The 126,595-nt window shown below is 37.2% G+C and overlaps 4 protein-coding genes across 8 annotated transcripts in view; 1 reads left to right on the top strand and 3 right to left on the bottom strand.

The window, feature by feature from the left end:
• Positions 1–5,243: 5,243 nt before the first annotated feature.
• Positions 5,244–6,948, bottom strand: LOC135772819 (heat shock factor-binding protein 1-like protein 1). Its single transcript, XM_065282351.2, has 4 exons — positions 6,697–6,948; positions 6,548–6,614; positions 6,071–6,165; positions 5,244–5,981 (listed from the first exon to the last, which is right to left on the bottom strand). Exons 1-3 carry the CDS (start codon positions 6,739–6,741, stop codon positions 6,071–6,073), a joined length of 207 nt encoding a protein of 68 aa, XP_065138423.1. The 5' UTR covers positions 6,742–6,948; the 3' UTR covers positions 5,244–5,981.
• A 575-nt stretch (positions 6,949–7,523) lies between these two features.
• Positions 7,524–51,001, top strand: slc66a2 (solute carrier family 66 member 2). Of its 3 annotated transcripts, none has more exons than XM_065293393.2 (5): positions 7,524–8,133; positions 8,344–8,477; positions 10,776–10,820; positions 30,275–30,491; positions 46,809–51,001. In XM_065293393.2, exons 1-5 carry the CDS (start codon positions 7,928–7,930, stop codon positions 47,011–47,013), a joined length of 807 nt encoding a protein of 268 aa, XP_065149465.1. In that variant the 5' UTR covers positions 7,524–7,927; the 3' UTR covers positions 47,014–51,001. The 3 variants fall into 3 exon arrangements, with proteins under 3 accessions (XP_065149465.1, XP_065149457.1, XP_065149471.1); XM_065293385.2 differs by having other exon boundaries at positions 10,770–10,820; XM_065293399.2 differs by lacking the exon at positions 10,776–10,820.
• Positions 51,002–51,421: 420 nt separating this feature from the next.
• kcng2 (potassium voltage-gated channel, subfamily G, member 2) lies at positions 51,422–82,932 on the bottom strand. Of its 2 annotated transcripts, XM_073812701.1 has the most exons (4): positions 82,770–82,932; positions 71,015–71,895; positions 70,302–70,367; positions 51,422–52,400 (listed from the first exon to the last, which is right to left on the bottom strand). In XM_073812701.1, the coding sequence occupies exons 2-4, from the start codon at positions 71,804–71,806 to the stop codon at positions 51,573–51,575; spliced, it is 1,686 nt and encodes a 561-aa protein (XP_073668802.1). In that variant the 5' UTR covers positions 71,807–71,895; positions 82,770–82,932; the 3' UTR covers positions 51,422–51,572. The 2 variants fall into 2 exon arrangements, with proteins under 2 accessions (XP_073668802.1, XP_065149441.1); XM_065293369.2 differs by lacking the exon at positions 70,302–70,367.
• A 31,580-nt stretch (positions 82,933–114,512) lies between these two features.
• The window catches only part of ctdp1 (CTD (carboxy-terminal domain, RNA polymerase II, polypeptide A) phosphatase, subunit 1), a 141,962-nt gene continuing 129,879 nt past the window's right edge, over positions 114,513–126,595 (bottom strand). For both annotated transcript variants that reach the window (XM_065293353.2, XM_065293360.2), the window contains one exon: positions 114,513–115,703. In XM_065293353.2, coding sequence (XP_065149425.1) covers positions 115,556–115,703 — 148 coding nt within the window. In that variant the 3' untranslated portion in view covers positions 114,513–115,555. The remainder of the gene's footprint in view (positions 115,704–126,595) is intronic.

Here is a 126,595-nt window from a genome sequence, read left to right as displayed (position 1 = left end):
CATCCTCCAGGCATTTCAGACACGTTTAAAGGACAAGTTCGGTATTTTACACTTAAAGCCCTGTTTTCAGATTGTTTATAGTGACATAGAACGGTTTTGACTGAAATTTCGACATATGCGGCTGCCCTGAGAATTTTCGGATGTTTGTGTTTCATCTCACACCTCTACAATGGGTTTAATGGTGCACTGGAACAATCCTTTCTAAAATGCATTAAACTTTCGTTTACAAAGACTTGAAACTCACCGAGTGGTCAGGGGTGTTCACTGATATGCTCACACAAAAATCGCTGCAAAAGATGCTTTCCAACAGCTGTTTTAGCATTCGTTGTTAACTTGTGGACCTATTTTTCCAAACGCCTCACACCCGTACATTCTTCCGCTTAGAGCTTGAATAATAGACACTCCAGCCCAGGTGGTGGCGCTAATCCGCCATTGCCAATTGCAAGAATAGAAACAAAGTTCCCGGCGCGGAGTAATACCGTACCTCACAGGACATCTAATACAAGTCAATGGAGTTGGCAAAAACTACGATAAAACCTGTTGGAATGCGTATTTTGAAGCGATTTTTGTGTGAGCATACCAGTGAACACCCCTGACCACTCGGTGAGTTTCACGTCTTTGTAAACTAGTGGTGCAACGGATCGCAGTTGATCCGTGATCCGTACGGATCACGACCCACGGTTCGGCTCGCGGATTAATACGCAAATTTAAATAGGGAAAGTTTATAATTTGTAAGTGTTATAAAGGTTTGCAAATGTTAACATTCAAGTGATTTTAAACAGTTTAACTGCAAAACGGCGCTAAAGTGATCAGTTTACTTTACGCACAAACGCACGCGTGCGGTTAAATGCGTCCGGTCCAGCTCGAGTCAGACGTAATCATCCTTCAAAGATCAGAACTCTTGATGTTTAAATTTCAGAGAGTTGCGCTACTCTCTCTCATACTGTAGTGTATTAAAATACATTTGGCTAATAGAGCAATGAAAAACAACGTAACGTTTTTATGTGGGACGACTGTAATGCTGCGCCGTCTGTAATTCACCCTTTGTCTGTGTCTGTGCGCTCGTTTAAGGGGACTCGGTAGTGCACAAACAGAGAGATGCAGTCTGTGCACATTTGGTCTTAAAGAGACAGTAAGCTCAATTGACCTACTTAAGTCTGTGTCATTAATGTTAATCAAACAACCCAAGACAAAGAGAAAATCACTTCTGAAGCTTTAAAAAAATAATAATTACATTTAATTAATACAATAAATGCAGTGTTATTATTCATTTGATTTCTGTAACTAATGATTTTAGACCTTACTTAATGTGCAACCTTGTTCTTTTTATAAATGTTTGTAATTTCTTGATTTGTTATTAGAATTTTCCCATACTTTTTTTTTTGCTGATCCGAAAAATGATCCGATCCGTGCCTCAAAATCCGTAATGTGATCCGAACCGTGAGTTTTGTGACCCGTTGCACCCCTATTGTAAACGAAAGTTTAATGCATTTTAGGAAGGATTGTTCCAGTGCACCATTAAACCCATTGTAAAGGTGGGAGGTGAAACACAAACCCCCCAAAATTCTCGGGGCAGCCGCATATGTCGAAATTTCAGTCAAAACCATTCTATTTCACCATAAACAATCTGAAAACAGGGCTTTAAGTGTAAAATACCGAACTCGTCCTTTAAAAGCTTTGTGCACGCCCCCTCAAAGCTTCAGATAATTAGATGACAATCTTTAAATTAAAAAAAAAATCTGAGGGTTTGTGTGTTTATTTAATTTAAAGAAAAACTTCCTATTAGCCCTTCTTCCTTAGCCCTATTCCAGAAAATAATTGACAGTGTTTATGAACCAAAATCAAATGATCCCCACAGACATATTCCAAGCGTATTTTCTCTGTATTTTGCATGATCTGTGTGTTAAAAGGGCTAAATCCTTTTATGAGATGTCACAATCACCTTCATTAAAACAGCTTATTATGAAAATAAATTTCAAATACAGTATTTTCCTCTCTATTTTCAAAAAATACAGCGGCACAACATGCAACTCAATATACCGGCGAATGGGCGGTTCACACGTTACGTGGCAGTCGCAAGTGTCTAGTTCACTTTCAATAGGAGATGTGCGGAAAGCGGCAAAATGGGGGCGGTTACAGAGGTGAAGCGGGGTTGGTCCACACGCCTTGCTCGTGCACCCAAAATCCTGCCCCTTCCGTGGACACGGCTCCATTTGCATTAAATGCTGCACAAAACGCTTCCACTACACAAGAAAAGCTGTAGCCACACAGCATTTCTACCGCTTGCCGCGTACTGAGTGAAACGCACATAAGGCTGGGCCTATTTTAAGTTTTTGAAATATATCAGGCTTTTTTACCAGTTGGATACGGTATAAGACAATACCGTCTATATAGTTATGATCTGATATGACCCTCCTTTGCAACAGAAGCTCTGCCAAAAATGTAAAAGTCAGACGTAAGCTTTTCAAGCAGCTTGCATGTTGTGCAGCTGTATGTTCTCAAACAGTGAGGAAAATCTCTTTGATTTTGATTTTCATAATACAATGTTATAAATAATAATAGTGTTTGTGACATCTCAAATAAGGCTTTAAAATTTGTTTTTCAGGCTTTGGCATGTAAACATTTGTTCCACAAAATACAGAGATATCTGTATATACACGATACATCGTTTATCAACATTCATTCGAAAACAACCGAGTCGAATTTCGGTCAGTACCACCCAGCCCTATTGCAGACTCATCATATTAGCACCTAAGAACTGAACAACCTCTTTCTGGATTCCTCATTACAGTTAGTCAAAATAAGCCAAGTCACAAAATACACTCCAAAATACTTTTTGGCCACCCAAAGGTAAAGGATGGAAGGTAAACTTAAATCCAAACACATGGAATGGCAAACTCATTATCACAACTGCATCCAGGAACAAAGCCAAAATAGTGGCGTTAAATCGCGTATGCATTTGCATGCAATGTGAGTGCAACAGCTGGTTTAATTAAGTGCTTGAGTCAATGTGGGCAGGTAATTCTCACAGAACCTGCCAGTCCCAAGCAGAGCAACCGGCTACTTCTCCATAAAGCGCGGCTTGAATGATGGGTTTATTATTTTTCTTGATGAAAAACACAACAACAAAAATGATCTCGCTTATATTAAACATCATATATGTATATTATAACAAAAACGAGTAAGCACGCGGCTTCTGTCATCATCTGGTCAGTCAGCTCGTCTCGCAAACTCTGACAGAAATAAATGAAATCTGACACCTGCTGCTCTGTGACGTGATGCGCGTTCAGCTCCGCTAAATTCAGACAACAGACACATTCAGTTGTAAGTGTTTGCTCTCTCTAACGAAACTAAATGATTTAATTACACGAAAATATCAAAACGACGGTGAAAGACGGTGTCGCGGTGGGCAAGTGATCTAACCGGTGAGAGGCTGAAGCACCGGTTATCACCGTTTCACCGACTATCGCGGCAAGCCTATTATACACAGTAGCATATCACTGATAACAAAAGCCATTTCCAGAAATAATCTGTATATAGACTTTGGTCAGCCTTAATCATCCCAGTCCTGCTCTCTGATTAATTTATTAAAACATCCAAACAAACTGTCTATACAATTTCATCCACTGAGGCTGAGCTCTTATTCTTTTGATTCCTCTATATAATAAACTAGTATAGCATGGATGTCATCAAAGTGGTAATCATTTTAAGTTGCTGTCTGGTCTCCTCATTCCAGGCCAGCCAGTGGGAACAGCACATGGTCACATGGGAGTAAACAACCGACAAGCTGAATTCAAGCATCAGCCATGTGATCCAAACATGATGACAATGAATAAAGGACAAATTTCTTTGCGCAAGACTACAGAAGAAATATCACAAGATCTAAACGATCAGTGCTGTGTGTTACAACATTTTTTTTCCAATTGTATGAGGGATAATGCTAAGATCGTGTAAATGTTACACTGCGACATTTACACATTTATTGAGGAAAGCTCAATACAGGTCTCTATGTGTGTAAATATATCATGTAGATTGTCCATTTGCTATTGAATGACATGTTCCCTCGTGATAAAAGTATGTATTAAAACTGACTATCCACATACACAAGTGTCTGCAAGCTGTCTGCCAGTAATTTTGTAAATGGGCTAGCTTCATAGACAGATCGACAATAGCAACTTCTCTCCAGGATCAGATCATGTAGTTTATCAATATTTGCAATTTAACTTTTTTTTTTTAAATCAATGATTTTAAAATCAATCAGGTTGCAAAAACCAGGGTGAATCTCAGACGCCCAGTTCTTAACGTTAGATCTTATCGCACATTTCTGAGAATGATAGGCACATTCTTCTCCTACCTGACAGACTTCAACAGCATATAAATAGGCAGCCTCTCTCTTAATAAACACAAAATACCGTGTTTTTGACATGTTTAGTGCCATTTACTGTGACTGATTCTCTTTGCGTATAACAATACATTTGTATTATCTTCTAAAACCAACGCTGTACCAGTGCACCAATACATCAAGTCTGTTTTACATCATTTAGAAGGTAATATTTAAGAATAAAGACAGTTGCTGTCAAGAAAATAACATGGAGAGTGGAAAAATAGGTTGAAACGGAAAGCTCGAGCTGATCTGTTTGAACAAACACGCGCAGGAAACGCATCTGCCGCGCGCTAGCTTTTAACGACAAACATTTTAACATGCGACACAAGCAAAGCAACGCATTTGTTTACAAAAGATTCCGAGAAACCACACAAAAGGACTGTGAGTTTAATGAAAAGACGAGAACTGAATACTTACCCATTCTGTTGACGCTCCCGGCCGCCTCTGTAAACGATCTCTCGCCGATCGACATTCCCTTTCTCTAACTCACGGTACCGCCTACAGGCGTACGTCACATTTCTAGCGTAGTCTCCCTTGACAACCATACGAGCGACGATCTTGACGTATGTTTGGTGAATAGCGCCCGAACAAATCTCGCGATACTTTGTTTAAGCGACAAGACTTATGCAAGATTTTACAAGATTTTTTTATGATTTTATGAAATATGTGGTGAGTTTTCAACATATGTTTGTCCTTGCCTTTAAACAGCCAACACATCTGTGTTGCTACTTGCAAATAAGTTTAACATGGGTTTATTTAATTAAATACACTGCACATGGTTACTAGAAAACAACGACCAGTTAAATATTGGCAAATGCAAATCATACACATTTTTACGTTACAGTTTTTTAATTTAACATTTATAAAAGGCAGTTTTTTTCCAATATGATGAGGTGAACAGGTATACAGTGAATTTAATTCTTTATGATTTCATGTATGAAGAAAGAAATCAGACTCTGTCCAATTATTTAATTACTGCTATATGAAAAGCAATGTGAGAAACATGACCCAAGTGGGAATAGAGAAACAACACCGCCACCTGCTGGTCAAACTGTTTAATATAATATCAAAAATATTTAGTTAGCATTATTGATACTACCCAATTAGTAAAAGCTTCAAAATGTATACCTTTTGTATTTTAAAGGCCGCCAAGCATTTCCCCTTACTGAATAGGAAATGTTTGAAGTTAATCCTTAACTTCCTACTGTTTAACGTTGCTAACACTTTGAAAAACAAACTCTCCTCTCGTTAATGCTGTCGTCTTTTCCTCTAGTTCCTTCTTGTAAACATTGCTTTGTAAACTGTGTTTATTGTTGCCTTTATGCATTGCAAAATTTTACATGATAGTAAAATTAATAAATAAATGATAAAAAATATAAATTGATAAATGTAAAGTATCCCCCAAAATCTAGTTATGTAATGCAATACTTTTTTAATAGTAACAATTCAAGATAAATATAGCACATCACATAAAAAATAAGGCACTTGCATGGAGTAAACAATGCATGCATATATTAATTAATATGAACATATATATGAAAATTGATATTTTGCCACATTTCTGATCAGTGCTTTGACAAGTTTGAAGTCTGTATACCTGGAAAAAACATAAACATTATTTATGCATATATAATGATAAGTCTTTATAAAACCTTTAATCTGATTTGATTAAAATAAAACAAGTACTTATTTTGTTTGGTTGTGATCTTCCATTCCTGCTTGTGTCATGAGATCAGCAACATTCTTCTCTAGGTCATCTATACGCGTGCCCATCTCATCCAGTTTGGTCATTAAAGAAAACCCTTGGTTCTTTGATTTTACATTAGTGCAAAAAATCAATCCATATAAGTCAGCTCTCAAGTGCTGAAATACTATGCTGAATTACTGAAATATTTTATGCATCTGCTTAAAACACAAAAACATTGTAAAACTACAGTTTAGAGTTAGCAATGATTGTGGACTGCCAACTGTATCCCTTATGTTCTGCTGAGATTTTTTTTTTGGGGGGGGGGGCTTACTGTTAAAAAATAATTATAGTCATTTTCAATTTAAATGAACAAATTCAAAGACGGATGTTAGAGGAAGTACAAGTCTGTTTAACCAGAGTAAACATTAAAAAAAGTAGTAACATCTAAGAATGCTCCTTCAAAATTGAAAGGATATTTTTAGAAATAATCTGGTCAGATAAATCCTGAAACTTGCTTTGAAGTGTTTGCATGGTTGTCTCCATCTGTGTGAAGAAACGAATCAATTAGATTTATTAATTTAAAGACAATGTTAACAAATAAGCATATAACATGAAACTGCTCTACCACTGCAGTCAGATCCTGGGCAGCTTTTGATTCGGACCCTGCCATCAATTCTGTTCAGTTGATATTTCCAGCGAGTGTATTTGTACGTCCTTTTTAACTACGACCAACTTTATCTGTATTTAAAAAAAACGAGTGTTTGATATATGAGCTTTTGGTTTTTGTCTAGTCTTGGATCATTTATCCACGTCTTACAAAGACTTTAAAACTTTGCACAGTCTCAGATTGTTTTTGCTTCCTCTTTCGCATAGGCGGCATTCGTGTCCATATTTAACCCTTTAGACGTGCGCTGAACTGAGTATCCTACAGAAAAATCTACAATATAAACAATGTCAAAAAAGACGCGATGTTGCTAATTTGGTTGAATTGATTTATTATTTATAATTGTAATACATTTATTATAATATTGTAATAATGTTGCATTTATTGATGTTGTTTTGCGGTTTAGAAAGTTAGTATTTATTGAGCCTATTCAGTTTTTTAAATATTTATTTATTATCTCTTTTTATTTAATGTTTTGTGTTTAACTGCTTGTTTTATTCCGGAGTAAAGTTATTGTAATGGGATATGGGATTTAACAGGTGCATAAACATCTCTATTAAAACCATTAAAATGTAACAAAACATTTTTATAATTAGCCCAGGTCAGGCGTATTATGCTACACATGCCTTAAACAAAAACATTTTGAAATACTAACTTACTCAATGACATATTTTTTTAATATTTATTCAGTTCTCTTCAGTTGAAAACACGACTCCGGTCAGGACCGCGCATTTTATGAATATATAATGGCACACACTGTGACGTATCACAACGAGGAAGTGCTATTATTGACCATTAGCCAGCTGTAGCAGAGGACCTCAGCTGCTTTCTGCAATGTTTTACAACACGTCTTTTATCATTTTACAGACAACGAGCCGGAAGAAAACATAAGCTGATGTAGACTCATTCAAACGACTCGTTTCCATCGATTAACCAAGTATTATTTTCTAGGAAACGGAAGTAATTTGATGATTTGCTTCAATGAGTCAGAGGAGGGTGATTGAGACAATGAAAGTATATCTACTATCTATATTCCAAAACAATATCTGTTACATGTCGAAAGATGAATGTTTAAATGTAAAAATAACCGACGAACGAGTAGTTTATGTTTTTTAATTGTGTAGCTTCCTATCATCAGGCAGTTGTATTTAGATCAGTTCAGTTGTATTGATAAAGGCAGATACATTAGGAAATGATGGAGGAAGAGCTCATGGATCAGATCATGTATGCTGTACATCAGCTAGTTTCTTGGATCGCATCTTTTGCCATCATATTTGGAGGAGTTGTGCCATACATCCCTCAGTACAGAGATATTCGCAGGACTCAGAATGCTGAAGGATTCTCCACCTATGTTTGCCTGGTATTGCTGATAGCCAACATATTAAGAATACTGTTTAGGTAAGTAACCATTCTGTAACCAAATCAATCATATAAATATAAAGAAACATGATGCATAATGTACCAAGGACCAATCATTATCCAGTTTAATCTGTTACAATTATAATTGACACTAGGTTTGTACAAAATAAGACTAAGAGCAACCTTTATTGTTTGTCCTCCTATAACAATTCACTGATCATCAATGTACATAATGTGTTTTCATTGCAGATTTGGACGCTATTTTGAGACCCCGCTGCTTTGGCAAAGTATAATCATGATCACCACAATGTTAGTCATGCTGAATCTGTGCACCAACGTCCGCATGGCCACTGAACTCAGCACCAAACGCCGCTCATTCACAGGTGTGAATCTCTAATCTTTGTTATGACACTTTTTTTATAGCCTCATTATTCCATTATGGACCTGCTGATAAAAAGTTTAATATAACATGAGAGAGAATGGTTATAATAGCACTATAATAACACTCCCAGATGAGTGAATTGACTACATACAGTACGTCTTGGTTTTTATAGTCTAGCCTGGAGTGTTGCAAACAAGTTTTAGCATTTTAGTTCTGTAAATTTCCCCTCGTTGCCCCACAGCTTCACTTGTGAATCTACAGACTATTTAGTACTTTGTCTTAAAGGTTATTAAAGTAAATAATACAAGGGTCTTTCATCGAACGGTCTGACAATGATATCATGTAAAGAAGGCTTCCAAAGTGGATGAACTTTGACCTGTTAGCTCAGTAAACGTTGGTCATGTGCAAGTCACAACTCTTCAGCGTTATTTCAGGTTTATTTATGTGGTGTGTTTTTATGGGGTGTTATCAGTAGCCCCTATATAATGCTATGGCTCATAAATCTTTAGCAATAACTATGTTCAGACTGAAATACAGCACATTGCATGCTATTTGAAAAAAATAAATAGTGAAACAATGTATTAATCCAGGGATACGTATAGTAGTATGCTATATTGTAGGGTTGCATAACAATTAATTGCAACTAATCGTTTGCAGAATAAAAGTTTTTGTTTACATATGATTATGTATAGTAATTATGTATTTATAAAAAATATATACATGCATGTGTGTGTATTTAAAGCAATATTTTCCATGTGTATATATACATTTTTAGATTTATATAATTAAATTGTATAATTAATATTTATAATATATTGAATACTTAATATTAGGGCTGGGCATAGATTAATCAAAATTAATCTCATACAAAATAAAAGTATCTTTTTGCATAATATATGAGTTTGTGATGTGTGTAAATATTATGTATATTTAAACACACACACACACACACACACACACATATATATACATTTAAGAAATGTTTTATTTAAATTTTTTTATTTATTAATATATAATTTAGAATATATAAAAATATAAATAAATATATATACACATGTACATTTTTCTTAAATACATACATGAATGTGTGTGTATTTATATATATATATATATAATAATTACACACAGCACAAACTCGTATGTTATGCAAAAAATAACTTTTATTTTGTATGCGATTAATCTAGATTAATCTTTGCCCAGCTCTACTTAATATATATATATATATATATATATATATATATATATATATATATATATATATATATATATATATACACACACACATCTATTTGTTTCTTAAAATTATATGTGTGTGAATTATATATACATACACACATACACACGTACACACATACACACATATACACATACACATGCATATACACATACACATGCATATATACACATACACACGCGCACGCACGCAAACACAATGTAAACAACAGCTTTTTTTCTACAAACAATTAGTTGCAGTAAATCATTATGCAGCCCTACTACATTGTCATCGTAAGGATGCTTCATTCAGCAAATGGCATTCAGTTTTTTTCTAGGGAAATAAAATCGATCATTTTGCATTTCAATCCAGGTCGTTGTATTCCCAAAAACAAATATTTGAACACTATTTCTAAAGTGCAAATATACCAAATACAGCACTACTAAAACATAATATATACTAAGGGACTTATTTGAGGGTCTTGATTTATACTGTTGATTGAAAAAAATGCATCTTAAACTATTTATATAGTTATATTCTTAATAATTACACCTGACTCTCACCATGAACATAAAATGGCATTAAAAAGGAAAGAAGAAAAAAAAACAGTGTCAACTACTAATCACGTCAACTAGTATTTGCATGCAGTTTATATGAGACGCATTAGGTACACATTTCAGCTTATGGAGAAAACTCCTTGGACAAAGTTGATAAAACCTTAAACTGATAGTCTGGTTATTTTTCTGTTTATACAGGTGAGACGGATCCTGTTTAAACGGGTTCTTATATCCTATTGCAGTCAATGTGAATTGGTACCACTAGTCTTTTATGGAGCTTTTATCGCTTCATTGCCAGCAGTGTGACGCTACACAACAGTCTGATGTCACAACACTACTAGTGAAAGTCATTTTAAGTAATTTCTTACATCAGAGAGAGTTAAATATACCTAACATCTGCATGTAACAGAGCAGTCGTGCTTTCCACCTCTCCAATGGCTTTTTGTGTCCTAGAACATTAAGAGATACAATCCATTTTTCTCTCTTGATCTGTTCTTGTTTTTATTTTCTTATTTGTCTGAAGCAACAGACAGTAAGGATGAGGAAATCAAAGTTCCTAAGCGACTCTTTCTGGGTATGTACTTATATGTTGTCCACAAAACACTAGTTTGATCATTTTCCCATCATCCACCTTCCTCATTTTCTCCCTCTCAGAATCTTAACTACTGTAACATTATCAGCCCTGACTGCGGCCATTAATTCACAGCTCTCTATTAACAGAAACATTTCTCTTGAATCAGACCTTCAACGTGTATATAACAAGAATGTGTCGCATGCAAGCATGTTTTCTCTTAGAGATAGAGGCTGTTAGCAATTGTGCATGTGTGTTACTGATGTGCATGCTTGTATTGCAGTGTTGCATGAACATGGATGCAATAATTAGCGTTATGGTAAATATTAGTTAAATAATTAATAATTGCTATGAAATTGAGATCGGTTCATGTATGGCTCCCACAAACTATGCTATGGTGTGTGTCAGCTGGTTATAACAGCACAATACTAGTCCCCAAATCAATAATACTGTGAAGAGGGTATTTTAAAATACTGTATTGTGTATTTTACACTGCTGTTCTGCTTTTACTGACTTGGTTTTATTATGATCTAACCCAACAACACTAAATAAGTGTTGCATGGCTTTTGGTTCGGCTCTGAATGCACTGTGATTGCAATGACAAGTAATGTCTGCTTACTCCTCTCTCTCTCTACACACACACACACACACACACACACACACACACACACACACACACACACACACACACGTGCAACCTGTTTAATTTCTTTATTAGATGCTGTTTCTCTGTTTTTGTTGTTGTTGCTCTTCATGAACAGCAGGTGGTGGTAGTAGAGCATACATGTTTGTATTTTTAGAGTCACTTCTTAGTTTTGTAGTTGATTTTAGAAAATGCCGTGTCAGAAGTTTGCTGCATTTGCATTGCATCAGGAAAGTTGTTATTTTAGCCTGTCATGTGCTGTTGTCTGTACTTTAGCTTTGCTATGAATGCGGTCTCCTTAGGAACACAATGCAGTGGGACATCTATGAAAGTTGTCTGTGGTCCTGCTGTTTCTGCTTCTTTTATTACTGCAGTAACTGAAGCAAGTACTGAATCCTGCAACATAATGAAGTTCTGTTGCAAAAGAAGGAAACTTTATTTCACAAATTTATTTACTTACCTGCAACTGTAGGATTTTCTTCATCTGTGGAACACAAATTGAGAACTTCATCAGAACATCCAAACAGTTTTTTCATCATTTCTTATTTACTTCATTAATAAAATTCATGCAAATATTTATAGTATTTGAAACCATACACTGTCAGAAAAAATGGTCCCAAGCTGTCACTAGAACAGAGCCCTTAAAAAGTCCTAATATGTACCATTTAGGTACAGATATGTTTACATATAGTACCAATATGGTACTAATAATGAACTTTTTAGGTGTAAAGGTGTACTTTTTTTAAAGGGTACCGGCACAGTGACTGCTAGATAGTTCTGACAGTATATAGCTTTGTATATGCACGGCTCTCAAATCTCACTTGCACATGATGAAATTGGTGCAGTCTGACTAGGGTTTTTCATGGAAATCACATCCGAATATACGATATGGGAATTGTGGCAGTTTGTGATACAGTTAGCGTAAATTCCCAAAATGTACAAATAATTTCCAATAAAGAGCACCTATTTCGTTGCTTAGAAACAACGCTATTTTGTGTATTTGGTATAATACGATGTGCTCACGTGGTTTATGGTTAAAAACAATTTTTTTTCCACATATCTTACATTTTTGTAGCTCCAGATTTCACTCTCTTCTTGAAACACACAGATTTTGTACCAAAACTCATTGATTTGAAAAGCGCTGTGTCCCTGATTGGTCAGCTAATCTGTACGTTGTGATTGGCCTGAATACCTCTGACGTCGGCCAGAAACGTGACGCCCCTTACCATGTTTGAAAGATTTGGGAACTAACAGGAGTTAACTTGCAAGGCTGTGAGTCCTAAGCGGAGGGTATTTATGATAATGTCAGTCTTGTCTACATCACCAATCCCACTGTTATTTACAATCAGTGTGTTTGTTGTAGTCCCAGAAAATAGATTTACATTGAAGGCGATAACACGTGTCATCGTTTACTTTGGGGTTTGTACCTTTTGCATATATCTTTATGTAATAATACACACACACACAAAGGAAATGTAAAATCATTAATCGGATAATTGGTGCTGTTTAATTCCTATATTTATTTAATTCCTTAATTTCTGATTGGGAATATTTCCAAAATTCCTGTGATTTGCAACCCTAGTTGTGACTGGTGAAAAGGCATATGGTGTTTGTTGTTTCACTGAAGCCCAACCTGACGCCAAGTTTATTTGACTGGATTTGGACACTGTAAACCTTTCTTTAGAGAAAAATGTCTAGAAATTAGATCAGTTTTGATGTCATTTCCTAAATGTAATTACAAATTACTTTTAAATAAGACGATTCAAGATAGATTACCAGTGGTCCTCAGACATAATAACAGATGGAAATCCGTTTTACAGGTGCTTTTACCAGCTTAAATCTTTTGACTGCAGGTGGGGTGGTGTACTGGTTAAAGACCGGACTGGAATCAAAAATTGGGCTTTCAGAAGATTAGATTCATTGCATACAAAATAAAAGATTGTTTTTGCATAATATGTGTATGTGCACTGTGTGTTATTCCTTTTTATAAATACACATATGCATGCATGCATTTTAAAACATATACATTTATATTAATAAAAAATATGCATAAATAAATTTTTTCTTACATGTACAGTACTGTGCAAAAGTTTTAGTCCACCATGCCAGAATTAGATTTGTTTTTTGCAATTTTACAGTGAGCATATAAAATTGTTTCTCAGTCTCTTTATTAGAATACAACCAGAAAATACAGAAAATGTGTGTATAGTATTAAAAACCGTATAAAAATGTAAACTGATGTGTCAAGTTTTTAGGGTAAACTCCACTTCCACTTGAGCAAAAGCAGGACCTCTTAAAACCTGAATAAAATTATTTTTACTTCATTCTGCTCAAAAAACACAAGCTCAAGAGAGGTCACACTAAACACCAATGATGCATAAAGACATTTAGTCCTGAAAATTATTTTTATAATTTTTTACATGTTTCCTAAATAAATATGGATGGCCATTAAAACTTCTAAAACAACAAGTCTGGTGGTGGTGGCCTAAGACTTTTGCACAGTACTGTATGCGTGTATTTATATGTTTGTAATAATTACACACACAAATGTTATGGAAACCCAAACTTTTATTTTGTATGTGATTAATCATGAATAATCTTTTGACAGCCTTAATCAAAAAGCTCTTTCTTTAATGAAATAATACATTTTTGGTTGTGTTCCAAACATTTTCTGTTGTGCAATTCATTACACAATGCATGTACACATTGCATTTTTAGCTTGGGGTGGTTTAGTTAAAGGGGACAGAAAATGAACAACCATTTTTACCTGGTCTTTGTTGAATAATGGTAGTCTACCCGCGTTCACGAACATACAAAAAGTGCTAAACATCTCAGTCTCATAGAAATTCCTCTTTTAGAAATGTCAGCCAGAAAACGGCCCAATCTGAAAAACTGATGCTTATGACATCAAAGGCATCTCCCTGCCCCTCCACTTTAAAATAATTGGCTAAATTTTTTGAGTGGCAGCAAAGTCAGCCAATCAGTAATGAGATTGCAAGTTAAACCAGTAGGGGGAGCCAAATAGGTGCAAAACCACTTGTTTAAAATCCCCCACCCTAATACAGCTATCTGAGAGAGGTTTTTAGGAAGCTTCTAAGGCATTACAGACCCAAACAAAAAATTTTTTGTCTATATGTCACATCACAGAACAAGGATAAATACCCCGTTCAATCATTCTATGTCACCTTTAAAATTGTCTACTGTCATTGGTCTACCATGGCGGAGCGGTAGAGAATCTTGTTGAGTTAAAAGTAAAACTGTCTTCATGTTAATAGCTAGATACGTGAGGTAGTGACAGATATGCAGTCTATAAATGCATTATTGTGCATACAGGAACATAATGTGTCCAACAGATGTTTCCTTTATCAATAATGCAATATTTATTGTTAGTCAAAGTGCACTGGTGATGTATTTGTTAATTTATATCAGTTAAGCAGAGCATACTACATCCATTGTTCTTTGATTTGTGGTGATGAAGTGGAGCTGGTCAGATTAGAGTAGGATTTGTCTCTTTTATTGATTTTTGGGGGAGAGAGAGATGTGCAGGCCGTGATTATCACAGTTTTGCTTTGTAGTTGATGCAGTTTTACATTAATGTCTGTTGAATTGAGAGGTATACTTTCAGTTTAGCTTTATCACTCTCTGGACAATTGTAATATTTATCCACAATTGTCAAAAATAGCCTCAAGCAGTTATTGATTGTTTTAAGCCACTTTGGAATAATAAATAAGGCTGTAATTACGTTCTGTTAAATAGCTTCTTAGTATGCAATAGAAGGTAAAGAGCAAAAAATATTGTGATGATTTTTTTATTTAAAAACAAAAAGCAAACATTTGACATATTCGGCAAGGGTTCTGACTAATTTTGAGCACTGTGTCTGTGAATAAAATCAGTTTTCTGCTTTTTCCAGTTTTCTGTTAAGATTTATTGTTCGCCGTCTCTGGCATTGCACGACTCTATTGATCATGTACGCCCGGCGGCCCTCTCACACACCTCATTAGAAGTGTTCAGGAGAAAGCCTGAGAGGTGTTTGCTAATTGCTGCTTCGCTTCAGAGCTCATTGATCGAATGGATGTGAATAATGGAGGTGTGCTCTAATCCATCCAGGGGTCATAGGTCAAGCTTGAGTGCCCTGTTAACTTGTTTGGGGGCTGAACAAATGGAGTTGTCCCTCTGCTCTGTGTCAAGACTCCTAGATGATATCCAATGACTCAATAAATCATAGTTTGTATTTCATTGAGGTCGACCGCACTTTCTTTCTCTGTATTTATCAGCCAGGTGTCATGAGGTTCGTCATCGGGTCTTGAAGCAGGTGGCGGTTTTTTACAGCTGACGGCTTTATTCACTTTTACTCATATTTTTTTAATGTATTTCACATAGCGCAGACTGATGGGGTCTTTGTGGTTGTGCAGTAATGGATGTAAATGGTCGCCCCCTAACTACATTTATCCCCACAGGTGACTGCATTAGTCTCAATTAACATCACTGTATCAGAAAATGGCCTCTTTCAAGTATAATTCAAGTATTTTTCAAGAATTTTTGGCAGCCGATCTTCACACTTATGCTTTGTCATTATAGACCGTTTTAAAAAAACGCTTTCTCTTTTGTTATACTGTATAGGCATCTATATGTAACTGCATTTAGCTCTTAAAAGGGTTGATTATGAGCCCCAGTCACTTCCATATAGGATAAAAGAATATGGTTTGCTTACAAACATTCCTCAAAATGTGACCAGTCACGGAAAGTAGGGACACAAGTCGGATCTGGGCATTTTGAGTTATTCACAGATTCTGAAAGTGCAGTTTCTAAGCTTTCCAACGATGTGTAACACATGGAAATCTGATAAGATTTGGAGAAGTTGTGGCCATTTGAATATAGGAACTCAGAAATACTCAAACCGAGAAAATCGAGACGAAAGGGACTCTTCTTTTCAGCTGGGGGAGACAATAGGGCTCATTTACATCTCATTTAGCTAAGCCATACCCCCTGTAAAACCCTTTTTGAGATGTTCTAGCATCATATGTAGTATTTTATGACCAAATGACAACCCGCAAAAATAAACATGACTCTTTTACCTTTGTGGGGATCACAAGTCGAATCCAGTCTGTTTCAGATTATCCAATGACCATATTTGTCCACAAATGCGTATAATCCGTGAAATATAGATTGTTTACATCAGATTTCGCATGAATGTCTGGTAATACAATATAATATATAATCTGAAGACTATTTAAATCGTAACATGTAAGGGTATATGAGCTTACACTCCGTTAAACACATGAACCCGCCTTCAAAGTTTGTATTTAAAATAGGGAAGTAGTATAATAGATCATCCAAACAGCGCCATCGAAAACGTGACACCCTTTAGAGATGTTACCAATGGCTCGCTCGTTCCTCCATCAGCCAATGACTTCATGGAAAATATTGATAGACAAAACATGTAGCCAATTATATGAAGAATACAACGATATCTGTGTAACTTCTGTGTGTTTGGACTCATGCTGCGCTGCAAGAACTGACATACAGATGACGTCAAAGTACCGCGAGAGCGAGTCGAAATTAAACTACTCTGTAAGATTTCTTGAAGAGCTCTCGCGGTACTTTGACGTCATCCCACTGCGGCGCCGCATAAAGTGAGTGACGCGGCTGACGTACGATGCGGCTGACTGTTATTTGTTCCGCCCCAGCTTCTTTTATTTTTCTTTTGTTTTGTGCGCCCGAGCTTTACAGTCTGGGGAGACGCAGGCTATAAGTTTGAAAAAAAAAAAAAACTTAGCAAACATGTCTGAGGAACAGGGCAGCCGCGTCACTACAGTCACGTGACTTCACGCTCGAGCCGGAAGAGAAGACAATGCTGAATAAAGTCGTAATTCTGCTATTTTTGGACCAAACTGTATTTTCGATGCATCAACACAATCTTACTGACCCACTGATGTCACATGGACTACTTTGATGATGTTTTTATTAACTTTCTGGACATGGAAACCATACATAGATTTTCAATGAAGGGGAAAGCTCTCGGACTAAATCTAACGATAAAACATCTTAAACTGTGTTCCGAAGATGAACGGAGGGCTTCCGAGTTTAGAACGACATAAGGGTGAGTCATTAAAGGGATACTTCACCGATTTAGCATTCAGCTTTGTATCTGTAGAAACCCGGCAGTATTACTGAATGACCATGTTTCCCTCCATCATTTCCCCCTGAGAGGAGAGATATCTGCATTTTGGTTCTGCAAAAAAGTCCTCCGATGATGCAAAAATCGTCATATTACATCATCGGAGGACTTTTTTGCAGAACCAAAATGCAGATATCTCTCCTCTCAGGGGGAAATGGGGGAGGGAAACATGGTCATTCAGTAATACTGCCGGGTTTCTACAGATACAAAGCTGAATGCTAAATCGGTGAAGTATCCCTTTAATTACATTATTTTCATTTTTGGGCGAACTACCCTTATTTAGTAGTCACGCTGTTCCCTTTGGGGGCGGAGGCGAAAACACAAGCTTATACAGTATGTAAATATACACACAGACAATGACGCCCCCCGCTGCACGCTAGAATCTCCGGAAAAACAAGCCTATTTTAACCGCAAAATGTACGCTTTTAAATATTCAAAAACTGCTATCTCAAACATGGAGAGGCTTCTTCGTGATCTCAACTAACAGATTCTGCAATAAAACGAAAATCACAAATTTCGAAAAAAAAAACTTTGTTTCTCATTTTCTCGAAACTTGTGCTGCCGACTTGAGTCCCTGGTTTCCGTGACGGGTCACAAATATCTTCCTCTGTGTTTATCAAAACATAAATTTTTACACTTTTGTAAAAACATGAGTTGTAAGTAAATGATGACACAATTTTCATTTTTGGGTGAACTATCCCTTTAATCTTTTACATAGCCTTACTTTGTCTATATTAAACATAATGAAAGATATCAAGTTTATGTAAAAATGTATGTAGAAAATGGTAAATCATTAATAATGATGACTCATCATGTAAATTAAAATAAATATATTGAAGTTTAACTTATGAACATTATTAACATGCAACCTTTTAAAATGAATAAGTATCAAATAAATATGTAAAGAAAATGTATAATTTGTTAGCAGTAATGCTGCATTCACACCAAACGCAAATATAGCGTCAAATTATACCGCGTCTGGTTTCCCGCTTAAACATTTTGAATAGATTCGTCTAGAGCGAAATAGACATGCGTAAAAAGAGCAAGCGTTTGAAGCAAAATTGACACGGGTCCGATGCGAAATCCGCTTCTTGTGGGAGGGGCAAGGAGTGACTCCGGGCAGGCCTGCCGCCACAGCAGGAAGCAGGCTCCTGATTGGTTATTGGTTAACGCAGTGCGAATTGACGGCAAAGTTAAAATTTTTCGACTCGGGCGCGAAGTCGACCTGGAAGCACAAATGAGGTGAATTCGTGTGTGCCGCGCTAAATGCCTCCTCCACGCTGCAAGACCTTTACATTGACTCAACATCCTTCGCGCCAGATGCTCTATTCGCATTTGGTGTAAACGCAGCATGATAGTATTAAAGTTACAATATGTCAATTTTAGCGACATCTATTGGTGAGGTTAATAACCATTGAGGTTAAAGGCTCTCTAAGTGAATCTGCGAGACGTTAGTTATTGTTGACGTTTGAAACTGTTTTCAAACAGACGAAGCGTAGCTAACTCCTCCCCCTCCCCCTCCCCCTCCCTTCCGTGCTTTCATGAACGCGCCCAACCCCCACCCCCAAATCCTTTTTGTTGTTTATTGGCTGGAATACTTTGTTTTGTTTTGTGATGCTAGGTTTGGCCACTTGTTGATATTGCCGTTTGTGAAGCCTGGGCTGTCTACAGAGATCGCGTTTTTTTTACAGTTTGATCAGCGGACAGGCAGCAAGCAGATAGAGAGGAGATGTTTCCGGTATGTAACAAAAAATGTTTTATGGTCTAAAACGCTTCAATTCGCTTAGAGCGCCTTTAATATAGTGACGAAAAGCACTCAGTAGAGCAGTTTGTCCATTTAGGGCTGCCGAAGACGTTGCAAAATGGAGATTTTCCATGTAAGATGATCTGCATAAAAATGGCTTATTCTCAGTCTGGAGAGTTGTTTTTTGTGAGCGTACACGCATGTTCGAATGCACATTATAGCAAAACATAGTTTATTTGACTCCGATGTTTGACGCAAATGTGCATTGCGACAAATTACAATGCCTTTCCTGGCCTAAATACTACATACTCCTATACGTGCATTTGCACGACCTAGGCGTACAAAGTACGTCGGTTACCAAAATCCAGTGCTGACGTTTGCGTACACGTCAAAACGAAACTATACTTCAGGCACCTTTATAAATATTATAGATAGTGGCACACTCAATATATATGATAATGGTGATAATGCTTGCTGATATTTTAACAGTTTTAACAGAGTGCTGCTTCCTGTGTTGGCACATCAATTCAATTTGGCGAACAGGGGCGATAGCATCTTAATCCAGCATTTGTTGTGGAGCGCTACTGTAGCTACTGTTGACTGTTGTCCAAACTGGGCAGCAGTCTGTACTCGACAAAATTTCGATTGAACAGATTGTGTGGATCCGGACGAAGACCAGCAGACCCGTCATTCATTTGAGCGCCGTAGGCCTCGTTCACGTCTTTCCATTTCAGTTAGCCGTAATTAGAACAGGAAACTGCAGCTATCTCTTGGCATGTGGGCTGAAACCATGCTGGATGTTAGCCGGGACAAATGATGGCACCACTCTGTTAGCATGTCAATCATTTTCAGCCCCTGGCCAGCACAGCATTCATTCTCCAGTAAATGGATGGAGTAAAAGCAAGAGGGACAGACCCCGAGGACACTAAATTGTATATATAAGAAAGGACATCTATTGCTTTGAAAGTCCTAAAAGTGTGCACCGATGTGCTTTTTCATTTTATGTTGAGCTGGATTTAAGATGAAGAGCTCTTTGCTAATATACACTCAAAACCTTTAAATGCAACCCCAACCGCTTTATTTTGGTTTGTTTCGCCCTGAGGATGCAGTAAAATCTCGCTACGCCAAAAGATTTGAGGGGGATTTTCTCAGCGCTCCTCTAGGTTGGTTGTGTAGTATCTGTGTTTTGCAGTTGTTGCTGTGCCTGTATGTCTGTGGGTGTGAGCTAAAAAAAAAGGGCGAGCTTGCTGGGGTTGCTGTTGAAACTCTGTGGCAGTCTATTCCCACATGCCGCCCCGCTGGCAGCAGCGATACGCACATGCACAGTGGGTTAAATCTGTGGCACGCTGCTCAGTAGACACAATACAGTGTGGCACACACACACACCTGCCACTTTGATCCGGCTCTCTCCACGTGCACCGCCTCCAGCATCACAGAACCTTTACCTAAGACTCCACAGGTCTGTGTGTACAATTTCTGCACGCATATACAGTAGGGGCTTAGATTATTAGTTGTGGATTTGCACTATATTTGTACCATCTTGTTTTGGCCAATAGTGTTCAGTTTGCATTAAATGCATTGATATGTAATACATACAGTATTCATTTTTACATTTTTAGGCTTATAATGCACACTTACAGACAACAAATTGTTGCCCTTTTAAAGTCAACATGACATTAAAACACAGTAGTGGCCAAAAGTAATGTCAGGCAGGATTTGTGCTGTAATGGCCCCTCAGGTCAGATTAAATCATTAAAGGGGTCACAGCGTGAAAATCTGACTTTTTCCATGTTTAAGTGCTATAATTGGGTCCCCAGTGTTTTTATCAACCTAGTAAATGTGAAAAAGGTCATTCTGTGCAAGCATGTGAACAGGGTTCCCACTGGTCCTTGAAATCCTTGAAAGTTTGTGAATCTGTGGGAAAAATTCAAGGCCCTGGGAAGTTTTTGAAAATATACATACATGGATACAGGTCATTGAAAGTGCTTGAATTTATTTTATGCAAGATGTTTTCTTAAAAAAATCCATATTATTCCCTGTATAGTGTAGGATATAATCATAAAATGTTTAGCCTTTTAAGCACACATGTTTGACACAATTTGTGAAGCCTGGGCTGTCTACAGAGATCGCGTTTTTTTACAGTTTGATCAGCGGACTGGCAGCAAGCAGATAGTGAGGAGATGTTTGCTGTATGTAACAAAAAATGTTTTATGGTCTAAAACGCGTGAATTCGCTTAGAGCGCCTTCAAACTTTTATATTAGACCGTTTTCATTGGACAGAAAATTTAGGGAAAATTGCAATACAAACACAGCAAATTGAATATGCATAAAAGGCATAAAAAAACTTAATTATGCATACATTTTCTTTATTTTAATCTGTTATAAATATTTGTTGATCTTTTTGGGGGTAATATTTTGTAGTCATAGTCCTGGTCTATATATTAACACAGTTTGCCAAACCTTTAAATCTTCTCAGCAAACCTACATGCATACACAATTTTGAATACATCCTATATAACATATTATTGATTAAAGTGAAAATATATTAGTTGTTCCAGGTTGGACTTCACTTTTGGCCATCTTAATTTTCTTTTTTTTTATGTTGCAGATTAAATATTTAAAACCCCCAAAGTGTAAAAATGTACAAGTTAAACAGGTCTAAAACGGATTACTATGGTGTTGCACATTATGAAAAGCCCCATGTACTAAATGCAACCCCCCTCTGGTCCTGATGCTGGCCATTTTACGCCTGCTGATTGATGTCTGGCGTCAGGCCATGCTGGTAGTATCACAAACCTCCCGTTGCGTCTACGCCCAGATGCACTTGTTTTTCTCTTCCTTTAGGATGCATTTGTTATCTGTGCGTTCCAGACTATCCTGTTCCTACAGTGGTGGCTGCCACACAGAGGGCTATTTACAGCGCATAATTTCTTACCCAAGTGTGTCCGCTGATGGGCGAGAGACAGAGGTGTGATGTGTCTGCCGTTTGTGTTGCAGCATGAGACTGCAGAAGATTTATGTTATGCACCGTGACAGACCTCGTGCAGACACGACACAATTGGTCACATTTGAAGGAAGTCTATATATATATACTGCCAGAGGCTTTTCTTTTACAGTAGAGTAGATGCTGCCTGTAAGTAGACACTTTGTGCAGTGGTCAGCCTGACTTTTTCCCTCAGGTCTTCCTGCAGGGCGTGAATGCATCTTGCAGAGAAAAGATTTTGGTGAAATTGTGTATTGCAAAAGCTAAGGATGTCTGAAGTCTGTTTGACCCAAATATGAAAATTCTCATACTGTATCATATACTCTCCCTCGTGCCATTCCATGTGACTTCTTTTTTAAGATGAAAGCAAACAAATCATTTTAAAAAGCTGTTATGTTATCTTATCTTTGTTCTTAAAATGGTGAAATTTCAAAACGCATCCATCCATCATTAGATCCAGCAATCAATCATTTCACAGTCTAGTTTAAAGGGACACTCCACTTTTTTTGAAAATATGTTCATTTTCCAGCTCCCCTAGAGTTAAACATTTGATTTCTACCGTTTTGAAATTCATTCAGCCGATCTCCGGGTCTGGCAGTAGCACTTTTAGCATAGCTTAGCATAATCCATTGAATCTGATTAGACCATTAGCATTGCGCTCAAAAATAACCAAAGACATTTAAAACTTGACTCTTCTGTAGTTTCATCGTGTACTAAGACAGACGGAAAATTAAAAGTTGCGCTTTTATAGTCAGATATGGCTAGGAGCTATACTCTCATTACGGCGTAATAATCAAGGACTTTGCTGCTGTAACATGGCTGCAGGAGGCGCAATGATATTACAAAGTGCCTGAAAATAGTCCCTTGCTATCGTAAGATACTAAGGAACTTAACTTTTAACTTTCCGTCTGTCTTACACGGTAAATAAAATATATTAAAGGAAAAATATCGAAACTCTTTGTTTATTTTTAAGAGCGCAATGCTAATGGTCTAATCAGATTCAATATATTATGCTAAGCTATGCTAAAAGTGGTAGTGCCATACCCGGAAAATGGGCATATTTTGAAAAAAGTGTGGTGTCCCTTTAACTATAGACCCAATATAGTCTAGCTATGAGTAACCGACTACTAGCCAAAATAAATGTTTTTTTTTTTTTTGCAAAAAAAAAACCTTGCGAGATGTATGATATTCCAATATGTCAGCAACATCAACAATGATTGTAAGGTGTTTGATTGAATTAATTAATTTATTTTTATTTATCTTTGGGCTATGGTTAGACGTCCATTACATTTGAACTTAAAGCACAAATTTTTCCTTGTTTTTGTTTAGAGTTGTGTTTGGAGGGCTATTAAATGTCTTTTAAAAGCAAAATCGCTTGCTTGGAAGTAATCCAAATGTTGAATGAATACATTTCCATATTTACCTTTCCTTTAACAAGTTAAAGTTAATTTTTTACCCATTTTTACCCGTTTACTTGACCTAAACGAAGCATGTTAGTTTGGATTATCTGAGTTTAAGGTGGGACTACCTGTTTTCCAACCGATGGCAGATGGGAGCATGACAGATGTTGCTATATACTGCAATAGGGAGCCACGGCGATAATATACCTGTATTTTTGTTGGCCAACCCGAAAGTTGCGGGACACTGGTTCCATCGCCAAAAAGCCCATTCATTTTTACTATAGTCTTTTGGATTATCTCAAATAGTAAACTCTGTGTTTAATGTTTATGACACTTTTACACGTTTTGTCCGACATGATAATTTTCACAGATGAACACAACTTGTATAAATTTAAAATGAATTTTAAATGCTAATTGTGTTTACTAGAAATGAAGAGCTAACTTTAAGCTACAAATCATAGATATATACACTAGATGTCGCCTTGGCTACGGCAGTTCATTGGACCGAATGCGTCAACTACAGCCGCCATCTTGAAACAGGGGAACCCCGCATCAGCATCATTGTAGGCAATGGTGTAACATAAATAAAATCACCATAAATCGTCATTTCTTTTGGTTAGTTTCAACAGTCAGACATGTATTTAGCATTTAGTCCAGGAAAAAATGTAAGTTTTGATTTTATGAAATAATTTTTTTTTTAACTATAATGCATAGTGCAAGTAGCCCTAACATCCATACGCAGCACAAAAGTCCGGCATTGTCCATGAATTCTAAGTACAGGCGGAGATAGCAGCTTTACCTAGGTACTTCCTATGACAAGACCCCTGTTCCAAGATGGCGGCGATTTTGAGCATGCTCAGAACCCCAAGGGGACATCTAGTGTATATGTCTATGGCTACAAATGAACTACACCAGTCTCTCAACATCAACATCATCACCACCAAACTTCAGACAGCTCTTTCAAACCTTAATAAATGCATTTAAAAAACATAAAAAAAATTATATGTGGATGAATGTTTGTTGGGAATTGTGTATGTTGCATTGTTTTTGAGATCTTCATATGTGGCAACGTCTGTAGTCTTGTGAAGCAGCTTGTTAGCAATCGCCCTTTTAAAGACACCTTGAAGCTTTAAATAAAAGTGTGGCGTGTTTTATGCCATAGAATAAAACATTAATATCTCTTATTTAAAACCCATTCAAAACCTCATTGAAAAAGCCCATTAACCTTGGGACGATGGAACCGAAAGTGCTAAAATGCCAACACGGTTAACACATCAATCAATACTGACATCTGAGCCTTTTCTAGAGACTTGAACATTGTACTTTTGACTTTTTTTAAATTCTAGCTTAAGCATCTTGACAGCCAGCTTGCAATGTCCTTGTAACTACCAAGAATAATAGCAAACAGAGGCGTCATGCCCATTCAAACTGAGGGGGCACCTGCCCCCTTGGTTTTTTTGAGCCAATGGATTTTGCATCCAACCTCTAAATCAAATAAGCGTCCATTAATCTGTTATTTGACTTTTAATCTGTTAATATGCACAATAATATACATTCTGTGCTGCATCCTTGTCACTTTTCGGAGATTTTCGCCGTTTTGATCGTGTTTTGATCATGTTACATTACTTTTATTCTGGCGGCAGCTGGCGCTGCAGTCAGAGCGCAGCCGCAGACGTCATCAGTGTCTGGGCGCGCTCACGAGCTCTCTGCTGTTGCTGGCTTGCTGCTGCATTTGGCTATCTGAGGAATTAAAACGTGTTAGAAACGCTCACAACATTTCCAAACCCCAGTACGGTAATGTGCAGTTAACCTTCTCTGTGTAGAAAATGTATGGTTTTAAATGTGACCGTCTCAACGTTATATTAGTAGAGATTCATCTTTTTGGCACAACGCCAAAGTTCGCCAAAGTTCACGCGGGCGCGGAATCTCACATGCTCACATGAGGTAAAATTTAATGCAAAAATCCGTTCCTCTAATAATTGTATCTAAACATATTTTTTAAAATCATTATTGAACATTAAAATCAATCACGTGGCTATAGCTGATGTCATTTTCGTTGTTTATATACTTTATGGATTTAAAATTACATAAATTTTATATGATAATGTAGTTGTTGTGCAAAATGCATTAATGACACAATTAAACAAGCCATTAAGACTTAAATAAAACATGCCGTTTCAGATGTGAATATGATGCAAATGTGTCATTATTCCGATTGAATAGTATTTGATATGAAAGTTAGTCATCACTTTTATTTTGGAGGTTTTTGCATGAAAGCAGGGGTTTTCAGATTGTTAGAAATGTAAGTGCCATGGAAAAGACTGAAAGCTCTATCATATTTCGTTTGATGTCTGTGTATACACAAATTTCTGGGAGCTGTTGACACTGTGCCCCCTTAAAAAAAATTGGTGCATGACGCCCCTGATAGCAAACACATAGAAATACATTTTAACACTGCATACAGTAACATCATCGCAGCTTCATGACTCCAAGTTAGCATTTGTAATATTTCCATCTGGTGCCATCTTGTTTGGACAGGTGTCTGACACATAAATTACTGATCGCTTTAGTTATATAGAAACATCCACAAAGAATTGGATGATTTATTTAATATCACACTAGTCTCATTCATCTGTTTACTCGTCTGCTATAATGTTTCAATCAAACTCCAGATTAAGAAAGCCTCTCTCCACACACCGGCATCTATCTTTTCCTGTGGAGCTGCAAACAAAAGCGTAATAATTGATCTGATCTGTGAAATGTCATCTGAAATGTCACTGTTGTTAATTATCAATACTTCAATAAATCCTGTTCAAATGTCATAAACTGACCATCATTGTCATCTGATGGCTTGTAAGATAATGCTCTGCCGGGCATGAATCAGACAGACTCTTAAAGTGCGATAACAATTTACCATTGATAACACCGCTTTCATCTCAGGCCGTTACATGTGAATTTTATGACAGCTGTCAGAAACATGTCCGGGTCAAATTTCACCTCAAATTTAAACCAAAGAAATGTAAAGTTGTTTTTTTAGGAACAATAAAGATTTTCATGGAAAAAACATGGCTTTAAATTGCTGTTTACATTTAAAAATATCTAATTGATACTTATGTTATGATGCTTTAAAAATTTTTATTTTAATACTTTATTAATTTAACTGTAACAATTATTAGACCACACTTTTTTCCACTGAGAATGAAATTGAAACGGCACGTTTTCCGTAATATTTTTCACTTCTTTCTAATGATTTGGGGTGAGATTAACAGACATTCTCTTTAAATGTCTTTAAAACAGAAATGTGAATGCATATATGGCTCTTATCACAAAAAAATCACTTGTGACATAACTTTTTTGTAGGTTTGATTGTTTATGCTTTGTTACTTTTTTTTTTTTCAAATATTTTACCTTAATTTTACCTTAAGTTTTCATTCTCCTTAAAATGGCAGTTGAGTTGGTTTTATGAAGCCGCTCCTTTAGAAATACACAATATGCTCAGATTGGTTAGCTGGCGCTAACATCCTACCACACGTTTTTCGGAAACATCCGGTGTTTGTCAGATAAGTATAAATTAGCATTTAGCTAACTGGCTATAGCGGAGCCAAACGGTGTCATCATTTGTTTACATTTTTATTTTGTGTTATCCTTACCACTATATAAAAAGCACCCCTTTCTTGTGTGCTCCTGAAAGCATGGTTTGTTTAAATTTTGGGGCTTGTGATGTCACTAACCCAGCAAGAAGCTCACTTGTAGTCTATCCAGCCATTCATTTGTAGTTTATGAAAAGCGATTTCTGTTACAGAAAATGTCTCCCTTTGAGCATTGTAATATTGCAGATGCTGTTTATGCTCAGAGAGCAACATTACACACTAACTAAAGATAAAAAAGTGAAATCATAATCAAGGACCCCTTTAAACCTTTTCAATATCTCTCTCCCTCTCTTTTATTCCTCAGACTGAATAAATGAGCTCAGAATCACTTAGACATGAGATGCTTTATAAATCTTTTTCATTATTGAACATGTCATGTATTTCCCTCATAATGGTGCTAATGTTCAGTTTCTCAGTAATGCACATTCAGAAGAGGGTGTGTTGACCTCTCCAATATTCATCTATCATTGTAGAGCTCTGCATTATGGAAATTAACAGCAAGTTGGATTTGAGAGTAGGTTGAACAGCGTCGGGGAAAATCCCAATTACAGTAACTTGTGATCAAAACATGGCCACTATTTGACTGTGCACGACAGTCATGCTGTTCACCGTGTGGGTTGTAATGACATGACTTCTTTTCTGAGAGTCACACACTGGCCACACTCATAAGTGTACTGGAAAACTGAGCTGTCAGTTACCCCGGATTTCCACCGACTGCGGAACGGCTGCGGATCCGTTGCGGAACGGCGGCGGAGTCAATCGGTTTCCATTCAAGTCAATGTGTGTATTTCCACTGACTGCGCTCCGAATCCGTCACAGCTCCGGCCATCCGCAGCCCTCCGGCACAAATACGCAGAGCTTCTATTTTTGACGGATGTCGGACAGCTCGGCAGGGCGGAGCCATGACTTTATCGCGTGATCATACCTGAATTCACGAGAACTCGTGTTTTTTTATTAAATCTTTGCAATACAAACATTACAAACACACACAAATAAAGTCATTAATACAGAAACAACAAATAATAGACAGGAACAGAGCCAGGGGAGTTTCAAATAAATACATTAAAGATAAAGCATATATAAATGTTTTAGCAGCCTTCTTATTTTTTGAATTTTGGATGGATTTGATGTACTGCTCTGTCTATGCGAGATCTCGTGTTGTGATCTGGGCTGGTTTGTAAAAACGTCATAATTCAACGGCATAATGGGCAGAGACAGAACTAGGTATCGCGCGATCATCACGTGAATTTGCGAGACCTCGTCACTTCAGCACGCAGCCGCTCTGCAACAAAAACGGAACTGGTGGGTATTGGCCGACGGCAGAGTGCGGAGACGTAACGCAGCGGAGCTGATCTGCAGCTGCTCCGCAGTCGGTGGAAATCCGGGGTGAGCATTACGTCAGCAGCTCAAAAATCATGGGTTTGATTCCCGATAAACATGAGGACATGAAATGTATAGCTAACATGCACTATACTGTAAGTTGCTTTGGATAAAAGCATTTGCCAAATGCATGTATGTGAATGTTATGCAGATTACCTCATACCGCATACAGTATGACTGAATTAGAGATTTATGTTTTTTTAAAAGGATTTCCTATAGATGGTTTCATTGAAGCATGCGTGTTGCTGCGGTTACATGCCTGGCTCGAAGTTAACTTCTGTGTTAAGTTAGCTAGCTCTTGTCTATATATATATATATATATATATATATATATATATATATATATATATATATATATATATATATATATATATATATATATATATATATATATATATATATATATATATATATATATATATATATATATATATATTGGACTTTGTTTAATAAATTTGTTAAAATTTTTGTTTCAAAAATGTAATCATGCCTCCCAAACACTAATTTAAGATTCTTATTTAAGTGCATTTTACATACAAAATACTTCATTTATAAGAACACATACAGTACCAATCTAGGTTCTGCATTCCTCCTCATTGTCATTTCCAGACATATAGATATGAGTCATATTTTCAATTTCTCGACCCACTCTTTTGTTACTTAAGATCTGGATTTTTTGCTTCAGTCCAGATCATCAAAGCAGTGCTTTGGACTCGACTCTTCTCTATCAGTGTTGTCCCACATGACCTGACATTTCCTCATGCTGTCATGACACTCTCAATGTCACTGCGGCACTTGTGCTTCACTTTTGGTCTTTGCTTGTCCTTTGTCATGTTGACATTTCCACTGCTGCTTTAAAACAGAGCAGGATTTCATAAGAATAACTGCTATTTAACCAACCTTTTGATTTGACCAGACCTTCTTCTCCACCAGTGGAAAAGCAGAAATCCGACTTAAAGGCTTATGAGCTTTTAGAGTTCAGGATGAATCCACACAAGACACGAATCGTTTGGAAAAAACTGATTCTTTTGGGGCGGAATTCGTTCATGTTTCTGTGTTCTAGGAACTGGATGATGAAAGAAAAGCTCTTGTATCAGTTCTTGTGTTGGGAGTCTTACAATGTTTCTGATCTGAGTTCTGCAGTCTCATGACTAAACCTTTCATCCATACTAATATACCCGACCTAGACCATGATTTATGTACATGTATGAAATGTTTTCAGTGTTTTAAAAATAGTAATTGTTGAAAGATGAAACCTGAGAAGACCGTTTTTAACCAAATTACTTTGGGTACTATCTGGAAAAACAGCATTATTTTTAAAATGAGTTACAGAAATAAACTAAAATACATACTTTGAAATATATCCTTACTTTTAAAGTTTGTCTATTACTTAAGTTTAGTCTATTAAGACTTAACAACAAAGACAGTCTTTCATCCATATATTGCCTTTTATACTTACTGTGTTTTTCTGAATGCCAGACTTTGACTTGAATTACTTCTGGTCCTGGAGTCGTTTCATGGATTACCTGCAGTGTGTTCTGGCCTTCACACTGTTGGCCACCTATGTGACGTATCTGATGCTGGACTCGGTTCTGTTTGTGGAGACTCTGGGTTTTCTGGCCGTGTTCACAGAGGCCATGTTGGGAACTCCACAGCTCTACTGCAACTACCAGAATAAATCTACAGAAGGCATGAGGTTAGTACTGCTCACCGTTGAAAGGAAAAGTATGCATTACCTTTTTTAGAAAAGTAATACCATGGTATAATTTTTGTGATTTTTTTTTTTTTTTTTTTTTTTTTTTTTTTGTGAAACTGTAAATCATTTAAACAATCACACTTTTTGAAAGTTGCACACCTAAACTGGAAAAAGATGAAGCAATACAAAATATTTGTGGAATAAACCTGGACCACAAAACCAACACTTATTTGGGACCATATTTGTTCGAGATACAACAATTTACTAATGATCTAGTGCTTGTGCAGTAAAACATGGACAATAAAATATGCCATTCACTCTCTGATGTTTGCTTGTCAGACTACCTGCTGAACTGGTTCATGAAATACTGTTGCTAAGCTACAGGAATCAGATACATTAGACAGTCCATTAAACATACATCTAAAGTTTGTTTTGCCTGTCTAAAGGCCCATTCACACAAAAGACCCTACACCACAAATAACAACTTAACACTCTGGGGTCGACGGTGGCGCAGGTGCCGCAAACTCTTTATTTTTCAATCACTCCACAAAGAGACTTAAATTACTATGCTGATTTTTGACATACAGATATGATTTATACATCATTTAAAACGTTAAAGTGTCTAGTTTTTTCTGTCCACTCCCAATAAAAACAGAATGTTGTACTTTTCGCAAAATTAAGAAAATAAACATGATGCGCATTTTGTTCTCTCTCCCTTAGTGAAGTCCTTTCAGAAACGCGTCAGAAAAATTAACTGTAACTTAATGAATACTTGGTGTAGAAACAAAAGATAAATGTCTACATAATGCTTGGAATGTCTCCTTTTAAATGATGTAAGTGAAATCGAAAACAGATATTGTTATTCGGTGTAAACTGCATGAGAAGGAGGATAGGTAGCGTCTTTCTTCTGTTACCTCATTATCTCTAATGAGATGAGATCGCCACACCCCCGCGCCATTGAAGTGAACGAGCAGAAACATCCATATGCATGACTCGTGCCTCCTGCAGTCAATGGATATGCAATCCACAATCCAGTCTCTCCATTCCTTGTATTTCCATCCGATTGCACCAAACATGACATCTAAATCCTTATTTACTTGCGTATGTGTGTCAGTATCTCCAGACGCGAGTGTTTTCTTTGTCTTCCGTCAAACAGTTGATGCGAAGGGAACGCACATACACAAACACGCGAGTCAGGAAACTCGATGCGCTTTTTGGTATTCTTATAAATAGGCGATTGCAAACAGTACAATCCTTATTTAGTTGCGTCTAAGCGCATATCTCCGCACAGCAAGTTTATTAAACACAGGATCACTCGCATGTGCACACATTCACTGCTTTCATGATCAACACGTGAGGTAATGGCGGCGGCTGTAAACAAACATTGATAAGTTTATCACGCGTGTCCCTTGTTGTGTTTCTACTATAATGATTACAAAACACAAATAAAAGTCCAGACAACGATAGGCAGTTGTTCTTTTGAGCTTTTTACTGCACAAAAGTAAACCTCTCGCTGGCCAACCAAACACTAACCCTGTGTTGAAGTGTGTTCATTTTACGATGGCCAAACAGTACCTTTACCATGATTAGGCTACTATGGTTTTTAAAAGGTAACTTATACTTGTGAAATTAATAGAAAATAATAGAAATATATATACATAATATGTGTGTGTGTGTGTGTGTGTGTGTGTGTGTGTGTGTATTTACATTATATTGAAAGTAAACCTTATCATGGTTTTATACAGAGAAAGTTACATTCCTGTTGAACATCCCCACAAGGCTCATTATGTGGCTCATTATTCAACTCTTTTGTCTCTCAGCTGTCAATCACTGATTATTCAGGAGCTTTACCGCCTCCACACATACAGCCTTTCCCAAGCAAAAGTGTCTTAGAAATTGTAAATCAATATCTTGCTTTATGTGATTGAGTAGGCCATATGATTTTCACATCATTTTGAAGAAATAACTCTAGACTACTAGATCCTGTTTGGAAAAGTCTTGGGAAAACATGTTTAGAATGAGTTTTGTGGACTTATATCAGTGACTTAAAAATTTTGCTTTTTCAAAAACCACGCATAAACATTTTTCTCTCAAAAATACAAACATGTACATACATGTTGATTATATGATATTGTAGCCCAGTTTGTGATGAACACAGTGTTATGAGACTTTTGCCATTAATATGTTTTTAAGCAACTGAAAAAAGCACAAATGTCAGTGCATGTCAAAACTTCACCAGGGCCCTAAAAACCCCTTAGACCCCAGAGGGTTAACAGAGGAACACCGACATTTGACGCATAAGCATACAAAGCACTTGCGTTTGCAAAAATTTGGCGGTCCGCGGACACTAATCTGATGACTAAATTTGTGTCTTGCCCACTGTATGTGATCTGTCGCGTATGCGTAAAAACAAGACTTGATTTCTAGCTTAAGCCAATTTTCTGCTGAAACAATAGCAGCCAATCAAAATTCTGATTTAAAGAGCTTGCACATTTAAAATGTCAGACAGTACGCGTACAACAGCGCATGCGCGAGAAAATATTGAGACAGGACACTCCACTACAAAAATTACACGAAGGAAATGGAGAGCATTTGCGCGCACACTGTTTTTTCTTCTTTTATTTTAACTTCTTTCAAGAACAGAAAGTTGTGGAGCATTTTCGTCACCATAATGTTTGATTCCTTTTCCTTGTTTTCTTGATGTTTGTTCTAAACTTTGTTTGCAATGGTGGATCTGCTACTTTTCTTCACTTATCCAAAAATTTTAAATGTACTGTACATGTCGCAAATCAGTGCTGCCCTGACGTAGCAGCGGTGAGTATAATTTGAAAGCTCCGCAGATGCGGAGGTATACCCGGCCCTTAACTTGCCTTCATGAAGCGCGTGCCTCCGTTTGTCGTGTACTTGCAATTGTCGCGTACTTGTATGCACGATACAACGATACAAAAAAAGTGGATCCTGGAGACATTTTAATCGTTCACGATCAAATATTGTCATATCGCATACCAATATAAGGCTGTAAAGACACTATTAATTCCTATCAGTATTGCATTCGGAGCTGATCTTCCGTGGTGAAAAAAAATTATGGATGGTATGTTGAAAATAATGTGTTTTTTGAACCTTAAACCTTTAAAACTGCGCGTGTGTTTGCAAGTATAAATGAAAACCGATGCGGAACCTACGCCGCCGCGGCTACGCCGTAGGACCTACGCACAACTATAACGAGCCCTTTAGGGGTGCGCCCCAGACACACAAACATGACACATACACAACAAACTCAGTTTTGATTATTTTTTTAAATAAATGATAACATGACCAACAGTGAAATGGTACAACTAAAGGATTTTATTTTGTATTAATTTACATTATATATTATATATATTATTATATATTATATATTTAACTTAGATTTCTTCTCTGGCCACTTTAAGGGGGGCGGCGCCCCAGCACCCCCTACTGACCAGCTGCCACTGGTGTGATTACTAACATAGTTATCATTACAGTTGTCTTTATTGTTATCACTCTGTGTGTAAAGAGACATTAAGTCTTATAGTGGGACCACATATTTTTATTACTTTCATATTTCTTTATTTAATAAGTCATAGTAGCAGAATATGGCCTGAAAATGAACAAATCATACAAAATTCGTACCTTATTGGTAATAAATGTTACATTGTACTTTGCAGTAATGTTGTGTGTGTGTGTTATCTTAGCATAGTTGTTGGAGAGCCGCAGTGTGTGCTGTAAAGACTCATCCTGTCTATGTGAGTTAGTGTTTGGCAGCACCTCACAGTGTGAGAGAGCTTTCTGTGGTGCTTTACAGCATTTGTTGTGTGTGTGTGTGCCTGTGTGTGTATGTATATATATGTATATGTATATGTGTGTGTCTCCAATCACCCACAGTCTGATTAGATGCCACAGGCGGGAGCCACCACTGGCACTATGCAATTTTTTAAAAGTTAAGGCTGTGCCACTGTATGCATGCGTGTGTGTGTGTGTGTGTGTGTGTGTGTGTGTGTGTGTGTGTGTGTGTGTGTGTGTGTGTACCTACTTTATTATATTTTGAGGACAAATTCGTACCCTGAAGTAAGCAAAGCATGAGAAATGGGATAAAAAAGTATATAAAGTAGCATACTTTTGTCACTAGAATACTTTTTGTGATTGGTCAGTTGTGGCATTCCGTGTCCCAGTGTCTTTGTACGTTGAATGTTCTCTCTTAATGAAAAAAGTTATTTGATCTTGTTCACTTTCCTATAATGCCGCACTGAATCTAGAGTTATTTCGTGTCACCTATATTACACAGTAAACTGTCACATCTCATCAAAATCTACAATGCACTTGGAGACAACCTTGTATAAACCTTAAATTGTTTTATATATTTGAAGCTGCGCTGTTGAAGCACAAATGATTTTGGTTCTTGTATAGTAAGTTGTTTGTCTAGTAACTGTTGCTGTGAAACCTTAAGCCATGTGTGATTCTTTTGTTGTCCATCAGTTCAATGCTAATGAATCACGATGGGAAAAATAATGCTTCCTTATAAGGATCTTGTTTTAAGAGAATGTTCAGTGCCCTATTTAGTCATCTTAATTCCTTACGGTCGTACTCTACTCACTTTGTATTTGTTTACAGAGCGAAGGGGTGTTTTATATCCACAGGCTGCAAACAAACCATTCATTATGTTGTCTATTCCTGTAGATTTAAGATTTAAGTCAGGTGTTTGGTGAATTGAGAGATCCCACAAAAGGAAGTTGCCCTCTGTGTTCCTGTCAGGAGATGCTGAGCAGGACGGCAGTATTTCATCGCAGCGTGTTTGTGTTGACTGCTTTTAAAAACTAACACAGTCTCTCAGCTAGAGATGTTTAGACAAGACGTTCAGTTAAATGCTAATGCAAGGCCTTGAAACTTTACATTACATTTACTTTTATGCATTTGGCAGATGCTTTTATCTAAACGACTTGCATTCAATTTAAGCTGTGTGCACACTGGCAGTGACTAGCAACGGCTGTGTGTCACAACCATAGACTGTAAAAACACTTTCAGAGGACATGAGGGACAGTGACTGTTTGCTACAGAAAGTGGGTGTGTCTAGAGAAGCGACAAAATTGAAAAAAGTTCAACTTTATTTAAAAGATGAGCAACTTTTGGGAGCGTCTACCATTGAGAGCTACTAAGTCACTGGCCGTGTACACGCAGCATTATTGACATTTATTTTTATGTGTTGTATAGGTGATACCTGGGATTGAACTCATTCCATTTGCATTATTACAATTTTGTTTGGATCTTTAACACATCAAACTTAAGTTATCTTTTTTGTTGTTTAATATGCAATGGGACTAAAAACCAGTAAAACTTATCAAACGCTATTGGTTTTGGCTAGTACCTACTAATAATTTGCCAATAACTTTGAACTATGTCGTAATAACTAATTCACAACCCTAAAGTCAAACTTTGAGTCAAGTTAAAGTTATACAGTCTGACGTGATTTGTGCGTCTCTAACTTTTTTGACTTTAATTGGGTAGAGACCGTGAAGCTGAAAGTGAAAGTCTCGGGCTCAGATGGCACATCCACACTTCATTCCCTGAATATCTGATACAAATTGCACATGATAATTGCAGGCGTATGCTCTGATTGGGTGGCTTTTTGCCTTTTTGGATGAATTTTATTCAGTCCATAAACTGTTTATTACGTTTTAAACAGACTCGGGAGTTATTCATCTTAACTGGCCGACCCAATAAAACCTTCAGCATAGTCCTAATTTTTAAATCCAACTAAATATGTGCCAATAACTTTTGTATTATGTACATCCAAGTGCTTTCAGGAGAAGGGGAGAGTGGGGCACAACCTAACACACACATCTCTGCTTCAAATGAACATTTAAAGTTTGTTTCTAGTACTTGCCATTCTTGGACAATTACACCAAACGTGACAGAAGTGCAATCGTTACATCTTACCCCATAGGTGGGGTTAATTGTAACAGGCAGGGGATTAGTTGTAACACTTGCTAAAAATAAAGTTAGGCAAATATTTCAATACTATTTTGTCTATATACTTGAAATGGATATTGTTTATATATCTGTCTATAATAGACAGGTATCCACACTGTATTCATTCATCCAGCCCTTTTCTAACAATAGTTCAATTATAAATGGATACAAATGTCTAAATATGTCAGAAAAAGCAGCACAATTATGACAAACCATTTTTTATATGTGACCCAGTCTGTAATAACCATACTACTGTTTCAAAATCAAATTCTGAGATAATGAAAATCAAAGTCTGATTTTAGCCATTCATTTTATTATGATTTCAATCTTTGACGTGACCTTATTCAATCATTAATAAAGATGGCAACAAAAATACATTTTACCCACTATTTTTGATAAGACGGGCACATTTATTTTGTTGGAAGCCAGCAATCATTCATGTGTAGCCTATTGAAAACAATGGCAAGAATTACACTAACGTTAGCGGTTTTCATATCGTAAGTGCTGAGGGGTTAGTTGTAACACAGCGTTACAGTTAACCCCGCTGGGTGAAAATATTTTCAAGCTCACCAAAAAAGTTGCTAAGACCTGCAGACATATTTCAAAACGATGTTATGTTTTAGTCAACAAGACACTGATTAAGATGACATAACATTGGATTTGGTATCTTACACACCCATCTCAGAAAACGAAAAAAACATGATGATGAAAAAATTTACTTACATGCCACCAAAACACTCGTTCATCAATAACTCTAATTTCTAATAATTTGCGGGAGATCGTCTTTTGGCAGCATGAAAAAAATAGCCTGGAAGACTGGAACAGCTAGACTTGCCTGTCTGTGAGGAGCAACCGCATCCAGCATAAACCATCTAAGACTAGCCCACCTGCTAAGGCTGGCTTTAGCTGCTTTTTAGCAAAGAAATTATTGCAGAATTTATTTTAGGTGAAACGTTATCACAGAGAGACGTTCATGCTTCTCAAGAGATTTGTTTTTCAATGTCTTTCATGTTTTATCATTTTTGTTTTCTGGATTTTAATGTGTGGGTGTTAGCATGGTATTAGCAGCCTCATGTTTCTTGAGCATTTGGTCTGTGGCTAGGCACTCTTGTTTGCATGTGGATTCTTATATCTGGCTACGTTGCAGGAATCTGACTGTTAACAGAGACCTAAAGAAGGGTTTGTTTATACTCTTATCATGGTAACCATGGCAACCATCAGCCTCCCTGACTCCTGATGGTTTCCATGGCAACCTTTTAGATTGATCGGTACTGTTTATTTTATTTTATTTCGGTGTAATTTGGCTAAAGGCATGCTCAAGCACTCACAACACAAGCGTTATATTAAAATGTAAATATGTATACTTTGTGTGTGTGTGTGTGTATATATATATATATATATATATATATATATATATATATATGAGATGCACATGCGGTGATGCAATTACGTGTCTGGTCCGAACTTTACTTCTGGTTTCTGTTTGTTTAATGGTCTGACTAGTTGCTAAACCAAACTCTTAAACAAATACCTCGTCGAAAATAACAAATATTTTGATTTCAAAGGTAATCTACGTGTTGTTTATTTTAATTGTTATATAAATAATCTACTTTAAAAGGATTTTTTTGTCATTTATTCTTAGCGGAGTTAACCGGAAGTTACGTGCTTTCCACAAAAGCTGCTTGTTTATGTTATTAATGCTAGAGCTGGTGAAAAAATTGTCTGTGATTCTTCGATTCTAATGCGTGTCTCCTCAGTAAAGCCGGTTCGGGGATTAGTAGTAAACCGCTATCATCTGCTTTCAGATGGAGCGACATTTACTACACAGAGCCATATTTCACCGAAAGCTAGGAAAATCGTAGTTATAATCGTGGAAGATCGTCTTCAATTATGAACGCGATTTTGCCTAGCTTCTTGGTGAAATACAGCTCTGTGTAGTAAATGCTGCTCCATCTGAAAGCAGGTGATAGCGGTTTACTACTAAACACCGATTCAGCGATTTTTTTTGTTGTTGTTGTTGCCCAACTCTAGTTACTGCTGAAACCGTCTATACATATTTTATTGTTTTGGCTTAATTGATGATGCGATTGGGACTGAATGCCCTTAAATTACAGATTAAAATGTATTGTATTTATATCTAAAAGTAATAAACTGTGTTTAAGCAATTTAATGGAGAATTTTTTTTGCAAATATATCCACCTTAACTCTTTCACCGCCAGCGTTTTTAAAAAAAGTTGCCAGCCAGCGCCAGCGTTTTTCATGATTTTCACCAAAGTTTAATGCCTTCCAGAAAATGTTCTTCTTTAAATAAATAAACATACAATATACCAAATGAAAGAACAGACCCTCTGCTTTCAAACAAAAAAAACCCGTTTCATCCTACCTTTAGTGGTTCTTTTGCAATCAGCTTTTGAATATGGGTAGGTTTCTGCAAAAACACCACATTTTGAGCAAAAAGCAGAGATAATTCCATTTTTGTGACTGACTTTTCATAGAGATCTCATCCAGAGCGATCTTTAAAACAGACACGGACATGCAGCAGCTTGCCATAGGGCAATACTTCCGGTTTTAAAAAGTTGCGGAACCTGGTGGATAATAGCGGTATTGCGGAAAGACGGAAAATCTCGTCATTGGCGGGGAAGCGTTTTCTCTTAATTGACGAGATATCTCGTCAATGGCGGGGAAAGAGTTAACTTCGAAAGCAGAAGTAAGTGATGACAAATTTTCTTTTTTGTGTAAGATGTCCGTTTTAATAGTCAGCCAGTAGGAAACGATGTTGTGGGAGCACGCACAAAACATGATTAAAAACCATTATGGTAAATATTTACTACACCCGCCATGTATAAACCAGTGGGATGATGAAGTAGAATGATATATCATATAAAGATACATTGAATAATTTTACGTTGTTGCTCGGAGTTTATGCGTTTTCGATGCTCAACTGTAAAAGCACAGAGACACACAGCGGGAAAGTCAGTCGAGTGTTTGTGCATGAAATCGACTGATAATTTGTGTTACATTTATTCAGTATTCCTTTCGTTTAATGCAAAATATTATTACAATCGCCTCTTACGCACTAGAGGGAGACATTCAAAGCTAATTCAGATTATTATTTCTATAAATTATATACTATTTTTCGTTTAAACCATAAAAGTTTGTGCAAAAACATTAAGAATTTTCTAAACATTAACTAATAAGCAGTTAAATCAATTATAAATAAATAAACAAACCACCTATCAAATCAAAATATTTTTGATCAACATAATATTAATAAATACAATTTTTGTAAAAAATAAAAGGTTTTACTGGATGGATGTGTGGATACAGATCATGGGTGCACGTGCGCCACATACACATTCAGCTTTGGTGTGTGGATTAAAACAAATGTTTTGTAGAGATTTACTGCATTTGTAACAGCTATTTTGACAACCCCCAACTGCACACATTATGCCGGTCTTCCTGGATTTCAAAATAAGCAGTAAAAAGCCAGTCAAAACGGCACACTCATGTCCCTTGCAATACAACAACCATTAGCTTTAGTGTTTAGTGGCTCACCGGAAGTCTTTCACAATAAGGCTCAAATATGGCAGCGCCCACATTTACATAAAAAATAAGGTGGATAACTAGTCTCAGACTATTTATTTTGTAATCAAAATAGTGTTTATTTGGCACAGTAACAATCTTATTTGGATGACAGCATACTGGAAGGGAACAGATACATAAACACAACTTGTAAAATATGAAACACACTTATTTATGAAAGTATAGTACAAAAAATGTCATTAAATTACACAGGGAGTCGTTTAAGAGCAGTTTATTAAAATGTTACATTATTTTATAGTCATTCATAGACGAAAGCATTGCTTGTGTCTTAAATCTTAATGAGCTGGCTCACAGTCTTACGACTACATGGAGAGCTCCGAACATAAACTGCATTCTAGCAGAAGTAATTCATTACTTAAAAGACAACCATACAGTTAACGACCAATTAATCTCCCGTGGGAAATAAGCATTTATAGTAGCTCTATTCACACAGTTTAGGGCTGATAGCCGCATTTACTGTACCTACAGGTTTGGAAATATTGTCTTTACACAGCAGGAATTGTTTCTGTCTGTAGGAACGAACAACTAAAGTCTATTACAGCGCAATGCATGTAACCATAGGCTGTGCGAAAGGGTGGAGGCAGGGACTAATTTGCATATTCATATCTATGGATACAATAAATATTATAGTCATGGCGGATGTATCCTGTTAGTCAAAAGAGAACAGAAAAATGCAATGATATTGAGCTCTGTATGTAGAAAATGTAAAGAAACGTCACTAGTTTAATTTTCAATATTAATGGTCGTTATATGAATAAATAACATGCAAGTTAATATAATCATAATACGATATGAGCAGATATCAGTTAGGGCTGTGACGAATAATAGTGCAAATGCATGTTTTTTTCTCAATGAATGAATTTTAGTGAATTACAATGAAATCCCGGCACATCCAAAAGCCTGAGGGTGCTCTTGTGCATTTGTGCCACAGAAGAAGTACCATTACAAACACTATTCCAGAAAATGTCTATAAGAATATTTATATCGCTGTTCTTCAAATTGTTTCAGCTATTTTCATGATAATATGATTTTGTGTTGATTTTTTTAAATGCACGCTATAAACGACTCCGACTCATAATGATTTAGATTAATAAGGACTTCCTACTGGCCAAAAAGCCGTAGTATACGCACAAGTTGTGCATGAAACACAGAATCGCAGCCCGCCGATTCAGAATCGATTTTATACAGGCATTTTAAATGGGACACGCGATTATATAATAATGTCGGAATAATCGGCTATCTGTGGAAAAACTTAATCTGTGCATCTCTGCATTTTCATAGATCTGCATGTGGGTAATTCTCGCGAAATTAGATTTATGAGGTGTCATAAAACATTTTGATAAATGTAAATGTAAAGTAAGAGGATCAAAATAAGAAGCATACAGTTACAAACATCTCTTCATGTACTATTTTGCACATGATTTCAAATGACATCATACAAACAAATTGTGTTGTTTTTTCACATTTTAAGGGGAAAATTTTCATTACCGCAACGTGCCCATGACTGGATTTGGGTTCTTTGACATGAAAATATTTATAATTTGAAAATCTAATAAAAAGCTTCAGTGCATGTTATACCATAAACATTTACCATAAAGAAACATGTGGTATTTAGTGATAATTGGTAAATGTAGAGACAATAATAAGGAATATAAATGTTTCCAAGACAAATTTTCTCATCCTCCGCAACAATTTCCAATCATTGTTTAAGCCCTCAAGGAACTAACATTTTTAAAAAAAAATTGTTGTAAGGGACATAATTGACTGTGACACTCAAGATGGCTACCAGGTAAGCAGTTCTTATTTTTTCTCTCCAGATAAAAGTTAACATTTTGTTTGTCATAGTACCTAGACAACTTTTTAGTTCTCATTACCGAAACATGAGTTTGTAAATGCAAATATTTAATGTAATATCATATTGCGGTAATGATAATTTTTAATAATGATAATCTAAAAAAATTTAAATAATTCTATAAGAAATATTATTTAAATCCTCTAAAAATAATGTTTATAGTAAGTTCAGACCTTAATCTTATATGTGCAAAAAAAATTGGCTCCAAGGGCTTTTTAAAAAAATCTGATGCTGGACACCTTCTAAATCTGGATTTTGTGAGAATCACCCATATACTAAATGAGGCAAGGGTGTACAGTAACATTCAAGCTGTTTTAAAGGCGTTCTAAGCGAATCTGCGAGACGTTAGTTTTTGTTGACGTTTGAAACTGTTTTCAAACCGACGGAGCGTAGCTAACTCCTCCCCCTCCCTTCCGTGCTTTCATGAATGCGCCCAACCCCCACCCCCAAATCCTTTTTGTCGTTTATTGGCTGGAACACTTTGTTTTGTTTTCTGGTGCTAGGTTTGGCCACTATGTTGATATTGCCGTTTGTGAAGCCTGTGCTGTCTACAGGGATCGCGTTTTTTTACAGTTTGATCAGCGGACAGGCAGCAAGCAGATAGCGAGGAGATGTTTCCGGTATGTAACAAAAAATGTTTTATGGTCTAAAACGCTTCAATTCGCTTAGAGCGCCTTTAAAGCATGAAGAAATTATAGATTATAGTTTTCATAGAAACGACTGCATGTGGCACTGCAAAGACCAATCAGTGTGACATCGAATTATTGCGAGAGTGATTCAAAACCTTTTCAGCTTTGCTTTCGATTCGCTTGCTTGGTACTTTGATGTCAAATGCTGATCGGTTTGCGCAGAGCAAACACGCAATATTTCTGACCGCTCTGCGTGCCTCGTCTTCTGACACGATCTTGTGCCCCCCACTGGGCAGGCGAGTCAACCACTGGTGTAGACGTAGCCTTGAAAGCCACTAAACTATCATGTGAATTTGAAACGGTGACGATAAGAGCGTCCGGGAAACCTGCTTGGTAACACAAGAGGCGCAGAAACGATGCACTTTACCTTCAATGATCTAACAGATTGTGACCCTGTCTTCATCATGACTCACACTCATTAAACTCTAATGTTGTGTGAAATGTTGAGTGGTTTATTGCTCGGTCATTGTGGCTTGCCAGCACTCTCAGCACTCTTTGATCTCTTTCTGCTATAGGATGTACAGCTCTAATAAGCTCTCGGTGCCCTTTTATCAGATTGTGGAGATCAGACCGGCTCTCGCTTTGACTGCAGCGCTGAGCCAAATAGAGCGAGTGTTTACTTGATCTTATCCCAGACCCTCTTTGAGCATAAAGAGATTTGTTTAGTCTTGCTCTCTCTGTTTTCGTTTCTGTTGCTTTGTTCTGCTCTTCACACCCAGTTGTTTGGTTTGCTCGCTGCTTTGAGACGTTCAAAACGAAAGATGCGCTGCAAGGCCAAATAGACCAGAATGATCACAATCATTGTGTTGCCATAACAACGTGTGTCTATCACTCGCTTCACATTCTGCTTGTACGAAACCTCTGAAATAAGATGCAAAATTTTTGATTTGTGTTTGTGTGCATTTGTTTTTGGTTTGTAGCTAGAGTATGAATTTAACTTTTTACTACAATATAACATTTATACATTTGGCAGCCAGTGTTATCAAAGCGATTTATAGTGAATTACAAGTTAAACATTTTTCAGTATGCTATCTGGGATCGAACCCATGATTTTTAACGCAATGCACTACCAGCTGAGCTACAAGAACAACTGTATGCAAAATTATTGTTTCATTTACTTGCAAAATTTGTGGATAGATATTTAATTTTGTCAACTAAATATCAAATACTTGAAGTAGTAAATTCAGTTGACTTGATTGAACTTGCACGCAGCATGTTTTTTTGTGTTAACACTTGGCAAACATTTCAAGGTAGATATACTGACCCTGAATAGCTTAAACCACAAAGAAAGTGAAACGGACAAAATGATACTACAATGTTTAAATAAAAAATTATAGCGCTTTATTTGTAACAAGGCATATAACTTTAGCATTACTCCACTAAGCGGAGGCGTCATCCTCCATTGCGCTGCTAAGAAGAGTTATGTGATCATGGGTGGTCTCCACCTGAGTTGACGTACATAACATAGCTTTTCAAACATGTATGACATATTTTGACATGGTAATATCCAATGTCCTCTTGCATTGTAAACGCGAATGCAAGAGAACAAAGTAAAATATTGAAAAACGTTAGATACGTATTTTAGGTGTGGCATGGCATACAGTATTTTGAGTTTTGGTGTTTGGACTTGGGTTTTGATTGGTGGGTTTCATTACACAAACCTGGCAATCCTGCCTGCAGAAATAAAAATAAAAGTGCCAGCACAAAGGATGTTTATTTCTCTTGTTGCTTTCAAATGTGACCTGTTATTGAAGAGGATTTCAATTACCCCTGGCATTTGAGAAGATGTCTTGCAGCCGTATGTGTGAACTTGTACTTATTTCTCAACACAAGTGTGAGAAACAAAGTGCGGAGGAGAGCATGTGATCCACAGGCTGAACAGATGGACAAAGACTGTGAGCACACTGTAACTGTCAGGCTGTCCTCTCGCAACAAACGAAGGATTTTGTAAAGCGATCGACAACATATAAAGTGCTCCACAACATCACTTTTGTTAACTCACATACATAATATTCTTGACAGAGGCATGTAGCTGACTTTTTTATATAGACTTCAGGGCTCGCAAAATCGCTAGCCCGACGTCCCGGGGCTATTGTGAATTCCTGTCGGGCTACCGAATTGTATCTCCGCCCTGCCCGTCGGGCTATCTTGGGGAGGAAATAATAATTAAATGTTTTTGCTTTGTCTCAGATTTAGTTAGGTAATAATATTGTATGTAGCCTATTTTGGCCGCGCGTCCTCTTGTCAGTCATTATCTTCACGTAACAAGTGAAACTGTCAGGAAATGAAGTGAAAGCATAAATAAACCCATCCTTTAATGTGCACGTCTGAAATGCGCGCGACCCTCTGCACGCGACCCTCTGCACGCGCTTCTCCCGGCTTCACTCTTCACAAGCACCTGCTTGCTCTTGTGCTCAGCGCGAACTCAAGTCATTTATAACTTCTAACTTCTTCAGTTAGTAACTTAAATATGTGAGAAGGAAAATATATTTGAGGGATTTCCGATCGATTTGACACGTCTACGCTATTATGAGAATATGATGTTAGAAGCTTTTGATAGGTGACTAAACAGCAGTGGTAAAGATATTTTACCTAAGGCGAATATAATGTTTATTTGTCATTTCGTTTTACCTCAGAGTCTAACATTATTCTAGCGAAAATAAACGGCTATGGTAACATCTGTTAACCTAAAGGGAATTAAATGTTTATTCCTTTTTAATAAATATCTGCTTTAAGTCTTCTATATTGTGTTAAAGTCACTGGTTGTTTATATATTTGATAAAATACCATGTTATCTAAATACAATGTGTGATGTGTTGAGGTATTTTTTATAAAAAATAACCTGTGTTATAATACATTCATATAATATTTCAGAAATATAACAATTCAATTATTCTAACGTTAGGGAAACGTTAAATTAACCTAAAAATAACATTAGGGGAATGTTTATTTTCTTTAACAAACATTCCTTGCTATTAAACAAAAACCTTGGAAAATAACATTCTAGAAACCAAAAACTAATGTTAGGGGAACGTTTTGGGAACCAAAGATTGTTAGCTGGGGATGAGCAGAAATAGTTGGCTTACATGGAAATCCAGGATTTATCAATATTCTACATTAAACAGTGTATTTTTTATTCGGGCTAGTTGTATTCATTTCGGCTACCAAAAATGAAAGTGTGCCTGCCCGAAGGGCTACCAGGGATTAAAAAATGTTGCGATTGACTTCTTTTGAAAAAGATTTACTAGGGGTTTAAAGGGTCGTTCCACTTTTTTTGGAGAATATGCTCATTTTCCAGCTCCCCTAGAGTTAAACATTAGATTTTTTATCGTTTTGGAATCCATTCCGCTGATCTCTGGGTCTGGCGCTAGCACTTTTAGCATAGCTTAGCATAATCCATTGAATCTGATTAGACCATTAGCATCGCGCTAAAAAATAACCAAAGAGTTTTGACCAAGAGGACTATTTTCAGGGCAGTGCATAATATCACTACGCCTGCTGCACACATGTTACGGCAGCAATGTCCTTGATTATTACGCCAGAATGAGAGTATAGTTCCTAGCCATATCGGTCTAGAAAATCACAACTTTTAATTTTCTGTCGGTCTTAGTACAAGATGTAACTACAGAAGAGTCAAGTTTTAAATAGGAAAAATATCCAAACTCTTTGGTTAATTTTTAGCGCGATGCTAATGGTCTAATCAGATTCAATGGATTATGCTAAGTTATGCTAAAAGTGCTAGCGCCAGACCCGGAGATCAGCTGAATAGATTCCAAAATGGTAAAAACTGTGTTTAACTCTAGGGAAGCTGGAAAATGAGCCTATTTAAAAAAAAAAGTGGAGTGTCCCTTTAAAATCAGAATATTATTGTCTGTCTGCAAATATCAGACTGGTGTTGAACATCAGTCTGCCTAGTTTTGTGTTAAGCAATAGTCTGATAGTGTTTGTATGTATGTATGTATATGTGTATATATGTGTAAAGAGTTTGGTTCTAAAATGGTTTTTTGAAAATTTTAACTTTAAAGAAAAATCATTAAATCATCAAAAAGTCTCTCTTTGGATTTTATTTCCCCTCTCTGTTTGTGTCTCTCGTTGAGATTTTGATCAGTTCGCTTCATTTTGTCACTTCTTCACACTTTATTAACACACTCTCGCTTGAACTCTCTTTCTCACTTCCTGTCCCTCCAGCATTAAGATGGTGTTGATGTGGACCAGTGGAGACACATTCAAGTCCGGATACTTCCTGTTGACTCAGGCTCCCATGCAGTTCTGGATCTGTGGTCTCCTGCAGGTGTGCGTGGACATCGCCATCCTCTTCCAAGTGTACTACTACAGTCGATACCCACAGAAACCCATCTCGCACACCACACATACCACCGCCAAGGCCCTTTAAAACACACCCATTTGAACAAACTTGCACCATGGATCTATATACAGTGGTCTTAAAAGGTATTTGTGCACATCAACCACGTTTACAAATGTGTTATTGCTCACGTTTTTTTTTTTTTTTTTAGCTGGACTAAGCTTAATCTTTTTGGTGCCAAGGTGATTTTTAGCGGATGTAAAGTCACTTCACATGGGTGTCTTCTTAACCACAATATTGAGGGTCATTTTACTATAATATCTATTGTTGTATGGTTCAAAATAATATTAGTTTCTGTGTGACATATTTAGCAGTTTTTCTTTCTTAAAAAATTCCTGGTATTTGGTTTTTACTTTGGGGCCACTGTATATAGATATAACACACACATAGATATAAGCAACTGCTGCGTACGCTAATGTATACGAGCAGCAGTATTTGTAAGGAAACGCAGTTATAGTTACAAGCACACCAGCCCACAGCAATTCTAATCATGGATTTAAAAACGAAAAAGCCTTAGAGATTCTCAGAAAGACTGGAAATGTATCTGACATCAGATGAGTGAATGTACAAAGCTTTTATTATGCAAGATGAATGCAGTTTACTTGATTTTATTGAGAATATAAGACAGGTTTACCTCAGTAGAGTGCTGTTGTGATTCAAAAGAACAGCACGGGACGCTACCCTGAACCAAAAACCAAACCCTCTACATTTGTTAGTAAGTATAGTTAAAATAGTTAAATTAGGAGACAATCCTAACATCATCATCATAGAAACGTCTGACCATTCAGAAGCATTAAAACCCTCATATCTATCGACTATTAAAACATTTGTGTTATAGGGAGTTTATTTATAATTTATGTGCTATAGTTTTATCTGATTTCAAGGCTAAGTAATTCATACATGAACTCTGAACATTGCTGTATAGTTCATATACGCCAGTCAAGTGGTGGTTGTTGTTTTTTTAAAGAGATGCTGCTCATTGATAGTCTCTTTAAAGAGAGATTTCTCTTCCACTAACATATGTCATTTTGTTCATTTTGTCAACGCAAGCATTCCATAAACACATACAGATATTATGAAATGCTTATAATTGCCACAACTCGGTTCTTCTCATTTAGATTATAAAGACAGGGTTTACTTTTTTACTTCTGTTGTTATTTATTTCTATTCTATTTGTTCTGTCTGTTTACTTGCTTGACCCCGAGTTCACCCAAAAATAAAAATCCTGTCATTATTAAGCTACTCAAGTTATTTTAAACCTTTATACATGTGTTAATCCGCTGGAAGATATTTTGAACATTTGTACAGTTTTGGAGCACCATTGACTTCCAGAGTATGGAGTAAGTCAATGGTGCACCTGCTTTTTGCTTAAAGGGTTACTCCACTTTAAAAAAACAAACAAACAGATAATTTACTCACCCCATGTCATCCGAGATGTTTATTCAGTCGGAAAATTTTTTTTTTGAGGAAAACATCAGGATTTTTTCCATATAGTTGACTTTAGTGGACCTCAACAGTTTCAATGCAGCTTCAAAGGGCTCTTAATGACCGAGGCATAAGGGTATTATATAGCGAAACGATCGTCATTTTCGCCTAAATTCTTTATACTTTTACACCACAATTTCTCGTCTAGCACTAGGTGTGTGACACGCCAGCACGACCTTACGTATTTTGTAATCACATTACATACAGTATTTGAAATGCACATTTGTGGATCATTTTAAACAATAAACTGACAAAAAGACATTTAATAAGAATCATTCCACATGTAGTAGTTTTGCATACATCATCATGCATGACTTTCGACGTGATTACGTAATACGTATGGTTACGCTGGTGCATCACATGGCTAGTGCAAGACGAGAAGTGTGATGAGTAGTTTATAAGTAGGGCTTCATAACAACTAATCGCAACTAATTGTTAGCAAAATTAAAGTTTTTGTTTACATCATATAAATGTGTATATTGTGTATAATAATTATGTATATATATAAATACACGCACATGCATGTATATATTTAAGAAATATTTACATGTTTATATACATTGTTATATTTATATATCATTTATATTACATTACATACATTTGAAAACTTTCTTAAAATTTTACATGCATTTGTGTGTATGTAAATATACATAATTATTATACACAATACATACATATATATGATGTAAACAAAAACTTTAATTCTGCTAATGATTAGTTGTTATGCAGCCCTATTTAAAAGTACTTTTTTGCAAAAATTATAATCGTTTTGCTAAATAAGATCCTTATGCCTCGGCTGGGAATGTTTGGAGCCCTTTGAAGCTGCATTGAAACTGCAAACTGTTAAGGTCCACTAAATGTTGAAAAATAAAATAAAAATTACTAAAACATGGGGGTGAGTAAATTACCAGAATTATTTTTTATGAAAATGGAATAATCCTTTAATTACAAATATCTTCTTCTGTATTCAGCCGAACAAAGAAATGTATAAACGAATGAAATCACTTGAGCGTGAGCAAATAATGACAGAATTTTTATTTTTGAGTGAACTGTCTCTTTAGGTTTTGGCTTTATTTTAATGTATTTCTTTTTCAGCGTTTATATTTTGTTACTGTAAATGTTGGATTTGATTGTATGCTTTTATCTATATTTCTATTATTTTAAACCGTTATCTATGTAAGATTCATGGAATGAAAGTACCAGCTGTATACATCTGTTCATGATTACATCTATCTCTGTAGTCCACACAGTATTTTTGTTGCATCGGGTACCCGTCTAGCCAAATGTTACTGTTATATTTTTTTTAAGTTGTATGCCATTGTACACTTAATATTTTCAATGCTGCTTTTTATAGCACATTTGTTCATAAAGTTTTTTGGAAGAAAAATGCTTTTGTGATTTTTATGTGAATTTATATTTTTAGGAAAATGTTTTGCAAGCACATACAGTACTGTTTTGACTATCTATCAAAATGATATACTAGTATATAGCTATTCTTTTATTAGGTAAATATCACAAAACTATGTCCAGGGTGAATAATAACGATAGGTTCAGGGTGAATTACTCATTCTTTCCTAAAGAAAAATAGCTGTGATGTACGATCATTGTGACATTATTGCTCTGCGGTCTATTTTGTACCAGCATTCTCACAGGTTGTGAAACATTCAGACTGGATTATATTATACATTATATATGTTGAGACATTAAATGGCCTATTCTGTATTAAAATGGGAACCTGAGATTTATTAGATTTGTGGTCACTATAGCAGTGTTTGTCTTGGTCTTGCCTTTATAAGCACATTATTCTCAGGGGGGGTCAATGTACCGCTAGTCAATATGAACCGTCCATTACTGCTGGAACAATCTGACCCATTTTCTATCACACACACTATTTACTGTATCATCAATTTACAAAGCAAGCTAACAGTCAAGACCATTAAAAAATAAGAAACTTTTATTTCTTTAAAGGGTCATTCATTTTGTTTATTACAACCAAGATCCTGAGACTATGGCATCTAAAGTAACTATACGCAGAAAATGTGATGTAATTGTGTTTTCACAAACATTTGTTATTGCGAATCAGCCGTATAGGAGCATAACTCAAAGTTCATAACAGTGTTACTCGCTGTGTCCTCTGTCACCAAAGAGGAAAGCTTATCGTACCTTAAAGGTGGATGCAAAATTAAATGGCATTCTTCACAGTTTTTACAGGAACATCCTTGCTTAAAGGAACAGTTCACCCAAAATCTTTACTGAAAGCCCCCAGGGACTGTCATATCTCACTGCACTTTCACATATTACATAACTTGGCTTTGTATTATATATTCAAACTTTGGTTATGACAACTGATGTGACATGCCTTCACACCATACATTCAAATGTATGCAGATGAGATTTGAAAGCTATTGTAGATAGGGAATTTTGCATGAATAAATGAATGGTATCATGTGACTTTAAAAACATGTTTAAACATCTTAAAGGGACACTCCACTTTTTGTGAAAATATGCTCATTTTCCAGTTCCCCTAGAGTTAAACGTTTGATTTTTACCATTTTGGGGTCCATTCAGCTGATCTCTGGGTCTGGTGGTACCACTTTTAGCATAGCTTAGCATAATCTATTGAATCTTATTAGACCATTAGCATCGTGCTTAAAATAATATCTGCCTAGAAAATCGCACATTTTAATTTTCTGTCTGTCTTAGTACACGATGTAACTACAGAAGAGTCAAGTTTTAACTATGAAAAATATTGAAACTCTTTGGTTATTTTTTGCGCAATGCTAATGGTCTAATCAAATTCAATGGATTATGCTAAGCTATGCTAAAAGTGGTAGCGCCAGACCGAAGATCGACTGAATGGATTCCAAAAAGGTAAAAATCAAACGTTTAACTCTAGGGGAGCCGGAAAATTAGCATATTTTCAAAAAAATTGGAGTGTCCCTTTAATGACATAATGATGAGTAACCAATCATTTTGAGTGAACTGTCCCTTTAAATAATTGTGCTTTGGGCATACAATCCTGTCTTTTGTAACCCCACCAACCTGTTAACCACCTGTTTCAAAAAGATACTATACATAGCAGCGCACCTATTCCACATAGTCATCTAAGACTTTAGTGACCTCCGAACCTGTGGGGCCGCTTGACTTGCAAAGGCAACAGATCTACGGTGGGCAACGGTGGCTTCAGCAATGCCGTGAATGGAACTGTCCGTATCCTGTGAGTCCTCGCTGTTCTGGGATTTGGTACTGTCTTGCGAATCGGGCTTGAGCCTCGCGGCCCGAGTCTGTTCCTCTTTGAGTTCCAGGTAGGAACGTGAGAAAGTGTGAAATATAGACGTGACGGGGAACGCCATAAGCAGAATCCCGCTCAGGATGCTACTGAGTGCCACCACCTGACCCGGGATGCTGCGTGGAACCATGTCCCCATATCCAACCGTTGTCATGGAGATGACAGCCCACCAGTAGCTCCCGGGGATGCTGGTGAACTCCTGCTTGGCGCCCAACTCGCTCTCGGCCAGAAAGACCAACGGAGAGAACAACGCCATGGCGACGCACAGGAAAAGCAATAGTAGTCCGAACTCTCGGATACAGCGCCTTACCGTCAACCCCAGGGTCTGCAGCCCCAGAGAGTGACGCGCTAAACGCATCACGTAGAAGATCCGCAATGCTCGAAGAACTCGCAGAACCAATCCGACCTTCTCCAAATAGTTGTTCCCTGATCCCGTGGGCCGGTCGCCCACAGACAGCGAGTCCACGATCAGAGTGATGTAGTAGGGCAGGATGGCCACTACGTCAATGATGTTGAGGGGTGTGCGCAGAAACGAGCACTTGCTTTGCGTCTGGATGAAACGGAGCAGGAATTCCAAAGAAAACCACCCGACACACACTGTTTCTAGCACAAAGATGTTGTAGCACCTCTGAGAGCATTCACCCTGAAAGAGGAAAGATATGTGTTGAGTTTATGATCAAGATCATTGAGTCATTTTACTATGCAATAGATTCTGTGTCATATCAATTACATACTGTCATATCATGCAAAATTAAACTTACCGTTTTAAAGGAAATAGTGCATTGTATTATAAGTTTTACAATTGGGAACCCATGATAGTTTGATCTTTGACAATGACACCAACAGAGAACCTATGAGAATGTGACCTAATGATGACCTAGTAAGGGGCTAATTGTATGGACCATTTGGTTAAACAATAATACAGTTCATTACATCAGGGCACAGTTGCAATGTAACACATTAGACATTGATTACACATGAAAGAAACAAAATCCTTCAAGACGTGTGTTTCTAAATCAACAATATAAGCTTACTTCAGAAATCCGGCATGAACAGAAGGCTCTTTAAGTATTTAGTTTGCCCAAAGGCCTCATACACGGTTCAAATGAAGACTCTAGTCTGATTCTCAGTGCAGAACGTGTTGTTGGAGCTCAGGGATTAAATGTTGGAACAACAAACTTTTGGAGAAAACACTCAAAACGTTCTGGAGGAAAAGTGGTTTGAAACCGCAAATGTGCTTGACCTGGAAGGACCCAGACGCTAATCCAATTGAGAGGCTGTGAAAGATTTAAAGGGCTCATATTAAAGCTTTTTTAATCTTTTCAGATAAAAAACACGTACAATAAAAACACTGTAACGTTCAGACCTCAATACTTCCTCCCCATGGGAAAAGACCACTGAAATAAAACATTTCATTGGGCTAGTGCAGTGCTTCTCAAAACTAGGGGGCGTGCCATGACATTTTTTAAAATACATTATTCATCATAAATTCTGGACGGGGTGGGGCAAAAGGCATGGACCGTACACTAGTGGCTAAACTGAACTCTGGAACAAATACCCTATCAATTGATTTCCTATACAAAAGGGGAGACGGCAAACATTGATCACGGCTAAGTCAAGGGAGGTTTGGCAGCCGATCTGTATTTAAAGGAAAACACTACAGTTTTTCAATATTTTACTATGTTCTTACCTCAACTTAGACTAATTAATACATACCTATCTTTTCTCAGTGCATTCACTTTTAATCTTTGTACAGCGCTGAATGTGTTAGCATTTAGCTTAGCTCCATTCATTCCTATGGCTCCCTCAACACCGTTTGTTTATATTGTTACTGCACTCTAAAAATGGCTGGGTTATTTTTTTACCCATGTTGGGTAAATATTGGACAAAACACATGCTGGGTTAAAAATGACCCAGTGTTGTTGAGTTGTTGTTATATTAACCCAGCCTGGATTTCCCCATGCTGTCTTACGCGCAAATTTATTCACGCTGCAAGTCTAGCATGGAAACTCTGCCCTTTTTTGCCCCCGAAATAGGGAACCAATCACAGAATGGGGAGGGGGCAGCAAGACGATGACGATGTCTATGCGGCACAACGAAGCAGTTTTGTTATTTATTATAACACGGCAACAGACGCAAAGTTACTTTTCGATGCAGCCTTAGACAGTGTTCGAAGTAGTATTGAACACAAGTTTATTTAAAAAAGAGCAACTTTTGGCGTTAAACTAGGCTATTTCATATCCAAGAAGGATGTTTGTGTATGGCAAGACATGCAAACACAGAGTTTTATCCTGTAGGACCAACCTGCTAGGCATTGTCGTCGACGAAGTACAATTAACTTATAAATGATAACTGGTATTTATTAATATCATTGTCATTATGCCTGCACTGTGGTTGTCGTAGTGCCACTAAAATGTGTTGCTTTTCAATATCAATATACAGCTACCGGTTTAGTTGCATAGCTTTCAGTTGCACTCCTACCGGATAAAAGTCGTTTACTTTTGAATTGATGTCGCTCTACATACGTCATCTGGTATAATTGAAACGATTGGCTATGAGCTACGTACAGACGCATTTGATAGACATTCGTAGCGCCCAATAAACGGCTCTGGGCATTTGTAAACCATGCCTCAAACACGAGAAAATGAGCATATGGTTTCCAGTGTCATTTTCTATGAGACTGGTCTGGTGTTAGCCAGGCTTATATTACCCCAACATTTGGGTTAAAACAACCCAGCATTGGGTCAATTTTAACCCAGAGGTGTGTTATGTCCAATATTTATCCAAAATGGTTCAAGGCCATTTTTAGAGTGTGCTGAAATCATTTATAGAGGTGCTTCATGTTAAATGATCCGATTGGGCCCTTTATTAAAGTGGCAATTAATAAAAATCACACAACCTGTTTGACCCGCAACTGATTTTTTTGTTAATATATTATTATTGACACGAAACATAAATGAAAGGCAGGAAAGTGGATCAAACTTCATTTCTGCTTAATGGTATTGTCAGGAATTCCTCAGTGGATTTTAAAGTCATACTTGAGCTGTTTGACGCACAATGCTGTTTCTAAGGGGAATAGCCTTATTTAATTACACATTACTCTAGGGAAAAATAAAACTTAGTAATGAGCTTCATCCAGACAAATATGTTTTGCCCCTAATGGGTCAAACAAGCAGTTAGAAAACAATGTCTAAATTATAAGTAGTTCATTTAAATTTTCCTTATGAGCCCAACATGAACCCATATAGCTACCTCTGGAAGAAGTTATTTATCATATGTAGTTAATGAATATCATTAATATTTAAAGATCTAATTATATGTGATTATTGCCTTGTAATGGAAAATGATGATGGTGAATTGTTAAGCTATTTGTGGGGTTTTGCCCATAACGGATATAGATATTTATGTTTTCTGCCAATATTGCAGTCAAATTCTGTTAGAATTTGTGCACCCTGATCATGTTTTAAATCAGATGATCTGTATACAGTAACTCTGCATCAGAAATCTCATAATGTGACAGCACGTACTAAATTAGATTCACATATACTATATAGTATAAATATAGGTAGTGTAAATTAAATTTGGATGTACTACATCCGCCACGTTGATACATCATGCAATGCGGTAAAACAAGTGCAATTTAACCACAAGGGCGAACTGTTTTATATATAACATTTGGATAAAGCTGCGTTACAGCTTTCCAACATTTTTGAATATGACAACGCCTCTCCTTCTTTTTTTTCAATGGGTGAGTCCTCCCCCGGGATCTAACATGATAGTAAAGTGCCCATCGAATGCACACTTCCAAAATCTTGCCAGAAGTATTAGGTCATCTGGGTACTTTTCACCTACTGTTTTTCCAATATTATTCTTGCCTCACTTACTATATAGTATTTAAGTAGGCAATTTCGGATTCTGTGTAAATCTGTATTGGTGGAAGTCAAAAGGAGCTGCACGTTTCATACAATGAATGGAAATGGGACAGTTTAAAAGCATGAAGGATAAAAAGATGAATTACAGCATTACAAGTTATTATTTCACTTTCATGGTATAGATCAGAATTGTTATCGTGGGTACTGCCTTTTTAAGTGAGCAAACTTGACAAGCCATGTAACATATTTTCGTTTATATCTGAGGGAATGTTATCATACAACACAACAGCGGTGCATTTACGCTAAGCATGTTTTAAACATAAAACATTTAAACCCTGGAAAACATACAGTAAACACCCAACATGCATTATTGTTTGTTTGTTTGACCATTTGTGCGTCTATATGAGCTGAGAATGAATTTTCATTGTGTTGCATCTCATATGTTTATTAAAGTACGTATGTGTGTATAAAAAGTAAATGCATTTGTATTCCATTAGGTCCATTCTCTGAAAATGGTCTTGTTGTGTGTTGTGGTTTTATTGTTTGGCTTTGATGGGAAGCTTTCTGGATGAGTGCATTGCTTTTTTGCATCCTATGTCACTAACACACTGATCACATTAAAACCAGACAATTACCCATTCAGGCAAACATGGAGCCCTAAGACCAGGAGATCTCTTTATCAAGCTGTTGAAGAAACTGAGCGTGCATTATTCTATCTTTATCTCAATCTCCCTTTTTCTATTTTTATCTTTGCTATTAGTCAATCATCAACAGGTTGCCACTGTGACAACATGCCCCGTTTGCGACAATGACTTAGAAATAAACGGCAATAATAATGAAACTGAACTTATTTAGTTAACAGAAGCTGACAAAGTAAACCTCTAAGAAATATGCACTGGAGTGTTAGATAGCCTCTCTTATACCCATACACACTCTCAAAAAATAGGTACATGAAGGTACAAAAGTTGTCACTGGCCAGTACCTAAGTAAGATATTACCGGCTTTAGCCAGGGCTTCAAACAGAGCCAATAGCCTCCGACCTCCAGCTGCGTAGCCACAATCAAATCAAATAAAAAAATTGGTCCCTTTGAGGTACTCGCTGGTACCTATAAGTACATACTGACACCTGAAAGGTACATATTAGGATGACTTTTGTCTCTTTTTTCTGAGAGTGTACAATTCAATAAATGATTTGACTCATAAGTGTGAGTTCATATGTGCATATGACATGTTTTCTTATAAATGAGCATTTTTTATCAAGCTCTTATGTTTAGGTTCAATACGCTGTAAAAAAATTGCTGTAGTTATGCAGCCGTTTGCCAGTACCTTACTGTAGATTTAAATTGATGATATTTACTGGCAACAGTTTATTCAAAGTTAAATGAATATTAAACATTAACAAGTATTTTTATCTTTACAAAATAAAACCAAAATAACAGCCTCATGCAAAGCATTCTTCGAACCAAAAATCCCTTTTCTGTTTTTTCCTTCAGATTTTGGTAACCATATGCTTTAGTTTTATTCTGTAAAGACAAAAACTTGTCAATGTTTAATGTTCATTTAATTTTAAACAAACGGTTGTCAGTAAATAAGCTACATTTAAATCTACAGTAAATTATTGAAAAAACACTATAATTTCACTTTAATCGTAATAAAAAAGGTTATTAGTAATTGAGATGCCACTGAGATGCCTTATTTTTACAAATATCACTTTCATGACTATTTAACAAATTTGACTGTCTTTCATGCAAAACCCTTTAAAGGGATAGTTCGGCCAAAAATGATATTAAACCCATGATTTACTCACCCCCAAGCTGTCCGAGTTGCATATGTCCATCGTTTTTCAGACAAACACATTTTCGGATATTTTAGATCTTTCAGTTGATTAAATGTAATGTTACGGGGTCCACCCATAGTCCACGACCTTCGAGTCCAAAAAAAGTGCGTCCATCCTTCACAAATTAAATCTAAACGGCTCCAGGATGATAAACAAAGGTCTTCTGAGGTTAATCCGCGCGGTGTTGTTGTAGAAATATCCATATTTAAAGTTTTATTTACGAAAATAAATACCTTCCAGTAGCGCCGCCATCTTAGACTCCTCTGTATTCAGGAGAGAGTATTAGCGTAGTGTACGCACTTTTCTTAGTGACGTATGACAAATTCGGAGGGCGGGGGCACAGAGCAGCAGCAGAGTAGCCTCCGTAGGCTGCGTAATCGCTCATCCTGAATGCGGACGCGACTAAGATGGCGGCGCAAAACCCTTTCTGAATAAATGTAAAAGACTCAAAAATGCTGTCAATATCCAAATAAATTAGGTAAAACTCCTTTAACCTGGTAAAAAACTCTTGAACTGTGATGTACTGTATGGGCGCTGTCGTTTATCTAATCCTTCATCTGTGCACTTAGAGGAGTTTACTTTACGTGAAGGGGTGTTCATAAGATTGATATGACACCTTCATAATCATGACATGACACGTGCCTATGAACATGAAGAAGATTTTATGCATGTTTATGACAACTGTCATTAAGTAAGTTTTTAATGCAAAGATGACATTGCATTGACTTGACATTACCAAGACAACATAACTGACCACTTTTTTCCAGTGATACAAATAGTTTTTGTCATAAAAATGTCATTAAGTGTTAATACCCTGTCATAGTTTTATAACAGTGTCATGAATATTTTTCTTGACCTCAGCTACAGTGGTACAAATATAATTTGTTATTTAAATGTCATTAAGTGTTAATACTCCGTCAAATAGTTTTATAACAACATCATTAATATTCTTTAGTTCATATTTTTTATGTTTCCTCTGTGTGTTAAACAAATAAAATCAATCATTCAATAATAATAATAATAATAAAAATTATTAAAATATATTTTATTGCATTTGAAGACCGATTCACCTAAAATTAAATGAAAACAGTACAGTAATGTGTAAAGCCATGCAGTGTTGGGTCCATATCGTTGCAAAGTTAATTACATTAAATTAAATTGATTAAATGTTTTGTTAGTTTTTTCTTAATTGTTTAATTTCAGAACCCTCATTAAAATGACAGTAAATGTAATATTAACCCTTAAAGCTAGGTAGTTTCTTAAGTTTGATAATTAGTCTGCTATGTCAAGTTTATGACAGATTTATGTTATGATGTATTGAGACAATTCAAACAATGTCATCTTTGCATTAAAAATGACATTATTGAACAAATGACACTTAAAGGCGCTCTAAGCGAATTGAAGCGTTTTAGACCATAAAACATTTTTTGTTACATACCGGAAACATCTCCTCACTATCTGTTTGCTGCCTGTCCGCTGATCAAACTGTAAAAAAAACGCGATCTCTGTAGCCAGCCCAGGCTTCACAAACGGCAATATCAACAAGTGGCCAAACCTAGCATCACAAAACAAAACAAAGTATTCCAGCCAATAAACGACAAAAAGGATTTGGGGGTGGGGGTTGGGCGCGTTCATGAAAGCACGGAAGGGAGGGGTTAGCTACGCTCCGTCTGTTTGAAAACAGTCAACAATAACTAACGTCTCGCAGATTCGCTTAGAGAGCCTTTAATGACAAATGTCATAAATGTGCATTAAATCTCCTTCATGTTTATGACATGTCATGTCATGATTATGAAGGTGTCATGTCAGCCTTATGAACAAAGCTGTATTTCTGAATGGCCTGAGGCCAGGGTAAAGAGGAAAGCTGACGTATTTGATGAAAATCCGTATAATATGTGCCAAGAGCATTTGGTTAATATCATTATCTGAATTTCATGTGAATATGCACACAGCCTACAGTTTTAATTTGTTATAAACGAAGACTAACTACATTTGCATAAAGTGTTCACTGACACTTTGATTGTCACAATGCCTTATAACTGAAGCCCAAAACAATCATGTAAAACATTAATGTTCCCTCTGGTGGCTGTCTGTTATGTCATGTCATTATGTTTGCCAATATAACGTGTCCTCACATTTTCTCTATCAGGGTTAAATATTTCCTGACTTAATCACACTGAGTGTGTTTGGAGTGTATGGACATACTATATTGTATCTGAGACATTCAGATCTATTTGGGTAATCTTAGCCTTTAATGAAAAAAAACCTAAAATGTTTTTTGGCATTGCTGTGAAGGACCTATTGTAGCGCCTTAATTTTAAAAATATTTTTACCCAAACACTGTCAGAGTGACAGGAGGGACAGTGTCAATATGTCAGCTTATTTACTGTAGAATCACATCAGTAAATATTTTGTTGTTGAATAAGACTGATGTCCAGTCCCAGCAGCTGTGTCAGACATCATAACTCATGGGTCAAGTGCTCTGGTAGGAGCTAAACAGACTGACAAGTATGATATTTCTCTCTCTCTCTCTCTCTCTCTCTCTCTCTCTCTCTCTCTCTCTCTCTCTCTCTCTCTCTCTCTCTCTCTCTCTCTCTCTCTCTCTCTCTCTCTCTCTCTCTCTCTCTCTCTCTCTCTCTCTCTATGCCTTATACAAGCTTGTGTGTGTGTGTGTTTATCAGTTAATTTTTTTTAAATAGCTTAAAATAAAAAGTAAAAAATAAACCCATTTCTTAAATTACATGATTATTTATTCCAGAAACACAAACACAATCTAAACACTCGAGAATAGCAATGGAGTGTACTCGGATGAAAACAGAAAACATTTATCATTATGATATCTCATTTTGTGAGACAAAAGTCATTCACGGGACTCATCAAGTGTTTGGTTTCCTCTGTTTGTCTCTATGCCTCTCATAAACTCATTTTTTCTAATTGAGCCAATTCAGTGCATCACAAACTCATTACTGATAACGGCGGGTTTCCTCACAGGACACAGATAATGTGTCTATTGTGATAATGTAATGGTTTGCTGTTGTATAATGAATGTACTGAGAGTTAGGTCAGAGTTATTGTGACATTAGTATCAGTTAGTGTAGCATATATAAGATTTCATCTTTGGACGCAGGCGCGGAGCTATGGGCGGGCCTGGACGGGCCCACATTGACAGCTCGCCCGCCCTGTCAGAAAAAAAAACTACTCTGTATAGTTAAACATGTATACTACTTTATGTGGTGTATTTTATCTTTAACATTGCAAGCAAGTGGAAAACAAATAACACCACGTTATAAATATGTGCTGAGCGCTTTCCTCTCAATAACATTAACACAGAAAAAATATGACAGCCGGGTAAAAAAAAACTTGAAAGAAAGCATCTGGTCAGATCACAGTGATGTTGTTTGATATACCAGCTCTGTAATTCAGCAATATAAATCATGCCACGTTTATTGCTACCACTTATATAGCCTATTGTTTTTAAGCCGCAAATAGGCTATCAAAACTTTCTATCAGCCTACTGTGTAATTGAGACATTAATTCAATTAAAAGCAGAAAGACGTAGGCCGCGGAAATATATAGTGGGTTCACTTCAATCCACACCCGACGTTCTTGGTTTGCTTCTTATTTATTAAATCGAGGCAATTGTTTGATTAAACATTGATTAAAATTATACAAAACGAAATTCAGTTTAAATAAAGTCTGAAAACAAAATAAACCTATGAATTGGTCAAAATCATCTCTGACCCACTAAATGTTATATTGCACCTCTTACTCATGCTGTTCAGTGTTCACTTTTCATAACCAAAATAGATTATATAAAAAAAGCATTATAATATTATATTTTTATAATATCCCACGTGTCCAAATAAATGCAATTTAAACTATTTCTGAAGTGATTATATATTATAAGTAACAGGGTTTCCCGCAGCACTTTTCAGTTCGGGCGGCCCACCTAAGTTGGGATACCCTACCACCTTAACAAGGTCGTCCAAAAATAAAAATTCGCTGCACAAAAGGCCGTCAAGTGCATCTCGGAGAATAGCGTGGACGCGCTATACACTGCGAGCGGGCACGCGCCACATGGCCGAAATGAGAGAAAGACATGGTCCATCAATGTCTGGAGGATAACTAGCCTGTTGATAAAACATTTAATTCATTAATAATCTAGTATGTGTTCATTTTCTGTCATAGTTTCTTCAAAAATAGAGTTTTATTTGAGTGTTTTAAATAAAAATATTTTCATCATGACGCGTACTTTGATTGCCACGCCCCTGGCCCGCCCACTCGCACAACCCTACAACCTTAACTAACAAATTTTCTGCGGGAAACCCTGAGTAATATTATAAGTAGGGGTGTCAACAATAATCGATTCGGCAATGCATCGCAATGCGCACATGCACGATTCAGCATCGATGCAGCAAATGCCATAATCGATTATGTCACTGTTTATTTTCTGGAGATGACCGTGATAGACGGGTAAATAAAAACGCACCCTTTTTCATGGAAAGTGGACATATGGGCACATTTCGGATTCGATGAAGTTAATGGGGAACAAGACTTACGCTGTGTTTAAAATTCTCATCTCGGGCAGGGCTCGCAAAATCGCTAGCCCGACGTCTCGTTTCTATTGTGAATTCCTGTCGGGGTACCAAAATGTCTCCACCCTGCCTGTCGGGCTATCTTGGGGAGGAAATAATATTTTAATGTTTTTGCTTTGTCTCAGATTTAGTTAGGTAATTATAGTGTATGTATTTCGGTGTCCTCTTGTCAGTCATTGTCCTCACGTACCAAGTGAAACTGTCAGGAAATGAAGTGAAAGCATAAATAAACTCATCCTCTAATGTGCACGTCTGATATATGCGCGCGACCCTCTGCACGCGCTTCTACCGGCTAGATTCTTCATGAGCACCTGCTTGCGCGAACTCAAGTCATTTAATAAAATAACGTCATTTCATTTTTACCTCATAGACTAACATTGTTTTATCGTATTTTTTTTCTTTCTTCAGTTAGTAACTTAAATATGTGAGAAGGAAAATATGTTTGAGTGATTTACGTCTAGGCTATGAGAGTATGATGTTACAAGCTGATAGGTGACTAAACAGCAGTGGTAAGATATGTTTACCTAAAGCGAATAGAATGTGTGTTTGTCATTTCGTTTTACCTCAGAGTCTAACATTAGGGGGACATAAAGGGAATTATGTTTATTCCTTTTTAATAAATATCTGCTTTAAGTCTTCTATATTGTGTTAAAGTCACTGGTTGTTTATATATTTGATAAAATACCATGTTATCTAAATACAATGTGTGATGTGTTGAGGTATTTTTTATAAAAAATAACCTGTGTTATAATACATTCATATAATATTTCAGTAATATAAGAATTAAGGGGAAACGTTAAAATAACCTAAAAATAACATTAGGGGAATGTTTATTTTCTTAAAGAAAACATTCCTGGCCAACCAAAAACCTTGGAAAATAGGGGAATGTTTTGGGAACCAAATTGTTAGCTGGGATGGGCAGGAATATTTGGCTTACATGGAAATCCAGAATTTATCAATATTCTACATTAAACAGTGTATTTTTTTATTCTGGCTACTTATCTTCATTTCGGGCTACCAAAAATTAAAGAGTGTCTGCCCGAAGGGCTACCAGGGATTTTAAAATTTTGCGAGCCCTGGTCAGCTTTCGTTTTTGTTGAGAATAGTTGCACTTGAGTTTACTACTTGACTTATTAAAAATTTGCCTTGTTGTGTACAGTAGAATTCTGATGCATTGCAATGCATCGTAGAATCGAATTGAATTGAATCGTTACCTGGTGAATCGTAATTGAATTGAATTGTGAGGGCAGTGCCAATGCACACCCCTAATTATAAGTAATATATATTGAGTATAACTAAGTTGCCAAGTTTCAATTGGAATGAATAAGATTGTGTCACTCTGCCATTGCTTCGCTGTAAAAAAAATTCCTTGTTGCACTTACATTTTTAAGTTTACTCAACTTGATTATACAGTTTATTTGAACTTTCTTTACTAATCACGAGTTGCTATGAATTATAAAAATACATTTGAAATAACTAATTCAACTTAATTTTTTTATAATTTATGGCAACTCCTCACAAATTGTAGTGCAACATGGAATTTTTTTCAGTAACGGCGGAGTAGCACAATCTCATTCATTTCAATGGAAACTTGGTGATTTTTGGTGACACATGTGACAGGAAGTAGTCATGTCCAGCTATACGACAAGGTTGAGAAAAGTTTAAGTGGGTGTGCACACCAAAGCTTTTACGCCGGCGGTCGGCGCATGTTTTTAATTGTTTTAATGGAAATGAGACATTTTTAAAAAAGCCATTAGTTGGCGGGTTTTGAAAGACGGCGCTTGGAGGTGTTTCCACGCTCAGCTGAAAAATATTCAACTTTGGGTGAAAAGCTCAGCTCGTCAATGTCAGTTCCCGCACAGCTGTCCAATCACAGTGGAGGAGGGGCGGGACAAATGTCACAACAACCAACCAGCACATCATACAACAACTGATAATAAACAAAGCAGAACAAAAACAGCAACCAGCTGCCAGTAACTTACTGTAGATTTTACATTTATGTTATTTACTGGCAACATTTTGTTCAAAGTTAAATGAACATTAAACATTTTCAGACTTTATCTTCTACAGTAAGTTACTGGCAACCAGCTGCAAAATTACAGCAAATATTTTACAGTGTAGAGTTAATGTCATCTGTCTTTTGTCAGTTACTGAGAGGACTGTAACATGTTTTATTAAAAGAGATGGGTGACACACATTGACAAAGTCACTTGCGGTGTGCACGCAGCATTAAGCTCCAATCTAATTGGCTAGCTTTATGCAATTTGTGGGAGAGGTTTTGTATCATTCATAAAACAAAACAAAGAATGTTGACAAGTTACGCGTTTTGACTAACTTGACTAATTTCACATGAATATCTTCTATGCTGTCTTACAACCTTCCACAGAGACTGCTGCACCATTAGCTGAAAGGGTTTTCATTTTGTTTAATGGCAGAATGCTATTGTGGTTTTATTGATTTGTTTTTTTGTAAAAAGGCAAACTTGGAAAGTCTGTTCTGAGGAATTCATCACTGTATTTGACAAGGTTTGCAAAGTACCTCATATAAAAACTTTAAAAGATATTAAAAGTTTCGGTAGAACTATAAAATTAGACATCCATGCGGCAAAATGAGTTACAAAGTGCACCAGATGTTGTGCAGACTCTAAAATGTCTGGCAACACTAGACTAAGAATACGTGACTTACAGTACAGAGTTTAAAAGCAGATTGGAGACCCTCAGGGTATGCTGTTTTCCCAAAGATGCTTTAAAACCCACTTAAGTGTTCAATAGATGATTAATGCTGTCTTCTGTCAGTGCCATGGGAACAATTGAGCTCAAGTGGTTATATACTACTCAGTTTAACAAAAGACACACACCTGCAGTCTGCAAACACAAAGATTTATCTATTTTTTAAGACCACCCCATTTCAAAAACAGACATTTAATTTATGTTAACGGTTTATGGTTGGGTTTTCTATTAGTCTGGTATCAATATACGACTATGATATTAATGTCCGAAACTAATATAATAAAACAAACATGTTTGTGTTATTACATATACATAGCCACACTCAAGTGCTTTCAAAATGATTTTGTGTGTGTGTGTGTGTGTGTGTGTGTGTGGGTTGGTCTATGTGGTTTACGAGGACATGAATAGTGTATAATGACATGTTTATTATGCTATAAAGGTGGTTTACAAGGACACAGAGAGTGTCCTCATAAACGGAAAAGCTAAAAAACATACTAAATGGTAGTTTTTCATAGATTAAAGACTGGCAACAGGTTTTTGTGACATTGGGGTTAGGGACTAGGGTAGGTAAGGGGAATAGAATATAACAGTTTGGACAGTATAAAATGCATTGCGTCTATGGAGATGTCCCCGTAAACCACATACACCAACATGTGTGTGTGTGTGTGTGTTTTATATAAAAAAAGAGATGGAAGTTGGGTTTCAGTTGCAGAATTCATTGCTGGCAGAGATTGATTATCTCTTTGAAGATAAAGAAGAGCTCCCTGTGTTTTCCTCCTACTGTTCTTCAGTGTGGTGCTTTGATTGTAGACGACACCCCGCTCTCTCTTTTAACTTTAATCTCCACCATCTTTACTGAAGTCATGTGGAGGGCTACGCTCTAGTACACAAACACTCTAAAAGGTTCTGAAATGGTTTGAGATGGGCCCTGGGCACAGTTATTTTTATGGTTGTTGGTGTCTCGAATCATACGTATATTATTTATTTTAACTTAAATTAAATTACATATCTACTTCTGCAGTTATTTAATTAGTTACGTTTCCAAACTCCTGGGAAAATGATGCTCTCATGTTACTGAGCAAAAAGAAAAGATGTAAAGTTGTTTTAGTTTCACTGGGTGAGTGAATGGTTAAATAAATAATTGAGTGAGTGAAAAAAGGGGTAAGTAAGTGAGTGAGTAAGCAAGTGCGTGAGTGCCATAACGGAATGCAAATGAGTGAGTGGGGCCATAAGAGAGTGAGTGAGTGAGTACAATAAAGATTAAAGTGAGTGAGTGAGTGAGTGAGTGAGAACAATAAAGAGTAAAGTGAGTGAGTACAATAAAGGAGTGAGTGAGTGAGTGAGTACAATAAAGGAGTGAGTGAGTGAGTGAGTGAGTGAGTGAGTGAGTGAGTGAGTGAGTGAGTGAGTGAGTGAGTGAGTACAATAAAGGAGTGAGTGAGTGAGTGAGTACAATAAAGGAGTGAGTGAGTGAGTACAATAAAGGAGTGAGTGAGTACAATACAGGAGTGAGTGAGTGAGTGAGTGAGTACAATATAGGAGTGAGTGAGAGTGAGTGAGTGAGTGAGTGAGTGAGTGAGTACAATAAAGGAGTGAGTGAGTGAGTGAGTGAGTGAGTGAGTACAATAAAGGAGTAAGTGAGTACAATAAAGGAGTGAGTGAGTGAGTGAGTGAGTGAGTGAGTGAGTGAGTGAGTGAGTGAGTACAATAAAGGAGTGAGTGAGTGAGTGAGTGAGTGAGTGAGTGAGTGAGTGTAATAAAGGAGTGAGTGAGTACAATACAGGAGTGAGTGAGTGAGTGAGTGAGTGAGTACAATAAAGGAGTGAGTGAGTGAGTACAATAAAGGAGTGAGTGAGTAAGTGTGTGATTACAATAAAGGAGTGAGTAAATGAGTGCAACAAAGGAGTGAGTACACAAAGTGAGTGAGTGAGTACAATAAAGGAGTGAGTGAGTGAGTGATTGAGTAATTGCCATAAGGGAGTGACTGAGTGAGTACAATAAGGGAGTGAGTGAGTAAGTGAATGCAATAAGGGAGTGAGTAATGGCGCTTTTCCATTGAGTAGTACCCAACGAGTTGGATCGGGTCAGCTTACTTTTGGGAGCTTTCCACTGGTTACAGTATGTAGTACCCAATACGTTTTTAGTACCACCCTGGTTGGGGTTCCAAGCGAGCTGAGCTGATACTTATATGTGACGTGAAAACATTGTAGATCATTGATTGGTCTGAGAGAATCGTCCCTACTAGCGTCATTGCTAAACCTTCGTCACTAGCTGTACCTTCGTGCTTGTACTGTCTCGAGCAAACATGTTGTCATCTGTGCTTTGATGTTAGTTCCCAAACTCCCTTTTAGGGGTGAAAAACACCAACAGGCTGAGAATCAGGAACACCATACCAGTGTTTTCCTTGCAGTTTGTGGCGGCACATCGGCTGATGCCATGGGTGTTTGTACAGAAATGTATGATCATGTGAGACAGAGGTATAGTGATAAGCGAGATGTGAAAACATCTATTTGTGGTGGTAATATAGTTTTTGTTCCGAAATAACAAATGAATGTATGGGAAACACTCCTACTTTTTCTATGATGTCACAGCAGTAGTCAGCGTTAATATAACAACATGCCTATAATCCCTCCCACTCTGAATTGATACTAAACTCAATGGAAAAGCTAACCAAGCCAAATTTAGGTGAGTTGACATGACCCGTGAGGTACTATGCAATGGAAAAAAGTCTTAAGTGAGTGCAACAAAGGAGTGTCTAATTATATTATATATTTATTTTTATTTTATTTAATCATTTAGCTGACCTTTATCCAAAGTGACTTACAGTTGCTATATATGTCAGAGGTCGGACACCTCTGGAGCAACTAGGGGTTAATTGTCTTGATCAGGGACATAATGGTGTGTCACAGTAGATTCGAACCCAGGTCTCTCACACCAAAGCATGTGTCTTATCCACTGTGCCATCCCACCGCATTAAATGCAATAATGTAGTGAGTGAATGCCATAACGGAGTGACTGAGTGAGTACTGTGAGTGCAATAAGGGAGTAAGTGAGGGGGTACCATAAGGCAGTGGTTCTCAAACTGGGGTCCGGGGCCCCCAGGGGGGCTGCGAAATGGTGCCAGGGGGGCCCCAGTATGATGACATTTTATAAATTACTTTAATTTATCATGATTTCTGTGTAATTAAACCTAGAAAAATAAGCCAACTAACCAACAGCACTACTAGGTATAATTTAATATGTTTTGTTTAATTAAAATGTTGCATTTTATAACTGTTTTTGTCCTAAATTTTTATTCCGGGGGGCCGCGAAGGAATGCACCTTACACAAGGGGGGCCACACGCTGAAAAAGTTTGAGAACCACTGCCATAAGGGATTGGATGCCATAAGGGAGGGAGTGAGTACAATATGGGAGTGAGTGAGTACAATAAGGCAATAAATGAGTAAAGGAGTGCCAATAAGGGATAGTCTAGGGACAGGGCAGTAGCTTATATGGTAAATATCAAATATCCTCAACAGAATAATGTGCCAGCTGAACACACAGCTGACACACTGCAGTTAGGCAGGTATCATTCCCCTGGCATCTACCAGCCCAGACTTGGACATCTGACTGATCATGAAACAAATTACCTGCCCGGTTGCATAAAAGTCCTTATGCTAAGATATTCCTTTTGATAAAAGGTTAAGTGTACCCTTAATAAAAAATGGGTTGCAAGAAAAAACATTAAGTGTTTAAAACCTTAAACATAAGGCTGCCAATAAGTATTTACCCTTAAATGCTAAAGTATTACCTTAAGTTCTGCTATGCGTTGCTACAAAGTCCTTAATCCCATTTTCCCTTAAAAACTTAATGGACTTTAACAGGTCCATAAATGTCACACACGATGGCTGATTTTGTGGTTATTTAAGAAAAGGAAGTATCAACACGCATTTCTAACAATCTAAATAATCCCTTATAGAAAAGTGATGCATATTTATTAGGAGAATAGCGGTTTGATCGTCAGAAAGTGCTTCAAGTTTGAATTACTTTGAGGTTTTACATGCAGCATTTTATAGTCTCATTGTACACAAATCTGCCATCTGTTGAGCTGATTTGTTTACGCTGTGAGATTTTGTAACTATACCGTAAAATACTTAGTATAAACACTTAGGTAAGGGTGACAGTTAAGACCTTTGTTGCAAAGCTCTTAAAGAAATCCCTTACCTCAGGGATTTTTTTCTCCCTCAGGGAAACCCTCACTTAAGAAGTTTCTTGCAACCGGGCACTGAAGCTACCGCCACACAGTCGTTGACCTCGCTCAGTGGCTCAACGTGGTCTTCTGATTCGTGGCTGGGTTGCTGTTGTCCCTAAACTCTTGCACTTTCCAATAATACTTTACCACATACAGTGTAAAGGCAAAATAAAATATAAAATAATATTTTTTTTAAGAAAAAATATATTTTTTAAGAATATGTTTTAAGAATCTGTTGTACTGATGTGATGACCAGTTATAGTAGTTTTAGTGCTAGTAAGCCTATTTAGAGGTGCAGATAAATTCAGGACTTTGTGTAGACATATTTTATTAAGAGTATTATGAGGTGGTCCGCGAAAATTCTTGTTTACAAATAGTGGTCCACACACACAAAAAGTTTGAAAACCCCTGCTCTAGAAATGTTTTCCTTTAGGAACATTTAGGTCGTCTTCATTTGCATAAAGGGAACACAGTCTATAAAGTATATGAAAGTAATAGCCTGTGTTTGTGTTTTTATAGGTTTGTATGTGACTAAGTAGTGTGTAAGTTAGTGAGTGGGTACATGTGTGTGTGAGATGGAGGAACAGCTGCCAGGCTTTTACAATACTTCGTTGGAATATGGCTAATTTGGTATTCATGAGATTTGGCCCTGGACTTGAGATGCCGTCCCCCAGGCTGTCATGCCTGTTTCTGTCAGAAAAATATCCTCTCTACAATACACAGTCTAGTTTCAAGGTTCTATCTCTCTCTTACACACACATGCATACCCTGCACAAACACACATCTTGCACAAATCGTTCATCTATCTTAATTGTATACACAGAACCTGTTGAGGCATAATACAATGGGAGACGCAGAGATGATAGGAGTACTCAGCTTATGTTACATGCTAAACTAAGGGCCAGTATTACGCACAATAGTGCTTCTCTTTAAATGCAAAGATCTTTATCCCAGTATATCTTGGCACAGCCCAAAAAGTAAAAAAAAAGGTTTTAGTAAACATAAACCCTTTTATCAAATATGGTTTTCAATATTAATGTCTTGTGAATATTGCAATTGTTTTTAATTGGATCCCATTAGCTGATACATGGTGCTTATATTCCTACAAATAGCCTGGCAAAGAGTAGGAGTTGTACAAGCTAGTTCTGCCACTAGTAGATGATTTGAGTCTGTCAAGTTGTTACACAAAAATTTTACCGGTATTTGAGTGCCACTTGTTTTGCATTTCACTAGTTCGCAGTCACTAGTTAATAGTCTTAATGATTAATGGTAAACGAACTTGGATTGATGTCCTCGAAGGGAGCTCTGAACCTGAGCTCTGAACCTTCAGAGAGAGCGAACAGAACTGCATGGAGGAAAAAGAGAGCAGTGAATGAGGAGATGGGGAGGAGGAGGGATGCCTTAAAAATTGCATCTGGATGCTGAGTCTGCCTTATATACGCTCATAATGATGATTGACAGGCCTGAATGTTTAGGCTCCTTCCGAACCTACATTTACACTCTAAAAAATGCTGGGTTGTTTTTAACCCAGGGCTGGGTCACTATTGGACAGAACACACTGCCGGGTTAAAATGACCCAACTGCTGGGTAATTTTAACCCAACTGCTGGGTTGTTTCAACATGGATGATTGACACTAACCCAGCAATGGGTTAAAACAACCCAGCAGTTGGGTCATTTTAACCCGGCAGTGTGTTCTGTCCAATAGTGACCCAGCCCTGGGTTAAAAACAACCCAGCATTTTTTAGAGTGTAGAACTACATTTGAATTGAGCCTTGTCTTCTCAGAGTAAGTTCTCGCCTGTCTAGTAAGTTTGAAGTTACTGCTTAAAACCGCAAATTCTTGTAAACTACACTACAGAGTCTTTGTAATCAACTATTGCAATAGATTAATGAATAATAGAGATATGCAAGCATGATGTAACATTTCCATATGTAGATAATTATTGGCTTTTTCCGCATGACAAGATTTTTAGAATCTTGGTTAAAACTCACCCTCTCTTCTTCTTCTCTTAGGTCAGGCATGGTACTGACACATAGTGTAACTGCCGTGATGGCCACAAACACCACCGACAGGCAGGCGAAGATCTTCCCTGGAATTCCCGAATGAGGGTTCTCCACCATTTCTCTGAGACTGTGCATGCATCCGGCCTCTTGACTTCCAACCCCCGGTACCTCCTCACATGAATGGGGTGAGGCCAGCTCGGCGTCCTCCTCATCCTGCCGAAGTCTCTCACGCTGCTCATCCTGCCGAAGCCGAAGCTTTCTCAAGCAACACCACTCCAAGCTGGCCTCCTCCACACCCCAGTACAGCAACTCCTCCTGAAAGGAGAGCGCGCACATCTCCCGCAGAAGACGAAGCTTCCCGGCTGCCAAGAATGTGACGATGGAGCGGAAGGCGCTGGGGCTTCGGTCGAAGAAGAACTCGTTGCAATGTGCGTCATAGTCATCGCACAAGTCGAGGATCTCCTCTGCATTGCTGCAGCTGTGTAACTTCCCCAATCGGGTTAGAGGAAATTCCTCAAGAGTGGACCATGGTATGCGATAACGGATGCCGCCAACGTTAATGATGGCGGAGTGGTCAACCGTAGTGTCCTCGTCCACAACACCCATGTGATGCCTGCAGACATCATCCTCCTGTCTGCGAGGTTTGCGCTGTAGTTGGGCCCGTTTGTAGAAAACACCCTTCTTGCTGCTGATCTCATGAGGGTTCTCCAAAGGGTTAAAGTGAAAGGTGGTAAACTGATGATCAGTGCTACCGGCTAGGAAAGCCACCTCCTGGTACATCTCTGCCACGTGGCTGTGTGGAGGTACACTCTACAGATTCAGAGTTTATCGGGGCACAGTGTTCACCCCAGTATGCATTTGGCTGAGTTCTGTGAAACAAGAGAGGAAAGTTTAAAATTAGAATTTATTTGTGTGTACAGTTTGTGCTCCATGTTGCAAGGTCTGGTGGCACAGGATGACAAAATAAAATAATGAATAATTAAAAGTGTGCAACACAAAGAAAACCCACGACAAAACCAAAATATGCAACAGAGGTAAGACACAACACAGATTAAGACACAACACTACAAAAATAAACAACACAGCAAAATTAGGATATAACACAAATTTAGGCATTACACAAACGAATTAAGACACAAACAAATAAAGACAAAACACAAACAAATCAAGGCACAGCACAAACAAATTAAGACACAAATAAATTAAGACAGACACCAACAAATTAAGACAAAACACAAGCAAATTAAGCCACAGCACAACCAAAATAAATAACAGCACAGAAGAATTAAGACACAACACAAACAAATTTAAATGCAGCACAAACAAAATAAATAACCCAAAAGAATTAAAACACAACACAAACAAATTTAAATGCAGCACAACCAAAATAAATAACAACACAGAAGAATTAAGACCCAACACAAACAAATTAAGACACAGCACAACAAAAATAAACAACAACACAGCAAAATGAAGACACAAAACAAAGAAATGAATACACAACACAAACCAATTAAGACACAGCACAAAAAACAAAGACACAGCACAACAAAAATAAACAACAACACAGCAAAATTAAGATACAAAACAAAAAATTAAGACACAACACAAACAAATTAAAAGACACATCATTAAAAAAACACAGCAAAATAAAGATACAAAACAAAGAAATTAATACACAACACAAACAAATTAAGACACAGCACAACAAAAATAAACAACAACACATGAAAATTAAGACACAAAACAAAGAAATTAAAGACATAACACAAACAAACTAAGACACAGCACAAACAACATAAACAACAACACAGAAAAATTAAGACACAAAACAAAGAATTAAAGACATAACAAAGAAATTAAGACACAACACAACCAAAATAAACAACAACACAGCAAAATTAAGATACAAAACAAAAAATTAAGATACAACACACACATATTAGGACACAGCACAAAAAAATAAATAACACAGAAGAATTAAGACGCAACACAAACAAAATTAAGACACAGCACAACAAAAATAAACAACAACAAAGCAAAAATAAGACACAAAACAAATTAAGACACAACACAAACAAATTAAGACAAAGCACAACAAAAATAAACAACAACACTTGAAAATTAAGACACAAAACAAAGAAATTAAAGACATAACACAAACAAACTAAGACACAGCACAAACAACATAAACAACAACACAGAAAAATTAAGACACAAAACAAAGAAATTAATACACAGCACAAACAAAATAAACAACAACACAGCAAAATTAAGATACAAAACAAAGAAATTAATACACAGCACAAACAAATTAGGACAGAGCACAAACAAAATTAATAACACAGAAAAATTAAGACGCAACACAAACAAATTAAGACACAACGCACCAGTAAAACTACATAAACTAAATAAAAATAAATAAATAAAAGAGAAAGCTATGCTACAGGAATCATGGCATCCAATTATACTTTGGTTATGTTGTAGCTTAATGCTGTTATTTTATTTTAATGCTGTTATTCAAATGCATCATATTTTTGTCAATGTGTGATTGAAATGGAATTGTGGTTTAAATAAATGAATTCGTAAAAGTAACAGAATATTAGAAAATAAAAATAACAGAATATTTGTAAAAGAAGTGCATTTCAGATAGTGATGCTGTTTTGTATTCGCAGTCTGCTCATTTTGATCATTCTGCTCCTCTGGGTCCTCATAGTCAGGCAAAATTTAATTCCAGCTCTCAAACACTCCTCCAATTGAATTGTCTTCGCCTGGCTGAAGGCTTTGAGTGAAATGAGTACACATTTTACGGATGCAGAATTTAGCCTTTCCATTTCATAATTCAATAAGATTGGCTTTCAGAATGTTGATTAACTTCTGCACACGTCAACTCATCTTCAGGCAAAAAATACTTGTAGGAAAATAAGTAATGAACGTGAAATAACTACATTTACAGTATATTAATATATTCGTCATCTCAATCTGCTAATTTTACATCATATTCTCCCAACACTGCATTTGCATATATTTTTGAAACAGCAGTGAAAATAGATTCTCACATACTGTCTGAGAGATGCAGTACATTCATGTCAAAACACAAGTTAAACTACAAAGTAGAGGAATTAATTATGATGTTTTCTTTTCTATTCATGAGTACGTTTCTAAATGAGCCATGTTCTCAACACAATGGCACCGTAAGGTCCAGTGCTCTCAAATAAATATGGGTATAATTACTGTGATTGCAGATTTATGAAACACACTTGGAGTATTTTAACATCGAAGCTTCATTTTGAGAATAAAGCATCCGTCTCTAAAGTGCTGTCGGTAAACAAAATGAAACATAATGTATTTAAACATCGTATCTGTACAGAGGAGTATAATTGTGCATAATACCTACACAGAAACCAACTTTTAACAATAAAACGACTTTAAGAAATGTTCACGGGTGTGACAGCTTTCAAAAGCCAATTCTAATGTCCATCTTTATCATAAATTTCCCTATATTCTTAACTCCAATTTGCAGTATGAAATTGCGTTTTGAGGTCTCCACAGTTCATTCAAAACTTTTGAATCTTATAGATGATGCAACTTCAGTCTAGCCTGAGCCATAATTTCATTTCTGAACATGAGGCGTCTGAGTCCAAATGAATCACTGTGGACCGGCAGAAGAAAGATGCCATGTATTATTGCTCAATCTATGAGTCAATGAATGTCCCAGTGTGAAGCTCATACTCGCACATAATGTGTCAGTTAAAGCAGATGCCGAGACGCTTTAAAAACTCACATGAGGGAGATTTTGCTATTTTGCAGACATTGCAATGATAACATTTATAAATGATGAATTCACTGTGCTTGAGAATGCTGAATCTTTTATCTATGAAGTAGCTTTCATGTCAAGTTAATGAAAGAACTACCAAACACAACACTGGGATTGTGAATCAAAATTTAATTCAGAGGGTTAAACCCTACCTGGATATAACACAAATACTTAAAATGTTTCATTTTTGGTAATTATATAACTAGTACTGGTATTCATAAAAGAATGTAATAAATAAATAATATATATTATATAATTAAAATGTAATGGCTAGAGATACTGGCCCAGCCCTCCCGCAACCATACAGAGGATAAATAGGTTTGGAGCATGGATGTAATGTACCACAATCTTTACATAGTTTAATATCATTAACATCCTAGTTATCCTGATGAAATTGCAGAGAAACTGTTTTCTAAAAGGAGCTTTGGGACAAAAGAAAGCAGTCACAAATACAATGCATGAAGTATTATCTCAGTTCATCATCACAGTTATAGCTTAAAATAAATGTTGCAAACTGAAACAAGGCTGTGAGTGCATCTAATAGAGCTGCATTATTCATTCTTCTTTCTTTCTTCCCTTTTTTGGTCTTTCTTTCTTTTTCTTTTTATAATCTAAAGAGCCTTTTTGCAGTACAAAGAACCTTTTGAACTTTTTAAAAGTTTTTTTAGGGGCTTTTATGCCTTTATTTTGAATAGTATAGTAGAGGGACGACAGGAAAGTGTGGGGTGAAGATAGGGCAGCAGAATCAGCAAAGGACCTCAAAGGCCGGAATCGAACTCAGGTCGCCGTTAGCACACTGGTGCTTTATGCCGTCGCACTAACCACATGGCTATCGGCGACGACGTACTGAACAACCAAGTAGGCGAACAAATTGTGAATAAAATCTTTAGTTTTGTTTTCTTTGCACACAAAAGTGTACTTGTCACTTCATAATATTATTATTGAACTAATGATGGAACTAAAATTGACATTTTTGGCAATGTCTTTCATTCTTTTCTTTTCTGGGCTTGATTGTGTAAATCAAACTGCAGTCTATGGGACAGACGCTTCCAGGTTTTCATCAAAAATGTCTAAAAATGTGTTCTGAAGACAATCGGAGGACTTGATTGTTTAGAACGACACAGTGGTAAGTGATTTATGATAAAATTGTCATTTTAGGGGGGAACTAACCCTTTAAAGGTATGAAACCATTCAGGTAAAAAATTGTTCTATGGCTTTGTGAAGCATCTTTAGATTTAAAAGTGAATTTCTTTCTTTCTTTCTGTCACACTCTCAGGCCCCTTCACCACCAGCTCTCCCTTGGGGCACATTGCCTGGCTGCTCCTCATTTCTCCGGGCCCATGACTCCTCCTCACCCTGTCTGTCCTTCGGCTCCTCATTGGCTCTGTGTTCTGTCAGATCCACCAGTTCCACTTTGGTCTGCCGTCACTCTGTTTCTGCTCTTGACTTCCGACCCTCCAGCTGTGTCTGTCCTGAACCTCTCCTGTTCCATCAGGCACCTCCTCTACTGCGGCTCCTACCACTGTCACCCTGGTCTCCCGAGCCTCTGTCTCCACCTCTGTCACTCGAGCCTCGCCTTGGACTTCTGGATCATCGACATCGCCCTGGTCCATCATCATGTCGGATTTCCTTCTTTCTTTCTTTCTTTCTTTCTTTCTTTCTTTCTTTCTTTCTTTCTTTCTTTCTTTCACACTCTCAGGCCCCCTTTGCCACCAGCTGTCGGATTTCCTTCTTTGTTCTTTCTTTCTTTCTTTAACACTCTCAGGCCCCCTTCCCACCAGCTCGCCCCTGAGGGCACATTCCCTGGCTGCTTCTCATTTCTCCGGGCCCATGACTTCTCTTCGTCCCGTCTGTCCTTCGACTCCTCATTGGCTCTGTGCTCCGTCAGCTCCACCGGTTCCACATTAGTCTGCCGTCGCTCTGTTTCTGCTCTCGACTTCCGGCCCTCCAGCTGTATCAGTCCTGAACCCCTCTTGTTCCATCAGGCACCTCCTCTACTCCGGCTCCACCTTTGTCCTCACTCCCACTGCTGTCACCCTGGTCTGCCGAGCCTCCATCTCCACCTCTGTCACTCGATCCGTCCCTTGGACTTCTGGGTCATCAACATTGCCCTGGTCCATCGTCATCTCGTCTTTCCTTCTTTTTTCTTTCTTTCTTTCTGTCACACTCTCAGGCCCCTTCACCACCAGCTCTCCCTTGTGGCTCATTTCCTGGCTGTTCCTCATTTCTCCGGGCCCATGACTTCTCCTCGTCCTGTCTGTCCTTCGCTTCCTCATTAGCTCTGTGCTCCGTCAGCTCCACCGCTTCTACTTTGGTCTGCTGTCGCTCTGTTTCTGCTCTGGACTTCCGGCCCTCCAGGTGTGTCAGTGGTGAACCTCTCCTGTTCCATCAAGCACCTCCTCTACTCCGGCTCCACCTTGGTCCCACTCCCACCGCTGTCACCCTGGTCTGCCGAGCCCCCGTCTCCATCTCTGTCACTCAAGCCTGCTCCACGCCTTGGACTTCTGGGTCCCCTATATCGCCCTGGTCCATAGTCATGTCGGTTTTCCTTCTTTTTTCTTTCTGTCACACTCTCAGGCCCCCTTCGCCACCAGCTCACCCCTGAGGGCACATTCCCTAGCTGCTTCTCATTTCTCCGGCCCCATGACTTCTCTTCATCTTGTCTGTCCTTCGGCTCCTCATTGGCTCTGTGCTCCGTCAGCTCCACCGGTTCTACTTTGGTCTGCTATCGCTCTGTTTATGCTCTGGACTTTTGGCCCTCCAGCTGTGTCAGTCGTGAACCTCTCCTGTTCCATCAAGCACCTCCTCTACTCCAGCTCCACCTTGGTCCTCACTCCCACCGCTGTCACCCTGGTCTACCGAGCCCCCGTCTCCATCTCTGTCACTCAAGCCTGCGCCACGACTTGGACATCTGGGTCCTTGACATCGCCCTGGTCCATCATCATCTCAGCTCTGTCTGGTTCTCCCTCTCAGGCGGTTATGCCTCAATCGACCCATCTCCAGTGTCCACCCTGAAGCTTCACCGGTGTTCTGTCTGGCACCCATCCTGGTGTTTCTCTCTACCTGTCTAATCTGTATCCAGGACGGTCCTCCCACAGGTACAACAAGGTACAAAAGTTGTCACTAGGGTGGTACCTTTTCAAAAAGTACACTTTTGTACCTAAAAGGTGCATATTGGTACCTAAAAGGTACATATTTGTACCTTAGAGGTACATTCTGGTACCTCAAAGGTACACCTCTATACCAAAATGCTTTATAACTTTTTAAAAGGTACCATCCCATTGACAAAATTTGTACCTTTTTCTGACAGTGCAGTATGTACTCCGTTCGGTTCAATATTTAGGCACAAGGTCATGCCTCCCGGGAGTGGGGAGTACTGTCACTTCCTGCCCATTCTCCTGCCTGCTTCCCATTTTCACCAGTATTCTCCCACTGGACTGTATTACCCACCATCTTCCACACCATAAAAGCTCTCTCTGTTTTTCCTATTGTTGTCCGTTCTACGTTTTATACGTGTTTCCTTACCAGTCTGCGTTTGCCTTTTGTTATTATAATTCAAGTTTCTCATATTCATTATTCTCTGAGTCTCCAGTCATCTTCTCCACACACACCTAACCTTCTTTCTTTCTTTACTTCTTCCTTCCCTGATTAGCATAAAGCTCATTTGCACTAAACATTAACATAAAGCTAAAGCACTCTATTTCATTCTTTCCTGTGCATCTGTACTGAGATTTAAGAAAACGACAGTTAAATACCCTGGAGGCTGCCTAAACCATTAGCGATCAGTACAGATCTATACCAAGATGCCTATAACATTGATTTTCCTTTTTTTATACCTCCTAGAACACCACAGAGATCTCTGATGTGATGTGACCACAGCCAGTCAGACTCTCTTTAGCTCTTCATGTTAACTGCAGATCTGTGAGCAGTGGTGACGGTGATGAAGGTGTTTGTCAGGCGTACAGGAGTCTGTACTGTATGACTGATGGTGCTGATGATGTGCTGTTCTGCTGTGTGTCTCCCGAAGAAGATGAAACTCAATAGTGCTGATGAGGGGATTTCTGCTCTGCCACTTTGAGTTAAAGTCTTATACAGGCTTTCATGAATCAATATGAGATATTTATGCCTGTTCTTAATAAATGTCGACATTATTCATGCTGCTGTGCGTAAAGCAAATGGGGCGCCAATACTCATGTTTTTCTGTCACTTTAGTTTTATGTACTGTGTGTAGTGATGGATTATATTGCCAGACAACCCCAAATGTTTGTGATTCACAAACAGGGGTACAATGTTTTATTAAAACATTAAGATTAACAAAATAACTTTTTTTAAACCAACAACATATATAGACATATATCTATGAAAGCCACTGAAAACCCATCTCAATGGTCCATTTCAGTTTTTTCTACTGTAGAGTTACTATTTACAGGTATGTGTTTAAGTAAAAATTATAATTTTCTGTCATTCTGTCTACCGACAACATTTCTGTCAAATTCTTAAATGATGTTTGCAATGATGGTCGAAAAGGGTTGTTCATATTCTTTTAATGAGTAATGGGAGTGTTTTGGGCGTAACATGTAATAAACCAATTAGAGTCTCATCTCTCATCCCCTTTAAAAGCTGGCTCTATGTCTAATCGCTATTTAGATGATGACTTTGTAAATTGAAAAACTAAGCAGAGAAAGAGGATCCCCAGTTTAAGATTAATGTTAAATAATTGTGTTGTTTTTCACTTGTATTGAAATTGTTATCTTTTGGATTAAATCCTATAAAAACCATTTTCTTTTAGTCGTGGAAGTAAAAATAGCAGGTTTTTAATTGCTGTAAATGTATGGCTATTCAATATCATCAAAAAATGATTTACAAGTATGTAAGAAAAGGTTTGTACTCTAAAAATACTTTATTTGTAACAAACAGGAGATAAAGAATTTACAAACGGTTCTCCGCACGTTTCAGCACTTGGACAGCGTCAGTTTTTTTTAAAGGATTCCTTAAAATTTTTCTCATCTCACCATATCCACAGGTACAGAGTCATTATATACAATAAATCCGTGAGGTAGCACTTAAAAAAACATTTAAAGCTCTTTGTGCCTTCTAACGTCTCATAATCGGTCCTCATTTATATCCAAAGACTCAATAATAATCTTTTACATTCAATCCTTTAATCTTTCATATTTAAAAGCTTTTTTGTGCTGCTGCGCATCCATGTGTGTGATAAGCAAACCCGTGTTGTCGTCCCGTTTATAGGCGCATATTTCTAACGCGCTCATTAAATAACAAAAACAATATTGCGCCATAGACTTTGGACTTTAGACTAGGTTTTAGTTGGTCAATGGCGTAGTCTATTTTAGTTGCCTCAAAATAGCAACGCGCCAACAATGCACCTGAACACACCTCGTTTTTAGATCAGAACTCCAATGGGCGCAAAAATGGGCGCAAATGCATTTGCTATTTAAACAACGTGGCGCTAAACGTGAAAATGATAATTGCGCCAAGTTGAAACAAGCAAAAGACACTTGCGTTGCACATTGCGCCGGGTGTAGGATAGAGCCCTATGTCACTCATGATGTTTTCTTTTGTTGAAATTCAACAACAACTGAAATGGTCACAAAACATCTAGAAATGACTGGAGTGGTCTCTTCATTTTATATTTGCATTTCATAGGGATGCATATGCAAATGGGAATAATATCTTAATTACTATATTTTACAGTTTGTAATCAAATTCATGCTGCAGTGCATAGACTGAAAAAAGCTGGTCCGCTTAACTATTGACATGAAGTTTTTCATGTATTGTATAAAGAGTGTTTCTATAAAGCTGTTTTGAATCGATATACATTGAAAAGGATGCTAAACAAGTTTAAATAGACCCAAACAGGGAAGTGACCATTTACTGTTTTATGTTGTTATGTTTAAATACTTGGTAATTAATGGATGCCACTGCACTCCTGAAGAAAAGGTACACAAGTAATACCTTTTTGTCACTGTGACGCTATGTACCTTTAAAAAGGTCCTAATATGTACTACTTGGTACTGTACAGATACAGTATGTACCTTTTAGGTACAAAAGTCTACTTTTTGAAAGGTACCCCCAGAGACAACTTTTGTACCTTTATGTACCTTTTTGTCTGAGAGTGTGTATATCATAAAGCTCTTTAAACGTTTATGTCACCTCACCTGATTTCTATTTCCAGTCAAAAGACTCTTCAGTGTACAAATGTCATTTAGAGGGAGTACAGTATATAGGGTTTAAAATACATTCATTTTCTGCTTTCATATCTCAAGTGCAGACACATTTTCGAGCATTGCGAAGATGTGCATTTATATACTGTAACATTATTGCTTTGTGTGCATGTATGTGTTTTAAAATGAGATTATTCGTAGACTGTCTGTCATGTCACTGTACAGATTACATTTGAGTTTTGTTTTAGGGAGGAGAGCTGTGAAGTGTCAGGAAGGTGTTACTGTACTGTGTGTCACCTGCTTAAAACATGCTTGTGCACTAAACTGTAAGTGCTTCGTTCCCATCCAATCTATCAGCATTATTAAACCTGTCAGAATATATTTGTTTGTTCATTTACTACAATGTAACATAAATATAGAGGTCTGTGCACTTTGACTGCAGGTTTGTACAGTACATTAAACCTTACTACACCTTTAACTTCCTATATTAGAGTCTAAAATTATATGATGCGTAAAAGATCAATAGTAAAAGAATGTTTATAGATTATATAATGTGCAATAAATGCAATATATTAATATTATTATAAAACACCGGTTTCATGGCAATTCTAACTGTTCTAACACAAATGTGACCCTGAAACACAAAACCATAAATCACACAGTATATTGTAGCAACAGCCAACACAATACATTGTATGGATAATTTTTTGGGCAAAAGATCATGAGGATATTACGTTTAAGTAAAGATCATGTTCCATAAAGGTATATTTAGTACATTTCCTACTGTAAATATATAAAAAATCTATTTATCATTAGTAATATGTTTTACTAAGGACTTCATTTGGACAACTTTAAAGGTGATTTTCTCAATATTTAGTTTTTTGTATGCTCAAACTCCAGATTTTCAAATTTGTGCCAAATATTGCACAATCCTAACAAACCATACATCAATAGAAAGCTTATTTATTCAGATTATGTATCTTAATTTCAGAATATGTACCCTTATGACTAGTTTTGTAGTCCAGGATCACAAATAATGATCTGTTAACCCTTTCATGATGTAATAATGTATTATTTTGTCGAATATGTCTATAATATGAATATTTATTCTGTATTTACAGCCCAGTGAGCCCACATGAAAAATACTACAGTATGTACTAAAGTAGTTAAATTCCTAGATACTATAGTGTTTAATATAGCTATGGTACTATAGCTTACCATAGTAAACATTGAAGCATGCTACAGTATTTACTAACGTTTATTAATTCACTACAGTAAACATTAACAAAGTGTAGTGCTTCCTATATATACTGCAGTATACTACAGTTTATTAATGCAAATACTAAAGTATACTGCTGTATACTCATTTGAAATATCTGTATTGACAGTCTTCCTCAACTTTAAATCGTTTTTCATATTGAAGATGAAGATTTGACGCCTGAAATCGCATCGAAAAGCATCACTGCTGTCATTACAACAAAAAAAAACTATTTTGTGTGTCCATCTGTACATGTTACAAATTCACTTTAAACGTTATTGCTACAGAAGAATGCATACTTATGTAATGGCTATGAAATGAAAACATTCAGCTCCCTATAAAGAAATCCTCCTTAAAACTCAAATAAAATAAAGAAGATGTCTTAATGCAGTCAGTTCAATACAGTACATGTGTTTTGGTGTACTATCGCTCACATGGTCAAATAAACGGACCTTTAAAGCAAAAGTAAAAATACAGTTGACTTACCTGCTCAGACACAGTTCAAGGTTTGGTTTAAAGCTTCCATTTACATTTTGCGCTGCTGTGAAGCAGCCAGACAGTCACTTTAATTCCTCTATATCCGCATGTCTGTGTTATTTTATCCCAGCATGATTTCAGCTTCAGAGAGCGAGTGACTCTCACAACTCACGCTCATACACAACTGCTGAAGTTCCTCAGGCAGCGCGCGCCGCCTTCGAACGCGCGCCCTCGCGTCCCCATCTCACCCTCAGTAATAAATCACATTACTGACTGATCATACTGAATGAAATGAACACGGCTTAATTCATTATATTCAACTCACGACGACTGAATATAGGATTTTTCACTTTTTATAGTGTTTTCCAATAAAATCACTTATAAATTGTGTAAAATATTAGAAATCACAATGCAAGGTCCACACTGTACCACTACATAACAACGTTAATCTAAAAAGCATATATAATTTAATATAATGTAATATAATATAATATAATATAATATAATATAATATAATATAATATAATATAATATAATATAATATAATATAATATAATAATATATAATATAATAGTATATAATATAATATAATATAATAGCATCTGATAAATGAATGTAAATGTACTCTCTTAATATAAAAAATGTAAAAGTGGAAAAGTTTATTAAAATCATCACTGTAGTATCATGCAATACCTTATAAATTATAATATTTACTCATCACTAATATTTTCATCATCACATTTTCCTGTTGTGTAGCTCTGAAGTATACACACAGTTTGGCCACTGAGGGGAGACAGTGAAGTCTGTTACTCTGATAAAACACTGCCTGTCAGTGGTCTGTATTAATGTCCATGTGTGCCTTATATTGTGTCAAATACCTTAAAGCAGTGGTCTCCAACATAACATGGTGCCCGTGGGCACCAGGTTGCCCGCACAGAGTCTGTGATTGCCCGACAAGCGTCTTATTAATAACATCAAGTTTAATATTTTTTTATTACATATTTTTATATGAGGTTGGCTTCTTTTATGTATGTTAACATTTTAAACAATGATAAAACATCAACAAGTAAAATAAAAAAGTTTAGGGTGGTTACAAAAAAGTAGCCCTCCAGATTTTTTTTATGGTAGCCCTTGTTCACAAAAAGGTTTGAGACTACTGCCTTAAAGTCATCTGACCCAAATGATTCGGGCATATGTCATGCTATGTTATGCTTTGCATTTATCCATTTAGCAGATGCTTTTATCCAAAGCGGCCTACAGGCCATTCAAGATATATATTTTTTAATTAGTATGTATGTTTCTTGCGAATTAAACCAACCTTTGAGCTTCTAACATGGTGCTGTAGCTACATATTAAGGTTGTTTTATCTGGCAATAGTGTCCTGGGCTGAATGAGGTCTAGTATATTCATTTCCCACCAAGTAAAGACTTGTCAGCCAACCCAATGTCAGCGAATCGAATTAAGTGCAACTGACAGGCTATGAGCATTATTACTGTAGGTCATTTTTGCTCTAAATCAGTGGTTCTCAAACTGGGGGCCGCGAGATGGTGCCAAGGGGGCCCCAGTTTTATGACTTTTAATATAAAATATTAAATAAATAAATATTAAATACATTCATTTATCATGAATTCTGTGTAATTAAACCTAATAAAAATAAGGCTACTAACCAACAGCACTACGTTGTATAACTTAATATGTTTTGTTTAATTAAAATGTTACATTTTAGAACAGTTTTTTGTCATAAATTTTTTTTGGGGGGGGGCGTGAAGGAATGCACTGTACACAAGGTGGGCCGCACACGGAAAAAGTTTGAGAACCACTGCTCTAAATGACTGCTCAGATGGTGTTCATTAACTCCTTTAAAGTTATATTAAACCCTCAAATTCTTGACATTTGTAAGATTACGTGCAAAATGTTGTCGATTTGCTATTGTCCACTGTTAATATCATTCTGTGGAAATATAACCTGGATATTCTTACTAATAACTGAGTAAGGTCATGTCAAAGATTAAAATCAATGTGAAATCAATGAATGAAATCAATCTTTGATCATTGGATTGTGAGACTTTATCCTGGATTTTACAGGCAGGGTCACATATTACCTTTATTGGGTAACACAGTAGACAACTAAGCTGATATTTCTAGTATTTTGCGCATATAATCATCTTGGAAGCCTAGAATGTCTCACCACATTACAGATACATTTTCAAAACATACATTTTAGTCAAATTTTCGCATACATTTCTTGGGTACCCCCCTGGGATACTTCAGGGGGAATCTGCCAGTGTCCTGGGAAGTTTGCTTCAAACTTGCCTTAGCACACCTGTCTGGATAGCAAGTTGGAGCTAAAGTAATGCTTAGTAAGACCTTAATTTTCCGACCCTACATGACAAAGTTTGGGTACCCCTGTTGTACCTGTTAACACTGCAGACAGTTGATAATCCATTCTTGAAACAGGTTTGCTATTTTTACCGATTTTTAGATTAAAGGAGAGAATTAGTATTAGTATTTCATATGTGCTACATTACATTACAAATTATGTGGGATTGGGACAAGCCATTCATTTTTAAAGGGGTTTTCCTAACCTAGTTAACAATGGCTTTTGGACAACCATATAACAAGGTACTGTACACGTCTTACACAATAAACATCTCCTATTTTTGAAGAACACTAAAGGCAAACAAAAAATGAATTTAGATTTTAGATCATTTTGTTTTTTATTACAGAGTATAATAAGCAACTTTACAACATCAGGCAGTGTTATGTAATACAAATCCTTATTTTATGTATAATTTTTTTTCACATGTAGTGGAACCATGTGAAAAGTACAATACTGCATGAGAAAAATAAGCTTTGGTTCTTAATATCGATGAGAATGAAAAATAAATCCCACATATAGTTACAATCAATGCAGTTATAGACTGACCCTTCTTATGATGGTAAATTGCTTTGAGTATCTGGCAAACACACAAAGGCAAAGCTGATTAACTTTGGCTTCGGCAATGCATCAAAGGCTGCAATAATGAAATAATGATTCCCAAGATCGACTCGGAATGGATTGGAAATTTGTTGTTTATAATCACGTTGCTTTTCTTTGAAAGAAATCATCATAACATATGCATCGAGGGAGATTCATGATAAGAGAGAGAGTGTTGATGTTTGGAGAAACTTCGGTACATCAGACACTCAACCTCATGCTGGTGACATCCACTTTCATCTGGCTTTTCTTTGTAAACCACACAAAGTGAAACATTATGTAAATCATGTAATGTAATTCTAATGAGTTTAATAAAAAATGGCTGTGTGTTTCTGTTGCACCAATTTATGCTTACGTATGGTAGATTTTGTGTGTACACAGTCATAATATGGCTACTAACAGTACAATAGTCATAATATGACTAATTCTTCTATTTTCTCTTATTTAGACATATAGGCTATATAAAGTGTCAAGGCTTAGTTCATTTAAATAAATAAAAAATCAGGAATTGAATTGGAATTTAAAATTAAATTAAGAGAAGTGCCTTCAATGTGTATTGACATCGCTTATGGACTAAAATAAATAAAAAACTGTGTTTCCAGTGTTTGCCAATGGATTAGCTGTCTTGTAAGTTTCAATATCAACTGAAGTGATGTTCTGAATGCTGTATGACACAAGCCCACACAAACACGCACATCTCAAATGCAGTATTTTCTCCAGACGGCAACAGTTTCAGCTTAAAGATGCCATAATGAGGAGCAATGCTGTGGGTGGGAGGGATTTACTCATGTCAAAATAATGACACATGGAGAAAGCAAGTGTTATGTCACAACACACATCTTCAATCAATAAAGCCGTGCAGTCTAACTGTGCTGTGGCTTATGATGTGTGCAGAAATCCCCGTCATGTGTATGAGAGATTAGGGATAATGGTGTTCTGTATAGATGTTTGTTAGGACTATAAATGTGATTATCAGCTCCACATACAGTATATTGTACTGTAAACATCATACATCATGGATGCATGCAAGTAAATATGATTGAACATTGCAACAGTTCTGCAGAGAGCAATCATTTTGATCTTCATCTCTTATTGCTGTTGAATGACATTTCTGTGTAAATATCATGTGTGCTGCGTGTAAGTAAAGTGCCGTGACATTTCTTCCAAAGTCTTCCAAACATACTGCTGAATAAATCTAAACTTTAAAGCCTTGCGGTAGATTGCATAGCTCTTGCAGGCTTCATGGTTGTTCGATTTCAAAAACTTAATTTAAACCTGACAGTATATGATATGTAGGGTATGACATACAGCCTGACGGCTGTTATGGAAGTATAAATCCCATGAAGGTGACTGTACATTACCCCACTTATTACACAGCTATTTTCAATCCAGCATTGGGTCAAACAGGGACAAACCCAGCCGTTGGGTTAAATTAATCCGGACAATATTTATATTTTATCTAACAATGAGTTGAAACAGCTAGCATTTTGGATTTAAATACCCAAGGATAAATGTCTTTTGTCCCTTTTTGACCCAATAGTGGGTTAAAAATAACCCAGAATTTATTTGGTGCGCAGAAAATATAAATTTGTTATATATTATTAGCTTATTTGTAAGAAATGCAAACCTTCCTATAGGATAAGCCATTTCCTAGCACATTAAAGCCAAAATGCATTTTAACAAGTTAAAAGTTTAAACATGAAAATGCATTTGGTTTAAAGAGCAACTATGGTCCGATTCGACATTTCCTTAAGTGTGTATTGGTACATGTTAACGATATGCAAAAGGTACAAACCCAAAGTAAAAGAACGTAAATCTATTTTCTACAACAAACACACAGATTGTAGGCAACAGTTTACTTCCTGGGATTGGTTATGTAGACAAGACCGACATTATCATAATTCCTCCTGCTTCGGACTTACAGGCAAGTTAACTCCTGTTAGCATTGCATTGTGAGCAAATCTTTCAAACAAGGTAAGGAGCGTCACATTTCCAGCTGATGTCAGAGGTATTCAGACCAGTTACAAAGTAAAGATTAGCTGGCCAATCAGGGACACAGCGCTTTATCTGTGCATTTCAAGAATAGAGTGAAATCTGGAGCTACAAAAACGTACGGTATGTGGAAAATAATGTGTTTTTTAACCATAAACCATGCCAAACCTTATCAGCATGAACCCTTCAAAATGAATTGCAGTAAATAGTTTGCCACCATTTGCCACTGAACCTGCATTAACGACAAAAGTGGGGCTTCTGGCCTTAGTCAAATGGGTCTGCATGTTTCATTTTCTTTTAAAGATCTGATGGGGACCCATAGTAACCAAGATACCTTCGCATTGGGTCCGTAATTTGCTAAATCCTCAACTGTGGGTAACATACTTATGCCGCAATAGTTAGCCTGTCTGGAACCAAGCTGATTTAAAGCACATCACTGTGTGACCCTTGCATAATATGTGAATGGCCCCTACGCTAATAGGATTTTGACCCTGAGGACAACGAGACCAACAGACCCAGTTCCGGAAAATGTGAAAGTCGGCACACCTCTGATCTACAGGCCGTCTTTCAACGTGATGCCCAGCTGATGCCTGACCAATGACCACCGGCAGAACCTGTTTAATCTCCTTATCCGTTTACTTGTGTGTGTGTGTGTGTGTGTGTGTATATATATATATATATATCTCCCAGGACTTTTTTTATTTCCCTGGCTAAAATTCCGGGGGGGTTTTCTCCTAGGGGGTTTTCTTTGGCTTAACTTAGCACCCTCTTCTATAAGTTACATTAGTAATACGCTCGCTTATAATGTTGATTCATAGCCGCAGCAAATTTAGCTGCTTATGCTATCGTGTATTATGTTGTGCTATCTGTCAATTTTCTGTGCTTTTCACTGCTTCTACTAATGTAAAGCTGCTTTGACACAATAACCAATTTTGAAAAGCGGTATATAAATAAATTTGAATTGAACACATTGTATTATACCAAATACACAAAATAACGTGAGCAATGAAATAGGTGCCATTTAATCATTTGTAAATCTCACTTGTTATTAGCTAGATTGAATTTATTTAAAGAAATTAAACTGCAAGATGACTTATAGTACCCAGATGAGGCTGGTGGTTGCAATCTGCGAACAACAAACCTCTGAATGTCACCACTGGCCAATCAGAGTCAAGCATTCCAAAGCACCATGTAAAGATAAAGTATGATCCTTTGTGGTGTGGCTATTAGTGCATGACTTCAGGATGGCAATGAAACACAGTGATAGATAAGCATGTGTGTTTGTGTAGAATGATGAAGTTGTTTGTATTCATGCGTGTATAACATGAGCTGACTGTCACACTACAGTTAAACTATGTGATTGATTCTGTTGCAGCTCTTCAGCACTGTAATCTTGTTTAATTAAACTGAATCACAGATTCACAGCAGCAGCTCTGTTTGAATGTTAAATGATAGTTTGTGTTAGTAAAAGCAATTTTTCTGTGATTAAAACAACAGCACTTGTTTTGAAATGTAGGGGAAAGTGGGTCACAACCTAAGGCATTTTGGTTTTGACCCAGCCGTGCAAAAAGTATAGGGTCATAAGGGAAATTTTTATTGAGATTTATACAAATCTTCATTTGTATAACATTGGAAACATGATCTTTACTTTATAAAAAATATATATTGCTATGTTCTTTCCCTAAACTTAGACGAATTAAAACATACCTATATATTTTCAATGCGTGCACTTAAAGGGACACCAGGCAACGTTTTCGTGTTAATTAATCATCTTCGTAAGTCGGTTAAGTATATGGTTAATGACTCTGGGTGAATGAAGACTCTCTTGCTCACTTGCAAGTTCGGTGTATCCTACCTGCGTACTTTCACTGCGTTCGTTATTATCTGTAAATGTCTCATCAGCTGATCTGCTGGGTTGCTCGTGGCGAGGGACAACAGTTTGTTTTTATGACAGTGTGTTTGAAAGCATTTACTAACAGACACTAGGGGGAGCTTTGTAGAGAAAAAACACTTAGGCTTGCCTGGTGTCCCTTTAATCTTTGTACAGCGCATCGTGAATGTGTTAGCATTTAGCCTAGCCCCATTCATTCCTTAGGATCCAAACAGGATGAATTTAAAAGCCACCAAACACTTCCATATTGAAGAGCACTTAGTAAATCGCCACTTTTTATTTTGTGCCACCATGCTTATTTCTCATGTAACTACTCATGTAACAGTCATTAAGTGGCTTCTAAATTCATCCCTGTTTGGATCCTAAGGAATGAATGGGGCTAGGCTAAATGCTAACACATTCATGACGCGCTGTACAAAGATTAAGTGCACACATTGAAAAAAGATAGAGATGTATTAATTCATCTAAGTTGAGCTCTAGAACAGTAAAATATAAAAAACGGTGGTGTTTTCCTTTAATAATTTTGGATATAATTTTTTTATTAACCATATGATGTATTTTTGGCTATTGCTACAAATATACCTGTGGTACTTGCAACATACACAACTCTGCTACACACGAACACTTCCGAAAGTTTGATTTTACTGTAAACCCAGGCAAGTTAAATGTACTTAAAAATTTTGAGGAAACCAGTTGCCTTAAAAAATAAGTAATGTGTACTACAATTTCAGTTAAACTTAACTTAAAATTCAACCAAAAATCCAACATATGAAATTCAATGAATTAAATTTTAAGTTGATTTAACTTGTAATGAAAGTGTAAAAAGTTTTTAACTGTATTACAGCAAAAAATTCCATATGTTTGTATATAGGAACAGATATTCTACTTCAAAATGCTTATTCTGTGTCAGAATGTGGTTTTGTTTGGTCTGTGTGTGTGATCCTGCCCACTGCCAATTAACCCAATAGTGTATTTCGACAGCCCGACTGCCAGTTGGCGACAATCACAGTTGCAATGAGAAAGAACACGATTACACTCTTAATTCTGCCGGGTTATTTTTAACCCAATACTGGGAAAAGTTTGCACAGATAACATGTTGGGTTAATAATATGCTGGGCTGATTTAACAAAACCCCAATATCTTTTCTGTCCAATATTTACCCAGCATCGGTAACCAAGAAGAATTTAAAGTGTACTACTAAGATGTTTTGTTGAGCAATATGCAACGAAAATAATAAATTCAACACTGTGATTTTCAACCAACCGTTGGCTCAGAAAGGGACAAACCCAGCCGTAACTGTATAAACAGAAAATGATAACATTTGGGTTAAAACTACCCAACATTTTGTTTTGAAATAACCCAGCATAGGTAAGATGTTTGACCCAGCATTTTTTTACAGTGAGTCATTTCAGATTATGCATCCTCCTGATGTAGTCCCCATATTATAAATTTGCAATGCAAGAAAGAAATTAAATATTTAACAACTTATGAGGGACAGATACTTAAATGAGATCACATTGAGGATTTGACAGTCTAACTCCCAAATAATATCAACACTCCATTTACCTGCATGTATAAAGCGTTTGATGTTTCCTTACGCAGAGATATCCCTTACAAATTAGAAAGGCAAATTATTTGAAGAAATGAATATAAACATTGAGGCACAACCTTTATTTAATAGCATGTATGACTTTGATGCCTCTACACTGTAATTAATGTCAATGGTAAGTCTAGCATCAAAAGAACAGAGAAAGTGAAGGCCAGTCAAGTAGGCGACCTTGTAGGCTGGTTTCCGTTCACGGCTTCAGTCCTTCAATTAAAGCATCTGATACACACACACACACACACACACACACACACACACACACACACACACACACACACACACACACACACACACAGACGTGTGTATGGTAATGGACTTCTGTGTGCTGTTTCTGATCTTGAAAATGTGATTATCCCAGCTGTCTTTTCTCATTTACATTTGGGGTCATTTGAAATCCTCCATTATTAAAGGATTCTGTACATGCTCTACTGATAAAACACATCTTCATTAATAAACACAGCCGGAATATACAGCAAGCCTCTTAAACAAGATGAGCAAATGAAGTCTTGAAATTGATTTTGACACTGTAAGTGGTGCTCGCCTGTGCAAAAGTCACTCAAGATATCAGTGTGATGCTTTGGGCTTGCTTTAGTAAGTGGTCTTCTTGTTGGTTGTTAGGTTACTGCTTACATGTCCAATTTGAAAGAAACCACATTCAACTCTCTATAGGGCTTTTTACACCGTGCTTAAAGCAACACCAAAGAGTTTTGGCTCTTTGCTCCCCCTACAGGTTAGAAGCGTAATTGTCCATTACCCACTGTCATAAATACTGAGGCATAGCTGGCTCTGATTGGATTGTAGGTCTGCCGTAAAGCAAGTTTTTGTAGTATTCACTCGGACTACAGGACCACTACCCGACGTTTGGAAACTTATTTAGTGCGGTTTTGGCCGATAGAGGGCTGCAAAGCGAATGTGAAAGTGCTGTTCACCCTGTTTAGAGTGGATGAATGACTGAAACTGTTTTGGAAGCGTTATTTTAAGGTAAAAAAAAACTCTTTGGTGTTGCTTTAACAACGGGATAAGGAGCATTTCACACTTATATTTTAGAAGCGGGTTATCCATGAAATTAACCCAAGGTTATGAACTTTTGTGTTCATACTTTTGTGGGGTAAACCCTGCACTGCGGTGCCAAACATGTACAGTGTGAAACAAAGCTGGGTTCACCAAATCAGCTGTCCTGTCATTCAAATATTACATGTGAGCGCTCTTGAAACATTTTCCAGCTCCCCTTTGATTTTTACAGTTTTGGAATCTATTCAGCTGATCTCCTGGTCTGGCGCTAGCACTTTTAGCATAGCTTAGCACAATGCATTGAACCTGATTAGACCATTAGCATCGCGCTGAAAAATAAACAAAAAGTTTCAATATTTTTCCTTTTTAAAAATTGACTCTTCTGTAGGTACATTGTGTACTAAGACCAACAGAAAATGAAAAGTTGCTATTTTCTAGGTAGATGGCTAGGAACTATACTCTCATTCTGGCGTAATAATCAAGGACTTTGCTGTCGTAACATGGCTCCAGGAAGCGCAGTGATATTCCGCAGCAGCCGAAAATAGTTCCCTTAGTATCTTTTCACTATTTTCGGGCACTACGCAGACAAAGTACTTGATTATTATGCCAGAATGAGAGTATAGTTCCTCAGAGTAAACACAGAGTAGTTTTGTTTGCCTTTGCAAAATCAGATTTTTTAAATTGTGCATTCTAAGTGTTTTAGTAGTGCACAATTATGCAGATATGAATAAAACTAAGGAAATAAAATGAGCTGCTGACTGCAATTGGACCTACTGAGTTAAATGGACCAATTACGTGTCCTCCACATAGGGTACTATAAATACTTAGCTTGACTTAAACATCTCCAATAGAGAGGCTACTCAACAAATAATCAAATTAAACCTTATAATTGAAGTGCACTTACCCTAAATGAGCACAAATTCATTTGCTCTAACTTATGCAACTTTATTACACTGGTTGTATGTCTTGAAATGCTTTTCTGGGTTTTAAGAAAATTTAATGTGAAGTCGTGATGGACGTGAAGCATACACTGGTGCACATATACACGTTACATGTATTTGAGAATAACAATTACATTGTCGCAAATTGAACACTTTGTTCATATACTTACACAATAAAAATAACCATTTTATAAAAATTCCCACATTAACTTGCTTGAATGGCACAGCATGGCTTTCAAAACTATTAGATAAAAATGTTCTAACATTTGTTTCTTATCATTATAATGCAATAATGCAATGCACTGGCCATTTAGGCATCGCCATGTGATATTGTTTCGTTTTCATTTCGACTCTATGAAAATGTCATATTCGTAATAGCTTGACGCTTGAGTGCTTTTATGAGGCTGCTTCTTAGACTTTGTCTGAGGTCTTGATGGCAAGCTGTGGACTGATTTTCGCACTTTAGCAGACTTCTTGATGGAGCCAAATTGAGAGGGTGGTAAATGCAAAGGTAAATGATTGGCATTGTATAAGTCATAGAGCACATGAATCACTTTAACTGTTTGCTCACCAAACATCTGGAAGAATAAAAATTGACATTCTGCTCGACAGTTACAAAAATCTATCAGACTATAAATTATAGGCTATTAAATTGTTATTATGTTGTTATTACATTATAATAGCATTATAAAAGTATACAGGCATGCTATGCTAGCTTATACTTTAAGGTTAGTTATCATTTTTGGTGTAATTGTAACACACTGGTGTTGTACAAAAGCAGGATTTGTTCTTGATTGTGACTTTTGTGCAAAACAGTGAATCCTCCAAAGGTGGAGACTAATTTGCATATTCATAGATCCGCCTACACTAAATGAGGGAATTACATTCAAGCAGTTTTAAAACATGTAAAAAATTACTGTCACAGGAAAAACATTTACATATGCTATTATGATGCTCAAAAATAAATCAGTTTTAGGTGATAACATTAGCAGAGAGACTTAAATCCTACAGAAATGAACCGTTTTTACTTTTCATGTCTATACTGGGAGTTTTTTGACAGCACAAAACTTCATTACAAATCCACCTGTGTTGAGTTTTTTCATCTTAACAGCAGATCAAATTAGCACTGCTTTCATGAAGATCAGAGATCTGTGCATAACACATCTACACAAGAAGCGAGTAGTAACTTAAAAGTGAAGAAGGTGTTTGACTGTCCCAGAAGGATTGTGAAGTCAACTGTAACAATGAAACATGTCACAATCAGACAGACACTATTAGGATCTGTCTGTCTGAGCAACCAGACACAAAAGCCAGTGGGCAGAGAAGTGACCTATAGCGGCCACAGACAGAGACCTTGCCGGCTGAAATCAGATTGTCGTAATGTGACAATTTATGTGAGCTGGACTTACTAAGGCACTTCAGAGGTGATGGCACCTGTACCAAACAGGTAGGCATCTAATAGTAGTAGTACACAGAAAAATATGACAAAACTGACACTTGTGGTAGCCTCAATAGTTCCTTTTTGTACTTTTATGGGTAAACAACACATTGAAATGTTTCCCCTTTTTGGGTACAATAGCATACCCTATATGGACCTTTATTCGTTTAACGACCTATTGTGTACCAGTTAAGTGTTAGGGGTACAAAACATTTAACTGTACCTTTAAAGGTACATAATAGGTCCTTAATTACGGTACAATCAGTGCTTTTAGCGTACCGGAACGCTCATTTGCACATCTGTTTAAAAATCAGAGGTTTAATTTAATCCTTTGGCTGCGCTGCCGCTTTTCAGAGCGCCCTTCACAATGTACGCTTCCTAATTCGTCCCACTGAGAGCAGAGACTACATTACCCATACACCCTTGCTTTGGGTTGTAATTTAACCAGTGCTGGGTTGTTTTAACCCATTGTTGGTTCAAATATACATATTGTCTTTGTATCTTTTTGAACGTTGGGTTGAAAATAATCAAATATTTTTTATTTTACATTTGACCCAACAATGGTTAAAAAGCCACAAGCATTATTTATAGCGGCCATTACCAAACTGTGGTCCGTGAGGGTACTACAGGTGGTCCGTGTAAAGGCAAAATAAAATATAAAATAATATATTTTCTTAAGAAAAATATATTTTTTAAGAATATGTTTTAAGAATCTGTTGTACTGATGTGATGACCAGTTATAGTTTTAGTGTTAGTAAGCCTATTTAGAGGTGCACATAAATTCAGGACTTTGTGTAGACATATTTTATTATGAGTATTATGTCCGCGAAAATTCTAGATTACAAATAGTGGTCCACACACACAAAAAGTTTGAAAACCCCTGATTTAGAGTACAGGTATTGATTTATGGCAATGGTTAATGGGCGCAATAATTTTTTACAATTATTTGTTTGTAACATTTTGACAAAAAGTTCAGAATTTGCTTGATGATAAAGACTTCAGTGTAACACTGTACATTTCACAAATCAAAATAATGTATTAACAAAGGAGCAAAAATGTCTCATTGTATAACAAATGCCAGACATGAATACATCGAGCAAAGAATCAACTACAGTATCAGATCAAATGAAACTATGAATGACCATTTGTCTGAGAAAATACATTTTTTATTACTTGTCTTTGGGTTTGCCTACGTGGCACAATGAAAAGAAATAATTACAAGCAAAGACTGACCGGTATCTGTTTCAATAATAAGACCTTCTGCTTCAGCGATATATGACTTAATGAGATGTGAGAGTCATGGTGAAATTAATATCCTTCAAATCTTCTTTTTTAGCAGTAAGGAATAAAAGCATACAGCTTTGTTATCACAAAAATAAAACATGTATTTAACTTGTATTATTCCTTTAAATAAAACATTACAAACATACTTCTCCCCAATACTGCATCCTTATAGAAACCTTGAGAAGTCTCTCTTGTAGTCAGTGAACGCCAGGGGCTTACAGATAAGTCGCCAAGGACACAGACATCAGCTGCATTTAAAATCCGGTGAGTAATTTAATATATGCACCACATCCCAGCCAAACATCTTTAATTATCATAACACAACCAAACACCGTCTTCCCCAACCACTGCAATCTTCTGTCAGTGTCTAGTCGGACATATAAACTGACAATTGAAAATACACAAAGGATGAATTACAGCGGTTTAATGACACCTGTAACAGCAGGTTCTGGGATACACATTGTGTTATATTGCTCAATTTTCAAAATGCAATTTCCTCAGTGCATGAGACGGAGGCCGATCTGTCAACACGCACTCGGTATGAGATCATTCTCATCCGGACGGATATTGTCAAGGTCCAACAGTCCTGCAATAAAGTCGCCCGGTGGCTCAGTGGTTTAGACAGAGGTGAATTTGGTTTGGCGTGGATCATGATGGAAAGATGAGAGATAAACTCCACCATCTGCCAGAGCTAAATCGGAGACGGTTTGTCTGGCGGGTGGGCAGAGCGACTGCAGTTTCCATCCACTGTGACATCTCATCATAATAAATGAAAACAGTCTTTAATTCAGTGTTTCTTCATTTAACATGAATCTCTTGACTCACACGCTACTGAAATATGTTTAGGGAAATACGTTTGTTGGGTGCACACAATCCTAGTTTTAGACTGGATGATGACATTCTTGAAAAAATGATTAATTTTGATACAGACGGTTTAATCACTCAATCATCTGGCAATGCAAAAAACCATAAAGACAGAGAAGAGGTTCACTTTTTGTTTGGACCAAACATCAAAATGGGAAAAAGAATCTGATTTAAGTCACCAGATGGGCCGGTCTGAATATCTCAGACACAGCTGAACTCCTCAGAAGTGTAAAAATGATGCCAAAAGCGACATATCAAACATTGAGATGGATGGGCTACAACAAGAGAAGACCCCACTGTAGTCCCACTACTGTCAGTTTCCTCAGTACAGTATCCCATCTTCTACTTCCAGCATAATCATATACCATGCCATAAAGCCCAGATCATCTCAGACTTGTTACAGGGAGATGACAGTGACCGTGCGATCATGGCCTGTACAGCCACCAGATCTCAATCCAGTGTGGAGCATCGTGACACGTCACGTCAGCACGGAGCAGAATGTCTAAGGGATTTTTCCAAGACATTTCTAAATCCATATGTCATGAACAATTCAGGCCATATTCTCGGGTAAAGGAGTCCTACAGTACACAATATTAGAGCTGTGACTGACAAAGTGCTAACTGAGTGTATATGCACAATCCAATGCACCATTCAGTCAAAGGTTCTTAAAGGGACAGTTCACCCAAAATGAAAATTATGTCGTCATTTACCATCATGTTCTTCTAAACTGAGATTGAACACAAAATATATTTTTATATAAATTATAGGAAGCATACAGTGGACAGAACCCATTAACAACTATAGTATTTGCTTTTCCTACAGTAATTCAATAGCCTAGAAATCTAGAGGCACCCTAGCGGCCGCAAAATATATTTGCTGCCAGGGTTTAGTCTAGGCACTCACAATACACTTAACCGGTCCAAAAACCAAAATTTGGTCAGGCCAATCACATCGTGTGTAGCGTCTGTGGGGCGGGCTTAACATGATGACGACAGAGCTGCAACGGTTCCTACTTGAAAACAGAGAATGGCTGCTGCTGCTGGCGAACAGCTATCTTTTGAAGCGGCTTTGGCCGCGACTCTGGAGGACTTAGACTTATGTTTTTCTTTGAGAGAAGAGCAAATAAACCCTACTGAAGTCCTTTTTAAGCAAGAAAGATGTGTTTGGAGTTTTGACGACTGGTTACGGTAACTACGTCACCTTCTTCGTTGCTTTGATCCGTCATAGCGCTATCCTATTGCGTGCAGAGGCATTTTGAGGGACAACCTTATATCCCGCCCCTTGCATTGAGCCGTTTGTGTGAAGAGTTGCCAGACCTTACATCTTGATGTAGGTCTGGCTAACCAGGCTAGTAATTCAATGGATACCGTCAACGGTGACAACTGGGACATTTTGAAAAACGTTACAATAGGACTTTTAGCATTATAACGTAATGTAGGTTTTACATTATGAATGAATTATATCATATTTAATCATTTAAAGGATTACTCCACTTTCATAAGAAATAAAAACTGATAATTTGCCCCCCATTCAAGATGTTTATGCCTTTATTTCGTCCTTTCTTCAGTAGATTAGAAATCAAGTTTTTTTGAGGAAAACATTCCAGGATTTTTCTCCATATAGTGGACTTGCTTTGAAGGTCCAAATTGCAGTTTCAATGCAACATCTATAAAGGATCCCAACCGATGCATTCTTATCTAGGTCTTATCTAGCAAATGAATCGTCATTTTCATCAAAAAATTAAAATACGTACTTTATAACCACAATTTCCAATGATACCTCATGGTGAGTTGGCTAATTCATAACGATTTACCTTGACTCCTGTGACGTTAGGGGCAGGGTTTCGTTATTGTTTTTTTATGATAATCGTATGTTTTTTCACAATTAACTTCGTACTAATTCATACGAATTAGCCAACTCGTAAAATATTTATGAATTCTCGTGAGATCAGGCTGACAATTTTTCTCATCTTACACTAGCCTTTGATGCGCATTTGTGACTTATTACGTAATCAGGTCACGCATGACGTTTGGGAAACTATGGCTATTACAAGTGTGGAGAAGGAGGATCGTTCAGAAGGGAATGTATGTAGAATAAAACCAATTAATGTATTTATGTTAGTTTATTGTTTGAAATGGTCATGCGTGACCTTTCGATGCGATTATGTAATATGTAAGGTTGTGGAAGTGCATCCAAGGGATATTGCAAGACGAGAAGTTTTTATTTTTTGGGGTAAAATGATGATCGTTTCGATAGATAAGACCCTTATTCCTCATTTGGGATTGTTTAGAGCCCTCTGAATCTGCATTCAAACTGCCATTTGGTCCTTCCAACCATTTGGTTCAACTAGGGTGACCATACGTGCCATTCTTCCCGGACGCCTCCTGGCCAGGATTTCGGGTTCGTAAACAAAGGTCTTCTGAGGGTAATCCGCGCGGTGTTGTTGTAGAAATATCCATATTTAAAATGTTATTAACGAAAATAAATACCTTCCGGTAGCCAGCCATCTTAGACTCCTCTGTATTCAGGAGAGAGTATTAGCGTAGTGTACAGACTTTTTCTTAGTGACGTATGACAAATTCGGAGGGTGGGGGCACAGAGCAGCAGCAGAGTAGCCTCCGTAGGCTGCGTAAGCTCTCATCCTGAATGCGGACGTGACTAAGATGGCGGAGCTACCAGAAGGTATTTATTTTAGTTTATAAAGTTTTAAATATGGATATTTCTACAACAACACCGTGCGGATTACCCTCAGAAGACCTTTGTTTATCATCCTGGAGCCGTTTGGATTTAATTTGTGAAGGATGGACGCACTTTTTTGGACTTGAAAGTCGTGGACTATGGGTGGACCCCGTAACATTACATTTAATCAACTGAAAGATCTAAAACATTTTATAAAATATCCGAAAATGTGTTTGTCTGAAAAATTATGGACATATGCAACTTGGACAGCTTGAGGGTGAGTAAATCATGGGTTTAATATCATTTTTGGCCGAACTATCCCTTTAAGGTAAGAATGAAACTACCATTGTATGTCTTATGTTTTTAACTGAATGGCGTATGCGGTCAACAAATACGACTTCCGGAAGATGCACCGAAATCCTGGCCAGGACGCGTCCGGTAAAAATTACACGTATGGTCACCCTAGTTCAATTGAAGTCCATTATATGGAGAAAAATCCTGGAATGTTTTCCTCAATAAACTTGGGTTGCACCAAAAAGGATTAAATTAAGCAGTGTTTAGAGCTAAATCTAGACTTTGTTGATCCAAGTTTAGGGTTAGGGTTAGGACTGATTCAAAATAAAAACAAACTGTAGAACATTTTATATAAACCTCAGTTGCAAGTTCAAAGTTAATCCCTAACTAAGTTTTAAAAGTAACGTAGCAACAAGATTAAAGAGAATCTAGATTTAGTGTAAAATTTTAACCTGGATCAAAATAACAGTTTAAATGTAACCAAGTTTTAAAGTTTGGTGCAACAGAATTATTAAATAAGCCTTGACACTTAATACTTGTTGGTGCAACCCACCCTTTTCTACTGTAGGCAGAAGTCTACAGTATGTATGCAAGCTATGTTAACTCCTATGTTATAAAATAAAACTCTGTTATTGTATAAATGTGAAGTATGATCGTCATAAAGAAGGAAACCCCTGCAATAAATGTTTTGTGAGTGATTTAAAGCTCTAGGTTGAGAACTGTGCTTTTAAATTCATTAGCTCATTGCCGTTTTTTCAGGAGATTACAGTCGTGGGTGATTTGGAAGAATCTGGATGAGTTATGGTGGAGGTAATTGAGCTTCAACATTATTTCCACTCTCAAAACCTATTCAGTGTTTCAAGCACTTTATGACCTCCCGCAGCAAAACTACAAGCCCTGTTCATGAAAACCTCCTGCATCAGCACCATTAAACATCATGGGCAAACAGTTACGTCTTTTATTTATGAGTAATCACACATGGATGCCATAAATACTGCTGTGGGATTAAACAAAACCTCTGTAGGGAACCAGATATTGGTTTAGCCATTTTGATTGTGATGAATGTGTTGAGATATAGAGCGTGTGGTCTGTGGAGGGCTTAAGAGAGGCTGACTACATTAGTTACACAAGTCATATTTTTACCAGATCAACGGTAGACAAGTAACCATTAAACCCTTAATGACCCCAGGCATTACCCACAAAACTAAGCACATTGGAAGTCACACTGCAATTAATTTTTCCACTAAACAGTTCTTAATTTGCAAAACTTTTAGGGCCAGATTTACTAAAAGCTTGCACCAGTGCAAACAGTCTGATCTAGACCAACACCTTTTACAGCGCTTATTATCCACTGCGCGTCTTTAGTAAATCCCGACAGTCGTTAATGGCAAAATGATGGTATGCGCCAACGCTATCTCACAAGATTTCGTACATATTTTACGAGTTGGCTAATTTGTATGAATTCATACGAAGTTATTCGTGCAAAAATGTACAATTCTTATGAAAAGAACAAAAAAAAACATAAACCCAACGTCACAGGGGTCAAGGCAAATCATACAAAAACTTACAAATGTGGTATGTATTAATACGAATTAGCCAACTCGTAAAATATATACGAATTCTAGTGAGTTAGCATTGGCGCAAACCATTATTTTGCCGTTAACGACTGTCGGGATTTACTAAAGACGCGCAGTAAATAATTAGCGCAAAAAAGTGTGGTCTAGTTATTTTTGTGACTGACTTTATGGCATATGCATTTCTAGGAGTTTCCCTTTCAGATGCAAAATTCATGAGAGGAGATTATTTAAACGATTCACACAACTACATTTTACGCCGAATTTTCCGCACAGATATACGTGGTGCTGAACTCAAGCGCATCGGACGTAAGGAGATCACCTGCAGGAGTTCTGCTTCTTTGCGACCCTGAACTAATTTGCGCTGCTCTTAGTAAATTGCGTAAATCATGCTAGCTTCATGCTAACATCATGCTAGCTTCATGTTAAAGGTATAGCGGAAGATTTTCCCGAATTATTTAAAAGAACTGCCCCTCGATATTTTTTAAAAAATGCTCCCGAGAGGGAACGCCTGTTAAACGCGTCCACGAGACAGAGAGAGCATGCAGGAGCTCAGTTCTTCTCTTTGCTCTGTTTACAAGTTTCTGTCGGCATGTTTACGTGTCTGTGCGGTTCGTGACTTGTGCCAGGGCTAGCATAGCAAATCATAGCTTACATCAACTTTTACTTGCAGTGATTTTAAATGTATTTCTCCAAATAGCATGACAAAATGTACCTTTCTAGTAGAAACTTCGCGTGGGAAGCCCAACCTGTCCTTTTAGCTCACGCCAGCGTGTGATATAGTCTCCCATAAACATTCTGGTCTTGTTTCTTTATTTATAGTCCTTTCTCTTCTTGTCATACAATTCGTAGACACTTTTTCTCTTGCGACCCTCAGACATTTTGAAAAAAACACAGTGAGAACGCGACCTTCAATGAATGGTTAAAACCGTAGCACAACACACATACACGTGAAAGTGCGCATGTGCAGAAAGCGAACGTAGAGGCAAGCACGTACGACGGTTATACGTCAACATATAATCAGAATGATTGACATCTGGGATGACCAATAACAGTGGTGATCCACCCGGAAAACGAAAATCTTCCGCTATACCTTTAAATCATGCTAACTTCATGCTAAATCCTGCTAGCTTCATGCTAAATCATGCAAGCTTCATGTTAAATCATGCAAGTTTTATGCTAAATCATGCAAGCTTAATGTTAAATCTTACTAGCTTCATGCTAAATCATGTTTACATCATGTTAGCTTCATGTTTAATCATACTAGCTTAATGCTAAATCATGCTAGCTTAATGTTAAATCATGCTAACTTCATGCTAAATCGTGCTAGCTTCATGATAAATCGTGCTAGCTTCATGCTAGCATCATGCTAGCTTTATGGTAAATCATGCTAACTTCATGTAAAATCATGTTAGCTACATGTTAAATCATGCTAGCTTCATGTTAAGTTATGCTAGCTTTATCCTTAATCATGCTAAATCATGCTTGCTTCATGATAAATAATGCTAACGTCATGTTAAATCATGCTAGCGTCATGCTAAATCATGCTAGCGTCATGCTAAATTAATGTTAAATCATGCTAGCTTCATGTTAAATCATGCTAGCTTTATGGTAAATCATGCTAACTTCATGTAAAATCATGTTAGCTACATGTTAAATCATGCTAGCTTCATGTTAAGTTATGCTAGCTTTATCCTTAATCATGCTAAATCATGCTTGCTTCATGATAAAAAATGCTAACGTCATGTTAAATCATGCTAACGTCATGCTAAATCATGCTAGCGTCATGCTAAATTAATGCTAAATCATGCTAGCTTCATGTTAAATCATATTAGCTTTATCCTTAATCATGTTAAATCATGCTTGCTTCATGATAAATCATGCTAGTGTCATGTTAAATCATGCTAGCTTCATGCTAAATCATGCTAGCTTCATGCTAAATCATGCTAGCTTCATGCTAAATCATGCTAACTTCATGTTAAAGGGGCAATCAGTAGGATCTACCCCCATCTAGTGGTGGAATTGTATTTTGCATTCAAACAAACAGTGCTTACTAGCTCCTCCCCTTTCCAAATGCGTGTTGCAACTACGGCAGCCGTTATGTAATCGCTGATCTCCTTGTCCGTTGCAGCTGGTTCACGTGTTCTGAATGAAAACGCGTTGTGGAAACGCGTTGGTAGGCTAGTGCTTTTTGTCCCTCTCTGCTATTATAGTTTATCAATACGGCGGAACGATATGAATGCCTCCTTGGACTTACCCGTTCAATGTAAGTAAAGAGAAGAAATTCTAAGCTTACAAAGAAAAGTCAGATCACTGGCAGAGGTCATTTGACACCAACGAGGATATATTTACGAATAAAGACATTGATTTTGATTAATAAAACACTTAAAATCCGACTTATTGCCCCTTTAAAGGGACACAAGGCAGCATTTTTATGTTAATAAATCATCTTCGTAAGTCGGTATATGGTTAAATGACTCATACATGACGAATGAAGAATCTCTCGCCCGCCCCTACCGTCTGTAGGAAGAATACCCCACTTGCAAGTTCGATGTATCCAACCCGGTGTCCTTCAGTCTCGTATAGTCTTAGATATAGAACGCATTTACTCCCAGACACTAGGAGGAGCTAGTAGAGAAATAATACTCAGACTTGCCTTGTGTGCCTTTAAATCACGCTAGCGTCATGCTAAATTATTGCTAAATCATGCTAGCTTCATGCTAAATCATATTAGCTTTACGCTAACAACATGTTAAATCATGCTAGCTTCATATTACATCATGATAACTTTGTTAAATCATGCTAACTTCACACTAAAACATGTTAACAGCCAGGTAGACTCCTAAACTAAACTTCTTTAACATTTCTGTCAATCAAATTTTTTTTCTTTTTTGCATTTTCATGCACTGGTAATTCCTTGGGAATTGCATTTCTAGTTTAATTTGTGCCTTTTTAGTAAATTGCGCTCCTGTGCTTATTTGCCCCGTTTAGTAAATCTGGTTTTTAGTTTATTGCGTTCTTGTTTGTGAATGCCAGATTTCATTTGGTTAACAATTTTATCTTATTTGTGTACACCCTCAATAGCTGATAGTGGGATGGGGAGGATAAAATGAATGTATAGTTATATTTTATAGATTTTGTACACGTCTTATAAAAGTTCAAAGTTATTTAAGTAAATTAGTAAGGTGTTTCAAAATTCTGGCACTAGTACTTGTTACAGCCTTGCCTATTTTCTCTTTTGTTTAAGATTGCAGGTTCCTCCTTGATGGGCGGGACTCCAGGGTTGATTATTGGCACCTGTTGCACCCTATTTAAGAAGCTAATGGAGCTGTGATCATTCTCTCTCATTTTTGTGTGTTTGTTTGAAGAGTGGGTTGATATTTTGTGTTCTCATTTGTTTTCCACAGCTCCACAAACCCCAAATTCTAACAGTTATTTGATTTGATTCTTTTGTTATTCTTTAATATTTTGACCGTAGACATTTTTTGATTAATTTGAAATAAATTTATAACTTTATTGGAACTTATTTTTGTCCAAGTGTCCTCTTTATGTTGTGACTTTGAGCCGGGTCGTAACATAAATTGGGGGCTCATCCGGGATCAAATTCTGGTTTGAAGTTGGGGTTTTGTGACTTGTTTTTCAAGTTTTTTTTAGAGTGGAGCATGGAAAAGGTTCATAGTTATTGGATTAATAGAGGACTCCGGTTAGGTAGAGTGGTCCAGCTGGGTTGCTAGACAATCCTTCCAACGGAGCACTGTTTGTTTTGTTAGTTTGTTTTGTTAGTTTGTTATTTTTGAAGGTATCCCGGGTGGAGATTTAATCTCTGTTGGGGGTGCGCTATTCAGGGCCTGGTGTTTTACCAGGTGACATGAAGTTCAGCGTTTAAAGTGGCCCCGAGCCTGGTAAGCCTTTGAAGATTAGAGAGGTTAGTTTTTTTTTTTTTTTGCGTAGTGTTTTACCGGAGTTGTTCTCTAGTGTCCATGCCAATTGGTGTGGTACTTTGAATCAATGGCTAGTGTTGGGAACTTGTGAATTTTATTTGTTTGTTTTTTGAGAGCATTTTCTTTCATCCCCACTTTCTTCAAGTTTGTAAGTAATTTTACACCAGCAACAAATGTAAGTAGTCAATAGTTAACATGCAGTTTTGTGGTAGCTACTTGTTAAAGATTGTCAGCAGTTCAGGAGCGATTGCGTGACTTATTAATTAATCTCTTTCTTTGTAAGAGTATTATATTGTTAGCATGTTACTTGCGGAGAGGGTTTTGTTAAACCTTTGTATTTGTTCTCCATAGAGGAGATAAGGTGACTGATTCTGATTTGTTAATTGGTGTAGATTAAATTACCATTAAGTAGCTTTGTGGAAATGGAGTTGTGTATAAGTTAAATCTTTTTTTGGTGGAGTATATTTGAAGGATATTGTTCTGATTTGTGTGAACTCCTAAAGTGGCTACTTGTTTGAAAACTTAGAGGTTTTTAGCAATGGCTTCCAATGCGGAAGAATTTCTAAAAGAACCTTCAGTGGAAGCGCTTGAGAAGTGCACTAAAGAGCAGCTTTTGTTGGTTGCTGCTCATTATAATATAGAGCTCACTAACAGTGATAAAAAACTTAAGGAGTCTATCTTAAAGAACTTAAAGGGCACTTTAGAGGAAAAAGGAGTTCTAGTTGCAAAGTTACATGTTCCAAGTAACACTGACAGTGAAGTAAAGCTAAAAGAGATGGCGTTACGAGAAAAGGAGTTAGAATTGGAGGCAGTGAAGTGTCGCTTGGAACAGGATAGAATAGCTTTGAAAGAAAAGGAGTTGCACAGAGAACTTGAGTTGAAGAAATTGGAGAGCCAAGAAAGGGAGTGTGAGCGTGCCTTTGTCCTTAAAAAAATGGAGTTAGATTTGGCAGGTAGGACACCTGAGGGTCAGGCCCCTGTTTCACCATTTGTAGTACCCTCAGAGTCTTCTCAAAGTGTAGGGCAAACTTTTGATATTGGTAAGCATATTAAAATGGTTCCTCCATTCTCTGAAAAAGAGGTAGAGAAGTATTTCTCTCACTATGAGAGAGTCGCTACTTCATTGAAGTGGCCAAAAGATGTTTGGACGTTGCTTTTACAGTGTGTGCTTACAGGTAAAGCTCAAGAGGTATATTCATCACTTAGTTTAGAACAGAGTGCTGTGTATGATACAGTTAAAACTTCTATTCTTCATGCTTATGAGCTAGTACCTGAAGCATATCGTCAACGTTTTCGAAATTACATCAAAAGTGATAGGCAGACGTTTGTGGAATTTGCTCGGGAAAAGGAGAACATGTTTGTTAGGTGGTGTGCTTCTAGGCAAGTGGAGACTAAAGAACAGCTTAGTGACTTGATTCTCTTAGAGGAGTTTAAAAATTGTGTCCCAGCAGTCCTTGCTACATATTTAAATGAACAAAAGGTTTCCAAATTGTTTGATGCAGCTGTTATGGCTGATGAGTTTGTTTTAACCCATAAGGGGTTAAATGGAAACCATAACCCAAGAAGAAATTATCAGAGTCATAGTAAGGCTGTTTTGGCAGGATCTGACTCTGTTCCAACTTCTTCTAGCAAGCTTAGTGCTGTTCCTTCTAAGGCAAACATCATCTGCTTTTACTGCAAGAAGCCAGGGCATAAGATATCAGAATGTTTTGTTCTTGGTAAAAAAGTAAAATCTACCAAGCCAGTTGGATTGGCTTCTGCAAGCCATTTTCCAAAAAGTGCTGAGTGTTTTGGGGTTCAGTCTTTGAAGTTTGGAGACTTGGGTAGTGACTGTTTAACAGATTATGCTCCTTTTCTTACAACAGGAGTTGTGTCTCTACCAGGGCAAGAAAGTGGTGTTCCAGTGAGTATTCTTAGAGATACAGGAGCCTCACAGTCTTTATTACTTGAGGGAATTTTGCCTCTCTCTAACCAGACTGCTACAGGAGCTCAAGTGTTGGTAAGAGGAGTTGAAATGGGTTGTGCTGTTGTTCCTCTACATAGCATTGAGATAAAATCACCATTAGTGTCTGGTCAGGTAGTGGTGGGTGTACGATCCTATTTGCCAATTGAAGGGGTTTCATTTATTTTAGGCAATGATTTGGCTGGTGTTAAGGTCACACCTAATGCTCAAGTTATTGAGGTCCCTATGTCAAGTGAGAACTCTGATCTGTCTCAATCTTTTCCTGATGTTTTTCCAGTATGTGCTGTGACTCGTGCTATGTCTAAACAGACTTTTAAATCCACAGATAAAAAGGGAGCAGATTTTAATTTCGATCTGGCGGATACCTTTTTGATGGAGTTTGATGAAAAGAAGCGAGATGAAGTTGTGCCTGTTAAATCTTTTATAGGTAAGGCAGAGCTAGACAAATCTCAGGAGATTCCTCCTAAAGAGACTGCAATTACCAGAGATCAACTCATTTTAGAGCAGAGTAAGGATTCTTCTTTATCTTCTCTGTTGGAAGAAGTAAGCACTGAACAAGAGGTAAATGAATTGTCATGTGGTTATTTCCAAAAGGATGGGGTCCTAATGCGAAAATGGCACCCACAGTCATTATCTAGACAGGATGAGTGGGGAAATGTCTTTCAAATTGTGGTACCTCAAGTTTTCCGTAAAGACATACTCAAGTTGGCACATGACTGTAGCATGGCAGGACATCTTGGTGTGAATAAGACTTATAATCGTATATTGCAAAATTTCTATTGGCCTGGTCTAAAACAAGATGTTGTAGCATATTGCAGGACCTGCCATGTTTGTCAGGTAGCTGGTAAACCTAATCAGACTATACCTGTTGCTCCCTTGCATCCTATTCCAGCTTTTGAGGAGCCATTTGGCAGAGTTTTAGTAGATTGTGTTGGTCCATTGCCTAAAACCAAACATGGGAACCAATACTTACTAACTGTTATGTGTGCTTCTCCTCGCTTTCCAGAGGCTATTCCTTTAAGAAAGATAACAGCTCCCGTGGTAGTGCAGGCCTTGCTAAAGTTTTTTGCAATGTTTGGGCTTCCTAAGACTGTTCAGTCTGACCAAGGATCCAATTTTATGTCTGGGATTTTTGGACAGGTGTTGGATCAGTTAGGAATTTCACATTGTCATTCTAGTGCTTACCATCCAGAGTCCCAAGGGGCTCTCGAGAGGTTTCATCAAACCTTGAAAACCATGTTAAAAACCTACTGTCTTGAGTTTCAGCGGGACTGGGATGAAGGAGTACATCTCATGCTTTTTGCGGCCAGAGAAGCTGTGCAAGATTCTTTGGGGTTTAGCCCTGCTCAATTGGTCTTTGGACATAATGTCCGGGGTCCTTTGAAATTGTTGAAGGAAAAGTGGCTGGCTGAGGTAACAGATTCTTCCAACTTACTGGACTATGTTAGCCATTTTCGATATCGGCTTAGTAAAGCCTGTGAAATTGCCAATTCTAATCTTGCTACCTCGCAGAAAAAGATGAAGGCCTGGTATGATAGGCGGGCTAAAAAGCGATCTTTTTCGGTTGGGGATCGAGTTTTGGCTTTGCTTCCTGTCCATGGTTCTTCGTTGCAGGCACGTTTTTCAGGGCCTTACACAGTTGAACGCAAGGTTGGTGATCTTGACTATGTCATTTCTACTCCAGGCAGACGAAAGAAAAGTCGTCTCTGTCATATTAATATGCTGAAGGAGTATTTTACTAGAGAAGGGAGTTTCGATTTAACCAAGAAGATGGTGGTGTTACCTTGTACTCCGGTAGTTTCAGAAGGACTCAGTGAAGTGACGGTTCCTACACCTCGGTTAAATAATTCTGAAATCTTGTTTGATCTTGAGGCTTCTCTATCTTATTTGCCTCAAGTTAAAGATCTGTTCTTGTAGAGCTGATTCGCTCTTATGAACCACTGTTTCCAGATGTGCCTAACCAAACTAATCTTGTAGTGCATGATATTGATGTTTCAGGTGCTGCCCCCGTGAAGCAACATCCCTACAGGGTGGGTCCTGAAAAGCGTGCACTGTTGAGTAAGGAAGTGACTTATATGGTTGAACATGGAATTGCTGTACCAAGCCAAAGTGCCTGGAGTTCTCCATGTATTTTGGTGCCAAAGTCTGATGGGTCTATGAGGTTCTGTACAGATTTTCGTAAGGTTAATGCTCTAACCAAAGTAGATTCTTATCCATTACCCCGATTGGATGATTGCATTGACCGGGTGGGTCCTGCCAGGTATGTAACCAAGTTAGATCTTTTAAAAGGTTACTGGCAGGTTCCCCTCTCGGACAGAGCCAAAGAGATTTCAGCATTTGTTACTCCAGATGGACTATGGGAATATCAGGTTATGGCTTTTGGAATGCAAAATGCTGCATCTACCTTTCAAAGGTTAGTTAACCAAGTAATATCTGGGTTAGACAATTGTGAAGCCTATCTGGATGATATTGTTGTATATAGCTCTGACTGGAGTAGTCATGTAGCTCAGCTTAAAGCTCTCTTGGACCGTTTGTTGGCTGCTAATCTGACCGTTAACCTCGCCAAGTGTGAGTTTGCCAAAGCAACCATTACATATCTGGGCAAAATTGTGGGGCAAGGTCAAGTTCGAACTATTCGGGCTAAAGTTGAAGCTATAGATAACTTCCCTGTTCCTCAGTCTCGTAAAGATCTAAGGAGATTTTTGGGAATGACCGGCTATTATCGTGCCTTTTGTCCCAATTTCGCTAGTGTAGTGAGTCCTCTAACAGACTTGTTAAGTCCAAAAATTGACTTTGTGTGGACAGACAGTTGCCAGCAGGCATTTGATAATGCCAAGGCCCTGTTAGTTAATGCCCCTATCTTGGCAGCGCCAAATTTTAAAAACGCTTTCAAACTGGCAGTAGATGCAAGTGAAAATGGGGCAGGAGCAGTTCTTCTGCAGGACGATGATCAAGGTATTGAACACCCAGTTTGCTTCTTTTCTAAGAAGTTTAATTCCCATCAAAGAAACTATTCTGTAATTGAAAAGGAAGCTTTGGCAATGATTTTGGCAATTCAGCATTTTGAGGTTTATTTGAGTAGTGGCAACCCAATTGAAGTGATGACTGATCATAATCCGCTAGTTTTTTTGCAGCGAAGTTGCAACTCTAACCAGCGGTTGATGAGATGGAGTCTCTTTTTGCAGTCTTTTCCTTTACAAATTCATCACATCAAAGGAAAGGAGAATGTTTTAGCCGATGCACTGTCTCGCGTATGATACCGTTCTATACTCCTGTTTTTTTTTTTGTAAATATTTTCTTTTGATACATTTGTTTAATAATTTATTGTGTTAAATAATTTGGGTTATTTAACATTTTGTTGATGGAGGTGTTACAGCCTTGCCTATTTTCTCTTTTGTTTAAGATTGCAGGTTCCTCCTTGATGGGCGGGACTCCAGGGTTGATTATTGGCACCTGTTGCACCCTATTTAAGAAGCTAATGGAGCTGTGATCATTCTCTCTCATTTTTGTGTGTTTGTTTGAAGAGTGGGTTGATATTTTGTGTTCTCATTTGTTTTCCACAGCTCCACAAACCCCAAATTCTAACAGTTATTTGATTTGATTCTTTTGTTATTCTTTAATATTTTGACCCTAGACATTTTTTGATTAATTTGAAATAAATTTATAACTTTATTGGAACTTATTTTTGTCCAAGTGTCCTCTTTATGTTGTGACTTTGAGCCGGGTCGTAACAGTACTGTATAAGCCTCGTTTCAGCTTTAAATCTTTTAAAATCACCATGTTTAAACTGAACTCAAATGTGGTGTAGTCCATCTAAGAGTCTCACAGAAACCTGTAGAATATGTGTGGGATTAGCAAAACATCTGTCTGGCCTAATCGTATCCCATCAACCCTTCAACAAACTGTGACACTGCCAGTGACAGAAGAGCTTCCACTTACCTGCCTATCAACAACACAGAAAACATTTCAATGACTTTCTGAGGGGCATTTACAAAAATTCCCCATGCCAGGAAATCTGTGGTGGGGACCCCATCCATACAGCTGCCAGTCAACACTAGTAGACCTTTCCAACAGCAGATCTCTGGGAATGATGATGGATACGATAAAAAAAGAACATGATAAAAGAAAGGTTCTCTGAAGCAAGCAGTGATCTGTGATCTCCATAATATTTGAATGTATAATGCTTAATTGCTAAAAGTCTCACAGTAACAATGAATGTCAAAATAAGTGGCATATATAGATGACCCTAGGTTTTAATAACTTTTTATTCACTTTCTCTTTCCTTATTAAAAAATGTATGCTTTACTCTTCAACCATGTGGTGTCAATGTGATTTTTAATGGTTAGAGTCAAGTTTTCTTTAGTTCAAAAGGTGTCATAGCAGAGAACCACAGATGTATTTCCTCCAACTCCAATTATTTTAGCAAATTGGTGGCTTATTCACATTGTATCATGTCATTTGTATGTATATGTACGTTCTGCTTTCAAACCTGTGACGGCTGTGTTTAAGAGTGGGGTGTTACAATTCACGTACATTTTCCCAGGAAATCAGGTTGTTTCTTCATATTAAAGGTGCAATGTGTCAAATCTATTGACAGAAATGGAATATAATTTACATAAGTACATTTTCAGTTGTGCAAAGACCTTACAAAATAAACAGTTATGTTTTTATTATCTTAAAATGAGCCGTTTTTATCTACATACACCATAGGTTGCCTTCGATTATGCCTCATAAGTCTTGAAAAGTGAAGCCTCTGGCTCTTTTATCGCCCCCTGGTGGCTGGCTGCAGTACAAGTCATAAACCTCGCCCTCTCCATGCAAACGAACGAGACTCGGCTCTAAATAAAAAAAAATATTTTATACTTCCAATAAAATTTTCCAAAAGATGGTTTTGGTCCTTTAAGGTAGTTTTTATCACTCTCATATACGTTTAATTTTTTGTGATAAGGTTCATTATAGCTAGTAATTTGATACTATAGATTTAGGGTGCGCTGTTATGATTGGCGTGGTTGAATTGGGCATGCGAGCGTTTGGGCGGAGGTTTGATACCGCGACTCCGCCTCTGGCTCCACGGACGACTCCTTCTGCGCATGGCAGAGCCCATGGTTGGACATTTTTGGCTTTAATTCATTACGTTGAAAGGAAGCGACGTCACGTCGTCCATCTTTTTTGCAGTCTATGGTCTCCTTACATGGGAGTCATTGTCATGTTTCTACAGTAGCCTTTAGCGGACAAACTGCCCCTTGTCTCAAACCATGATGTGTTTGTCCGGACATTATCAGTACTTTTTTCATTCCACTTGCTTTAATATTTTTTAATGTGATACAATAAAAATGTCTAAATACTTTCTAATCACTCCACTGTACCCTTGATTTACACTTTATCTAACTGTGAGGTCGACAATAAAAGCCATCAAACTTTTAAACGTTTTGAGTTCAAAAGTTGTATGAGACTCAGAGGTTATGTTTAAATTGTAATTCTAACCCAGACAAAGTACGTCCGAAAAGCAGACAATATTCATCTGGTGGAAAACTCAAAAGGTTAATGAGATCACAGCTACTTCAAAACAATACGTACAAGCTAACAAAAAAGCTTGCGGAGACGCATATAATCTTTAATCTCGAGATTAAATTTAAGCGTGTCATGAGATTCCCGCACAGAAAGGAGGCATGCATGCAATCTTTATTCTAATCATGAAAAGAGATCTTTATAATTGAAGCTCAAAGCCGCTGAAGTGTTTTCAGAGATTTGACACTATCAGAGCATTTGAGATATTCAATCCATTGAACCGGACATCATCACATGCTATAGATTCACAGCAAAGCATGATGTTCTTTACTTAAGAAAGACAAGGGCTGACTTTACGTAGCCGTACGATACTACGATATCATAAAGTCACAGTATAGAGACAGACTGTGGTCAGTATGGAGGGAGGAACGGCTGTCAGTGATCGTAACTGAACTGCAAACGTCAACCGAGCGTACAAAAGGATAACAAATAAGCTCATTTTACTTTATGAAAGGCTAGCAGAGACAATTTTTAGCTTTCCAATTAACATTACTCTCTAGCTGCTTTAGAAGTGCAACATAAACCAATTTAAAAAGTTTAAAACCACATTGGGTTTTTATTGTTACTCTCAAGGCACCGCTCATATTATTTTGCTCCTGTATGATATATAGCTTGCATTATTTCTTATTTGTAAATTGCGCTGGACATAAGTCTCAAACTGATCATATAAATATAAATGTATAATTGAATATAAATGAATAGGCTACAATACGTATTATAAGCGGTCTCTATTTTTGTTATATTACTTATATTAAATTACATTCAAATTGTTTTGTTATTTCACAAAAATAACTAACATTTTAGATTGATTAACTTCTGGTTTTCCATTATTTGCAATTCCACTTTTATCCAAAGCAACTGAAAACAATAAGCATAATATACAAAGATATGTTTACATGTGGGAATAGTACTGAAGTGAGTAAACAGCTAAGAGTTTTTTTTTTTTAAAATAATTATATTGTTAGCAAAGTTAAAGGTAAAAACTGTAAACGAAATGTTACAATAGGCCTATTAAAGGAAAACACCACCGTTTTTCAATATTTTACTATGTTCTTACCTCAACTTAGATGAATTAATACATCCCTATCTTTTTTTAATGCATGCACGTACTTTTTGTACAGTGCATCGTGAATGTGTTAGCATTTAGCCTAGCCCCATTCATTCCTTAGGATCCAAACAGGAATAAATTTAGAAGCCACCAAACACTTCCATGTTTTCTCCTTTTTAAAGACTGTTACATGAGTAAGTATGGTGGCACAAAATAAAACGTTAAGCAGATAAAAACGACCTCGGGGCGCAGTAACATCATCACTCCTGACTACTCTTCCTCTCGCTCAAACTTCCGTCAATATTACTGCACCTGAGGTTGAAGTGCTTCCACCATACAATTTAGCTTTTATTTTTTATACGCTTAAAAAATCGCCACGTTTTATTTTGTGCCACCATACTTACTCATGTAACAGTCTTTAAAAAGAGAAAACATGGAAGTGTTTGGTGGCTTCTAAATTTATTCCTGTTTGGATCCTAAGGAATGAATGGGGCTAGGCTAAATGCTAACACATTCACGACGAGCTGTAAAAAGATTTAGTGCACGCATTTAAAAAATATAGGGATGTATTCATTCATCTGAGTTGAGGTAAGAACATAGTAAAATATGAAAAAACTGTGGTGTTTTCCTTTAAGATATTTCATTGCACTGCATCCAACACCAAACTTCTTTGAAACGCCAATATTATAAAACAAATCTTTATTAAATGAAAAGCATCTTCTTGGTCAGGTATGAAATAGAATATACAAACACTTCACATTGTTGAAAACAACAACAACACAAGAAAAGGAAATGCATCAGTCCTAAACAAGACACGAAGAGAAAAGATACCACGAAGAGACCATTTTCTCACTTTAATCTTAAAACTTAATCAAATCTGGACATTCAGCTTTTTAAAAAGCATAACACAATGCCTACCAATCTAGAAGCAGTTTAACACAACTGATCTTAGATCAGCACTCGAGTTCAAAGTCACTTGATGCCTACAAATCCAGATCGGATCAGTCTGTACAGTGTTGGTTTAAGGTGGCGTAAGCCAGCCGTACACCCGGTCAGAGACGATCTGCACCTGCTTCTCTCGCAAAAATAATCCTAATACCACACTGCGAGGATGTAATCGGTCATCATTTTACAAAACACACCGGCTATTCATGTTTTCTAGCAGGTAACAAGACTAGTGGGCGTGTCTAAAGGTGCTGGTGTTCTGGGATTGGTGCAGCACAGTGTCAGTCACACTCAGGGCTTTAACGGCACTGGGCAAAGGAAATAAGAAAGCAAAGAGACAACGCAAGACACATTCAGACGTCTTAGTTTGACTGCTGGTGAGGACCACTGAGGCCTCCAAACATCTTCTGAGGAGTAAGATGAGTTTTTAGCTGCCGGCCCACACAGGCCCGGTTCAGACTCTTTGGCATTCGTGACCAAGTAGTTCAATATTAATTTCATTTACATTTATATAAAAATTTGTTTTGGAACTTGAACAAAATAAGTAAAACACACAAAAACCTACTCCCCAAACCTCTACAGTATAGAAATTCACAATAAAACTTTCCTACTAAAACTATCTGTACACGTCTATCTACTTCCCCCGTTTGTTTTGATACACATTAGCTTGCGCTGTATAACAGCGACACAAACGTATGTTTATATATCTCGGGTACCATATGAAAACAAAGGATTTGATTGGAGCACAGTTCATTTGCATCACTTTTTCATCCAATCAGGTTACATGAAGTCATTAAGCTCCGCCTCCAGTGCGGCAGCCATCTCATCAGCCTCTGAGCTGCTGCCCTCCTCATCCTCATTGGAGTCTTTACTAGATTCACCATCTTCATCGTTGTCTTCTCCGGCCTCCAGCTTCCTTTTGTGGCCTCTAAAGAGAAACATAAGAGGTGACGGTCAGTGATGCTTGTTAGTCAAAGGAGTTCGGAGCGGAATGCTCATTGGTTTAAAAGAGTCTGGTTGTCAGGGTTACGAGTGTTGCTGACAGTGATTGGTTGCGAGCACCCTGTCAAGGATTGCAGGACGAAGGTCTGCATGGCGCAATCTCCACCTGGATCTGACAGCCGGTGGAGAGGACCGGTGCCAGGAGAAAGTTTGGGAAGTGAAATGTTGTGCTTGGTGTGGGCCTCAATGAATAATAAAAAGCAACACCATATTTTAGGGATATGACACATTTTGCATGAACAGGGTACAGTCAAAAAAGTTAGACAAACCATTATTTTAAATTAAACTAAGATACTGTACTGTAGTAGTAAAAAAGCTTTTTCTTACTAAATAAACTGATAATTTATTGTTTTAAATAACTTTTAAATGCAAAAAAATAAAAAAAATGAATACGTAGCAACCCTGTTACCAAATTAATTTCATCATATTAAAGCAGTACCATTCATATAATTATTGCATGAAACACAAGACATTATTATATAAAAAAGATTTAATTATTTCATTGTTGCACTTGCAAGCTTCACAACAAAAAACGTTTTACGTTTGACAAAAAATATTGAAGAAAACTAAAGTAACAGAAAGTAATAAGGCTTGAGCCACAGAATCATAACAAAAAACCCCAACAAAAATAATGTGGAGTCCAAATAAGAGTAGACACACCAACAAAACTGACAATGTTGCTTAAATAGGAAGGAAAACCTGTGCGCCGGTGTTCTCAATCTATCAATCAGTCACATGCAAATAGACAACACATACACAAAACAATTGGTCGCCGCAGACTGTGGCGTTAAATTGATGATATAAGCTATTTATAAAAGTATAAATAATTTCATTTCATCTTCAAGTCTGTCTTTGGAATTATTTTAAGAAAGAATTGTCAACATTTTTTTTAATAAATTATAATAAATGATTTCAGCTAGGGCTGCACGATTCGGAGAAAAAAATCTAATTGCGATTTTTCTGATCAAAATTGCGATTCGCGATTCATTAGTATATAATAAAAGAGCTACATCCAGGTTTGTTGTGTTGGTTTTAATACCACCAAAGAAAGATGCTGTGCTACTGTTTATTTAAAACCTCTTAAACATTGTGCCAAGTTGTCTGCAGGACTTTGCTCTTCTGCAGACAAACTTTTTTTTTTAATCTAAGAACATTAAAATACAATTTAACAAAAATTTATTGAAAGTTTTATTTAAAATAACATATAGGCCAATGTATTTTGCCTGTCACTACAACAATGCTTCTGACAAGCAAATGTTTAGTTTTTTCTTTTAATCATAAGACTATACACATCTTGTTTTACTTTTCAGGCATCTGTAATAAATGTAAATATATTAGTTATTAGAATCTATGATTTAACATAAGCAAAAAATACAAATAAAACACTGCACAGTCCTCACTGTACGATTTTAAATGTGGAGCTGCAGAAGCTTGTACAGTTAAGATTAAGGAGTGATTTTAATTTTTGGTGTGTAATAAACATTTCTGACACAGAAAGCACCAGGTTACTGTCTGTCACTTTAAGACACAAGACAGCTTTAAAACTGCTCTGCTTCAATATACTGATAAACATCCAGCTGTTTATGTTCACTTAGACAAGAAAGAAAACTTAAGTTTAGTGATCACGCGTGTGCTGACTGCTCTCTGTGTGCGCGCTTCATGAACCCTCGTGCCTGTAAATATTCAAAGCGGTGCAGATGTGCGCGTGAAAGAAAGTATACTGTACCTCTTTCGTCTGCTGTGTCCCGGGCTTTAATAAAACCTGCTTATAGTCTGATGAGGCGCTTGTCATTGTTTGCGATGCATGACGAGAAACGGACGTATATACACACACACCTTTCTTTAAGTCCATCATTACACAAAAGGGAAAGTTTTCGTGCATTTCTGTCCTTTCATTTGCCGTTTAATGAGTTATAATGGGTTTTTAAAATGACTGAATCCAAAACCTGCCAACTTCATGACATTCCGCGTTGTGCAGTTAATTCCATTAGTATGCATTTCGCGATTCTGTTCGTGTTTCCGCATCGCGGAAATCATATGGCCGTACACTTTGTTGAGGAGTTGAACTGCTGCTCGCTCATGTTTTCCAAATGGTGTTATCTGACGTTCAGTCAGCACCTCAGTGTTAATGCACTCTATTGGTTTAAACTACATTAAACGTAAAATGCGCATGAAGCGAACTGTCAAAAACTGCGTACTAGATGATTGTTATATTTGATAGGTTTGAATCGAAATAATCGCAGCTCTTGCGATTCGAAAATCGCATCCATTCACATCACGATTTCGGTTTAAAAAACGATTAATCGTGCAGCCCTAATTTCAGCCATTACAAATCAAAATTTAGTACCAAATTTACCCTGCTAACTGATAGCTTAGTCTAAGGGGGGGTGTACATCAAGGCGTTTTCTCCTGCAGCAGGTGTAATGCTACGTACACACCAAACGCGGGGCATCGCGTTACTCGCTCTAGATTACTCGTGGGATTTAACTTCGTGTCATGCGAATTTTTCGCTCAAGTTGAAAATATTCGAAGGAGAGTTTGAACCGAATAGCGTGTGTGTTCGCAGCAAACGCGCCGCCCATATCGCGTCATTCGCATCGCCCACCGCGAGGACGAGTCTGATCGCGTCTTTGCATTGACTTTGTATGTAATCTACTCGCGCAAATTGTTGAACTCGCGTCTGGTGCGAACCCACAGTAAGTTTTCGATTGTTTCCAATGGAAGCGACGCACTTTTCAAAAAAGGCGTTGCTTTTTTTCCGCCCTGATAGCCGACACTTGATGTTTTTCCCGCTTTCAGCACTGACTTCCCAGAGTTGAAAAATTAGGACTCCCCAACAATTAGTTCTGAGATACACAGGCAAATATATTTCAATATAAACATGCATGTGTGCCTATTAATATATACAGAATTATTATACACAGTACACCCACATATAGGCCTGTTCTGTAAACAAAAAACTTTTATTTTGCAAACAATTAGTTGCGACTAATAACTTTGGGTGAAATGCTCAGCTTGCCAATGACCGCGTTTACATGCACCCTTTGATTATACTTTACCTACTGTAAACACAATACTTTAATACAAATTATTAGTTTAAGCTCACAAATGCAGTAAGTATTATCATATTTAAAGTTAAGCAGATAATCGCAGTATGCAGTCATGTAAAACACTTTAAATCGCATTTATACCGCACTGAAGTGCGCGTGTGTTTTAGTCACGCACCTTAAGCTCGAATTCATTTTACACTTGACATTAGGAAGTTTTCCCTGAACTCTGTCGACACGACTCACTGTCACCAGTCTGCCTTCATTCAGAAACAGCAGCGTATGAAATCATTACAGGCACTGTCATAATATTACTGTCAGAATAAAAAAAATACGTCCATAAGAACGTGTTTGTCATTTAATATAAGTAAATAAAAACAGTGGACAGTATATGTGAGTTCATCATTTGTGCTCTGTATTGGGCGCAATGTGGGAATAATCAAAAAATAAAACTGCATGTAAACAGAAGTGAAAAGGTTAGCTCCAGTCATGTAAACATCTTACTGCAATTAAGTCCTTACTCTGATTATTGGAAAAATCGATTTGTTGGTGTACATGTAAACATAGTCATTTTCACTTTTCACTCAGCCGTCCAATCATAGTGGAGGAGGGGCGCTAGGCTGTAAAAACGCAAACCAAAGTGCTTAGCTGAAGAAATGCCTGTTTTGAGCCGCGTTTAAAAAGCTTTGATGTACATACGCCCTAAATCTGCAGCCCTTTTTAACTGTAACCCTATATTAAGCAATTCTGTTACCTTTTATAAAGTATTTGTTTTCACGTGTTCATGTTTTGACAACTGATGTTTTTTAATTTTCATGTTTATTGCATGTTCATAACGAAACACAAATTACTATTTTAAACTTTTCACACGTCAGAGTTGTTGGTAACAGGGCTGCAATAGCAAACCACTGAATAAAAACACTTCAGTTATTATCTATCAGAAGTCGCATGATGCAATGATGTGCTATTGTTCACTAAAAAAACTGAAAGCAGGGTTCAAATATGGAAAAGTAAACATCAGGCTCTTAGCAGAGATTAGCAGCACACTGAAAGTCCATCTCACAAACAAACGCACAATGACTGCATTCACTTCTCTTATGAATGTGTATTTCTGTAGCATTTCAAAAAGTAAAATGATCCAAGCGTCCATTCAGCTGTAATCACATGGCTCTCAAAAAAAAAAAAAAAACCAACAAAAAACACAGAGAAATGAGCTCACACTAAAGTGCTGGCTGATTGAACATCATTATTATTGAGTAGCATTTTAAGTACTTGATAGTGTAATACACTAGTACGTTTGAATAAACATGTTTTTTTCATCATTTACCCATATGTCATTTCAAATCTAAGTGCCTTTCTTCAGTAAAAAGTTTAACTGAATTTTCTTGCTCCCTTTCCTATGAAAAACTTTCCTTTTAGCTTTTCTGTCTCTTCAGAAGACTCTGAAGTCTTTAATGGATTTCCATGTAGTTTTTGGACATCCTTGTGCCCATAAACCCTGCCTATTAAACTATGTAGCCTTAAGGAACTCAGTCTACCCATTAAAATATTAAGAAAAGACAAAATAATATGAAATCCCATTTTTTTTTTCATTAATAGCTCAGGCAAAATCATAATAGGCTGGTCTGGGGTGGCAGTGCCCCCCAGGGCCTCCCAAACTCTGCCTATGCTTTTGCCAAGTGACACTGGGGTTGCTGTGGAATTTCACTATTTTTTTATGATAATCGTATGTTTTTGTACGATTCACTTCGTATGAATTCATACAAATTAGCCAAAATCTAAACAAATTTTCGTGAGGTTAGACTAGAAAACCACAAATTTGTGTGCAAAAAACACAACCGCACAACAACACAAACACTTTAAATATATATAAATATAATTTGATTGAAATTCAATGGGTACCATCACCTGTGTGCATTTCTCAAAATATATTATTTTGTGTTCATCAGAAAAAAGCATTTCATACAGGTTTAATAAACATGAAGTTGATAAGAAAATGACGACAGGATTTTAATTTTTGGATGAACCATCCCTTTAATGCTTGTGAGAAAGTTTGGAAAAAACGGATAAAATAATGTGCTACCAGTACTAAATGAGAGCAGTATGCCATTATATCTACTGACAGTACAGACGTACGCTTTGATCGGCAGACAATATACGTGTTACACATTTAGTGTGTAATGATGAATCCACAACCACCTGCTGACAGAGAACCAGCCTGACAGTGTGAAGAAAAGATAAAAGAAAAAAAAGGACTGAAAACCAAAAGCACTGGGAAGGAGAGTCAACCTGATGACAGATCAGAAGATGCCTTTGAGGTTTATGGATCCTATGTGTGGTGAAAAAGAAAAAAAATCTATGTCTACAGTAGAAAATGAAAAAAATACAAAAAGAAGCTACAAATTTGCACACTTCGTTTTGAAACTCTCTGATTCATTACATCATTATGCAAGTATGTTCAACACTGATTTATCACCCAGCCTGGAAAGATCAGTCTGGTGTCTTCAAGCAAACCAGACACTCAAGTATACGACCATTATTCACAATCTTGCATAGTTTGCCATGTATAGGGCTAACACATCTATAAGAAATACCAGTATTCAGCAGCAAAAGAAAAGTGTTCAATGTTTAGGTGTCTATCTGTTAGATTTTGCAGTACAAATATTTAATTTATGCAAGTTAAAGCAACACTATGTAGTTTTTCGACCTTTAAATAATGTCTCTAAAATTATTTCAGTGATAGAACAACTTTTAACTGGACAAATTGTACTGTTGCTGCAACCTGAGCCGCCTCCTAGCTGCTACAAGCACACTCTGAAAGTGGCGGTGGAGGGTAGGAAACACAGCCCCGCCCCTCCCCCTGCCTGCAGAAGAGTGTCTGATACCAGGCACTGTTGCGCTTTTCAACCACATGGGGGAGCTGTAAGTCATTTTGCATGGAAACTACATAGTGTTGCTTTAATAGGAGATTTTTAAACGTATCTTACATTTCTCAACATAAGATAAAAAAGTTGAAACAGAAAGCACGCCTAATCTACAAATGGTTTGAAAAGATATGTTTATACCATAGACTGTAAAAAATATGGACGTCGTTGCTGAACTTTTTTTAACAGCGATCAGATGTTTTGGTTCTGCTCGATTTTTGTTGACTTTGCGTAAAATAATGGAAAGTTTTTCATACGATCCGCTGTGGTCAACGTGTTAGCATGACAGAAGCTTGATGCTGTCGTGTGAGAACAAGCAACAGCTGGCATTTTTCCTTCTCCCAAGTGCCTCTCACGTAAATTATTCGATTTTGATGGCTTACATTTCTTCCCCCCATAGGTTTATCAATGCCATCAATAGTATTCTTTTGTTTTGGTTTGTTTGTTGATCACGAACCACAAAGTAGATGATAAAAACTAGGATTCAACGTGCCACCATTATTGTTTACAATGCGTGGTATGGTGCGCTGTGATTTGTTGAGCTGATTTATTCCATTCTGCAGAGAAAGAGGACTGGTGTTTATCGCATTTTGGGAAAAAAGGGAGAAAAGATCACAGAATAACATGGCGGATATTGGATTTTGTGTAAAATTAAGAATTTACTTTTTTTAATACTGCCCAGCTACAATACTGATTTTGGCAGTAACTCATTTTTTTTAAATGGCGTTTAATGCGTTTTGGAACCAAACTCTTCAAATGCTGCATTTTGTATTCATCCTGAGATTTTTCTGCCAACACCGAACTCACTAACAGCTGTCTGTGACCCTGCTGACTCAAACAACACGTCTGCAATAATACACGTTTCAGACGCCTCGTGAAACAGCGAGGTCTCCACTGGGAATACTACTGTAAACTTCTCCTGTGGGAGAACACCAAGCGGCGTTTATAGCACAAGCAGACCGAATGCTAACAGTACAGTGGAAAAACTGAAAAAAAAGGAATAATATTTTGTATAAACCGTCTTAGTGTATTCCTCCATCTCACTGTCTATAACAAACAGGTTATATAAGCACAGAGGCTGTGTGAAGTGCGAGGGAGAGAACGGGCTGGTGGGAGGATGATGCGACTCGGCTCTGGGTTTGTTGCCACCTAAAAATGTATACAGGACGAAGCCCTGAGATACCAGAGAGTGAACTGGAGGAGAACTGGGCACAGTTAAGAGAAAAAAACAAAAAATAGGACAGACAGAAAGAGTGATACAGAATAAACATTAAGAACAAAAGCACCAATCCCAACTAGAGGGAAAGTTCACTCAAAAATGAAACTTTTTATGTCGTTCCCAATTCTTGTGAGTTTCTTTTGTGGAATGCGAACGTAACAAAAAAAAAATGCTCTCAAAATTGTGACCCGTCATGGAAACCAGGGACTCAAGTCGGCAGCACAAGTTTCGAGAAAATGAGAAACAAAGTTTTTTTTCGAAATTTGTGATTTTCGTTTTATTGCAGAATCTGTTAGTTGAGATCACGAAGAAGCCTCTCCATGTTTGAGATAGCAGTTTTTGTATATTTAAAAGCGTACATTTTGCGGTTAAAATAGGCTTGTTTTTCCGGAGATTCTAGCGTGCAGCGGGGGGCGTCATTGTCTGTGTGTATATTTACATACTGTATAAGCTTGTGTTTTCGCCTTCGCCCCCAAAGGGAACAGCGTGACTACTAAATAAGGATAGTTCGCCCAAAAATGAAAATAATGTAAGTAATGACTCACCCTTATGTCGTTCTAAACTCGGAAGACCTCCGTTCATCTTCGGAACACAGTTTAAGATGTTTTATCGTTAGATTTAGTCCGAGAGCTTTCCCCTTCATTGAAAATCTATGTATGGTTTCCATGTCCAGAAAGTTAATAAAAACATCATCAAAGTAGTCCATGTGGTCGGAGCCGATGGTGTAGTGGACGGTGCTCCGACACATGGTGCAGACGCACTTCTGGCGACCCGAGTTCGAATCCCGGCTCGAGGTCCTTTGCCAATCCCATACCCCTCTCTTCACCCTATACTTTCCTGTCGTCTCCTTAATTACTATCAAATAAAGGCAAAAATGCCCCAAAAAATATCTTAAAAAAAAAAAAAAAAAAAAAAAAAAGTAGTCCATGTGACATCAGTGGGTCAGTAAGATTTTGTTGATGCATCGAAAATACAGTTTGGTCCAAAAATAGCAGAATTACGACTTTATTCAGCATTGTCTTCTCTTCCGGCTCGAGCGTGAAGTCACGTGACTGTTGTGACGCGCTGCCCTGTTCCTCAGATATGTTTGCTAAGTTTTTTTTTTTTTTTTCAAACTTATAGCGTGCGTCTCCCCAGACTGTAAAGCTCGGGCGCACAAAACAAAAGAAAAATAAAAGAAGCTGGGGCGGAACAAATAACAGTCAGCCGCATCGTACGTCAGCCGCGTCACTGACTTTATGCGGCGCCGCAGTCGGATGACGTCAAAGTACCGCGAGAGCTCTTCAAGAAATCTTACAGAGTAGTTTAATTTCGACTCGCTCTCGCGGTACTTTGACGTCATTTGTATGTCAGTTCTTGCAGCGCAGCATGAGTCTAAACACACAGAAGTTACACAGATATCGTTGTATTCTTAATATAATTGGCTACATGTTTTGTCTATCAATATTTTCCATGAAGTCATTGGCTGATGGAGGAACGAGCGAGCCATTGGTAACATCTCTAAAGGATGTCACTATTTCGACGGCGCTGTTTGGATGATCTATTATACTACTTCCCTATTTTAAATACAAACTTTGAAGGCGGGTTCATGTGTTTAACGGAGTGTAAGCTCATATACCCTTACATGTTACGATTTAAATAGTCTTCAGATTATATATTATATTGTATTACCAGACATTCATACGAAATCTGATGTAAACAATCTATATTTCACGGATTATACGCATTTGTGGAAAAATATGGTCATTGGATAATCTGAAACAGACTGGATTCGACTTGTGATCCCCACAAAGGTAAAAGAGTCATGTTTATTTTTGCGGGTTGTCATTTGGTCATAAAATACTACATATGATGCTAGAACATCTCAAAAAGGGTTTTACAGGGGGCATGGCTTAGCTAAATGAGATGTAAATGAGCCCTGTTGTCTCCCCCAGCTGAAAAGAAGAGTCCCTTTCGTCTCGATTTTCTCGGTTTGAGTATTTCTGAGTTCCTATATTCAAATGGCCACAACTTCTCCAAATCTTATCAGATTTCCATGTGTTACACATCGTTGGAAAGCTTAGAAACTGCACTTTCAGAATCTGTGAATAACTCAAAATGCCCAGATCCAACTTGTGTCCCTACTTTCCGTGACTGGTCACAATTGTATAGTAAGTATGTGGATCATTGGACATGGCTTTACTCTCATGTGGTCGTGTGTTAAGCATTATGGATTAGAGATGCAGAAGAGGTCATTAATGGTGAGCATGAGCTCTGTTTAATAGGTCCTGATAAACGCCGCTGATCAACAAGTTGCCGAGATCAAGATGGGCAAAAAAAGCCTGATGGGTATGTGGTGCATGAATGTTTGTTAATGCCCTTTTATGCATATGCGAGCGTATATGCAGAGCCTTATAAAGCATAGTTCATTTGACTCATGCGCATTGCGACAATTTGCAATACCTCTCTTGGCCTACATACTCAAGATACAGCAGTAACTGCAACCTACGTACGCGTACAATGTACACAGGGTTTCAAAAATGTGGCGGAGCACGTACAGTACACGCACACTCTTCTGTTGCTAAAAATTGTGTCACGCGCACTGTACACAGACCCACACGTGCAGGTAACAAATGGACCATACTATGGCCTTTTTTGAAAATATGTTCATTTTCCAGCTCCCCTAGAATTGAACATTTGATTTGTACTGTTTTGGAATCCATTCAGCTGATCTTCAGGTCTGGCGCTACCACTTTTAGCATAGCTTAGCACAATCCATTGAATCTGATTAGACCATTAGCATTGTGCAAAAAAATAACCAACGAGTTTCGATATTTTTCCTATTTAAAACTTGACTCTTCTGTAGTTGCATCGTGTACTAAGACCAACAAAAAATTTAAAGTTGTGATTTTCTACATCCAACATTCAAAACTATAGGCTTTTGGCAATTATTTATTTCATTCGAAACTGTAATCCCGATTAGTTTTTCGATATTTGTGCAGATTTAAGCCTCATTCACATTAGCAGCGACTAGCAGTAGCAGAGCGACGCAATCTTATTGATTTCAATGGAAGCTTGGCAACTTCCGGCGACACGAGCGACCAGTCGCAAAACAAAGTTGATAAAAGTTTTACTTTATGCAAATGATAAGTCAGTGATTCTTGGGAATTTGGATAAGACAGGTTTAAATTTTGAAAAAAAAAAGTTAGTTAAATTACAAAATCTGAAGGTATATCATTATAGACCAAGGTCTTGGCTGTTCAGCAATTTACCGGTGCAACCTCCCCTGTTCGTATTTTTTTCATAAAATAGGCGTTTTTCCAGTTATTACTCATACAACATTTACTTTAAGCCTAAATAGAAAAAGTAATGATTTTTTTTATTTAATAAACATATTTTTGTATTAATAGAGACTATTAATTTAATAACTCAACAGCACTGAAGAAACATATTGTAAGCATATTCATTTAAAACAAATAAAACTCCGTCTGACGGTTGTGACGTTGGCCTCATTATTCCAAAATGTATACCACTCAAGTCAATGGCTTCTTGCTTAAACTTTATGTAAATATTTGGTCCAAAAAATAACAATCCTGAGCACTGTGATGAACAAATATCAAATCATAACTTCCTAAAATACATAAAACCT

Source organism: Paramisgurnus dabryanus, chromosome 19 (genome assembly GCF_030506205.2).
Source record: "Paramisgurnus dabryanus chromosome 19, PD_genome_1.1, whole genome shotgun sequence".
Classification (NCBI taxonomy): Eukaryota; Metazoa; Chordata; class Actinopteri; order Cypriniformes; family Cobitidae; genus Paramisgurnus; species Paramisgurnus dabryanus.
Note: the sequence above shows the minus strand (reverse complement) of the source record. Positions and strands in the feature narration are given on the sequence as shown.

Coding starts and splice junctions, on each gene's coding strand:
- LOC135772819 (XM_065282351.2), bottom strand. CDS start 6,741: ATGGCAGGGTCCGAATCAAAAGCTGCCCAGGATCTGACTGCAGTG. Junction 6,615..6,696: donor CCCAGGATCTGACTGCAGTG/GTAGAGCAGTTT, acceptor TTCTTCACACAG/ATGGAGACAACCATGCAAAC. Junction 6,166..6,547: donor TGACCAGATTATTTCTAAAA/ATATCCTTTCAA, acceptor TAATGACCAAAC/TGGATGAGATGGGCACGCGT.
- slc66a2 (XM_065293385.2), top strand. CDS start 7,928: ATGATGGAGGAAGAGCTCATGGATCAGATCATGTATGCTGTACATCAG. Junction 8,134..8,343: donor ATATTAAGAATACTGTTTAG/GTAAGTAACCAT, acceptor TTTTCATTGCAG/ATTTGGACGCTATTTTGAGA. Junction 10,821..30,274: donor TCCTAAGCGACTCTTTCTGG/GTATGTACTTAT, acceptor TCTGAATGCCAG/ACTTTGACTTGAATTACTTC.
- kcng2 (XM_073812701.1), bottom strand. CDS start 71,806: ATGTACCAGGAGGTGGCTTTCCTAGCCGGTAGCACTGATCATCAGTTT. Junction 70,368..71,014: donor TAAGAGAAGAAGAAGAGAGG/GTGAGTTTTAAC, acceptor TCCTCCATGCAG/TTCTGTTCGCTCTCTCTGAA. Junction 52,401..70,301: donor CTTCGAGGACATCAATCCAA/GTTCGTTTACCA, acceptor TTCCTCTTTCAG/GGTGAATGCTCTCAGAGGTG.